Raw genomic sequence first — 108,814 nt, forward strand, 5'->3', positions numbered from 1 at the left:
GCCATCGTTAATTCATGAGAGCGACTGCGACCTCCAGGAGCGAGGAAGAGGAGGATGTGGTGAAGAGGCCAGTTTAAATGCACTGAATAATGGAGCCCAGCTGCAGTTAAAACCACGGAATCACATCACATTGGTCTCAGACCAACTGTGACCTCGTTGGCAAGAGACGGTGATGCAGGAATAAAGCCAATTATAACAGCACTCACCCACAGAGTTGTTAACTGTCATCAACATCAGAAACATTTAGGGTTTATAATAGTGGCTGCAGTGAAATCTGCAATCCAATTGTGCATTACTTTTGCATTCTCAACCACGATGACAAAAGACGTCGCGAGTCGCAGATGAATGAGTTCTCCACGTCGTTCTTCCCATAATCCGCTGCAACGCCATTACGGCGGCGAGAGTCCCCCGCTGCCGAACGCGACACGACAGAAAAAATAAAAAAGCAAAAAACACTGGTTTATGGGAAAATAAAGGGCCAGTGGTGTCTGACAAGCCTTTAAATCTGGGACAGCCGTCCCAAAGAGGAACGCGGGGACATGAAAGGCGCCGGGAGGCCATTAGCTGCACGGCGCTGCTCCACCAGAACCGCATACGGGCCAAACATGTGGATTCTAGACATGCACTTTCACCATGTCGGACTCGGGCCTCGGATCGAGAAAGCTGGATTTCACGGCTCCGCGCAGGCGTGTTTTAAATTTGTTCCAGTAGTTCAGTTAGTACTTCGGTGTTGACTTTAAATCAAGCCTAGATGTGCTGCCACTGTGTAGACGGGTAAGAAGAAGCAGACAGTGGATGTGGCACGTTACCAGGACCACTATGGTTTTCTCAGACCCACCTTCATAAAAAAAGAACATCTGTGGAAGCTTATTTACGAAGTGCTGACACCGGGGCCTGGAAGAATCAGCATTCTGTTAGGTAAATGTTTTCCTCTGGGCTCCGTCTCCGCAGCCGATCACAGATGTTCCAGCCGTGAGTGAAAACGCACGCGGACGCTTCGGCCCCGGCCCAAAAAACCCGGGGAGCGATGTACAGCTCGTTCCCGGGCGCCGTCCGGGCCAAGGCTTCATCCGACACAGATGCCGGTTGGTGCCGCTCGGCGCCGCTCCAGCGGCAGATGCGCGGACACAGTGCAGTGCGCTTCACAGGAGACTGGGAAATCGCATGTTTGTGTTTTAAGGTGTTTAACGGGTCTGCGCAATCTGAGGAATTTTGCTTGGTGATGGAGGAAGTTTTGATTTTGAAAAGGCCACATTTGTAGCTCTTTTTTGCACTTTCTCCTCCTTTGTTCCCTCTCTCTCTCTCGCTCGCTCGCTCGCACACATCACTGAGGAGACTCATAAAAGCCAACCGAGCCAATCTTGTTTACAAGGAGTAGCGCGTACCAGCTGACTGCAGCGGCTGCTCAGCCTCAGCCTTGACTCCTATTTACGGCTGTGACAAACCATTGGGGAGGGGGGAAAACATTGTTATCAGCAGGCCAGATAAACCTCCTCCAGAGGTAGCGCCGATAGAGAGGCGGCGCCGCCACTGGGCAAATGGGAAGATCCTATCTGGTCCCAGCGCCGAGGCGGCCAATCAGAGGCAGCGAGGCTTCCTCTGGGGGGGGGGGCGCGTGGAGAGAGGAGACCGGGTCCGTCTCAGATGGACGCGTGGGGGTGGGGGGGGGGGGGGGGGGGGGTGCCTTTGCTGGAGCTCCGGGTTAGGTGGTGTTGGTGGAGGTCAGCCCGTGCGGGTCGCCGCTGTTGACTCCTGCACCCGTCAGACTTGAGGCGAAGCAGAACCTCCGGGTTCCGCGTGGGCCCCTCAGACCCGTCCCCGCGCTAACAGAACACGGAAAACACACTTTTGGACGCTTCCAATTTACTGCTTCTCAATTTACGACGTCGTTCCGCCTTCTCGCTGGTTGGAGCGGCCTTTCTGCTGACTAATGGCTTTCGCGGCTGTCCTGGCGCCCCCTAATTGACCTCGGGTCCCGCTCGGCCTTCGGGGCCACGGGCGGAAGAGCCACAGCCTCTGTTTTGTTGCTTATTAGAGCCTCCTCTCTCTTTTAAATGTTAGTTTGGACGTCGCCGGCCCTGAATGAACACATCGTCCCCCTTTCATGCAGCCACTGTCAGCGGCGGCGCTATAAATTAACTGGCTATTGCATCTCTTCTTATTGCACTGGAGACCATATCTGAAGAGCAGCGCCACCTCTTTCTGAAGGTCTTCAGCTCCGTGTGATTCCCTTTAGAAAGCGCTTTTCTATCACTTCATTCAGCCGGCGCTGAAGTCAGCTATGCAACACCATTAGCAGGGGGCACTTACTGAAGTTGCGGTGATTGTACTCGTGTAAAATCTTTCTGCACTCTCTCCACCTCCATTCAGCAGTTTGATGTGGGCTTGTGCTCACAGGCCGAGCTCTCTTGTCTCGGTGACAAGTGTGAGGCACTTTTTTTTTTTTTCCCCAAACAGGAATGAAGGGCTACGGGGGTGAAGAGGCTACAGCTGTCATTGCTCATCTTAATGGCATATGGAGAACACAAACACACACACACAAACACACACACGCACACACAGAGGCATCAGGACGCACACAGACACCTACAAATGTGGGTTAATTGAGGAAGCGTCAGATGTCGGCGCGGAAACACACAGGAAATGAGACGACGGGGCTTCAGACGCACGTATAAATACGCTCAAGTGGAGCCGCGTAAACACACACACGCGCGCGCACGCCGGCTGCATTTGTACACAGCGCGCTACAACACCATGAATATGTATCCCTTCACATTCCAGGAGTGAGCGCACACTTACACACACCGGTGCCACCGACTGTATTGCACCCAGACGCACCTTCGCGCGGCGCCCGTGACAGATGTTGGCAGCGGTGCTGCCAGGAAGAAAGCGGCGCCGTCTCTTTTTATTCCCTCCGTGTTTTGGCATGCCTATCTCTGTACACAGTGTGGCCATGTCATCGAAGCTGTTCCTTTTTTCCTCCACACACACACACACACACACACACACACACACACACACACACACACACACACACACACACACACACACGCTCGCACCTCCGCCCCCCACTCTCTGTTAGCATCATGAAACTGAAGTCACTGGTGCCGTTTGTGATTAGAAGGAAACCGGGAGAAAGCGAAGGGGACATTAGCAGATATTTTTGTCAGTAATGAGCTAAGTCTTTGTTATGCGCCGGGCTAAGGAGGTCTAATGATGACGTTTGTACCGGAGTCCGCGTGCACAGCCAGAAAAGCACAAGCTTTGGTGCAACTCTTAACTCTATTCAATTATGCAGATGAGCCCGTTGGACTGGCGCTGGCCGTCACGTTAATGATGACGTGGATAAACACACATTTCTCTTTAAGCCTATCGCCCCCCCCCCTTCCTTATTTTGCACCCACAAGAAAGTTAATTGTCTTAGTCATTAAAGAGGTATCAGCTGTCATGGCTCTGACAAAGACGTAAAGGGAACGGGAGGCAGAGGGATGTGAAGAAGAAACGAGTCGAGAGCGGCTTATTTTTTCGCCTTCCAGGCTGATGGCAGCGAGTCTCCTAAGATGCAATCACGATATTGCGATGAGGGATGGAGACTGATCCACCTCTCCAGGCGGCGGCTCTGCGGAGACTCGCTTTCCCCAGTGGCCACCGGGTGGCAGAAGAGCACAAGGAACGCGCCGGCGTTTGAAGCGGCTCGGGGTTCATTCACCGGAGACAGCGCCGGGCTTTCTTTTCTCGCCTGCGCTCCAAAAAAAAAAAAAAAAAACAAAAAAAAAACCTTCAGCGGTCCTGGAAATTATTGTTAAACTTACAGTCAGATACACAGCTTCAAGATAACATGGCTGCAATTTTACATTAATACCACAGGCCTTTTATTTATCTTGAAAGAACTTTGCTGCAGCGCAGCGTCTGAAATGGGCACAGAGTCAAAGTCAGGCTGCTGCGGACTCAGATAATGAAAAGTCCACTGAAAGCATTTAAAACATCAGCCACATTAAGGAACTTAGTATAATTATGAGATTCGGTGCATTTAGGTGAGACGCAAAACATGCAAACAGGCACAGACTCTGTGAGTGAAACATTATAAACCTGGATGATGTGGGAGCTCTCCAGAGTCTCCATCTAAGAGTCTGAGTGCTGGTACCAGTGGCCCCCTCTCACTGGAGGAACTGGGCCCAGCACGCACCAGTGGCCGCCACGGCTCAGCCTCCGGTGACTTCCACGGACGCGAGGAAGCCGCTGCCCCTCGGTCCATTCAATCCTCTGCTATTATTAGATCGCACCCGCATCCGCGCCCAGATTTGCGCAACGCAGCTGGCCGCACAACAAAACAAACCCGCATTCAGGTGGCATCTTCCAAATCAGAACAACCACCCCGCAGCTCGCCTCCGTGAAACAATCCTCCGGGGAGCGGGTACTAAGTGAGCGCGTGTAGGTAAGCGGGACGAACTGCGCGGGAGGCACGCGGCTGTCGCGCGTGTTTATTGGACGCCATCTTCCTGTGATGTGACAGGGGGTCCGAGCCTCGCCTCCGCCGAGTGCATCTCGGCTCGCGCAGCGGGAGGCGCGCGCGCGCGCCCCTTCTCCGCGGCGCCACTGCCAGCCGTGCTAATCATTTAAACAGCCCAATCAAAGGCGACGTGATGTTTCACACAAGGGAGAAAAAAGGACGGGAGGAAAGTGATTATTAGTGTTTGGGAGCGGCAGCCAGAGTGATTGAGCTGAAGGGGGACTTTGATTTTTGGGGGCCTCTCGTTGTTTTTCACAATGGCGTTGGGTTTAGCCGCCAGGCTTCAGGAATCTTGGTGAGCTGTCAGCACATGACGGTTACACTTTTTTTTTTTTTTTTTTGCTACTCGCTCACAGCCGCACACACAGATTCAATCTTACCCGAGTATTGCGAAAGATTGAGCCCTCGCGACGCGCAGAAATCAGCTTCTGTGCGTTTGGATATTTTTTGTCCAGATTCCTTCAGGGTTTTTTTTTCTCCCGCCTCTCCTAATCGCCGCTATTGTTTTCATCCCGCGCTGCTTGGGAGGGAGAGTGAATTCGAAAGCGAAAGTCACGTTGGAGCGCGTTTCGGAGAAGTGGTTAAAATAGTTAACGTCGGGTTCGACCTGTTTTTAGGCGGCGTTCGAATCGCTGTCCGGAATGAAAACACCACGGGAGCGCGCACGTGCGCGTCGCCGTGGAGATGAATCACGTTGGCTTGTCAAGAGGTTGGTAATAGACACATTTGATGTCACACACAGCCCAATGGCGTTGAAAGGGTTTTGTTAGTGTGTTGAAATCACCTCCTGTGCATAAAGCTCCACTTAAAACAATAAATAGCAACGAGCGCATCCAAAGCCCCTGCAGTTTAAACTATATCCCTTTGATATGGATACCTATTACTGCTGGCTTTATCTAATGGATTGGATTAGCACACCTCATCCCTGAGCTATTTCAAAGTAATGAAACCTTCAGATGTAATATGTTATCAGCACATTGGTGTCTCTTGAGTCACTGTCGTTGGGTAATATTTCGGCGGGACCCTGAACCTGGCGCCCGCTGACCCGCGCCATCCATTCAGTTTGTGATGGAGAATCACTGCTGTCATCTTACTGTTTGTGTTGTGTGTTTCTTACGATCAGTCTCAGATTTTTTCCACATTCTGAGATCAGTGATATCCATTTAGCCGAACTTAAACTTCCTCTACCTTCATATCATCACATTAACAGTTTCAGCGTCCTGAATTATATCCAGTTGGCCTAAAATTGGAAATCTGTCACGAGCGTCAGGCAAAGGTTAAGAATTCACATCTGCACTGTCCATCTCCCCGAAGAAGGTTTCCAACAGCTTCTACCAGAAAACATCTGGGGCCTCTGAGCAGCAGCGACTTCCTTTCCAGCCACCCGTGTGTCCTGCAGCTTCAATTTGTGCGACAGAACCACACAGAGTCCCACATTATTTCCTTCATTCTTTCTAAATCCTCAAAACGTCATCTATACCTTAAACGGCCATTAAATAGAGCACGTCATACTTGGACGTGACGTTCAGGAGCCCCGGATTCGGGCTGCGTTCACTTCAGGCCAACGGAGGCCGCGTCTGTGCGATCTTCTGGCCACAAACGTATTTGAAGAGCACACTTAAATTTTCCACCACCTCCTTCTGGATGGCTTGATAAAACAAGCGCGGTGACAGAAAAGGCCCAGCGGTCCCTGAATTCGGCACCACTCAGTACTGTGGGTCAGCGCCAGTGACCCAGTGCTTCCCTGTGAAATGCTCCAGCATGATACACAGCTTAAATGTTACTTTGCCCAGCACTTTCTTTGTATTTGCGTGTTCCTCCTCTACTTCTCGGTCTATAGGGCGTCCCTGCTAAAATTACACCGCCTGTGTCTAAATGTATGTCTCCTGTATGTTTATCCTCTTGCTAGAGTTGTCATTTGGAGGCATGCAGCCCATGTGAGGTCTCTCGTGATAACAGGGTTCGCCGTATATAGAACGCGTCCGCGGGCCTCGCTCGCTCGCTCGCCCGCGTGCCGGAGCGAGAGAGGCACACGTCTGTTTATTTAGATCCGACTTGTAATTACGCCTGCGCACGGCGGCGGAGGCCTCCCGTTTACAGCCCGGCGGCACCTCCTTCAGGAGACTCCACCGCTCTGGACGCGTTCAGGTGATGGGAGAACGCGCTTTGTTTCCGAGGCCTCGAATCGGTGCTCAAAATGGCAAAATGGGGTCACGTGACAGCACTTTGTCCAGGTTGGTGGAGTTTTGCCTGCGATACCAAAACTGCGCGTGGCTGCTGTTGTGACGACCTCATCAGTCAGACGGAGCCGACTCCAAGACAGAGACGACAAAACCGCAGACCTCAAAATGAGAGGTGCCGGAAAGACGGAGGCTCCACTTCACAGGGAGCGCGAACGCCGAACCAGATCCTCTCTCTCTCCCTCCCTCTCCCTCGCTCGCTCACTTCCCCGTCTCTTTTCTTCCCTCACTAGTTTAAAGTTGTCCTGGCTTTTATTTTGAGAAATATTAATTTGGTAGAAGAGCGGCGTCGCAGCTGAAACACAACACAAAGCGAGAAAAAAGGGAGAGGGAGAGTGAGGAGAAACGGGGGGGGGGGGGGGCGCACGCACATTTCCCCTCGCTTGACGTTTTGCTGAAGTTTGTACGCCACTTGAGCCCGCCGTTGCCATCGCTAATGATACCAGCGGAGCCTCTCTGGGGAACGGCGTCCGTTGCGCGCCAGGCTTTCACATTTCCAGCACCAGGTATTTTGGGATACGTAAGCGGGGACTATGAGGCACATCGTTCCAAGAGCTCATCTGACTCCCTCTCTCCCTCTCTCTCTCTCTCTCTCTCGCTTCCTCTCCTCTCCAATCGGTTTCACTCCTCTCTTCTTTCTTGTTGTTGTTGTACTTTTGCATACGCAGACACTCTCTGTCTCCCTCCTTCTTTCTTCCTCCCTCCCGCCCTCCGTCTCTTTTACTTTTTGATTTGCTAAGGATGATTTCAAGTGTGGAGGGGAGGGAAGAAAACGCACGCACAGGAGAGGGAAGAATCTTTTTATTAACTTATTCATTGTATGTGAAATCAAGAGGCTCTCTCCTTTCTCCCCTTTGCTGCGACTCCCCTTCCTCTTGGTTAAGGCAAATGAATGTTTAAAGAGGTAATTTACTGGGCCTTGGCAGGATCCACATTTTGTATAACACAAACAGGCGGCAACAAAAGAAAATTCTAATCTAGACAGTAACACGACTGCACAGAGGATCCTCAGCAGGGGGTCCAGATGAATTATACAACAATCTGTGTTCTCCTTCGTTTAATTTAAAGGTCTGTTTTCAAGGCTATCGCCGGCTCCCACTTCGCAGGCGAGACTCGGCTCGCCGAGGTCAAGCCCGTGTTGACAGATATCAAGAGGAAGAGGAACGCGGAGTCTAAAGCGCCGGTATGAATAAGTGAAAGCAAAACAGATTAGCAGACATAAAGCGAAGGAGGCGGACTGACGGGAACGCACGCGTGCGAGCGGCGCGGCGCGTCGGTGAAAGGTAAATAACGGCCCGTTTGATAGCGCCGCGCGGGCGTCGGGCCTTTGGTTCTACACACGCACGCCTGTCGGACCTCACCTGGAGGTTTAAGATGTGGGAATTTGTCGAGATGAGTGCTTTTGTGGTTATGTAACCTCTATGGGGCCCAGTGGCTTTATTCACAGCCTGCTCCCTGCCTCACCCGCCCTCTCTCTCCATCAGCGCATCAGGTGCTGACGGAATTGGCCGGCCACCCCGAGTCACCCCGCGTCGCCCCCGATCTGCTTCAGCGTCCGCGGGAGCCGACTCACTGCCCCCCCCCCCCCCCCCCCCCCCCCCCCCCCCGTCCATCATAGCTCCACCGTCAACAGGTCACCGCCCCCCCACCCCTCCCCGCGGTTCAGCAGCAGTCTGCTTCTGACGGGATGAGTTTGACCTCTGACCCCCGGTGCACACGTCTCAATTCAGTCACAGCGGAGGACGTCACGTGGCTTCGGGGGAAACCACACCGGTGGCCTCCTTTCGAGTGCTTCCCTCCTCAGTCACAGAGCCGCTGTGTTCGTCTCTAATTTAATTGTGACACTGTAAATCACTTCAGGCGCCGAGACCATTACTAATTTCCTTTATTTCCCCAATTCGCAATCAGTGTTCTTTAATCATCTGAAGCTCGCGCGGCTTTTATTTTGCACATTTAAACCTGGAAAGTCGCAACCCGCCGCTGACGAGTGTGATTTGATTGAGGAGGCATTCAAAAAAAAAAGAAAAGAAATGAGAACTGTGATGCAAATTTGGCCCCTTGTTCACAGCAGCACCGCCAGTGATGTTTGCTCCCCTACGTCCTCTGAGCTCCACCGCTGATTTAACCTCCAGGGATGAGCAGCCAGTGATCAGAACGCTCAGAGGAAGTTAGCGGCCTCCACTCTCCAGAGGCCAGCACTTCCTCTTGATTTTGCCTGTTCAGTCGGGAAAGAAAAGGAAGGTAAAGATAAAAAAAACCCACCCCTGCTATGCTGTGTGTGTGGGCTTCACACAACTGTAAAACTGCGTCATCAGCACAAAGATGAGACTTGCAGTGTGTGTGTGTGTGTGTGTGTGTGTGCGTGCGTGTGTGTATTTTAGGCGAAGTGCCTGCCCTGGAGCTAGATAATGTGAACAGAAGCAGATGGGGAAACTTAAACGCACACCCACTAGGGTATAGCAGAGCTGGCACAAAGTAAGAAGAGGTCTTAGAACATCTCCCAGCCCGAGTGGATGCCAGCACTCTCGCTAGCGCCGAGACTGGATGACAAAGAGAGTGGAAAAAGAGAGTGAGAAACAGAGTGAGTAAGTCAGAAAGAGAGAACGTGTGTGTGTGTGTGTTTTGTGCAGCACCTCTACTTTTTGTTCTCCACGCATATTTATTCTTTTATGAAACCCTCTGTCCTTCTGTTTTGTATCTCATCTGTTGTGCTCCGTTACTGAGCCTGAGCGCCGGCGCCAGCCGTTAGGTCCGAGCAAAACACCGAAGGGACGCTCGCTTGAAACGGCGCAAATTCAAAATGACCGCGTCGCTCCCGACCCGTTTTTCCAAAATGCGGGCTCTCTCGCGCCGGCCCTGAGTCACGCGTCGCGTTCTGCGAAGCCTCCGCGTCGCCTGGGACCGATCCGTCAGGCCCATAAATCAGCCCTGGATCTCGGCACGCAGGGGGGGGGGGTCCTCCCACAACGAGATGCACATGTTGCTGCCTGGCGGGGGGGGGTCAGAGGGGGCGCAGGGGTTAATAATGAGGTGAACTTGAGCTCTTCCAGTCGCAGAGAAGAGCGCTCGCTCTCTCTCGCCCCCCGAGGGGACACGACCATGAGCTCAACAATGTGAGAGGGGGAAAGCGATGGAGCAGTGGTCAGGTGACGGTCATGAGACTGTGATAACTGTCAATAATAACAGTATAATCAGATTAATTAGAAAGAGATCGACGTCTGCACTCTGATCCGGTGCAGACGGCACTTTTAAAGCTCCTCCGCGGTTTCCAGCATTTTCGCTCCTGTGGTTGATTTATATGGAGCAATGCTGTTAATCAGCTGTTTCTGTGTGAAAGGCCCAGGGCGAGATCATCCGCAGCTCTACCTTCACCTGAAGCTATTAAATAGCACGTCTCCCTGAATGTACAGCAGACATGAGCTTGGGCTTCATGACGACTCATTCCTTTAAATATTTCAAACCCTGTAGTTTCAAGGACTAACGTGATACTGAGGGCTTCTTGACAGCAATGAAGATACAGCAATAAAGGTATATTGTGGTTCTCTTCAGGCAGCTGAGCCACGGGAGCGTCTGTCGGTCAGTCAGGCGTTCTGCTCCGATATAAAATGCGTCGGGGAAGAACCTGGGACGGTTCCAAAGCCGAGGCCCGAACCCGCTCAGCAGATTGTGGCGCTTAATAGTGGGTGGAGGAGCAGTGGAGGCCTTCAGGTAAAAAAAATAAAATAAAAAATGGCCTCCGCATCTCTTGAACAGCCCCCCTGCTCCCGTTTGATTGATGAGGAAATAGATGGCAAATTGCAGTGTCCGTCCTGATGGATGACATCATTTGGCCCAATGTGCTGATCACGTATGCCAAACCTCCCCCCCCCCCCCCCCCCCCCCACCCCCCCCACCCCCCCCCCCCCCCCCCCCCCCCCCCAAACACACCCCCCCCCCCCCCCCCCCCTCCCGTTTGCTTACAATTGATCAGTGGGAGTTTTGCTCGCCAGCCTTCTTTGAATTTAATGCATGAGGAGGGAGAGCAGTTGACGCGGCTCTTTGCTGCCCGGGCCGGTCCCCTGGCTCCCCCGCCTCCCTCCCTCCCTCCCTCTCCCCCATCCATCTTTATCTAGAGGGGGTCCAAAGCATGACAGATCCGCAGCTCCTCTATTTGTTTACCCTCGCGCACAGACAATCACTCTGTGTTAAACGGCCCCTCTCCTTTCAGATGGATTAGAGTTTGCAGGAGTTCAATTACAGCGCGTGGGGCTTATTGAAGGGGACCCTGAGGAAGATGGGCAGTGATTGTCAGCCAGTGATATTTCCTATTAGGGTTTGTTCTGTCTCATCATCGAACTGAAGCAATCACTGCCGCGTCGTTCATTCTGAGCTGAGGAATTTCGTACGGACGACACGTTTTACCTTTGCCCTCACGAAGACGAGGCGCTCCTCGGAAATGTGCAAACGGACCTGCCGCTCCGGCGGGCCTCGCTCCCCCACAGGCTCACGCGGTCCAAACAGGCTGACAGGTGAGGAGGAGTCAAAGGGGAAGGGAGGCGTCTTGATGGATGGGCCGCTGGCGCCCGAGTTTATGAGCCACAGCAAATCTGAATATTGAGAGCGCGGCCGTCATATTAAGAGTTATTTGACAACGCGTTGTGTTGGAGACGTGTCATGGGTCCGGGATGACAAAGCGGAGCGGGGAATCCTCCGCGGACCGCCGGGACACAGGGGCCCTCACTTACTCACAGTTAGCGACTGTCCCATCAGTATGCACGGACGCCAGAGTCGCAGGACGGCTCTGGACCCTCGTCTCGTTCCAGCTGATTTTCCCACACGGAGCTTCGGCATCCCACGGAAACGCCGCGGCCCATAATGCATCACCCCCGGTCCGTCCCCAGGCTGTTTCACGCTGTGAATGACATGGTGCTAATAAATGGCTTCCACCTGAGCCTCCTGGACTCCTGCGGCTGATCCTGGCGCTGAGCCTTAAAGGAGCCCGGCCGCGGTGCTGTGACTGATGTCGTAGTTCGTCCCAAGCTTTTGGGCCGTTTCACAGTAAATGAACCCCGAGGCGCTTTCTGCGGCGCCTCGTTTTCAGTGCACGTGCGTGAAAAAAAAAAAATCCTCTCTCGAGCGTCATCGCACCTCCGTTCGTTTTGCCTGGAAACCGCACACGACAATCAGGAGCCGGCTGTAATAACCTCAAAGCGTTAATCTGATATTCATTTAGATGTGAGCCGTGTTCCTCGAAATGGAGACGGAAGCAAATCATTGGCCCTTTAATAATAATCAATGCCTGACACCCCCCACCCTCCTCCCAGCTTCTCCTGTGCATCATCTGGTGCGATGCGTGTGTGTGTGTGTGTGTGTGTGTGTGTGTGTGTGTGTGTGTGTGTGTGTGCTGCTAGGTGTACTCTGTGAGCCATGTTTCTACCTCTAGGGGTCTCTTTGGCTGAACCCGTGACCCCCTCCTTCTCTGAGGACAGCCAGCTAAGAACCAAGCAACATATCAAAGAGTGGGGGGGCACAGCCAGGCCACTGGGTTTCTGGCAAAATCATCTCAATAAATAAATATCACAAGACACCGCTGGAGGGTAAGGCTTTGATGTGGGGGGGTTGAGCCCCATTCTCTCTCTTCTCTTTCACTCTGTCTCAACCTCAATGCGGGCGCTTCTCCTCCAGTGTCTCCGCTCACCGGCAAACCTTCACCGCTTGCTCTGACAAAATGGCTCATGTGCGCGCACCTCGCCAGCGCCGGGCGTTCGAGGGGCCTTGTAGTTGTGCCTCTCCGAGGAGGTGAGGGTGGGAGAAGCGCAGTTTTGTTATCAATAGATCCAGGGCGCCGGGTTGGTTACGAGTAGCTGGCACCAGAAGAGTTGGAGGCAAGGGCTGCTTTATTTTTTTTTGTTTTTTCTTCTTCTTCTTCAGGTGAAAAAATAAGTGCGTGCACTGAAAAGATATTTACTTGTTCCTGTTTGAGTTCAAGTTTAATTGTTTCCACAAGGGAAGATAAGAAAGGATTATTGTCTAGAAGCACAATCACTCCTTTGATTTACCACCAGCTACAACCGATACACATTATAATAATCAGGATCTTCTCAATTGCTACCGAAGCTTTATGGACATTCAGTCCCACTCCACTGATGTTATGATCTGCTCATAATTAGAATCTGCACCTTTATTTAAGACGCTCAGGACGTCTGCGTCCGCACACTGATGCAAGTGTCACTCGTTCAAGGGAGTTGCAGCACTTTTACTGTCTGTTGCCTCAGTGTGTCACTAGACAGAGATGTGTGTGTGTGTTTTTTTTATAGGGTGACCCTTAGGGATGAATCACAATGTCTGCTTCATGGGGGAGTCAACACACAGGTTGACACACAGACGCCTGTCTGTAAAACCGAGCCGGGCCGCAGACAGGCCGGGCCCTGACAGGAACCCACTGACAGGAACCCTGACAGGAACCCTCTGATAGGAACCCTGACAGGAACCCTCTGATAGGAACCCTGAAAGGAACCCTGACAGGAACCCTCTGAAAGGAACCCTGACAGGAACCCTCTGACAAGAACCCTCTGATAAGAACCCTGAAAGGAACCCTCTGACAGGAACCCTGAAAGGAACCCTGACAGGAACCCTCTGATAGGAACCCTCTGACAAGAACCCTGACAGGAACCCTCTGACAGGAACCCTGAAAGGAACCCTAAAAGGAACCCTCTGACAGGAACCCTCTGATAGGAACCCTGACAGGAATCCTCAGACAGGAACCCTGAACGGAACCCTGACAGGAACCCTCTGACAGGAACCCTGAAAGGAACCCTGAAAGGAACCCTCTGATAGGAACCCTGACAGGAACCCTCTGATAGGAACCCTCTGATAGGAACCCTCTGGTAGGAACCCTCTGACAAGAACCCTGAAAGGAACCCTGACAGGAACCCTCTGAAAGGAACCCTGACAGGAACCCTCTGACAGGAACCCTGAAAGGAACCCTGACAGGAACCCTCTGACAGGAACCCTGAAAGGAACCCTCTGATAGGAACCCTCTGATAGGAACCCTCTGACAAGAACCCTGACAGGAACCCTCTGACAGGAACCCTGAAAGGAACCCTGACAGGAACCCTCTGACAGGAACCCTCTGATAGGAACCCTGACAGGAACCCTCTGACAGGAACCCTATCAGGAACTCTCTGATAGGAACCCTGACAGGAACCCTCTGACAGGAACCCTCTGACAGGAACTCTCTGACAAGAACCCTGAAAGGAACCCTGACAGGAACCCTCTGAGGCGAACACAGAACAGGAGACGAGTCGGTAACATGGCGTGCGGACGCAGACGTCCTGGAAGCGGGTGGGAGTGGGAGTGGACGCCCGGGGGGCGGAAACGTGGGCACATTAAGCTCAGAAACGGGTCAATAACGCTTCTCCTCTCGCCGCGGAGCCGATCGAGCGGAATGCGGGCTTGGGAGCGCGTCTGTACATCGACGCGCGATGGGAGGGGAGGGGTTAAACTGCGAGCCTCCGGGGAGCGCGTTATTGACTGTTGACCAGCCCAAATTAAATCTCAACAAGCCTCTTCAGGGGAACAATGGAGATGGGTTCTTGTAGCGAGGGAGGGCCGCCCGCGCGCTTCACTCCAAGGTCCACCGAGTGGATGACGACCCTCCGACGCCACTCGAGCTCAGCCTCTCGCCTCCGTTGCGACGGCGACGCGGCTCCTCTTGTCTCCCCTCCTCCCAAATTCTCCCTCCCGACGTCCCCGGCTGCAGTCATTATTTCCAAAGTCTCGCGCTCGCGTCGGATTTAAACGCGCCCGCGCCGCTGACGTGCCTCAGCCGAGGGAGTCAAGCAGCCGAGTTAAACAAGGGGCCTCATTGTTAATTTGAGCATCCTAGCTTATTAGTTTGGGTTTGATCTATCGCAGGCGGCTGGGTGTCATCCCATCGCTTGTTTTCCTTCTCCCACTTTGAATGGTACAAGTGACAAAAGGCCTCCCACACACAGTCGCTGGCGCAGTGTGATCACTGCATGCTGAGACACAGGGAGGTGTCAGCACTAATCTCCTTTAAAATGGCTCTCTTGTCTTCCACCCGGTGCTTACAGCACATCCTCAGCACTGTAATTGTGTCTACTCCACCAGACTTGCCGTCCCACTTTTACTCCTCAAACCCGCGATACATTGCACTTGACTGCGGCGCCGATGGAATCAATGAAATGTTTCCCACCTGCTATTCTCAGCCACGTCGGGTTGCCTCGTTTTGTCTCATCTCCCCTTCGCTTACGGAGGTAATAAGGAGTAATATGCAGTACAAAAGCCCCCGGGATCAAACGCACACGCAGGCAAAGTAACGGGGACTGTTGACTCTCACCCGGGCTAATTGATGGCTGATCCCTCTCCAGGAAGCTACGGGGAAAGTGGAGCAGGAGGTTTGAGGTTTTACTTCAAGGACCAGCCAAGTTCCTCCTCCATAACTGAAGAGACAGAAGCTCCTGACACTTTTAATTGATGACAGTGACCTTTGACCTCCAGGTGCGTCAGGGCGTCATCCTGCTTGTGTCTTTTCTCTCCTTTATTGAAAAGACAAGTTGTGAATCCGTTTCTTAAAAAAACAGACTTTTGTCATCATCTCACGTTAATATTATTGTAGATGAGCGATGGGGCCTCGTGTTATGACGCAGATCAGGTCACGGCTAGCTCAACGCTTAGTATCAACGCTGAGCGGAGGAAGCTGATCCCTGCGGAATCCTCCGCTCCCGATCCAAGGAGTCTGCTGTGTTTTTGCAGTGAAAATATGAGGAACGGGGCCCAGTTTTTCCCAAGGTCACGGGGCTGATGACGAGGAGCAGAGCCGACTCGCCGCATCTGGACTTCATCACAGGAGGCCGGAACGCGCCGCGCTATCGGCGCCGCGGAGCTCGGCGTAGCGGGAGTCGCCGCGCGTCGCTCCCCGGGTTCGGGGGCTGCGCCTTCCACCTCCTCATTTCCCCCTTTTGTTGTTCGAATAACTTCATCTTCATCTCAGCGTCTGCCTCTGAAGTGCTGTGTGTTTATGCAAAACCCGTGTTTGGCGTGCTTGTCGGGACTGAAGTGAAGATTGAAGTGCTCGTCGGTGCTTTAACTCCGCGTCTGCCTCGCTTGGATGATCCCCCCCCCCCCCGCCACCCCTCCCCCCGCCGCCTCTTCCCTTCCTTTTCACTTTGCTGAGAAAGTTTCTTCTTCCTCTCCCGCGCCTCGCTGTTGCCCCGGAAAAGTCGGAGCCAAGTCGGAGCGCTGCTCGTCTTGCCCCGAGGACAGAGAGCACCTAGCCACATGCCTCGTAGGCTCGCCAGGAGCTCAGCGCCTCTGAACTGGCTGATTGCCACACAGGAAAAAAAGCACAAACTCCCACACTGTTGCCATTCCGCCATTTGCTTCCACGCGTGTAAACATGGAGCGCATCAAAGCAGCGTCTCCACGCTTTCCCTCTCTGTACCCTCATCAAGCACCGTTCCCCGAATGCCTCCCATGCACTCCCCCCTCCTCACCCCCTGGAAGGTTGATCCGATTACAGTACGTCCAACAAGTGATCGGATCAACCTCAGCCTGAGCCGTAGTGTAATAAATGCATCCTTCCCTGGACGCTGTGTGTGACTATGACCGAAGGAAGCTGTTGATTCACACGGAGGCAGCGATTCTGATTTATTCCGGCTGCTTTGGAGGTTAAGCCTCCCGTCACTGTGCGTCTCCTAACGTGGGCCGTAGGCTCCGCTCAGCACATCCACGCCGGCCTTGATCATTCCCTGCATGCGGCGCCCGGCTCGGACCGTCCCCTCAGCCGCCCGGTGATCAGAACTGACCAGAACCGGTCAGAACCGCCGCGCCGGGAGCCGTCTACGTGCTGCCTGCCTCCCGTCCTCGTCCCCGTGAGCCGCATTCTACTGAAATCACACAAGGAACCACATGTCTGCTTCCATTTGATATGTCATTGCTGGACCTTGTACTATATCAAGAAACAACAGGGATCCATTATTGATATCTGGCAGCTAAAGTTGCATCACCTTGAGAGTTCCGAAGGTGAAAAACAACACAGCACAAGTGGGTGTTTTTTATTTCTTTATTTATTTCTGTTTCCCTCTAGTGAGATGTCACTTCAAAAACAAGCCAACCAAGGAATGTTATTATGCTGAGAGAATGTCAGGCAGTTACAATAGGCTGCTTAATGAGGTAGTGTGGCAAACTTTCAGGCAGGCCATAATATGAATTATTTGTCATTGGCTCTCTCTGTGTGTGTATGTGTGTGTCTTTGGAAAGGGCCAAGTGTAAAGCAGGATGAAGGCAGGCCTTGATGGAGAGATGTGGCACTAGCCTGGGGGCTCGCTCCACTGTGAGGGTAGTTAGCTCGCTGCACACCGCCATCATTAGGGACTAGGGCACTTGTGCTGGGAAGGTGACACACAAGCCTACATTCAGACGGCGGCACGCACACACACACACACCTAACACCTGTATATGCGCAGCGCTCCTCTGCTGCTGCTGCTTCTATCCACCGCACAGGTCCGCTGTGGTATCTGCACCTTAAACATGCGTCGTTAGAGAAACTGTCCCACCGTTCTGCGCTGTTGCCACCTTTAATTAGATTTAATTAGGAGCGCGAGGCTCAAGCTGAAAACGGAGAACAGGTTTTCCCATGTTCTGGTCCGAGGCACTGCAGATTTCCTCTGATGGAGCATCCCTTCAGTCCCTGTTGCTTCTCCCGCTCCTCTGTGTACTGTGTACTTGATCGCTGCTTTCATTGTCCCTCTTATCGGAGTCCATTGTAGTGCAATATACACAATATGTCCTTAATGGATCCAAAATAAAAACCTTGTGATTAGAGATGGCCTTGTTGCTGGCACATTCTGGGATAGTCCTTTAGGGAAAGCATTGTGCACCAAATTGTACCAAATCCTCCCTTGTGTGGTAGCCCCTATTTATTTCTCAGATAAAAGAGATGCTTTCATATTCCAGGAAAGAGGAAATCTCTTAAAATACCCACCTTTCATGTGCATCATTTTGTTCTTCAAGGTTAGAGGACAATTGTTACTGAATAAAGAGTGGGATAATTCTTTCAAAATGAAGTTTTAGAAAAGAAGAGGATATTTAGTCTACAAGTGGCTCAGTGGCATGTATTAAATTTAATAAAAATAACCACAGACAAGCGGTTTTGAACATCAAAAGCTAATAACATATGAGAAGTAACCACGGAGGTTTCTAAAAGCAAAACACTCACCGAATCCCTCCATCCGGAGGTTCGTCTCCTTATTTACTGTGCTCATCAAAAGCTCCTCCGACTCGCGCGTACGTGGCTGGAGCCGCATCCTTCGTGTCTTTCAAAGCCCTGAGGAACATATGGCAAAAATCTAGCGGCGGACGAAGCTAAATGTAATAAGAATGAAAGATGGAAAACGTTACGTGTAGAAAACATTCTCCAATTAGCAAAATGGAATTAAATCGTGCGCGTTTTACTGATTCTGAGCAGCTTTCTGTATCTGATGGGAGTCAAATATGACGAGTCGACGCTTGTATTCAAATGCTGTCGCGACAGACTTTCTTTGGCCAAGATGCAGCTCTTGATTTTAGCTTTTCCCCGAAAGTAGAAGAACGCAGACTTCCACGAGGCTCTAAAACCCAACTTTTTATTTCCCATTTAAAGCGTTCAGACTTTAACCCCCCCCTCCTTTGAAGCTCTCTCCATCGCTGCCTCTTCACCTACAACCGCTCAATGCAATCGTAATAACTATTGATGTGACCTATGCCTTTTTTTCATCCTACAATTCTGCCAATAAGACCACGTTTGCTCCGGTTCATCCTTCAACACAACCTAAATCTCGGTCCGTACGCCGGGTCAAGAACAACGCGAATACGCACGGTGCCGAACAATCACTGTAGTGCGTTGGGAACTGATGAATTCTGTCGGCCGCGCAGCGATGGCAGCGAGTGAACGAAGGTCACAGCGGTGCTGCCATTCCCCGGCATTCATTTCAATCTGTGCTTTTGAAACATCTGTACAATTGAGTGGGTTTTTTTGTGTTGTTGTTGCTTCGAGAGCATTGTGAGACCCCGTCACATAAAGCTATGGCTCCAAACCAAAGCAAAGAAAGTGACTCTACATCCTCTTTTTGCTTCATATTAAATCTGATTACAGTGATGGAATGAGCAGAATGCCTACAGAGGACTGTGTTTTTTATGCTCTGAAGCCGCCATTTTCTTTCTTCCAGTTTTCAATTCGGTCCCATCACCGTCAGAAAGGTCACAGGTGGATGCTCTTTTTTTTTTAATAAGATCCGAAACAATATCTTGTTGTGTTCTGTTTGTTGCGAGCTAGAGGACATATTTAATGCCGCGCAGCGTTTTCTAATTTGTATGCTCGCCTGCAGCGATGGCCTTCAACACCGCTCCTCCATCCACGCCGACATCAAAACACGCCATTTCCTTACTCAGGTACATACAAAGCCCTCTCCTCCTTCTAGAAATGTAATGGAACTGTCACAGACGCTTCCGTGTTGCAGGCTGCGGTTTGCAGTTCAAGGGTATTGCCCACATGCGGCGTGTGCATACATTCAAAGGCAACAAAGAGCAGTCCTGCATTTGCTTGATCGTACCTGAACCCATCCCTGTGGTCTCACTCCTCCTTCGCTTAGTATTCACCAACCCGTCTGTGTGGCCATGATCAGCTATAACATGCACCATGGATTTCAGCTTGGCTTTAATATTTCTTTCGATGTTTGCTTGGCTACTGTGTAGATTTAAGCAAACTTCAAATAAATAAGAAATCAATGCCGTTCTCTTCGGTGAACGGCGGTGAATTCATAAATTGTTGTGCTCGCTTGCAAACGCACACACACACACACACACACACACACACACACACACACACACACACACACACACACACACACACACACACACACACAGTTTTCTGGCTGCTGGTCTGTTGAGAATGTGCCATAAGTGGAGACCGACCCAAACAGCGCCGGCCGCGTTGACTGCAGCCTAACGCCCGTGTGCCGTCTCTAATACAGACATTTGGCGCTCACAAGGACTTCACAGCCTCCAAATTAAAAGGTTTTGAAGCGCTGAATGCCTTCGGAGTCGCCCTGAACTCTGGAGTGGACAGCGCGCGCAGTCATCGGCGAGCCTCTTTGAGTCGGCTTTGTTTTGGTCTTCACCAGCTATGAGCTCATCTCGAACTCTGGCCTCCGTGTGGATGGAAGCAACGGAATGCTTCCCTACAGGGCTTTGAGGAGTTTCACCTTATGATTAATTTAAAGCGAGAGGTCTGTTTGCATGAGACATAGATAATGGCTGATTGTGCGTAGACTATCGTGTAAAAAGGGATCCCTCCTATGAAGTGTCTCTGCACTAGTTCTGCATTGTTCCAGAGGTCTGTAGGTTCCTGCTGTTTGCTGGTGCTCATGTTTCCTTGCAGTAAAAAGACTCTCCTGTCTAATCAACAATAAAAATCTACTTGTTAAAGACATTGTTTCTTTCAAGTTGACCATAAAAGACATCCAGAGGTCCAAACACACACATCAAGAAGTCAAATGCAACCATGTACTCACTCACGAGAGACAAAGGTGGACGCGAGGGCTCCCACCCTGAGCAGCTGTGAGGGAAAGGCGAACGCACACCTGTCCAGCGCGATCCTGTCCACATGCCCCAGAACGCTGCAAGAACACAGAGGTTAACGATGCTGTGGCAGGAAACGTGTCCTATCGCAACTAGCAACTGAAGACGGAGCCCATTCCATGTGGAAGAGCCCCTGAACCCGAGTGGTGCGAACCCGTGCTTTCAAAATAAACGCACAACCTGTAACGTAATTCAGGAAGTTCATCGTTTTCCATTCGGCTCCTTCCACTGAACTTGATTTTCCTCTACGTTATTACATTTTTTCTTTCTCAATAACTGCTATTATTGTAGAACTAAATCTGAGTAAGAAGCGTCTGAAACTGCTGCACCTGCCAGAGACGCTCACAACAAAAGGAGAACACTCATGTGCACATACTAAGTTGCTTTTATTAATACAGAACTGCATGCTACAGAGACTGTACAGCATAAACATTTATTCATTACAAAAAAACATGGTTTGGGAACCATTTAAAATAACAGGAAAAAACAAACAAACAAAAAAAGATAAGAGCATAAAATAGAACAGGAACATCACAGCCGTTAAGGAAACATTCAAACTATTTATCATTAGCATCTTAATAAACCAGAGAAGAAATCGACAGATTACAGTCGCGTCATGTCAACTACAATGGCACCGAGTGGATGATTCTCTTGTAGCTTTTTTTACAGCCTCTTGCAACATCAACATGCCTATTTTTTTCTATCTACCTATATGTAGTAGTGTACTTAAAAGTGGCAGTTTGTGTATTTTTTTGTATTTAATAGTTTTTTTATGAACCTCCTAATATACATAATTTGGCCCTTGTGGGTTTATACAGTATGATGTCCGTCTTTTTATTAAGTTTAAATTTTAATATTTGACAATTTGCTACCAAACACATTTGTTATAGCAACATTTATACTACATACATAGCAATCTATGTAACGTCACAGCAAAGAATGGCATTGAAATTAAAGAAACAAACGACAACAAAACAAACGAACAAAAAAAAAAAGTGTATCCCTACAGCATGGTTAGCGGGGCAGAGAAAATTATCACAAAATTTGGCACGGAAAATCTGTACACCAATCTACAGTCCGAGAGATGAGACTGTGCAATAAAAAAGAAGGGCTTTAGACACTTTTCCAACTACTGAAGACACGGTACCCACTGCCTTTTGTTTCAAGTTTTCTTTTCTTCTTTTTTGTAAAATGGCTTATAGACGCATTTCTTGAAATGAAATTGTGCATACTTCTTTTTATGAGATCTACACAGTACACTGAGCGGAATCCAGGTTTTCAGTGAGGAAAGAAATCCATAACAAAAGATTTGCCTTTTAAAACCTCCTTGTAAAAATGGATCATTCATATATAAGTCGCTTACCTTAAGAAAAAATATTTGTACAATGTATTAAGAACAGAAATTTAAAAAGAGACACGTACAAGATACAACAAGCAATCTCTAAAGCAATAAATACTACTGGTCCTAGCGTTGTGACATTTTAATAACCCTCGACCCTCCCACCCCGACCTCCCCTCAAGCCCACCCAACTTGCCTGACTCCACCCCAAAGGTAAACAACAGAGAAAAAAAAGACAACGCAGTGGAAGAATGCATATTTAACACAGTAATCCCCCCTCCCCATTATTCTGTACATTTAAACAAGAACAAGTAACATCACAATTAAAGTTGTCCCTCAGAGAGGTGTCACTGCTAGCCTCATGCCCTCCGAGAGTTTGAACTGATGTCAAATGATTGGTTCGCAAGCTCGTATTTAATACAAATAAAGAAGGAGAACCAACTCTTTCAAGAAAAGGGCTCGTTGAATAATCTAGCCTACCTTTTTATATCCGTCTTTTAAACATTTGGAAGTGGAACTAGATAATTTTTTTCTGTTTGCACTGTTTAACACTACAAAAAAGACAAAACAAAATGCTTAAAAATTTTGGCAGATTCACAAAGCTATACTACAGCTCATTGTATCATTTCTTTATAATAATTAGATTTTTGATAATGATAGGTCAAATATTGACCAATGAACTTTAATAAAACAAAAACTAAGATTCCAAAGCCGTATGGCATAGAAACGCAACGGGAAAGAAAAAAACAAACTGACGGCGTGTGAAATATAGTGGCAGAGAGAGGGCCTCGAAAGGTGTGTGTCTGTTTGTGTGTGCGCGGAGCTAGAAAAGAGGAGAAGAAGAATAGGGTAGACTATTCTATAGACTTGGTCACTAGCGACAGAGGCTGAGGGGCCGTGGAGGGGATGAGCGAGTGGGAATGACACAGCGAAGCCGAGGGCCGGGCCAGTGAGGACGCCACAGAGGAGCCCGGCTGCCGCGAGGACGAGACGTCGCCGTGCTCCAGGGCTCCGTTGTGGGAGGCGCCGGGCGTTTTGCCGGCTGCAGCCGAGTTTTCCAGCTGAGCCAAAGATGGCGGTGGAGGCCCAGCCAGGAGGTGCGGGTGGTGGAGTGGCTGGTGGGCCGGTTTCATAGTCAGTGAGAGAGGTTGCATTTGTTCAGTCTGAGGTTTGGACTCTTTTGAGGAGGGGGAGGGGACCGCTGAGGAGGGGGAGAGTGGGGGGGAGTCTAGTAAGCTTCCGTCCGTAGAGGGAGGACTGGCACAGCTGCCTTCACCTTGGATGTAGCGAATGCACTTTTTTTTTCTCCTGAGGGACAAGGCGAGATAGAGAAGACATCTTTTAGCACCACATCTTCAAACAGCGTTGCATCTTAGCACTGCTGACTTGAATGCACCGTCGCCTTCTATATAATGAGAGCGAGCCATTTACTGGCGACTCGTCGGCCTTATGTAACAGCTTACGGTGCATTTAAGCAGCTCCGTGAAGGACGTGTGCTAAGAAGAAACGTGGCAGAGAGGACAGTGAATTTACAAAGTCTAAGCCATAAGACGGAAGACGTGAAGAAACGGTCACAGGTGAAGCATCTGGACAGGAAGCAGCGGGAAGATGAGGAGGGTGATGATGATGATGACGATGGCGGCATGAAGCGGAGTAGATGAAGTAATGCTCTCTGGATGTAAACGCGGCCTTTCTTACAGACAGAGCTCCAACTGGGAATGGGCTCGTTCTCTCCAGCAACACGAGCTTAGGGGACCTGTCTGCCTCCTCTACTTCTATCTGGCCCTGCTTCCTCCTCTCCTGAGGGGACCCAGTTTGGATACCGGGCTTAACAAAAAAAGTCAGCCAGCAAGCTCCACGGTACCTCGCATCTGCCCCACAGACACGAGTGCGTGTGCATGAGGGGTCACGGCACCATGTTTGCATTCCTGCCCGGGGTCGGGACCCTCCCCCTGCCTGCTGAGTCCCGAGGCCAGGCCTGTTGCCCTCAGTGGAACCCGTGTACGAGCGCGGCGGAGGGGGGTGGTTCAGAGAATAGGGGATTGTTGCATTTATCTGTGGTGACTCTGCTGTGAAGGCAGTGCTCACATTTGGTTAAGGGGGGAATCTCTGCCCACCTCATCTTTACCCTGACCCTGGCTGTGACCCCTCTCTCAGCTCTCTATTCTATCACAAGGATGCCTGAAGGCCACAGCGTATTAGTATTTAAGACTCACAGGGACAAGGAGGGGGTAGGTAAAAAAAGGGATGGATCGAGATTTGGAACATGTTACACCGAGCTGCGGCTTCATTAAGGTTGTCATAGCAAAAAGCTTTTCCTGTAAATCTGAAGGGTAAAACCGAATAAACACAGAGAGAGCAGATTACTGGGAATGGGAAGGAGGAGGGACACCAACAAATCACACAACAGAGGCTCGTGAAACCTTGATCGCATGCTGGGATGAAAGACGGGCATGCATTTCCGATAAACCCAGCGGCGCAAGCGCAGCAGCGGGCCGTACAGAACACTAGAAAACAGCGCAGATAAGGCTTTTAAGTCCACTCTGCACTGATACTGCAGCGTTGGGTGGTGCGGCCTATCGATCGGGCGTAAAAAGGTATCATTTTGCCACTACATACACATCTTCCTCTCCATAACTGTCTGTCAAACTGCAGCAAATGAGCTAATATCCATTTTTTAACAGACATATTGATTGATAGTATGTGCCCGTGCACGCTATTGATTTCTCAGTCCCGCGGGATATTCAACCAGATGCATCTTTTAGGAAATGGAGCCCAGTGAGAACTTTTAACCTCTCTGCTCCTACAGCGAAGACTGAATGATCGCACTCTACTGTCTCCTGGTCTCAGCGTCTGCTTTTATCGTTTAGGGATAGAGCAGTATTGGGAAATAAAAGCTAGGGGGAATTAAACAGTAGACTGAGTGGGTAAATATAGAAACTCTTGGACGTTCTGGTAAAGAGATTATGACATAATCCAAGAATATCCTTTGATATCAGTCGATAATTTTAACTCCCCGAGAGCAAATTTAGCAACGTATAAAAATGACTAAATGATGCAAATGGAAACCGTAGCGAACAGTGTGTTGCAATGGTTGGAGCTGAAGAGTGTCAGGAGAGAGTGGGGCGAGGTGTGGTGCAAAGCCAGACACAGTGAATGGTATTACTTAGCAGAAACAAATACCTACCATGAAAATATTTCCAATTCAAAGACTGCTTGTGTCAGAACAGAAAGACAACAGGTAGGGACTAAGTAAGGGTTATTGAAGAGGAGTTTGGAGGAAGAAGAGGTGGAGAAAGAGGAGGAAGAGGGCACAGAAAAGAGTGTCACTGAGCAGGCCCTCAGAGAAAGCAGGGCTAAATTTGTAAGCATAACATCGTTATACAAAGGCCGCCAATTAGAACATACATGACAGTTAAGATGGGAGAGAATAATCCACTGCCTAGGCAGAAAATGGATTTCAAGACTAGGAAACATTACTTCCAATTAGATGGGGAAACGGAAAGGTGTTTTATTGATATGAAATATTAGAAATCCATTTTCTGCCACTGGGCTTGAACCTAGTTGAGTGAATTTATAGCAGGAAGCTCCTTAGTTAGATAAAAGAGCAGAAGCGTTTGCCATCTGTTACCACAGTGATGGAAACATGTTTTAGGGAGATCTGAGCAAGTAATTAAGTGGTAGAAGAAGAAGAGACTGCTCATTGCGGATGTCTTCCTCTCACTGGTTCTACAGCAGTTATACCTGCATGGTTTGCACCATGAACTCAGCTGGTCAAGCCCGAACAAGGCACGACACTTCTTTGGGGTATTTGCATCTGTTAGCCAAAGAGGTAGACACAAACATACACAGAGACAAAAAATAAAGGAAAAAGGACAGAAAAAAAGAAAATGGACACGTCATTTCACAGACATAAACATGTAGCCAGGGCTTAGGTTTAGGCTGGCAACACTGGGATGTCCTCCAGATTGACCAAGCTCCAGATTCTCCAAGCTCCAACCTGCCAGTTTATGATTCCTGACCACTGTCAGTGAGGCCTAATGTAATGATCAGCCAACTCCAGGATCGGCACTCTATCAACACGTGCACAGACGCCATTCATTCCAACACTCCGGCATTTGCTGTTAATACCCTTCTTCCCAAACAGGAGGTAAAAATGGAAAGTGGAGGAACCTAGCGATAGCCTGGCAGGGCGTGGCTGGAGGAAGCTGAGAGGTCACGATAGGCCAGCGGGACAGACAGAGAGACTGAGGAGCAGAGGAGGAAGAGGCAGCAGCAGAGGCTGAGGAGGAAGTCCCAGCACAGGTTTAGCCAGCCCTCACCTGGCCCCGGCCGGTGCAAGCACACACCATACACACCTGCACGGGCCACACCAGTTATTCTGTTGGTCGAGCCCAAAGCGCGCTCGACACTTCTTAGGAGCGCTCAGGTCTGACGCCGCAACAGGGAAGGGGGAAGCCAGCAGAGGGGAGGGATAGAGCCGAAACCCCCCAAAATAGGGAACGGAAATCAAAAGGAAGAGAGATATAAAGGAGAAAAAACAGATAACAGTGAATCTATGAAGCTTGGCAGCGGCTCATAGTGCAAGAAATCTCCCCAAAACCCCCATCAAGCCATTGTCAAGTGAGCCTTTAAAGATAGCACTGAACACAATTAGTGTGTTTCAGACATTAGTAAAATCAAAACATGCAAATTTTTAAGAGACGCTTTCAGTCACGTGACTCGAAATCGGACTGGGGTTAAAGCTTGAAGATAAGATGCTTATTTGATGCAGAGGAAATACATGAGGCAAATGCAGACTGGATTAATTGACTGCTAGATGTTATCAGTGCATTATGGTTTCAAAGGCGGGGTCAAGGTGCTAGAACTAGGCAGCAGGAGCAGATTGCGAAGCGGCCCGAGCCGGGGAAGGGATTAAAACGGCTGGAACCTGCAGAGGGAGTCTACTCCTCAGACCCGGCATCAAACACTCGACTGTTCCCCATCAGCACTGGCTGTCAGCCGCAGAGAAGCTGCCAGTCACTCGCCAGCTCCACCCGGTAATCGTGTCATTATCGGGAGCGGAGCGGGGCGACAGCCGAGCGCTGTGGAGCAGTGTCTGAGCCCGGGCCTCGTTTGAGGAGAGGCGCGTTTCAAAAGGGGGACCGGCCCCATGTCGCTGGCTTTTAGGAAAAGGCACGAGCGCAGCTACTGAAGCGTTTAGATTAAGGAGGTTTACCCTGACGCCACAGCCTCCAGGTCATACATCTAACTTTATATCATCAGGTCCTCAAGCATAGTGCATAGTAATTTGCCAAAATATGGAAAATAACAATAAGTAGCAACATGAGTAAATGGCGGCAGATTTAATAGAATCTGGCTTGATATGAAATAAACAAATCATCTTAAGAGGAAGCAATAATCATAAGGAAGAGAGCATCTTAAAGTAGAGATGTTTAGCTTAAGTCTGCTCAATAGTGAACATTCAAGGATAAATACATATACATTAATTACAAAAAGAAAAAAAACAGTTAGTAATTTAATACTCAAAATAGCATTAGCACCTGTAATCGGAGGGAGTGAAAGGCAAGGGTTTGGAAAATATTCTCTGTGTTCTGAAAAAAAAGAACAGATAGAGAGGCCTTCAAGAAGAAATCCGTCACCAAAACGAGCGCAATAAACATGATAACAAGTCGGCAATGCTTCTCACAATATGATCAGAAGAGTCAATGGATGAATCATAAGAATCTGCAAACCTCCTTAATTTTAAGATGTGAGTGATTGTTTTTTTTTAATCTTTTTGTTGGTATCAAAGCATGCATGAAAGCAAGCAAGGGGGCAGGCCGACAAGCAAGAGCACGCATGCACAGTCAACACGCACACACACACACACGCGCACACACGCTAGAACGTGCACTAACACGTGCACACACGCTGTCAAAGTAGTGCGGTCTGTCTGCAGGGCACAGGCATGGCAACGCACGGAGTTAATGGCTCTCGCAACGCCTCCACTTCGTATTCTCAAAACACACATATCACAATGCTACAGTGCTATGGGGCAAAAGTGGGGGGTTGTCAAGGGGGGAGGTGAGAAGGAGTGTGGTGGTGGGGGGGGGGGGGGGGTCATGCATATTCAGCTGTTAGCTGGGGAGCTGGGGAAAATTGGCAAAGGGGGGTATTACAAGCAAGTCTACCATTTAAATATTGCATTGGGAAGCATAACTATACCGAAAAAACAAAAAGCCAGGCACAATAAGACACACACAATCGTACACACACACACAACACAAAACACTAGCTTGACTTTTATCTTGCAACATGTCACATCTGCCTGACACATGATGGGGCTCTTCTAATATAAGAGATAATTGCAGCTCACTTACCATTGCTCTCTGCTTGCTGCTTTTCCCTTTTTCTCTTCTTCCTTTTCCCCTGTTGGTTAGCCGCCAAAAAAATAGAAAGAAAAAAAAATAGACACAGACAGGAACCTTAGTTATTATATTGCAGACTGCCCAAAACATGAAACAGGGAATAGGACTTATCTTTGTGTTTACTTATTTATTCATTCATTCTGTCTCTCTTTTCTCTGTCTCTGCCCTCTGGTTTGTAACAGACACTGCAGGCCAGATCCAAAGTCTCCCTCCTCTTTTTTTATTTTGTCTCTCTGACGTTTTCTGCTCTTTTTCTTGTTTTGCTCTAATCTTTTGTCTCATTTTCCTCCGCTGTGCGAACATCAAGACATCTTGATGGGCTCCTGCTTTGGTGAGATGTCTCTCTCTCTCTCTCTCTCTCTCTCTCTCTCTCTCCCTCTCTCTCTCCTGAAGGTTACCCCTGGCCGAGCTGACCGGGGGATTGAGGAACCGCACGCTTGTGCGTCAGAACCAAAACCGGAGGGCACGAAACGAGCACATGTACCTAATGAATCGCTACAAATGACCCTTCATGTAGTAACAACGCGGGCTTAGGTCGTGGCGTTTTGTCCGGACATGCATATCAAAGGAAAGCGAGTCATTCCTCAGGCTAGGAAGGACAACAAAAGCCCCTGTTGTGGTCATGTGACCTAGCAGAGGGGGGAAAAGTGCTTTGTTACGACTTGTAAACTTAAAAACTTACATAGTTGTCTCGTGCTGACCAGCCTGGGTACAGCTGCATGTGGAGCTGTCGTTCTTTCCTGGCCAGCTCGTAGTACTTGGCCTGCTCCTCCCGCGATAGGGCGTGCCACTTGCGACAGGAAACCAGACGTTACGTTGCGTTTCACCAAAATAAAAGCTGAGCGGAGCGGCCGTGAGGACTTACCCGCCGCCCCAGGATCTGGTTGATGGCTGCACTCTCCTTCAGCGTGCACTCCGCCACCACCTTGGCCCGCATCTCCTTCATGTAGAGCATGAAGGCGTTCAGCGGCTTCTTTATGTGGACCTGCTTCTTCTTCTCCTCTTCCTTCTTGGCGTCCGTCTGTTTCCTGCGGAGGGAGAAAGGTGAGCACAGCCAACCCCAACGCCTGCGTCCCATTCAAGTCCGACTGAAAAGACAGGCAGTGGACTTACGAGCTGTTGAGAGAGCTGATGTCGCTGTGGGACGACTCCTGCTTGACGTTGGGTGTGACGATGGCTGGGTGTGGGATGCCGGTGGTGTGCAAACTGTGGTGGGGGGGCACCATGTGTGGGGGGAACCTAGAGGACAGAAGACTGTGTAAATCGTCAGAATGGACATGGGTGAAATGAGAAAATGGAGCACATGTATACACAAGGCTGCCTTCGGTGGCTAAAGGCCATCTTCATCTTTTAATCGCGTATTTCAGGACAAAAAGTGAAAATGGCCTTTAGCCACAAGACATAAATGTACATACAAACATCCACATGAAACAGGTCAAGGCTGATCCTGAGATTATTCACATTATATCAATAAATATTAACCTTAAACGCTACACAATTCAATTTAAGCACAAAATCAGCCTGGACAGCTTCACACAAGAATAACACATTAATTCATTCTGATCAATAAGTGAAGGGTCTCTTAACCAGTAATTCTTGCCATAACACCCCCCCCCCCCCCCCCCTTTTTTCTACTCATCTTAAAAACATGTCGTCGAAATGCATTTGAGCAGCTACACCGATAGGAAACGGTGTAAAGCTGCACGCATTATATAGATTAACAGCTTCTATCAGAGTCTAGTATCACTTCTTGTATTTGCTTTCCATTCGCCTCCTCCCGGTCTTTTCTGCCAATTCAGCGCCGTCAGCAGCACTGACTGTTTTTTATCTTCGCGCCCATGCCCGCGTCGTCATTTCATCATCTCCAACGGCTCATGTGGAGCCCAGAACCCCTTGTTTGTGGCGCGGCGGAGGCCGGCACACGTATGCGCCGCCGCCGCACTGTACGAGCCACGCTAATTATTTGCGCTCCATTACTTAAACATGCATGCGTCCATCTGCATGTGTACGTTAGCGGCGCCTCGGCTCCACGTGACCACACAAATTTAAGAGAAGAGGATGAAGGAGAAGGATAAAAAAAAAAGGAGGAATAATTCTTTTTTTTTTTTTTTTAAAGCAGCTCATTATCCGACTGTGTCTGGCTGCATGGCTCCGAGCCAGAATATAATGATGAGGATAAACTCGCCAGGAACAACTAGTTTCTGTTGGAGGCCATCTCAGGGGAGTGCCAGCGCGCTCCCCCCTCAAACTCTTTCCCTCTTTTTCTCCTTTCCCCTCTTCTCCCTTCATCACTGACACATTGGTGTTTGTGCCATGTCATCCGTTGATGGGGAGCTCGGTAGCAGTGGCTGCATATCGCCCATCATTAGGGCTGCTGCATTTTCTTCTCTCACTCCGTTTCCTCTCTCCCCGCTCACCCTCCCGCCTTTTCTCTCTGTGCACTTGTTAAAATTTCCTCTGTTCCAAGATCTATTTTTTCTCCTCTATTCCTTCTTCTTCTTCTTCTTCTCTACTCCACCCTGTCCCCTCTCCACCTCCACGCTCCTTCACTCCCCCCTCCTCCTCCTCCTCCTCCTGCTGCCACCGCATGGCCCAGGTTATGGTTTAAACATGATGGCCATTCCCTTTGAAGCAAGGGGGCATCGCCGGCATCATCATCACCACCATCATCATCATCACCATCCGGTCTCATCAGCAGCAAGCGGCGCCTCGGACCAATTTAACCAACACACAGAGGGGGGACGCGGTAGAGACCCCCACCCGTACCCCAGGGCTCCTACGTCTCAATCTGAAAGGTAAGAATAGCCGGTCACGGGATGGGGGTGGGGGGGGGGGGGGGGGGGGGGGGGGGGGGGGGGGGGGGGGAGGGCCGGGTCACTGGTGCAGCAAGCCCCAGTGGCAGCCAGTGCCATTTAATTGCCAATGCGAAGCAGTAGCCCCGGTGCCTGTTTAATGTATAATGATCTGGCCGGTGCGCTTCTCCCAGTCCCCAGGAAAAGAGAGGGAGCACGATGATGGGGGAACATATCAAAGGGCAGGCTTAAGCATGAGGGGCAGAGGGGCCTTCACATCCTCCCACCTGTCACACAGATATTCACACGCACACAATATAGGGGACCTGCACTGGCTCCAACCCTATTATCAAAATAATGTCTGTCATTTGCTCCGTTGACTGTTTCTACTCTCCTTACCCCCCCTTATATGCTAAAAGAATGTATTTTTTAACAGGACCTAGGTGTAAGGTTCTCACTGCAACACCACAACGTGCCAGACTCGCTCTCTGCATCCTAATTCGGCCGGGGCGACGGCACAGGGGACTGATCCTGAAGCAGCGCTCTCATAAAAGACTCCGGCTCCTAACAAGAGTACAAGGCCGGGGTGTCTTTTCTCTCCGATTTCCCCCAGTCAGACTGCGCCCTGCAAATCGTTTGAGCTATCGCAACAGTTTGGGCCGTCTTTGAACAGAACCAACTAGCTGAAGGCTATGTATGAAAGAGGCTGACACAATTAGACATGATTGTTACTAGATTTTGGCATCAATTAGATTTTTTTCTGTGCTGCACCAAAGTCAGTAATTCTTTTTTCCCTGTGTATAAAAAGGGATTGGAGGATTTTTTTTGGGGAGGGGGTATGTCGACCCCTCCCACACCCCCATTGTCCAGAGAGATCCCAGAGCGCTCCATCTATTCAGTTATACTAATTCAATTAGGGGCCTCATCACAGGGCATTAGCTCTTCCCCTATGGCCAGTCCCCCTACACCCCTGCCAGTATATTCAATTAGCTACACTGGAAATAAGATGATCACAATGTAGAGGCTGTCATTAGGGGACCAAATTAGCAGTCGCTCAGAGATCATGTTGGCTGGGTGCTGCTGCCAGATGCCAACGTCTGGACAGGCCCATTGTCTGGCCCCCTTTGCACCTGAGACTCGCTCAGACGAAGTGGGTGATAGGGAATCTGACTCTGATGCACAACGCTGTTCCATAGAGTGTAAGAACCGAAGTGTAGGAGTGAGCTTAAACACTTTGCCTAAGAGAATTAGAGCCCTCCCTCGCTGCATCTACATGATCTATTAGTGTCCCAGAGGTCTAAATAGGCTGCCCTCAGGAGCTGCTTTACCAATCAAGCTGTAATTAAACATCTCTACACTTTCAACCAAGCCTGTCCAGAAGTCCCCTGCTGCTGAGGCGAGTAGAGGGGAGGAGTAGAAGTAGGAGGAGCACAGGGAGTGGATGAAATAGGAGCCTGTGTGTGTTTTTGCTTTATTGCTCTTTTTTGCTCCTCAAGACCCACAAATCATTGTCTTTTAGTCATCTAAAATTAATTACCTTTGTGCCCCACACCATATAGAGGACATGTGTCCCTCAAGGGAACGTTAAGCACTTTAACACCGACACACGCAGACATGTATACAAGATGGCAACAAACACACATTACCCCCATGGGTGCACTAATATCCGCAGCAGCACTTGAGGTGAACCCTAATGGGCTGGACCAAAGTGCTAGCCAAGTGTCAGGCCCCGGCTTACAGCATCTCGTCCCCTTCAAAGCGTTGCCGTGTTTGTTTATCTGTCTGCCTGCTCAAACTCACAGCGAGGATATGCCCCAGCTCATCGCCGATCCGCCTGACATGCAGCGGGGGTAAATGTTCTTCAGGGGCCTCATTAGAAAATGATAAATACAATTAATATTTGAGCACGCTAGCCGGAGTCCCACGCTGGAGAATTGGCCTTTTGAAAGCGGAGACAGACGAGCGCGAGCTCTCTTTAAGAGAGGAGCTGCAGCTCGCTTGCTCGCTCGCTTGCGCGTGCCTGTGTGTTGCTTGTGCGTTGCCCTCACAGCCAACACAAAAGCACGCGGGCGAATGTGTGAACAGGTGAGAACGTGTGTTTCGCTCCTAGGGCTCAACTCACCTTGACATGGATGCGTTGACAGTGAGCGCAGTTGGGTAGGGGTGTCTAAAACCCCCTGTTGTGATTGGATAAACAGGTTGACCTTGCCTGGGAAGGGGGGAGAAAAGAAGAAAGGCAGAAAGGTAAAGCAACAGAGGTGATGATAGAGGAGAAGGTAAAGCCCTCCGTCTCTCTCCTCTCCCCACCATGGGCCTCTTTATTCTCATTTGATCAGGACAAAAATCTAGGGGATTGCAGAGCGCAGATCAAAGGGAGGAAAACTCTGAACAATTTGAATGCCACAAATCTTGATAGCAATGGCTAATTAAATTTCATAACCCTTCGCTCTGTGTCGACAGAGTGGGGCCCTGTTCCTCCCCAAGCTGGAACTAGGTGTTTTGTTGTGATAATTAAAGACGAAGCACGGGTCTCTTTAATGGAGCCATCACGCTAATTGAGGTCTACACATCCAAAGACAAACAATAATGAATGTAAATTTATACCAAAATAAAGTGCAGCAAATCAAAGGGCACCATGGCTGCGCTCGGGGCCTCTCTTGGTATTTAGATCGCGGTGAGAAAACATTAAATTAACAGAGCTTAATTTGTAGCCTTTTGTCATATTAACAAGTGTTGACAAGAGTTACCAGGGGAGAGCCCCCGTGTGGAATTGTGGGTAAAATACTGGCAATCACGGTTCATTACTCTAATTGGACCAAACAGAGACATGCAAAATAGTATTTGCCACAAAGTAGCAAGTTGAGGTTGGTGAGGTGCCTTTTAGGGAGCTACAGCCGGCCGCTGCGGTCCGGCGGCGAGCGTGATACAAAGTTGAGCGATCCAGTTTGAGTTTGAGAGGGGCCTCCACACCGGGGACCACAGAGAGACAGAGACGGCTCACATAATTGACACACAGGTAAAATCTGGATTCATTTATTACATTCATGCATTAAAACACATGGTTGCTAATAGAATATAAAAAATGTGCAGAGTAGTAAAAAAAGGCTTTGCTTACTGTGGTACTAACCATCCTAGCGGATGGGGGATCTGGCCGACAGTGCCAGGTGACAGTGGGTAATAAGGAGATATATCTGGAGGATGTGGAGGCCTTGGAATTCCTGTGAAATACAGAGGATGACAGGCACAGAGAGGAGGTGGACAGACAAGATGATGACAGAGGGAGAGAAAGAGAGGGAGAGAACCAAATCTTTGTCAGCTGCTGAATTCATTCTTTGTTGGGGGTTTCACGTGTGAATGGGGCAGACATCACAGGAGTGCAGATGGGAGGAAGAGGAGGAGGAGGAGGAGGAAGAGTGCTTGTTGCTCGCGTGTACACAGTGCTAAAAATTCACACTCCCTGATCAAAGGCCTTTGAGGCGGGCGGCACAATGTGTTGGAAGAGGCAGAGGGGGAGAGAGGTGAGGAGGAAACACCAACACGATGCTTGTCACATTTGTCTGCTGATTCAGAAGCTTAATGATATAAAATGACGGAGGTTTAGAAGTTAACGAAACACAATATAATTAAGGCGTTCTCTGTGATCAGAGAGCTGCCAATATGGGGCTTCGGGTTGAGTGCTGACTTACACAGAAGAGCTCAGCGGATGGATTTGTGTTGGTATTAGAAGTCGTCTGCATCTACACTGTTGGTTTTCATCTACGTCATTCTCAGATTTAGCATGAAAACAGCAGTAAATTTGGTTTGTTATCTCCCACAGAGCAACGGTGACAAAGATGTCCAATTTAAGAACATCTTCTCGTCTCACGGGGGGGCATCGCCGAACCATCGCAGCATCCACGCCGTTGCCTATGCTTTCCGTGGCAGCTGACAGACGAAGGAGCTGCATCAACAAGCTGCCCTGAACGCTCGCCTTGAAAGAGGTCTCGCACACAGTCGGGTGTAAAAATAACTTTCTCTCTCATGACAAACTTGAAACGGGGAACGCTGGAGATGTGTGGAAAGCACAGCAGGGAGGTGTGCGCGCGTTTTCGGCGCGCCAGGAAGCGAAGGACTCTCACTCTGGCTCGAGCGTGGCTCACATCTGTCTTTCCTGTGCAGCTGTTTGCTGCCGATCGCTCGGCCAGTGCGAAGTTGAGCCAGACGCGTCTTCGCAGATCAGAACTTGGCGAGTGTTGCCGGTTACACCCAGCGTCTACAGCTGATCCAGGTTATGCAGAAACCGACACTTGGGAGGGATTGTGTTACTGATAAACAGGGTGTTGTGCGGCTGTTGGAATAAAAGCTTAAAACTTTACTTTTCTTAGAAAAACAAGAGGCAAGTTCTATTTAAAAAAAGCCTCACGAACATTATCCCATCACCAGCCGGCACTAAAGACCTAATATAGCTCATTAATTAATTAAACACTGAGCCCAGTTAAGCAGCCCCATTAAACACTACATTAAACAGCAGCTGGTGCATTATTTCCCCTTTGTAAGAACCATTATAATAAGGGAACATTATTACCTAAAACACTGACTCAATTCACAAGAGACCACTGAATAGTATGAAATTATTCACAGCACTGGAAATGCATTAACCTGAAAGGACGGGCTTTAACCAAATGTGCTGGGTCAAGATGCTGGCGGAAACAAATGAAATTGCCTAAAAATGTTTGGTGAATGGTTGTGAGCGAGGAGGAGGAGGAGGAGGATGTGTGGGCAGAACCTGACTGCTCATCCTGGACGCTCTCATTCTGCCGGATCAACAGGCTGTTAAGACATAACTGCACATCTAAGAGGCACCGCTATAAAAATAGGCGCTTAAAAATAAAACCTGCATGAATCCCAGTGCCACTCGACCATTTTGAAGATATTGGTCTGCGCAGTGGAACGCAGCTCAATGCAAGCGCGAGGACCTCCGAGCACAGTGGCGTTCTTGTTTCCGAGCCTTGGCAACGGGAGCTGCGGTCGAGCGAAAGTTGTGGCTGTTCGCTGAATTCTGTGTTTTACGAGATGTTTATGAGCCACCGTTCGGATTCTCGAATGGGACGCCAGACCGTGTTATTAACCTCGATGGGATCAGATGAACGCTTGTCAACGTGAAGGACTCGCCTACATTTTCCCCCCTAATATACGTCACAATGTTGTTTTGTTGAAGCAATAAATGACCACAATGCATCACTTCTAGCTCAAATATAAACTGCTCCCAGCTTTACCTGTTTTGGGATCCACGTCTGTCTGTAGGTGAGGTGGGGGGTTCCCCGGTGTGAAGTGCTCATTGCTGTAGGTGATCAGAGGCGTGAGAGGGTGCACATGGTGAGGGTGCTGTACCACTGGAACCTTATTAGACTGAGAGAATAAAGACAGACAGCGAGAGAAGGGGGAGAAAACAAGAGGCCAGGGTGTTAATATTTGGTTTAGGGCTATGAGATTGCAGGCGCCTGCCACAGAATTACAGCTCGGTTTGAAAACTCTCGAAAGAGGAGCTATCAAGTTCTGGGTGCACCCGAGGCGCCAAACCACCAAGCCACAGCGAAAATGTTGTGGCTTGTAATTAAAAACACTCCTGTGGTGTCACTCTGGAATTCGGTAACACAATCTGAGAGGCTTGGGGAGTAGCCAGATCACACGTGGGACCCGATGCGCGATGAGGCACTTTTAACCACGGTCGCGCTGAAGTAATCGATCATCTGCAAAACCGCAAAACTCGAGGCAGCGCGTGTGAATCCGCAGTCATTAGCGGCTCCAGTCGGCGCTGTCAACCGGGCTCTCCCCCGCGTCCTCGCTCCCCTCATCTATTCCCCCAGGGCCCAGCTCACGGAGGGTAGGGGTGTATTGTAATAAAAGGGTTAGGAGCGAGGAGGTGGGGCTGAAAATCCATTTCTGCATTTTGGCCAAATTAGTTTTAGCTATGTAATCTTCTCTTTGTGCTCCTAAGTGGCGCAGGCCCCCTTTTTTTCAATTACCCAAAGATTACAGTGGAGCTCTAGGGGTGTGCTGCCGTGGGCCCCTGCGTTAACAGCAGCTCAGCCCCTCTCATCAGACCAGGCCAGGACAAACACCAATACACACACACACACACGGAGTCCCGGACCACAAGATAACCAGATTAGAGCTCTGCTGTAGATTAGGCTGGTGGCAGAGGCTCCTCTCGCCTCTTTACCCACACATCCTTATCCTGCCCTCAGCAGTCAAAGAAGCAGCACTAATCAGGCTTATCATAACATGGATGATATGTTCAGGGGGAGAGGAGTGAGACGCCAAGCTGCTTGTGAGTGTGTGTCTGCGCTCAGTCTGCTCTCTCATAGGCCACACACCCTCATTAGCGACTTTAACCCATGCGAGGAGGGAGAAAGGAAGAAAAAAAAAAAAAAGCTCCAGTGAGGCACATTTCCAAGAGACTTTGAAAAACATTAATGGGACTAGATGTTGGCAGGGGGGCAAACATGCATAAGATGCCGCCGCCTGATGCTCATTGACGATACAAATGCAAAGCTGTGGGTCCACATGTGAGCACAGCTTAGAGCTGCGAACTAATCATGTGCTCGGGCTGTTTGAGAATAAAGTTAATGTTCGAGCCCTGTGCTAAATTTCCAGTGAGAAGTTAAAGTTGTTCGTGCGTATGGTCCGGCCATCCAGACCTCTATTCTATAGTAATGGTGGAGGGGGAGTGGGACGTGTGCGAGGGGGGGTGGGCATTCCCTATTGCCATGGTCCCAATGAAAGATTAATGAACCCCAGCAGAACTCCAGGGAGGCAGAGAGACTCCTGGGACTCATTCACAGCCCTCAGCTGAAAAGGCTGGGAAGGAAGAGAGGGGCTGTGTGTGTTTGTTTGTCAGGGGCGGGTGTGAGGAATGGGCTTCGTTAAAAAGAAACACAAACCAAGACGCTCCTCGTTGCACGGGGGGCGCCTGATCTGGCCTGCACGTCTGCAGCAGGGGGATGAAACGGGAAGAATCGGGTCGGGAAACAATCAGGATGGAGATCATGACAGCTGCCAAACGCGGCTGACGAGTCGCTAGCTGAATGCTACAAGATGGCCTCTCTCTCCCTTTTTCTCCCGTCTCCTCCTGAGCATCACCTCCCAACCTCCCGCTTCATGACTCCCCGCTCCTCCCTCGGGTAATGATGTGAAAGAATGTTGTCAATTCTCCGTCTCTCTGTGCTGAAAGGCCTTAGTGGCCATTTAAATGAGCTCTCTTGTCCGGGGGCCCCGGCCATTGAGGAGACGGTTCAAAATGCCCATCCACTGAGTCCACATCTAGACAGAGCGCGTTAAAGGGGGTGTGGATGGAACCAAGAGGAGGGAGACGCAGAAAGCAATAGAAGCCGGTGCATTTACATCACAGTCACTTGTGGCGGAAGATTGTGCTCTTTTTTTTTTCCCCGAAAGGCCCCAAGTGAACAGCAACAGGCTGAGTTTGGTTGGCAGGTTTGCCGCGGGTTCCCATTTGCTGACTGGGTGAAACTCCACAGGGTCCACTGCGACACCTCCCGCCGCCTCATGTCCTCAATCAGCTCACGTGCTCCGCGTGGAGCAGGGCCCGGTGGTCCCGCGGTAAAGGAGGCCCACCACCTGCCCCCGTGGCCACGGTGGGACAATACAAGCCCGGGGCTGGTCTGGCCTCGGCCGCACAGAGCGCGCGGAGCCCAGGGAGACAAAGGCAGGCAACGTGGGAGGCTTCATCTCCCTGCGCCACAAAAGCCAGGGGAAAAGAAAGAACACTTCCTGCCCCTACTCCCCCGCTGACTTGCATCTCTCCAACCACCTCCATCATTACAACAAACAGATATAACAGGCGAATAAAAGGGAAAATAAAACCGCTCGGTAGCGATGATGACCAGATTTACAGGCCTCAAACGGATTTCGCACTCGGAGGACCCTGAAGAAAAATTTGAGAGCACACTCCTGCATGAACATCAATTGACTCCTTCCTCGTCCAGGACCCGAATGGCGCCTGCTGCTGAGGAAGGCCAGGGCTGTGAAGTGCAGGCAGCGCTCTTAAGCAGAGCAGACACAAAGACGAGCAGTACAGCAGCTGCCGCCTCTGGTAATGTTACTGATGTTTCTGTGGCTCCATTCTATTCTATTCTATTTTTTCTCTATGTCCATTTCTATTTCCAGGCTCGTGGACTGAAAACAAACACAGCCCCTGTGTCACTGCACTGACGGCTACAGAAACAAACACTATGCTTAAAAAACAGGCGTTAATATGTTGAGGACGGCAGGTACAGAGCGTTCTGCCACTGTGGGAAAGGTGCCTTTGCAATGTTTGCAAGCGTCCTGGGGTCATAACTCTGGGGAACGATGGGGTATGACAAAGCAACAGTGGGACAGAGTGAGACATAACAGGGGGGAGGGAGAGGGGGGGTTTGCAGAGAGACGGAGGCCAGACAGGAAAAAGCTGTTGGCCCTGCATTTCCGCCTGGTGGCACCTCACAGGGGCCAATTTCAGGCCTAAATGTGAAGGTGGCGACCTTGCGGGCCCAGGGGGCTGCGACGTAGGGGGGCCACAGCCTGTCTCTCCGCTTTATGTCATGATATGATGAGTTGTCACAACAGCTTGCGGGGCGCTAATGAGCTGCAGTGAGGCCGGGGCAGAGAAGGGAGGCCGCGAGGAGAGGAGAGCGAGAGAGAGATGTGGGGATGACAGCGCCGTGATGGATGGAGGTCCTCGCAGGCCTCTAAATTCCAAAGCAAGCAGAAAAAGCTGCCAGGGAGCCCTGAGCCGCTCCCTGAACGTGCAGATGGCCACCGTCCAAGGTACAGAGTGACAGCACACACACACACACACACACCCACACACTATAGACACACACAGCAATAGTGTCAGGGAAGAGCCAGTCGGATGAGAAAACCGGGTTGGAGCAAAGCTGCCGCCGATCTAATGACTCATCTCTTATCACTGCGTTGTCCTAATGCGGTGTTTACACACCATTGTTTTCCGTTGGGAGGTATAGAGTGCCCCCTCCAGGCTAAAGATCCGCATCTTAAAGCGAACCTCGCGTCACAGCGGCACACACCAGCCTCACATCCAAGGAGACGATCTAAACAGGAGATTAGCGGCTATAGGATATGAACCATCCAACAAGTCGGAGGCCTCCAGCAGCACCGATGCTTCTAGGGTTAATGAGTACAGGGGAAAACTCCGCAATATTAAGGGCTGGGGAATTGTAGGACGGAGATGGATGGAGGAAAAACAGACGGAGGTGTTGATCAGTTTTCTCTTGCAGAAGATGCATCTCCGAGGGCAAGTGGCCCCCGAGACCACAGTATATTTAAAAGTTAATCTATTCACTTTGCTGCAGTGACACGTCGACTGCTTGATCAGAGCGCCGAACAAAAATATTATGTGGGCCAGAGCCTCCGCTCCCCTTCCTCCTGCTCTCTTCGCTAGCACTCAAGTCGCTCGTCGCCATTTATTTTTGCTTCCCATCTTTGATAGTCGGCACATCAAATAGAATCACAGAAAGGACACGCGCTGACATGTCACAGATAAATAAAAGTGCGCAAATAGCTTAAATATGAAGTGGTGTTCGCCGCATTCTGCGAAGACAAATCGCCTCTTAGACGCACGTGCGTTAAAGCCCTTTCTTTTCAAACGTAAACAGCCTCTCGAGTTCTCATACCTGAGCTAAAGGGGGCTCCTCTGAGAGGTGATATTGTATCATGGCGTTAAGAGCCGGGCTGAATTCTGCCTTTTGAAATGCAATCAGCTCCTCGGCGTTTCGGTTGAAAGCCGGGCAATTAGGAACGCGAGTCGGATGGCGACGTTAACAAAGGAATATGTTAATCTGCGAGGTTATTGAAAACTGATTTTACATTTCATGGTGAAGACATGAGCGTGATCAAGTTGTTTTGTTAAGTAAATAATGTTCTTTGAGAGAGAGACACCAATTAATTAAGATACGTGAAGTATTATTTAGCCCCCAAATTAAAATGAGAACTTTGGATCAATTACTACGCATATGTTATATAATTAGCATCAGGTGCCCCCCCCCCCACCACCACCTGCCCCCGGCAACCTCTGCTACCAACGGGCGCCACCACAACAGCAACCTGCCGGTGCAGCGCTCGGCGCCGTGCTGCAGCTACTCACCCAGCTGCTCAGGCCGAGGTGCCAGCAGCCCACCTGCTGGAGGAGAGGGGGCCCGGGACTCCTGCCTCGGCCCCCGTCTCCTCCGGCGCGGCTGGAGCTCCATCCCGCGGGTACGTGACCCCGTCGGTAGCACCCCTGCCCCCCTCCTCCTCCTCCTCGCTCCACCTGACCCCCACCGCCCCCCCCGTCTACGCCGGGGAGAAGCCCTCTCGCTTCCCTTGGCCGCTTCTCTCCTCCACTTGTGCTCCTTCTTTGTCTGTTTCTGCCTTGGCTCCTTCCTCCGCTGTGTGCGATTGTGTTGCTGGGCATGTGCGTTGTTTGTGTGTGTGTGTGTGCGTGTTGTGCTCACGGTCCCCCCTCTCTTTGCGCTCGGTGCTGCGGCCGCTTGACCATTGTTCCAGCGGGGTTCTGAGGGCGCGTCTGGACCAGGCTCAGCATCCGAGGCCTAGTTTCCCCATAAACACAGGCACCACAACCCTCCCCACACACCCGCATCCCTTATTATGGAAAAAATAAATAAATAAACTCCCAAAATCCTTCACTCTAACCACAGAAGAACTTGCTCTCAGTGGCCAGCAGACTCCTCTTCCTTCTCAGTGAAAGTTTTAATGCCAGCGACAAGAAGTTACACGACGTGAAAACCAGATTGAGGAAGGAGAGAATGAAAACAGAGCATAAAAAACAACACACACACACACACACACACACACACACACACACACACACACACACACACACACACACACACACACACACACACACACACACACACACACACACACACACACACACACACACACACACACACACACACACACTAGTTACTACCCGAATCCCTGTTGTAGGTTAGTGTGTGTGTATGTGTGTGGGCTCTGCTGTGCCTCTAGGATGCCCAGAGACGAACTGGCAGCTTGAAAAGCTTTGGCTACAAGGTAAAGCGAGGAAAGGCGAGCGATGGAGACAAAGAGGAAAGGAAGAGAGAGAGAAAGAGGCAAACGAAGAAAAAAAAAAGGAACAAGACACAACAACATCCACAAAGGGAGGGCAGGCTCAGCAAAGTGTGGCCAACAGTCACTTTATCTGTGTGATGCTGACAGTCCCCTCTTCATACCCACTTTCCAGAGGGAGAGCAAGTCTTCACACTGACACAGATGTGGCACCTTTGGTCTTGATCCTTTCTACTTTTTCCCCTCCTCGTCCGCTCCCCAAACAATAACTTCGGAGCGGAGAACAATTCCGCTCCGGACTCCCCCCTCGACTCGGTCTCCATTCAAGGTTCGTGTGAACAAGGCCTCGAGCCCCTCCTCGCCGGCCTCTTCTCCCCGTTCGCTTTTGTCCGCAACTATTTCACCTTCAAATCCATTATTCGTCTGAATGCTGAAGTCAAATGACAAGCTTCACGTGGTCAACGCTTTTCATTTCCAACGGGAAAAAAGAAATGTGGGAGATCCGCCAGCCGTGGCCGTACACACGCAGGGGAAATTCCATTAAACATAACCTGTAGAGTTTTATTTTGAAAAGCTATGTTCCTAAACACATAATGCAAAATATGCAATACAACAAAAACATTTCTTTCAAGCAACTCCCTAACTGTTGATGTGGATGAGTAAAACTATTTGCTCCCATAAATGTTTAATATTAGAAAATATTATTGAGATGCTTAAAAAAAATAAGGACAAATTAATTCTAGTAAATTAGAATAATCAAAGGTAATAATTACAGTATGAAAAAAAATCTAAATGGGCGATTTCCAAAAGCATAATATACATTTTAACATTCCATAATTAACTAGACCTGTCATCTTTTAATTACCTTTTATAACCTCTAACAACCTGAACCTGACTAATGACCATGACAAATTAAATATTTATAGAATAAATTATTCCCATCGAAGCACAGTAATATTTCATATATATTTAATATAAGCTGATGAAGGTTATTGAAGGAGAAAATTATTAGGAAAAAACACCTTGAGTATTTAGAATTACTGGAAATACACGTTAAAAAACATAAAGCCAACAAGGAAACATTAATATTTAAAAGCTCGAACACGCACAAAAACTTTTCTCCAAACACCCGGCACCTTTTTCCCCTGTTCTCGTTCAGCCTCTCTGCCACTGTTAGGATCCTGCTCTTCTCTTGGCCTGCAGCAGGCAGTCCTGAGGCCCTTAAAGCCAAAACAAAGCCCTGGGAAAGTCCTTTACACAGCGTGGACAATAGCGCTGGGGCTCCAGCTTGACAAGTAAAAGAGCCCCGACAAGGCGGTGGCTAATTGCCTGCCCTCCCTCCATTCAGCCGGCCTGCTACACTCCTGCCATCTCCTTTTGTCCCACGTGCACTTTCTTAAGTAAACTGCCAGTTCACCAGCAAGTGATGGACAGCTCCCAATCACCCAGCCACAATGGCATCAACGCCACAACAGAGAGCGAAGGAGGGAGAGGGAAAAATACTCTATCCCACTCCACTGTCTATGATGTTCGCACGAGACCCAAAAGTGTGCGAGAGGGAGGCAAAAATGGAAGACCCGAAAAAAGTTTCACGAAACAAGAAGCGGAACAACCCATGACCTTTGCAAATTCATTATTTTCTCCCAACTCGCAACTTTAAAGGACGCGGGACAAAAGCACAAAAACAAAATGCCATCAACGCAAAGGTCTAACATCAAAGTCACAGCTAAGTATTTCATCTAATAATATATTATTGTTATTTACATTGATCGTATGTGTTAAGAAAGTCACACATGCCTAAAATTTTACCTATAAAACAAAAGCAGGAGAGCAGATGTGACAGCTGATCTAAATCACAGCACTTGCATTTAAAAGTTACTGCACAATATTCATTTTTAAAATGTTATTTTAAATAAAACGTATGTTGTGCACAATGTTTAAACGTGTCTCACAAAAAATAAACAATAATTACATTTAGCTTGATGTCTTAGAATAATACATCCCTGTCAGACTGTCAAGACAAAGCAATCAAACACTGCCTTTCATTATCCAAATTGTCAATCTGTCACTTAGCAACATAAGTGTTATAAATTGCCAAACAAGCAGCAGAAAAAATATCTATGAATAAATTCTGTCAAAACATAATATTTAAAGCCAAACAAGCAGCAGAAAATAAAGCAGAGCTGTAATTAAAATGTTGAAAAGTCTTACCATTTAAAAGAGCTGTATTTGGGATGCTGCTCGGTTCCTGGTTAAAACAAGCATGCTGGCACTCGTGGTAGTGCACAGACTCCAAGCAGACTCCCACCACCATGTCAGCCACTAATCCACTGGGGGGCAGCACCTCATCTACGGCAGCCCCTCGCTAACGACCGATGGGCTAAGCCGATAAGAAAGCGGCCGGAGCCCGGGCGAGAGCCAAGCAACGCTGGAGCCACTAAGGATGGTAGTCCATCAGGTCCCAGAGCAGAGAGGACCGCGAGCGGGCGAGCGAGCGGGCGGGCGGCCGGAGCTGGATGTTCACTCTCAGCCCCCTCACGCATTCAAACGCACACCCAGGCTGCGCTGCTCGTCTCTGCATCTGACCGGGACTCCCTCGGTCCCCCTCGCCCATCTTCATATCCCCCCTAATAAGCTCTTTTGTGTCCATCTCTCTTTCTTTGATAAGTTGAAAGAACAACAAAAAGAGGGAGAGAAAGACAGAGGCTTTCATTCAGCAGCTTGGCAGACATAAAGGTAGTGAAGTGCCGTCTATAGGAGTTGCCCTAACTTGGCTAAACTCAAGCAGTGGGGTGTCTCTCGTCATGTCATTAATCCCCAAAACTAGCCACGCTCCATTCACCGCTAGTCACACTAAATTAAATGCAAAATCAAAAACACAAACGCCGGGCAGCAAAAGTGTCAGAAAAAGGCTAGCGCGAGTGTTCCGGTCCCGCCCGGGCAAAGGGTGTGCGGCGGGAGCCACGTTGTCCCCCGGTCCTGCCCGTCGGTACCCCCCGATTTTTGAAGTCGGAAGCCCAGAAAGGAAGGCAAAAAAAAGCAGACATTCATCACCAAAAGCCTGTCACTGCAGAGCAGCTTTAGCACCTCCGATCTCCTGCCTGAACTCTCCTAAGACAAGCGAGAAGGGAAAAGGACCCCGAGCTCCAAAGTCAGACAACAAGCCAACAACAGCAGTTTAAACAATAGCAAAAATACCAATAAATGGATACTAGCCCCGTATGGTTGTCGGGAGAGCTGGCAATAGAAAATTCAACCCGGCCAACTGGTGGCTTGAAGAGAGGAAGCCCACTCTTAAAGCCGTGATCCGACCATCCACTATACCACCGCTGTGAGCCTTTTAACCACAGTAGAAAAAAATGACTATTGATCTTCAAATGGCGATAATTGAAAAGATCAAAAAGATTAAACAAAAAAATCAAGAATGTGCTGACTTACCATGTTGTGATCCTTTTTGTTGCAAGTTTTTTGTTTAAATAAAAAAAATATTTGCTCAAAGATGCAGCATTGGAGGTGTCAGATTTTTGTAGCCGTCTCTTGATCGTATTACTTCCACAGTCCTGGTTTCCAATGCGTCTGAACTTTTTCCCTTTCTCTTTTATTTTGTTTGTGGTACCTAGCCTTTTTTTCCTCTGCTTAAGACTTTAAAAGCCTTCAGCTCAGTAAAGCAGCACAAATTATCTTGCCACCTTGCTCAGCTCTGATGCTTTGGCCGCTAACTTTGGAAGGCCCTTTACTACTGCATCAAAATTAGCATTGTCAAAGCAGTTAATGAATATTAATATTGTATTTGTCATTGGAGCTGGCCCATTGCTGAACTCCAAGTCATCCATCAGGGACAAGATTAAGCACACAATTATTTCTGACTGACAGGGACCAAATCTGGAAGATTTTTTTTCTCCTCCAACAATTTAAAGAAAAAGACACAACATCATCTTAAGGTACCTCCCATGAGACGAGACAAGATTAATACACTTTTAATGAAGCAAGATTTCATGGTGCATGAACAGCAGGAACCTCAAGAAAAAAAAAGCGGAGGAATACTGAAATATTTTACTCTTAATTTTAGGATTTTTAAAAGGACTAAAAAAATGAATTAGCCAATTTTGATGACAGGCAAAATTAAAATTCGAAGAACATTCTTTTCAGTTTTCTTTTGATGGATTTATTCTCCTTGATTTTTTTTCCCCCTCAACAATATCGGGATTCGCTTTTACACCTTTAGTGGAGAAATAAGACGTAAAAGTGCTGCTCTGTGAACAACGCGGGCTCTAAATTTAACATGAAACATTCATTAGAACCCAGGACCTCCGGCGCTCTCGGCAGAGCCCGACGGAGCGCCGACCGCCGAGGACCACACAGACAGCCTCCATCAGCACCACCCGCTGCAGCATTTCAGCTCCATCCACCAGCTCTCTCCCTGCTCCACCACCCGCTTCCCCGCAGCTTCACACTAGGAGCCGCGGCTCTGTCAAACAGGGCTTTCTGCACAATTTTCCAAACCTTCATCAAATGTGTCACAATGCACAATTCTGAATATTTTCCACGTAAAGGCGTCATTCCAACTTTTCTGCTGAAAATAATTTTACATGTAATATATTTGCCTGAACAAAAACCTTTCCAACCTGCACCTGACTTCAAAAACTAACACGGCACCTTTTCTTTTCCTCTGATCCCCAAGCATTAAAAGTAGGTTTTGCATGATTTTAAAATGCACTTTTTTTAAATCTCACGTATTTTTTTAATCCGAGCAACACGGATCACACATTCATCTGATCAATTAGTTTCTCCCTGTTAATGTTTTCATCACAACCCATCTCACGGCCCGATGCAAGTTTTTTCAACCATACACTTGATCATTTATTTGCGCTTCTGCAGAAAACGGTATAACATAGATTCAAAATCAGTGAATAGGTCGCAAACGGCAGCTGGAGGGCACCAATGCCAGCAGCCCAGTGAATCGGTGCGAGTGCAGGGGTCAAGCTGCGGGCTCACCTTGGAGCGCCGAGCCCCTGCCGACCACCCTGCCGGCTCCCTAATACCATTAGCAACCCTTAGATGAACATACTAAATTGGCCTTTTGTCCTCCAGGTGCCGATCTGGCCTCACCAACTCACTAGTATCGCGGCACGGTGCAGATGGTGCAGCCTTATTCTGAAATGAATAGCGCACATAAGAAAGCGCTCCGTTGTCGCGATGCACGGAAGCCGTCGGCATCGCCGAACATTTGTTTTCAACGCTCAACGCACTTTGAACTATTTGCGAATTAGATTATTTAGTTATAAAATGTTTTGTAAATGTGCCTTGTTATAAACATAATTTAGCAATTAAATTTAATTATTTACAGAACCTTATAATGCAACATAACAGATTAGACTTCACCCAAAAAAGCAGTGAAGAATAACAGAAGACCTATAATCAGGCAATCACGTTGGATTTAACCAGAATTAAATGCGGACATTTCTTGCACTGATTTAATTCTCAAAATTATTGTGACTGAGAGAAATCTAATATTTATGTCTTAAAATATGTGTAAATAAAATATCTAAGTTGGACATCACGCAGCATTTACATTAGTTAATAATGTTTTTTAATACAAATATTAGAAATATTAATTTGCAATGTAATCTAACATTTCTAATGACTTGCTATAAGAATGCTGTAATTAAATTCCAGTTAAACAAATTACGATTTAATTGTCATGACACGAGCACAGACACCGATTAAGTGTTCGAACCAGGCTGCCTATGAAAACAGGCTCCGAATGCAGAATCCCACCACAGCTTAATTCAACTTGAGAGTCTAAAACAGGTCCAATCTAGGTGAGGTGGAGAGAAGGGAAGGGAGAGATGAGAGGGAGCAGAGCAGGCAGCTCTGTGGCCCAGCGTGATCACATCAGCGCTAGTATCAAATTAACTCGCCGACTTTGAAACTTATTGATCTGCTATTAAGACACTAGTGAACTTGATGAAGTGAGTGCTGTAGGTGACTCTGGGACTTCAAAGTCTCGCACCAGCCACATAAAACAAGCCACTTTGATCCCCGCTCTGCTCCTCGGATCTGGAGAGGGGGCTTCAGAGGAACCCCCAATTCTACTCTCCCCTCTTCTCCCACTCAGCCCGGGCCCGCGCTCTCTCCAGCGCTCTTTCCCTTTCCGCATCCGCCGATTCCCCGAGAAGCGTCAGAAAGCGCTGGTGCCACACGACGTTCAATCGCGCCACATTTTACAGAACCGTCAGCAAGTCGAGGGCACAGTAGGGTACAGTGGCGCAGACAGATCTCCTTTCTGATTCACTATAAAAAAAAAAAAACAACAACAACAACAACAACCAACACACACACACACACACACACACACGAAAAAATGCAATGTGATGTCAAAACAAGCACCAGAACAAGGCGGCTATCTAAGCGTATTGGCAATAAAATACAGTGCCGATAAGAAGGGGATTCTTCATGCCAAATACAGCATCTAATAAGGTTCGCGATGAGAGAGACAATGCAGAGTGGGAGATAGCAGCACTATTGTGTGGTGAATACATCCCCCTCTTCGCTTTAGGCAAGTCTTCCCACTACATTAAATACTGTGCGCTGCCAATCACACCTGCCTTTTTTCATTTTGTGCCACTGGGTGGAGGTAGTAGTTAATGTTTTCACTATGCACCATATAAGTATAATGTACTGACGCAGACACGCATAACAGCCAGGCCCACAAGACGCGTCTCCTCTCAACGAGCTAATGGGACAAATGTAAAAAATATCAGGTAAACAAAGACGGCGCGAAGCAACATCTTCTCTATTTATTTGCAACATGACAACCTGAAGAACGTAGACACTAGATTTCAGGTTCACCCTCCACTGAGCTGATAACTTAGCAGGATGAGTAAAATAAATATTAACAGCTAAATTAATCATCGGCAGGACAGTGTTTGCACTCAGGCTCCAGTGCTCACAGACAGTGGCTCGTGTGTGTGTGTGTGTGTGTGTGTGTGTGTGTGTGTGTGTGTGTGTGTGTGTGTGTGTGTGTGTGTGTGTGTGTGTGTGTGTGTGAGCGCTGAGGCTAAGCTGTGCCTGTTTAATTAAGAGGGGTAAAACAGATGACAAATGTGAGACTGTTAAACATTTAATGTGTGCTTATCTCCCCCCTCATTTATTTAGTTGGGAGACAGTCGGAGTGGGTGGCGTGCAAGAGTGATGCGCCGGCAAAACGCTGGTGGAATTAGAACACAGCCCCGTGTGCCGTGACAAGTCAGCGAGCAACACGCAGCCATTTCCTGACAATTGTTTTGACGTTCTGCAACTTAATTCTGTTTGATGAGAAAGAAAAGGATTACGTGATAAATCAAATGAAACACAAATACTGATTCGGCTCCACAGCTGTAGTGAAAAGCGAAATAATAAATAAATAAACGGTGCTTCAACGTAAATGACACCGTGTCACTTCATTATGGATATATTATTTTTGGCAGCATTGCCTAAAAATTGTCAGAATAAACCACGCAATTAAAATGCAGCTGCTTCATAGCCCTGCTTCCTCCTTCATTTCACCTGACAAAGATTTAAGTTTTTTTTTTCTCGTGGATGATCCCCATTGTGTATCTGGTGCTGATGCACATTGCCTAGAGTCAATGTCAAATCCCAGCTCCAACAGTCCCGCAAAAAATACAGAACGAACAGTGCCCGCGGCGCACACATCCCTTTACTCAACCCACTTGCAATATCTTACCCAAAGTTATCGCTTCCAATGTGACAATGGTAAAATAAAAAAAGAAAAAAACTATTTTATACACACGTTATATTATATTGTATATACACACACACGCGCTCACATATACATACACTATGTATATATAAAGACAAAGATAAAAAAAAATGGGTGGCAGGGAGCGGGGGTGTGGATGGGGGAAAGAGAAACTGAAGCTAAAAAAGCAAAAACAAGGAGAGGGAGAAAAAGAAGAAAAAGAGGAGGAGGAGGTAGAGGAGAAAAAAAGCCCTGTGCCACGAGCATATATAAGAGAAACCTTCACCAATTAGTGGGGGGAAACGGGAGAGGGAGCTGCCGCAGCGTCGGCACTCAAAGAGCCAGGCCTCGCGGCGAAGCTGTCATGTCGGCAGGATTGATCAACAGGCCTGCTATTTCTAATGGCATGTTGTCATGAAGCTGCAGCCATGGGGAGCCACCTGCCTCAGTCCTCGCACAGTACAGTGTGTGTGTGTGTGTGTGTGTGTGTGTGTGTGTGTAAGATTGGGGTTGGGGGTACTGCAGCAGCCATACCTATTCTGTGCCCATATATCTTTTACTAACAATTTGAAAAGCGCCTGGAATCCTCCTCCCACTCTCTGGCAGTCTTGCCTTGCCTATCCCTGAAGGTGGGAGAAATGTGCCATCCTGGATTCTCCTTTATTCTCACTCAGCAGAGCCATTGTAAAAATCCAACACAACTGTATACATCGCGCTGTCAAGATGAGAAATGCAAATGAAAGCAAAAGGTTTTCGTTGCTTTATATCAATACAAGCAGAGATAGCGGCTTTATTTATTCTTCTTCACGCTTTCATATATATTTGGACTGTTCCCTCAATTTCTTGTACAACGACACAGAATTATAAACTGGTTATTACATCATATTATGCCCTATTTAATTTCTTGAAAAAAAACAAACAAACAAAAAAAAGAAAAACGAAAATGAACGAACAATCGGAACTGTTAAAGAAAATCCAAAACGAGGAATCTGCTTTCTAGAAACGCGGTAACGTCATCCGTACTTCGCGGTACTACTGTGACAGAAAAACGGCTTTGCGTTTAGCCATGGCGGCCAAACAAGCCCAGCCTGGCTAACAATAAAAAGTCAAATAAAAGTTACAGAACTTGAGAGTTCAAGGTAGCGCCAGCTACTTGGAGTGCGTGTCACGTACAGTTAACCTTTTTATCGGGCATGCCTGTGGTCTCATCAGTCGATGAAATTCTTCGCCCGCGGCGGTGGCTTAGCCGAGGGACACGGACCAATAGAAAAATATTTCATTGTGTTAGCATTTCAAATGGTGAGTGGAGGGTGGAGAGGAGGGTATTTGGAGCGATGGCGGGGGGAAGAAGCTCTAACCGATCGTTGCCAGCGGAATTAATTGCCTATTCTGAGAATAATGTCCCTTATCCACGATCCTCGGAGGGCCGAACGCAAGCAGAGGCCACTTTTTTATTTTTTTGTTTGGTGTCTTCAAACAGAAGAGTGCTTAGGGGTATTGGCCGTATTAGGAGTTTAGCTACGTCCCCTTTAGGCCAGAAAAAATAATCAGAAGCATTGAACCAAACTCTACTAATCCGTGCCCCAATTAAAAACGCTGAAGCCGCTACACGCAACGTTAATGTGAGCTAAAAAATAAATACATTTAAATTAATGACATTTGTAACAAATTTTGTAAGTTCGGGCAATTTTTACTATTAGATAGATATCGCTTTAAGAGGACGAATGGCTACGTCTCATTCGGCTAGCGCCTGATAAATGGCTCAAGATGGAGCCACCCTGGTGGCGCTTCTATCCTTTTATTTAAGGGGATTTAAGTTCAGGCTCTGTTACACATTGGCCAAGCATATGCAATGACCCTAACTGATATCGGTGCATCTTTTAGCCACATCTTAATCTAACCTTTATGAAGCTCTGCGGCTTTTCAGACTCAAAACAGCATTAAAAACGAGTATTGTTCGGAACAAGGAAGGAGGCAGCCCTGGGAGACGACTCGGCAGAAAAGCTGGGCCCGAGCCCTCTGGAAAAACAGCTGCTTGTGCACTCCAATCAGCGGGCGAACAAAACCAAAACCCAAATGCTAAGAAGAAAGGGGGGGAAATCGCAGAGGGGGCGCCCCAACGTTCCGTCCCTCCATATCGACCTCTACGGGCCCATTCGTGCTAGGTGTCGATTTCATCCCTCGGCAGATGGACGAGCGAATTCGCAGCAGTCCCCATTACACGCCTCTCCTCCGCTCATTGTGAATTCAGTCAACGAAGTCAATCTTATTAACTTCCGCGCCGGTTCACACATGACATTTTCTTCAATTTTCTCGCCGACATCAAAAACATCAATTAGCAGCTCGAAAATGGGAAGGAGCGAATGACAGAGTCCGATAACGCCGACTTATTTGAAGCCGAGGGTAAATCTATTCTCCAGTTTTGAATGTGTTCATTACAATTGCATTTTCAAAGAAGACCTCCAAATAGCAAAGAAATTAAATTTATCTCCTAGAAATGTCCAGAAATTGTTTTTCCCCCCTTTTTCTTTTTTTAATCCTGTGTCTATCTCTCAGACTCAGTGGGTGACACAAAGCACCGTGGTGCTGCATTTTCTTTTTCTCATTAGAACAGATCACAACTCCCACAGAAGTTGAAACCCTATACTGTAACCTCTAGTGTAACCCATTAAAATTATTTTAAAAGGAGTCCAACATTTCTTTAGGAAGAAAAGGAGGCGATAAAGTACCCAGCCGGTGACCTACAGTTTTAACCAAACACTAGATGATTAGAAATGCAGTGTCTACTTTATCCAACAAGGGGAGCTATTATCAGATTAAAGACGCAAAATGCTTTAAACCAAGAATATTTCGCTCTTTTGCGTCTTTTATATTATTCTATTGAATCTTATACATATGTATTTATTATTTAATTTACAGACATATTACCCGTCTTATTCTTGTTTTTATTATGTTATTATTACAATTAGTTGACTATTTGAAAATGACCTTGAACTTTTTATTTTAAAATTTTTTCAACATTCAATATTAATAAAAAAAAATACATGTAATTTTACTTTATATTTACTGGTTATTAGTAATGAATTTTACATTTGCTCTATACAAATGCATTGTATAAAAATAAATGTTAAATAATAAATTTCAAAAACGAACTTCCATTTATCCACAGCTTCATTGATCTTTTTTTTTTCTTTCTCCACATCACCCTGGCATCAAAATGTGAAATGGAAACCTTCACATTAATGAAGCTCTCTCATGGCCCAACGCTTTCTGCCTCACATCGCTGATGAACATGTAACTTAATAAACCAGTAACCTTTAAGTAAAAGGCTATTTTTTGCTGATATCCAAACATTGTCAGACGGCTTCCTCATGCTTGAGTTACATCTCAGAGGGAGTGAACAAAAGCAACTTTAGTTGCTGTGGAAAGACACTCGTAATGCACGGGGAGGGGGTGGCGGTCGCACACGGAGCCGTGCGGATCACGTTCCTCCGGCCCATTGATTTCTGATCTTTTGACATTATTTAGTTGCTTTTTATTTTCTTGCTCGTCTTTTATTCCATGTCACAAATGACAGAAATGTCCAAACAAGTGATGCTGAGAATATCTACTATCCGTCAAAGGAGCAGGCTTTTCCCGGCATTAAAGCGAACAAATGCTCAGACGCAGTGCCGAGAATCGGCGGGATGAAAATATCACTCTTTATAATGGAGGCTAATCAGATTTCGGATGCCGTTAGGCTTCTGGCTAAAAGGACATGGAAAGGCACGGAGGAGTCCGGCTGTAACCAATACACTGCTAGTTTATCGCCATTCTGACCTCAAGACAAAAGGCCTGCACGCATCTGATCGACATCCGACGTAAAGCAAAGAAAACCGTCAGTGTCAAAACTAAAACAAACACTGAAATTCATTTGACCCTAAATTCTTCTCTTAACAAAGAGACAAAGCACCACACAAAATGCAAAGAAAGACGCCGACACGCGTCCGTATATGCATCCGCCGGCTGAACGTTTAGCACACAGTAGTGATCACTTCCATTAAGCAGGGATTTGATCATCTCCCCCGTGCACACTCACAGATTAGATCACTGCGAAAATGGTCAAATGGCGTGTTTATCTGTCTGTAATTATTCCGATGCAGATGACAGAGATTGGTTGTTTGCATGTGGCTTGATGAGTGTGTACAGTGTAAGCCAAGACATGTACACAGACACACGCCGGCTCGCACGCTGCCGTGCAAAGAGCCGAATGGTTCCCCTCAGTGCCATTAACCCATTAGATCGCTTCAACAAAGGCCTCGAAATAATGTCAGCACAGTGCACATGCAATTACTGCACCGAAATCCTTACGTTCGGACTAATATTAATGCCCTGGCTTTGAGACACAAATGGACTTTCAATGAGATTAACAAACAAAACAATAGAATGTGTTGAGTTAAGCTCACAGAGGCAACAAAAGCAGAAAAACACCACCACGTACATCTCGTCTTGCGGTGCTTTAGGAGCGGCGGAAAGCAGAAATGCTTCTCTCTTTGTACTATAAACAAATTTACGAGCGCAAATTCCAGAGCAGGAAAACAGTAGCATCACAGCAGAGAGATGAGAGAAGATGAGAGGAAAAACTTGGAAGAAAATGTTGAAGATTTTTAGACTCAGTAATGAGGTCATGTATATTTAATTTGCTGGTACCTGGAATCATTTGCAGAACAATTCTCTTGGTATGCATTTAGGCATTAGACGGACTGACCTCTATTGCGTGAAGCAGATGTTTTTGTATTCCCAACTGTGGTGACCTTGAGTGAAATTGTCTCAATCCTGCGGGGTAACTTTAAGATCAGCTGCACACTGTTGCCCTTCCAGATCTGATAATATATTCAGAGCTCTATGAGATCATGTGCGCGATGGATCCTTTCCTGCTCCTCGTTCGCTTTTCCTCAGTAATCACCTATTTTCACTTCACTTGAGTTAAGGCTGTGTCACTAGATTACAGGCCCTCCGTATCTACCTTTCCAATTACTTTTAAGAGTTTTGGATGGACAAATTTGTGCTTTCATGTCCAGTGTTAGTGGATGAGTCGCTGCTTCTGGCCATGAAAGGAGAGTTTTTAATGAGCTGAGGTGAGGTTAATTGGTTCGCTAAGATCTTCTAAGTTATGCACCGCGATGTGAAATTAAGTCTATTTCCTGGAGTTTCCCTGGACGTATTTAATAACAAACACTTCAGTCCAATTTTTAATTTCTCATAGTGAGGGGGGAGAGTTGGCTTGTTTGTGCTTGGCTTGCCCCTCGCACTAAATGCTGTCTGTGTCGGTGCTTCTTCAAAGACCAGTGGTGTAACGTCGACCCTCGCGGAGTTTTTAATCATATCTACAAATCCCATCATGTTCCCACTGATACCTGAAATCTAATTGCCATGCAAAATAATATTCTATATTCTAGACTTATTTAATTTCCAATTCCATGGAAAAGTGTGTCTTTAATATCACTAATGAGTATGATTTATTAAATTATTGTCTTCCAACTTCTCTTCTAATGTAACTTAAATATGAACTTTGAGTCTGTATGTGTCAATATTGGAAAACTCCCACAAAGAAAATTAAAAGAAAAAATTAAAAGAAAGTTGGCCTTTAAAACTTCTGAAGCTCATGTCGCGCCGAGCAAGACTGCGTATTCCGCGTGCATTTGCATTCGTTTCAAATGGGACGACGCGGCTGCACGAAGTGCTGGCTATTGTTTTCATTCCGCTCACAATGAGGGCAAATCTGCAGCAGCCGGTCGATCGCCGCTGTTGACTCAATGCGAGGGAGCTGCTGCGCACACACTAATCCGCCGCAAATGACTGGGTCTTTCACTTGCTATTAGGAACTACATGATGCGAATCTGCCCAGACTAAAAGACCTTGTAATCAACACTGGTGCAAATGTGTTAAGTTCAGCGTCTCGTTGAGGGGGGTTCGATGATCCTGACAGTGTAATTACGGGTTGCCGCCACGACGCCGCGGCCAGCGTGCTCAACGCTAATTCAATCCATCTTCATTTCCAAGAGCAACGCCCAGACCATTGATGGATAGTCACCATTAGAGAGTGACAAAGCGCTGAAACGACTGAGGCGTGAACGTCGCGAGGCCGAAGGAACGGGAGGATGCGCCTCGCATAAACATGGACGCCGACGCTGCGGGCAGCGACGGACTGGGTGAGACGGGACGGGGGGAGAACTTTGGGTCAGGGAGCGGGTTTGCATCATTCACACACACACACACACACACACACACACACACACACACACACACACACACACACACACACACACACACACGAGCAGTTTGGCTCGCTGTGACCCCGACACACAGAGAGGCTACGGCTCGCCTTTTATAGCATGCTGCTCAGACTGCTGACAAACACACACAGATACACACACTTGAACAGGTCTGGGCACCATCTGCAGCCAAACACAAAACCACAGGCTGCGACTGAGGCCAACTGGTCTGCTCCTCTATATTTTCTGTCTATATATTCAGTCCACCCTGGGCTGTATGTCTTAATTATGTACTTTGCCTCTTTTCCTAAAAGAAGGGGTGACAGAGTCTGCTAGTCAGACACCGGAGCACAAGCAGGCCACTAAAATGAAGCCTTTCCAGTCTTTATGGGGCCTCCAGCTCAGCCGCTGCATCATTACATGACCTTTAAGCTCTGGGCGAAACAAAGTGGATGCCTCGTTCCCTGTGTCTCTCCTGGCATTACTGGCTGCACGAAGCTCACCATTGAAAAGATCCTGTTCTTTTTGGCATTTTTCACAGCAAATTGTTTGCCTTCAAAACAAACTGGAAGTCCGAAACTTTTCAGGGAAAACTAATAGGCTGTGAAAGGCTGTAATGAGTAAATAGCTCAAAGGGTAGACAGGGAAACAAATGGCTGGAAGAATTTGACCACAGTGTTGGGCTCGGTGTGATTATCTTTCTTTTTTTTGCTTGCGGGTCATAGCTTCAAGGGTCAGGACCTTCTCAGACACACGCACACACACACGCACACACACACACACGCACAGGTTAGGCTTTGCCATTTCAATGACTTAATCACATCTGGAGCTCTCCATCGATTATGCTCAGTGACCCCGTGAAGGCCCATGTGGCGAGCGCAGGCCCCCGCTCTCTGAATCAGACCCCAATCGAAGGGGGAGTCGCCGGTCGCCCCCCTTCATTAACCAGGAGGTGGTGCTACTGGGATGATGAAGCGCCACTATTTCCTGACACCTGGACTCGTAGACGCTTTCCTCAAAGACGCAGACGTACTCGTCCTCTTTACCGCCGCCGCCGCCGATTCAGCGGTGAGGGGTTTGACACTCGGTCGATGCCGCCTGCTTGAATGCGTGAGATTCTCAGACTTGTGAGCTCTTGTTCGGTTGGCTCACTGCGAGGAATGAATGGTTTCTCCAACCTCTCCAACCTGAGTGCAAAAACACCCACATAATTAAACGCGATGCTTACTCACGCACATTCCTCAATGCGCCATTAGACGCGCTCGCACGTCGCACATGCAGTGCGACAGCGTCGGAGATCCGCACGTACGCGTCGTGCCGAGCGGCCGATGTGCTGCAAGAAGCTGTAGACTGGCTGGCCTGCTTGCAGACCCTGCAGTTTGTTTAGCAACACTCCTTTTGACGACGCCCGAAGGGTGCAATTAAGCCCAATTAGAGCCTGTCGGTTTTATTAAGAGGCACAGACTGGCCAGGCTCGGGGGCAGTGAGGGGTAGAGGAGGGAGGAGGAGAGTCTGCAGCACCAAGCTAGAGCTTCTCTCGAGAAACTAGGCGAGCGCCGCTGAACGGAAGCTGCTGTAAATATGCCGTATGCCAACTAAACAGATACTGAACAGAAACGGCAGCTGTGGCAGTTCGAGGGAATGACGAACCGCTCCCACTGAGGAACCGACGATCGCCAAGGGCCCGGATGGAGCCTTCGCAACCAAGTCAGGTCCGGCGTTTAGCCTCAGGTGCTCTCAGTTCGGGAACATAGATTTTACCCTCATGAAGCAACATAAAAGCCGCGTGAAAGTGCAGCTTTGTGATCAGAGAACCTGAAGGGATCCGTGGAAGACAAAACCAGCCCGTCTATAAATACTCACTGGCTACAGTGAATGCAGACATGTGTGGATGCAGATGTCACAAAGCATTTTCGGAAGGGGGTTAAGGGGGTGGTGGCTGTGCAGCTATGCGAGCCTGCCCTGATATATTAGTGTGGTGGTGAATAGAGCAATACAGCTGGGCTTGGAACAAAAACCGCAGCATCTCTTTCATCAGCAAATCAAAAAAAGAACGCAAATGAATGTATCATTTTCCCCCCCTCACAAATCCTTTTCCGTCGACCCCTTGACAGAGATGTTTACAGATAGCTATCATTCCCCCTCTTTTTCACATTTGCGCTTGGACATGTTTCAAAAGATCAGGCCTTTTCATCTCCCCTCTCGCTGTGAGGAAATTTGCTCCTTAATGGCTTTCAAAACAGGAAGCGCAGACAATAAAAAAAAACGGGAGAAGTGAGAAGAACGCGCCGCTCCCCCAGCGCCCGCCCCCCCCCTCCACGCACCCCAAACCCTTCAGTCGACGCATCCTCTGCGAAGCCGAGTGCTGCAGCGCGCTGCCGCTGTGCCAAGGTGCCAACTGTGCCAGTCACACTGACCTCCATCTGCAGGCAACTTGATACCATCTCTCCAACCGCCGCGTACTCCCACTGAATGGGCCCGCTCAGTCACACTGAAGTCTGAATGCCATTCAAGGCTCAGGCTCGGAATTGTGTTTCGAGTTCGTGTGCTATTGTATTCTTTGTTCACAGCTGCTGTGTAAAAAAATCCTTTATCACTAAGCTGAATACTAAAAGGGTTGTATTGGAGGAATGCACACAGGAATACATCACTGCCAATGTGCAAATCACTATCAGGCAAATTAGAGCTGATTTGAGTCTTTATCAATGACCCTCAGCAGAGTAAAGCTGAACTGCTACAGACTGGCTCAAATTACTACTCTGGATGGTCTCCTGCCAAGTACTAGGCTCACTATTTTAATAGTATATGTAGGTGTCTGTTTACTCATGTTGTATTCATAATTCCGCCTCCTGCAGGGCATCCGTGTCCACTGAGTGCCCTTGAACATGCCATGAGTAGTCTTTCTGCGCCTCAACTAAAAAGAGACCTGAAAGACAGCTACACACGCTTCCGCACAGTTGGATAAAACAAACCTTAACCACACAACTCACCCTCACCAAAGAAGTAGCTTTTTTTCAAAAGATGTTCAGAAGATTGTTTTTTTTTCTCTCTCTCTCTCTCCTCGTCTTTGCTTTTTCGTCTCCCTGGGTAAAACAAATGCATCATTTTTCAGTAAAAAAAAAAAATCTTTACTCCCTCCTCTCTCCCTCCCATTGTGCCATTTCCGTGTATGGAAGTGTTCCCTCCCATTGATTTTTTCTCCCAGCCAGAGCCCTACCCAACACAAGCTGCTTCCTTGCTGGTGTCATCTTCTTGTGCCTTTCTCCTTTTAACTGTGTTTTACTCTTGTGGCGGCGTAGAGTAAAACTGCCAAACTGGCGATGGGGAGAGGGGTGCGATGGGAAGAAAAACTGATACATGAACTCAAAAGTTTCGGCTATTGATTTCTTTTTGATGCAGATGGAGAAAAAAAGAGAAAGGTTCAAAGCTGCGGAGAGCCTTTTTGATCACCACTACAGTCGGGCCAACGTTGTGGTAATGTTGCTGGTAGTAAGGCACGAGCATCGTGTGTTTATCTGTGCATTACACCGCTTTGTTGTGCATTGTGTTGTGGCTCAGCCTCTGATGCTGTGCGGTCAGGAGGCTTATTAAATGCACTGACCAACACACACACACACACACCTTGTGTGGAGGCTTGTCAATGCATTTGCATCATTAATGTGCACGACTGCCTGGAGAAAGGGTCAGTTCCAGTGGAGAATGTCATAGCGAGGAGAGGAGGCCTACAGCTGCAGAGCAAAAAAGTGGGCTTGTGAGAAACACAGATGAGCGGGAGCACTCAAGGGGGTTGGCAGGTTTACAGAGCTAAGGAAGAGAAAAATTAAACATGCAGAACAATGCAGCACAGGGAGGGACGGAGAAAGAGCAACGCTTCTATATGCTGGGATCCTGAAGCGAGCAGGGGTGTTCTTCCAGCCTCCGCGGCGCCCGCTCCCCTCTCCGTGCAGGCCTCGGTGATGTGCGTCTGTGTCCACTGGGGGCTACAATTAGCCCATCAAACTCATTCCAGCCGGGAATCCACACACTGCCTCTCCAATCCCCTCTCCTGGCTCTCCGAAGCCCGGGCTCCTCCGAAGAGACAGGCAACTTGTAAGACTAGGGGAGGTAGCGTTTGATGTGCCGGGCGCTGCCAGGGCCTCCCTTTTTGCTCGAATCAAGGCTGAGGAGGGATCACAATTAAAACGGTGGGAGACGCCGGATGACGCTACGGCACGCACGCGTACAGGCCGTGAGCCACGACTCAGTCGTGCAGCTAGTGCAGCAGCCTGTAGAGGAGGGATTTCACTGACGGAGCAGCGAGAAGTCACATTCCAGTTGAAAGACGGTTTGTTATCCCGCTGCTCTAATTTAAATTAGCCTCTGCTCCAGTGTGGTCTCAAGAGCCATAGACTGTACTGCAGTCCCACCTGCACACACAATATCCTTTTCCCCATCCTCTTTATTGCTCTAACACAGCCCCAGTCAAACGGCAGTATTGTTACGTCACTGCAGTTGCTCTGCTTCTGGCGTGAGCGTGCCTGGATTTTGCTGTGTGAGGTGGGAGGCTGTCCACAGTTTAAACAGGTGTGCACTTACGCAGATGTGCAGCCCATGTGGTTCGCATTAGTTACCGCACTGGAGCCAGAGTGAGCTTTCACTGGAGCAGGAGTCGAGCCCAACATGTCATCTGGGGTTAGTGATCTATTCAGCTTGAATTCCCTCGATTCAGGAAGTGGAGATTTCTTGAAAATTCCAAAAAGGTACGTGTATGAATAAACTGTTCCATATGCAAAGTTGAACTCTGACAAAATCTGGAATGTTTTTAAGTTTTATGTGTCTTTTAATAAAATTGTGGTTGGTAGAACAACAAAAACACAACAAAGCAACCACATTTTACCATGCTACTAAGATTATTGTCATTATCATAACATTAGCATCTCAAAACCTTCATATAAAAGTTGTAGAGTCAATGAATCCCTGGCTCCAGTGCAGCAGCAAAGTGGGCTTTGCTATTTCCCTCTGACATAAAAGCACCAGAGAGTGAGTTTGCATAAAGGCAAGTAAATTGCACAGAGAAAACAAAGGGAAAGTCATGCTTCAAGGAAGCAAGAGGTATTCTCTCTCCCTTGTTGGTTATTCCACACTTTTTCCAAAGAAAAGGAAAAAAGCTGCCATGGATTCCAGTGAATGCCAGTGAGAATCAAGCGAGCTATTCATGCTGCCAGTTGATTTAGGTACGCCTCGCTACACACCAATCAGCCCGGCCCGGGCCTCGTCCGCCACTCACTTGTCTGCCATTCCGACACAAGATGGAGACAGTGCCAAAAGTTCCAATTAAATTATCCATTTGTGATGTCTGTGCAGAAAAAAGAACAACAACACCAACAGAAAAAACAAAAAAAAAACAAGTAACAGGCTTTTCGATAGCGTAGGAGAAAATACAACAAAAGCTGCCAAAATTCTGTGGACAAGCCACATACTTAAGAGTTTTCTGTCTACACAAACTGAATAAGTATGAAGAGTGTGTGTGTAGGCAGAAAGCGTGTGCGTGAGGGAAAAAAAAAAAAAAAAGGACAGACGGAGCGTGTGCATGCACGGCAGTGGGAGCGTCTTGTTATGGAGGAACAGAGCATGTTGCAGATAAGAGGGCGATGCTGTTCAAAGAGAAAGGCAGGCCGGTAAAGTGCACGCCGATTCGACATCATCGCCTCACTGTCCCTTAATGAGCCTGGAGAGGAAGTCTGGTGTCCACGGAAACCGCTCCTGTCTCGCTCCAATCACGCTGCCGGGCTCTTTATTCAAATCTCACACACAACTGTCACACATTCAGTCTGGCCGCGCTGTTTATCTTACTCCAGGAGGATGTTAACAAGACAAATGAATGAATAAATACACAAATAATGCGTTTAGGTAATGTTAATAATGTATGAAATGGAAGCTGCTTTTTGACAGTAGCGCTGCACTAAGGATTCTTCCCAACTTTGGTGACAGGCTTGTTTATTCTTTTCCCAGCATGCAATTCTCTGCATCTTTCGAAAGCAACGTCTGGCCAATGCCTGCGTCTATTGCACATCTCACTGATGAGGAAAAGTGCTCTGACACATTACTTTAGACTTCTCTGGGTAAAATGCAGACTGTTCACCATCATATCCTCTACTGTGATGATCTGTCATAGGCTGATGGAAACAAACTCCCCTTTTCACCCACTCACGCTTCCCTCCGGCTATTACAAGGCTGATTTCAGTGACATTTCAACAGGCCATTCAATTAGAGAAGACAAGAAGACAAACATACACAAAGCATGTGCACACCTGCACAGGTATGCAAGAGCAGTTAAATCGCAGCGTCACTTGTCTCAAAGTGTCCCAAACTTCCAGGGCTGTTCAAAAAAAACAAAACAAGTAAAAAAAAAAAAAAAAAAAAAAAAGAAAAAAAGCACGAGCTGAGAAAAATGCTCAAAGAAACTGACTGGCTAGAAAATAAGTCTCACATCTAATTTCTTCCCCAGCCTCAGACAAAAGCAGGACCTGGCGCTCAGATGCCGTTGAGAAGAAAACAACAACATGCACATCAAAACCAGAGCCAAACAAATCCAAGAAAAGTTCAAATGGGTCCTCACTGGAACTTCAGAAAAGGAGAAAATCAAATAAATTGGGGGGTTTGTCTCGTTCAGCCTGGCCCGAAAAACCTGAAAACACAGTTTAGAATATATGAGGGAGGTGACGGAGCATGATGCTAAATGACTCAAAGCAGACACCCACTGTTTACCCCTGCAAACTCCAAAGAAAAGCCTCTCTCCTGTTATACCGCTGGTGGGAACAGAAAACCAAATTCAAGGCAGCTTAAGTGCTCTCTGGAATCACTCAGCATTCTGCCGTCTTCCACACAACACATCCACACGGTCCAAATTTGACTGTGACAGTGTATTCATCCATAACTGTAAATTGTCCTGTGGGGAATTTGGCGGGGCTTGATACTGTCTGCATCTCTCCCCAGTCTAGTCCCTGCTCCTCTCCAACCCCTCGTCTCCCATCACTCAATTACAACACACACACACACACACAACACAGTCGCCATTACAACTGTGGGATCATTTAGCACAGTCACACAGAGATTAAGTAAAGTATCTGAACTAGTATTTCAACTGCTCTGGTTCCATTGTGTGTCCAAGCTGTGGATATGATAATGCTCGCGTGCATTCACGTGTGTCAGCATCATAACACTCGACCCTGAGAGATCCTCTACAGTAACTCACTGCCACCCGTTCGCCAAAGTTCGCTTCCAAACTTCCTGGAAAAGGGGAGCCGATCGTTCCGAGGAGCAACAAAGAGGGTTAGTGAGAATAATAACCTTGTGTTTAATCCCACCCGATTCTGCCCCGCTCCGGAGCAAACACAGCGAGCCGAGGGGGACTCGCAGCGGAAATAAATGGACTCTCCCGCAGACGGGTCTGTGTTCAGACCCGTAACAACAGAATCGAGTGTCAAGAGTTTATCTCGAGAAGAAACCCCACAAATTACACAAACTGTGCTTGCGTGAGTTGAAACGTTACGAGTCGAGGCCGGGTGAAAACACTATGGCGGTGAAGCAGCGATTCCCCATTTTCCTCTCCCTCCTCAGCTCTTTTCTTTCAGTGTACTTCCCCTCCTGTGTGCGGCTCAGCTCGAACCCTCAGCTCCTTACGTGCCGCTGCTGGGAGAAAAAACGAGGTCACGGATCGACTTACTCCAGCCTGCCTCCGTATGGTCACAACTCCCCTCCACACCTTCCCCCAACCAACCCCTCTCACTCAAAACCTCATTCCATCACTGTGGCCAAATCCGCCTCATCCATCCTCCCCACTCCTCCCTCCCCCCTGTTTTATTTCTTCCCTCCCTCCCTGTACCCTCAGCCCAGTGCTAATTGGTAAATCTGTTGAACCATGCCAGGCCCAACAATGAGACACCTGGAGTTCTGTCAAAACAAGTTTCCCTGTGAAACGGCCTCCAGTGTTAATACAGTAGCGCGGCGCTGCCGAGGCTGCGGACGCTCACGGGCCAGAGGCGCAGGACGCGGCCCGGGATTGCGCTGCGTGGGGGAAATCTGTCGACGACAAGTGCGCTTGACTGCCGGTCTGATAGAGGTTCAGCAGAAATGTGACAATCAACGTCACCCTGCTTTGATTTTAGCTCCTTATGCTAAAAACCTACGGCCTAATCACCAGTACCAAGCCCTCTTCCTTGTTACACGCTCGAAGCAAACCTGCAAGTCTGAACTGTGGGTTAAACCTGTTCACGTCATATGCAAACACATGAAAGTTACAACCTGACCAGACCTCTTTCTGAATACCTGTCACCCAACAATCAAGTCACACCTAAGATGCAGGGATACTACAGAACATATATGCTGGTTTAGACAAAGGTGTGTTTGTAAGACACAAACGCACACAGAAAGACAGACAGGCACACCCAACAATGATCCTGCCAGACCTTGTCAAACAAGTTCTAGCAAAGGGACACGGATCAGAAAGGGAGGGGATGAAGGCAGCGCGCTGACACAGTGAGCGGTGTTGTTTTCTTACTGCTTTCTATTTTTTAATCCTGGTAGACCACTGCACCATACTAATAGCTGTTTGCACCATTAAGCATGTTTTAGCTCATTTGTTCCTTTTATTTTGAAGGAGCCATATTATATACTGCCATCAAACGCTCGGCGGCGTATGCAAAGTCAAACGTATGTATTTGATTAGTCAATCCAGAGAGCTGGCTCTATGAATCCCACCACAGAGTCGAACTAAAACAGCCATTCTACTAACTTTTACCTTTATGCTCCACTTTGTTCAAATTACAGCTTGCGTCTGAGGGCTTTCTTAAGTGAATCTGAAAAGTAACCCTCCTATAAACCAGAAAATGCAGGGTTTGATCACTACCAGTTTAGCTCCGATTTGATCTAAAGCTCAACCTCTGGGCATAAACAATGGCGAACCCGTTTCAACTATTATATATCTGTGTTACATTCAGACCCAGATGCTGTTAATAAAAAGAACTCCTCAAAACAGCAGCGCAGAAAGAACAGATCGACTCCTCTCTGCTGTTGTAAGATATTCAAACCAAATGCATCCACCTCCAAAGTAAACCAGTGCTATTAAAGCAGGTCATCAACCGAGACCAGTTAGGGTCAAAGAAAACAATCACAATCTGTAACACATACAAGTGAGGTGAAATACAGCTTTTGTCAAATGCACAAAGTCTGAGTAGTCCAGAACATCTCATAAACATATGTCCCATCACCTGCTTTGGCATTTTATACATTAAAAAGCACATAAGCAACAAAGCAGCAGCAGTGAATTAGCACAGAAGCGCAACACAGCATGATTATTATAATTACATCCATGATTTTGTTTTCTCATTGAGTGTTGTTGTTGTTTGTTTTTCTTTTAAATCAGCAATTATCAGATATTAATTTGTGTGTGTGGAATCAAGAGATTTGGGGAATTCAAAGGTCTCTCACCAAATGAAACTGTCCGGGGAATTCCCAGCAGAAGGGCCCCTGAAAGGCAAAGATGGACGTTCCCAAGTCACACAATTATATCAGCTGGTTCTCTCACTAGAACACACACACACACTCATCTGAACACAATCCCCGCCGATCACGTTTTATGCAAAAGCACCGCGTTCTGTGTGGACATAACGCAGCCCTTGGCTTTTGTGTTATTTAAACTACTAGCTCATCTCTGCTGGCTCAGCGTCCTCCTGGGTGCTTACTACAGGTTATACACACAGAGAATAGGAGAAAACTGGCTCTACACTGGTTACGCTGATGCTGGCGCTGGCTGACTGCTTGTTCGTGCCGTGCTTCCCTTTGGTTCGACATTTTACCCCCCACAGAGGTTCGTGAGCAGTCAGCTGACTGGGAGGACTTCATATTGAGACGTGACGCTCGAGTTTTGTCTTATTCTCGCCTTTCTGCAATCATTATAACCTCGTAAAAGTACTGGAATAAAACTGGACATGTGTACCTAATAAGAGGACAATGAGCATGCAGAGTTCCAATGGAGATGTAGATTAAAAACAAAAAACACATCAGGCCCAACATCTTTCTGACAGATAAAGAACAACAAAGAAAGAAAGAGGAAGAGAGAGGTTAATATAAGGAAGAGAACAGCAACAGACTGCAGCACCCAGCAGCCACTGGGCAGGTCGAGTTCTCTGATTACCGCCTTCTATTTGTACATGTGCTCGACCCCGGGGCCGGCTTGATAACCGCCGCGCAGCGAGCACCGCGGCCATTGAGAGTCGCACACGTGCAAAGGCAAATATGTGGGATCCTTTCAAACGTGCGTGTCCAACATGGAGTCGCACATTCCCCGGGGGAGCGGGAGTTCGCAAGGGTTGTGTGGCGGTCAAATAGCGCAAGCAAGGAGGCGATGACGATGCATTCACGGCAATTCTCTGTGTAAAAAGCTGCCATTCACATTTCCTACAAGCAAACGTTGTGATGGATAAGTTCCTCTTTAATTCAATACACACAGGACAAAACCGCCCGCTGACCCTACACATTAGCATCATTATTGAATCTAAAGGCCCTTCCTGCCAGTTTGTCAGCTCTGTTTGTTTTAAAATGTTAGGTATGCCATTCAAAGTCCATAAAGACTCCTCAGACATTGTTGCGGTGTTGTTGCTGACTAAGCCGACACTAAGTGGATTGTCTGTGGGAACAAGCAGCCGCCCAGACGGCCGGACAGATACAATGACAGAGATGCTCTCATTTTCATTGTCACCGGTCCCGGGCCTGACGCCACGTCTCGACAGCCTCAGATTGTGGCCCGAGCCGGTGATGCAAGCATGACCCCTTGAATAAACGTCTTGTCTGGGGACGACAGCGAGAGCCAGCTGACGGACACAATGGTCACTATCAGCGGGTTGGATCGTTGCCCAATAAGAGCTGGACAACGTCCTCACAGCATGTGTCCGGTGTTTTTTTTTTTGCTCTTGTTTTTTTTTTTTACAGATCATATGAACGTCTGTATTTTTTCTATTTTACAAGAAATAAATAGGAGTTATAAGCTGCCTTTCAGACAAAGGGTGGGAGAAGGAAAGCGCTTAAGGTCAACGTGAGTGGAGCTGGAGAAAGGCTTCTGGGTGAAACCTGTGGACAGTGTGTGGGTGGCGCCTGCTGACCACAGGGTCGCTAATTAACAGCAGAGGAGGCCGCGACCTCCTACAGTCCGGAGCAATTATTTGACTCTCACAGGTGCAGGGGCCATTCAGACGACAGGAAGGCCCTCTTATCCCCATTCCTCCGAAACGGACAGAGACGTGAAGTCAAGGGGGGCGGGTGTGATCCCAGAGTAACAGTTGCACAAAATGTGCTTTATTCTATAATATCAATATATAATAGCTCTCCAATTTTACGCTGCACATTCTTAGGGGAGAGGAGTGAAAGCGGGGAGGGACAAAATAAGCATGTGCAGCAGTTGTAAAGGCTCAGGTGGGAGGTCTACAGGCTGTAAAAACGGCCCAATTCCATCACTTCCTCCACATTAATTACCATACACTTGGAGCAAGTGCCCCCCCTTCCATGCCTGGTCCCTGCTTCACTACCTCTGACACACACACACACACACACACACACACACACACACACACACACACACACACACACACACACACACACACACACACACACACACACACACACACACACACACACACACACAATAACAACACAGCAAGGTGCAGTTGGGAAATGGTTAACACTCCAGCCATCCCCTGCTGCCACTGAAAGCCCGCAAAACAATGGGCACATTGTTCATCCAGGGCTAGACTCTAGACTCTAAGGCTGTGGGTGTGTGTGCGCTTGTGTCTGCGCGTGCACGTTTCTGCCCCAATTCCCGGAAAGACAAATTAAGAAAGGCGAATCAATTAAAAATACTGGTGCCCACACTGGTTTTTAACATCAGTTGTTCGCCTTTACATGAAACCTGACTGGGAGAGGAGTTTTAATTCTGTACTTTTATGCTATGGTCCAACAATGGTTACTCATCACTGTCTAAACAGCAAGAGCTGAAGCCACAAAGACTGTCGAATTAAAACATCACAACAAAAGGCAATTTGACAAAGTGGGGACTGTTTATGATCTTTCCCCCTCAGGAGCTGTGTGAGGCATAAAAATGCTTCTTGGAGTCTCTACCCTCAAAAATACACATCAATAGGCGGATAAATATTGAATAACTTTCAGCCAATGGCATAAAAGTTCAGCGGCAGCAGGATTTTGAGGCTGCCTGCGGGGCGGTCAGACACTTCAAACGGGTCCGGCGCGGCCCCCTTTGAGGGCATGGTAAACAGGGGCATACAGCGTGCCCTCAGAAAGACCAGCCTGCGTGAGGTCACTTCCTCTTTTTCTCGGCTGATCCCCCCCAGCACCGGAGCCTTCCAGCCAGAGCGTCTGGGTACACCCCTGTCGCCGTCCATCTCTCTCCCTCCATCCTTTTTCTGCCAAATGTATATCATCTCTCACCGAGTCCCGGCTGTTGTTTTAATCAGCTAGGCTTCAGATCGCCGCTATCCCGCGGGGTAGTCGACGGATTCTTATCAATGCCAGTGCAGCAGATCAGCGCTGGGGGCAGAGAGAGGTCAAGCTGGGTGTCTCTTCATAAAGAAACTACTGTTGTAGACCACTCTATCAATACACATGCAAGTCCACAAGTTATAGCAAAAAAAGAAAAAAGGGAAGCTTTGCGTGACACCAGCCGGAGCGAGTCCGCGTGGGGTTATCGTTGGCATTCACGGCGCTGTCCACAGTAATCTGTCTTTTCTACATGTACGACAACCTGCATGATGCAAACCAGGGAAACGTTCGATCGCGCTTCCTCCTCAGCCAGAGGTGGATGCGGCAGCGGGGCGGCAGCGGCGCCGGCAGCACAAGCAGCGTTTCACGTTCAATTTCATCACTTGCGCAGAGTCGCGCGTCCGTGCGCCACTTCGCCGGCGCCTCTGATCTTAGATCGTGTGTACCCCATCAAACGGATCACACCACGGCCCGGCAATATGACCACAAACATTACAATAGGCGCTTTCATATTGATCAGTGTCGCCGCTAATCTCGGTACGCGTTGAACAGCGGCCTCAGCTGTCGGCTCCGAACTAAAGCCCCAAGAAAGACAGAAAGCAGAAGCTTAATTTAAGTTTCAGATAGTTACTCGTAATCAAATTGACCCTGCGCCGAGTCTCCTGCAACATCTGTTGTTGGAAAAGCCTTGCCGATCAGTCTTTCACCTCACTTGTATCATTTATCACCAGTTTTCGGAGTGCATCTCTATGCACCCCCATAGGTGCAGTCATTACCATGTGTAGTACTCCGGCTTATTTTATCCATCTGAATTCTTGTCCATCTTCCTCCTTTCAAGTCTTGTTTTCAGCCTAAAGCCACGTTTTGCTTTGTGATGAGTTGCCGGTGTTGCCTGTTTGTTCCAGTCTGGTTAGAGTTGCAGGCTTGCCTGTTAGTATTACAACTTCATGTGTACACTGTGAAAAAAAACCATGTGCTTAAATTCATTTTCTCCAAAAATAGAACGCAGACGTATTTTCGCTGCACGGTAATTATACACCACTGCAGCATCTAAATCTTTATTGAGCAATTTTAAATGAATAAAATAAATAAAAAATACAGCGAGTGTATTTTTGAACTATGTTGCAACGTCAGTGATGCATTCAAATAGAAACCACACTGGGTTTGTTCTTCCTCTAGAAGTGAACCGTTCAGCAGGAGTATAGGTGGATGTGAGGTGGTAAGTATTTACAGCCACATGACTCATAGCAGGATGAAACCTTAAGTATTTACCTGCAGCTTTTGCTGCCTACCACCAGTTTTATGACTTCACAGGAATCGGGACTCGTTTTCTAGGCGTCTCTTAAAATAACAGTAAGAAGAGGCCCCTGAACTCTGTGGTATAAAAATAACACCGGCATCGCGGTAGAAGATAAGGAGGGCCTTAGCGGGGCCCGTTCTGCTCAGAACAATGCTGTCATCGCCGGCTCTTTGTCTTAAACACAACTTCTGACAAGGCTTCTGCTTCAAATGCGCAGCCTCCTGACTCCTGCTATATTAAGATAAACGGGCAAAACACCACTGGCCAACGTCTGAGTATCTGTTGGAGCTGGTATTTATTGCAGACCATAAAATTAACAGAACTGATCAAATGCAAAATGTGACTCAGAGCGACGCCGTGTTTTGACAGGGTAATTAGTGTGATAGAAATGATCTCTATCTCGGCGCGTTGCACGGCCGTGACAACAGCGCTTTGCAGCACGGGCTGCATAAACACAAAGTGTCATCTGTGTATTATTAGCTGCTCTTACTACAGGAAGTGCTGCATTCGTGCCCGCATTCCACCTCAGACGGTTTCTCCATCCGACATCAATATGCGCCATTTCATTTTCATACAATATGTAGAAGATGCACAGCTCCAAAACAAAAGTAACTGTGCCAATGAAAAGGCCCAGGGCATGAATGGTCACTTCACTAATTCTGCTGAATCCCCACTCTCATTGATTTTCCTGGCTCGCTAACCCTGTGACCACATACGTACACCTCCCTATGTTCAACCTTCTGCTGACCTCCAGAAAACTTTCAGCCCCTGGCCAACAACAGTGCTAAGTTCAGATTCGGCTGTTCATTCTAGAGCTGCGAGCCTCTTGCATATTGACATGCCTGGGGTGGATGCTCTGTTATGTATATGCACTGCCTATGCCCCTACGGTTGTCCAGCCAACTCTCCTGCCAGAGTACTCCTCCAACTCCAAGGATAGGGTAATCAATGTAGAAGGAACGCCCACACTTTTTTTTTCTCAACGACCGCGTCTTAGCAGCGCCGCATTAGCTCATTCTAATAAGAAAGTTGTTCAAATGAGAGCAGCTTTCCATCAGGCTGAGTGCGAGGCCGGGCTCGGAGTTATCGCCCTCTCTGGGAGTACAGGTGGCGTGGCCGTCCAAAGAACAACGCCCGCACCCGCCACTGCGGCAGCCTCCTGGTGACTCACTGACACATAGCATTGTCACTGTCATAATTTGCCCAGACAGACGTGTTCAGGATGGATGAGAGAATGAAAGTTTGTCTCTCTGTCATGAACAAGGGAAAAAGAGCTGGTGAAAGAGGAAAGGTACCGAGCGGAGTGTTACTTACAACAATGTGTGCCGGTGACGGGGACCTGGCATCTTTAAGTGCTTGTCTACTTTGAAGACCTCCTGGTTGAACATCTAGCAGGGGCCATTTCATCTGTAGGTACTGAATGGCAGAAAGGAAACAGAATGGAAAGAAAGAAACAAAACATGTTAACAATGCAGAAAGCAAAACAAATTAAAAGTAAGACAGAAAAAACGAAAGGGAGACGACATTTCTTGACGGGTGTTTGGGTGTGAAAAATCATAAACATGGAAGAGCAAATAAAGATCGTAAAGCGGATGGTGGATGGGATGGAGATGGCCTCGAGCGCGCGGTAGCGTTACAAAGCACAATACACGTGTCTGAAAAACAAAGCACAGCTGTTGTTTTAGTTACCAGGTGCCTTCACGATGAGCAGGAACAAAACTATTCCTGTTTGTAATTTAAAATAACTGATGGGTTGCACTGGATTTTGTCTTGAATGCGTAATTTAGAGGGCAGAGGTTAAGAGTAGCACCTTACACGGCTCACGGCTCCAAGATGACCTAATGTCATAAATGTGACTGTTGTCACAGACTTTTACTGGAAGCCATAAAGAGGTTAAAGCGTGGCGTCTCACCACACTCCTCTGAGGCTAAACCTCCTGACTGCTCCCATTAATGATTTACTTGGCCTCTATCAGAAGTCGCTCTCTCTGCCACACACGCACGCAAGCCCAGAAAAACAGATAAGCAGAAACAAGGGTCATGAGAAACATCTGTCTGCGTTATAAACCGGGTGGAGGCTTAAATTTGATGACATGTGCCGTGTTGACTGTTCTACCTAAAATAATCTACTCTGTAATTGTACCTTGAACCGAGCAGGAAGAGCTCACAATTATAAAAAGCATGACAAATAATCGAAATGCAATTTATTGCTTGTTATAAAAAAAAAAAAAAAACAGTTCATATGAACATAGAAAAAAAAAAACAGTGGCCACAAGGCAAACTCCACCGTCGAGGTCTCCAGTTGACCTTGTTGCCCACAGTACGAGTGACCGTATGCGTCGTCCAAACTGCTTATCAATGTCATGGCAACCTGGTCTGAGGGACAGAGGTCACAGTGGTGGTTTTAGCTCTCCACTAAGCTTTTCTTACCAGGAGGGAAAAGCCTAAAGCTTGTTAAGATGACAAACTATTGTAGAACCCAGGAACAGTAGAGAAATCTGCAAAAGTAATAGTAGCAAAGGTAATCACACTTAATATATTTTTAGAAGTACTGTATTTCCCTATTCCCACACACACACACACACACAAACACACTAAAAGGTCCTGACCCTCCCCCGTAAGGTGGATTTGGGGAACTGAAATGACCTTTTCTTACATGCTGCTTCACTTTTAGATCCAGTCTGAATCCTATTAGTTCATGTGCAACTGAGATCATTGAATTCCTCGCAGCAATGACACAAGGCATTCACGCTGCTCAATAATCTGAGTGTAATCTATACATTACGACTACACAGTGAAACCTCTAATATGACTATGAGGTATTAAATGAACTAATATCAGTCCCTTATAGCCTGTTTGCAGCCATATGCTCATCCAGCTTCGTTCTGCTTCTTCGTGCTTGCCACCACTTTCTATGCAGGTCTGACTGTGTGTGTGTGTGTGTGTGTCTCTGTGTAAGTGTGTGTCAGTGCTGGTCAGACTGTGAGTGTGTCACGACCCTTCCAGAGACTGTGTCTAAATCAGTGGTAATTAGTGAAGAGTTCACTGCGGGGTGCCTGCCAGTGGTAGACGCTGGAGGGAGTTATTGACTCCTCATGTCCTCAGTTGCATCCCCTGCAAAAAGAAAGACACGTTTGGTGCCGTGTCTTTCTTTACTGCCACAGATTTATAAGACCAATATGGCCACTACTGCTAAAAATCTGGGTCTGCTTGTGCTTGTTTGTTTGCACAGAGCGTGAAAAAAAGAAAAGGTTGTAAAAACTCCAGAGTTGAGTTCCTGTGGGTTTTTACGGACCCCCCACCCTGGGTATTAATTGCCATGACGGGGAGAGGGGAGGAGGTGGGAGGAGGAGAGAGGGGTGGCGTTGGAACAGTAATAGAAAGAGAGTGACGGAGCTGCTGTCATGTATGAGGTAATTCAAGACGGTGCCTATTGGTGCCAGAGAGGCTAAAACAGGGGGTAAACTGTGAATCCAGCCATGGGAATGTCATGCTCACACATGCAAAACTCACACAGCTGACGAGCGGCGGAGGGGTCGAGCGGGAGGACATTCTGAGGAGGTGAGTAACGAGCGTGAAGGTGACACCCCCCGCCGCCGCCCGCCTCCTCCTCCTCCCCGAGTGTGCCAATGTGATAGAAAGATACAGCGGGAGAGGGAGCGCATGCCCTGACAAGCGGCTCCGCTTCAGCCCAGCTACTGCGAACGTTCTCGCACGCCGACCTCTCCTGCGTGTTTTACGAGCATGCCGGGGAAAATGGAGGCCGGGCTCGGGGACCAATCCCCTCCTCGGCCCGCCCGGCTGCCGCGCTAACGGACGCGCCGCCTCGGCTTGAGTGGGCCGTGACCTCTGACCACTCTGTGCTGCTCCGGGCCCCTTCCTCGTCCCCCGCTCTGTGACCTGAAAACTCCTCTGCTATGAGGGGGCCCCCCGGGTAACTCAAGAGCCATTCCGATGTGACAAATTGCTCTAGAGTTCCAGGATACTCTCTCCTCTCCTCTGTCTATGCCCCCCCCCCCCTCACCACCCCCCTTCATTTAGACAAAAAACAACCAGGCCCCCCTTGGACAGACCCCAACCCTGCAAAAGCCACCCAGCGGTTGGGCTCTCACCCGTGCGTGTGCAGCCGACGGCTTCTCCCTCTCCCCCAACCCCGCGCCCCTCCCTGCCTGGCCGAGCCCCACAATGGGAGCTGAATGACTCAATTGTCTCTGATGAAGTGAAAGACAAGGCAGTCCTCTAAATCCTTACAGAGGGATGAACTCACTCTCGCTGGTCCTGTTTCCCCGTCCCTTAATGCATCCACAAGCAAAGAGGAGGGCTGACGGTGCTGGTAGTAGGGGAGGGACTTGCTTTGACAAATACTTTCATTACAGATTATTTATTTTAAGAAGCCAAACTATTTACTTCACATTTGTACTTTCTCTGACTTAGTTAATCAACAGTTTTTATACATACACAGCATTACTGTGTTACTGCTATATTTGAGCGTATGCTTCCTACTTGCAAAGCTCACCCATGCGTGAGTGACTCCTGCTGCTCCAGTGTTTGACATGTTATGAGCTACTGAGTGTTAGGATCGACACTCGCTGTCACCGCAGCGACAGACAAGCCAGGGCCACCGCTCCGCTGCCACAGCTCGTGGCGGCGGGGCAGCCGGCTGCAGACGAGTCGAGGGGCATCCTGAGCACCAACACATCATCCTCACGCGTCCACACACCGGCTTCCGCCATTGTTGTTACTAATTCAACAAGCTGGCATAGCAGCAATTTGGCCTACAACACTCTTCTGGCGCCAATGCTAGTCTCTGATCCTCCCGAAAACAAATAGCCACAAACAAGCGAAAAAGAAAATTACCACATCCTATCAAACATGGACCAAAAGTCAAAGTCTACAGGCCAGGACAGAACGTGTTTTATTGTGAATGACAAAAAGTGCATATTGTTTCGTCCAATTCTGTTCAATAACCAGCTTATTCTCCATCAAGCCCCCATCTGATGTGTTTACCACGTGCAGCCTGGCGGCTGGAACAGCCACCGCGTGGCTTGTTCGTTTTGTTTTGGATTAAGAGCAAAGGGCTTCCGACCAATCAAACAAACAGAGCTCCTTATGTGCCAATGTGGCTCCCAAACACTGGTCCTCATTCCAGCAGGGGACCACGGGACAGATGATGAGGACTACTGGGGCATCCATCAAGCATGCGAGCAATGAGAGAAAGGAGGGAAGAGCGACACAGAAAGACAGACACACAACAGCTTGGGTTTAGAGTCAGCATATGGATGCTGGGTGTTGCTCTACAGAGTCCAGCAGATCGTCAGCCCATCTGTGGCCTCCTCATCGCACAGGCATGACATAGCAGGGGATGCACATTACAGGCAGATACCATATTTACTTCACAGTGTCACCCACGATCACTGTAGATGTACGTGCTGCCCCATTTGAGCAGCCTATGGTCAACAGGCCCAGCAGCTCCTCAGGGAAAGGGCACCGAGATGGGATTGACAGCTTGCAGATTACACCAATCAGACTACCACTATAAAGAGCTTTATTTAAATCTGAAATGATCAAGGCTAGTAAGAGGAAACCATCCAGAGCTCCAGAAGCAAACTGCACAGAGCTTAAAAGATTAGTGCATGTAGTTTGGATACAATTTTATCCCTTTAAAAGGAAGAGCTGAGCATATTGTCTGGTTTCTGTTGCCGGTTTTGTCCTCACTCACAGGTGCACTGGCAGAAGAAACACAAAATGTGTTGAGAATGGGATAGTCATTTTCTGTAAGTGAGGAAGGGAGATATGTATTGGGAACAGACCCTTTGAAATCCCCTTAGTTAAAAATGATGCATTACTGTGTCTGCAAGTGTGTGCAATACGAATGACGCGGCTGCGAATGGAAGCAGAATTTCTTAACAAAACTGGGAGAAAGTTAGCTGACACTAGAGAGCGCATCACGCCTGCTTTGGTTCTACTAATGCACATTTTATGAGTAAATATTAAAGAAAAAAAAAGAAACACCCCACCTGCTCAGATAGCCAGAGGCATTTTGCAACCAGGAAAATAAAAGTGGAATGTGGGAAGGCCTGGGGTTTGAGTGCCCTGGGGCGGGAAGGGGTCCACTGGGCCCATATTTACTCTAAAGCCAGAACCGCTTGGGGGTTCCACTGGCCCTGACAGCACTGGGGCGGCTGACCTGATCCAAAACCTCCCCTTCCTCAACTCCCAACCCTACCCCTGTTGCCAACAATCTCCTCCACAAACTCCCTTTCTCTCTTATTCTTGCTGAAAAACTCAACTTGACATTTTAATGTAAGCCTTTCATCCACATGGGGAACGTGCATGTTAACGCTCCTTCCCCTCCACCCAACTCAGACTTGCTCACCTGTAAAATGAGGCTGTAGGATGTGTGGTGTAACTACTGGTTCAGAATATCCCTAAAGCTATCACAATCAGTAAATATAAATGCATGATTAATTGTTTTTGTTAACCGGACATTTCTATAGGCTTTAGATGAAGTTCATTTAACTTTTATCTGGTCTGGTGTAGAAGTTTGTTTCACCCTCTTCAATGCAGATTTAGGAGGTAAGAACAGCTTCACATTGACACTGTTTACTTAGCAGGTGTGGGCAAACGTGCTGTTTAAACACCAGCTGACTGACCGGAGAGTTGCAAATGATTGCTCAATGTGGATGACACACATTCTCCAACTAGACAAAGATTTTTTTTTCTAAAACAATAGAAGGTTTAGCTCAAATGTTGATGATAGACCATAGCGAAGTATACACCTGGATCCACAGGACAGTGTTCTCAAAGGATGTGTGAGGGCGGCATGGTTACAGTCCAAAACACAGCAACTTCTCAGCAAGCCTTAGAAAGTAAACAGCGTTCCATTTCTGACTTCTGCACCCCCTCTCCGTTTCCACTGTCCCTCTCCCTATGTCATTAAGAGTATCTCTTGGCTACTCTATAAATAGTGGCAGGAAGGGTGAAGGCCAGCAGGAGTTGGCTAGTCTTCCATCAGCCCAGCTAATGAACAGGCACTCTGGCACCTTTAGCATCAGGCCCTGCTGCCGAACTCGTCGTCTTTCAGGTGTTTCTGCTGCTTCACAGAGCTGTACTACAGCTGCTCTTATGTGTGAATAAGTCTCACACTGTGTCTCTTTCCCTTGACAGAGCCACAAACCTGGTCTTGCGGTGCTTTCATTGGCTACTATATTCACAAACTTAAAGTGTTAAGCGCCACCAGGCTTATTTACTTAGTAATAACCGTTAACTTGCAGATCAATAGCCTTAGTGTTGACAGCTTAGCATTTTTTGATTGGGTGCTCAAGCCAACCAGGACTATGAATACATCTAAAAACCCGGCATAACAGGTCTCTCTTTTCAGGTAAAAGACAACCTAGAATTGCAGAGTTAACGCAAACTGGATTTACTGGTTTTGTCTGGAGGACATTTTGCAACTTATGATTTCTGAGAACTAAGAATCGTCTTGGATGAGTGGTAAAGCGAGGAGTACCTTTATTTTGGTAATGAATCTATTTATGATTTGTGCACACTCTGTTATACTGTGGTATTAAAAACATCATTACTACGGGTGACGGGAAGGCTACCGGAAGCTGACTAGAAGTGGGTTCATGCACTGACAGGGCAAAGATCATCTTCCTAGTTGGAGTCTTGTACACAGTGACCTACTTAGAGGCATCATGGGAGTAAACATAGCACGTCTACAGGCCTAGGTGTGGGCAAAAGCCTCTTCCATGAACCCAGGCCAGGAGGTGAGAGAAGAAGGGGTTGGGCAACTCGCACACTCACTTCATGCTTACCTTTGTTTGCAGGAAGCACGGTTAGAGGTGCAGAGTTAAAAAAGGTCAGCTGCAGCTGAGCTCTGCTGAGGGAGAGAAGTAACCCGACTGCGGTGCCCAGGTTCTGCAGGAGAATGCTGCGTTTGGTATTGTGCTGGAGGAAAGCTGAGCGCTGCCCTTGATGTCGGGTGTCTGGTTTTGTTCTTGCGAGAGTTCACTGTGAATTAGTTAAACGCTAGACTGGATATAAGGAAGCAGTGCAACATGCCTCAGAGGGAGACGATGTGTACAGTCTCACAAAGGCTTCCGATGTTCTGAAAACACTGCGCACAAATCACACAATTCCACCTACGCATAGTCATCAATCAGAAAGCACTGTGTCAAAGGCATCACACACACTGAGACAATTAATCTTTACAAAAGCATCGCATGAAATCAACAAATACACAGTATGATATGTATCTATTTACACTATGACACTGTTCAGTACCGACTCCTTCACATACTTTAAGCCCAACAGAGTAATGGTTTCTATTCAAGCCTTAAATATGTCTATGGACCAACCAACTAGGCTAATTCATCAGCTTTAAGCCATGTGTTTTAGGTTCAATTAGCTTTGGATTCAGTCATTATTGTTGCAAAGCACACTATGACATCATGCATGGAGGAAGGCAAAGAAATTCCCACACAAGCAATTACATGCACACTCACACAGTGGGGTACTGCCGCTTTTCCATGGTGGCTTAATGAATAAATCAGTAATAAGGGCTTGTTTATTGGAGCTCATTAAAATGGGAGATGCTTCCACGACAATAAGACCTGAGGTAGGTCACGGAAGGTTGTCGTGTGGATCGGGCCAGAGTCCCTGCCTAACCTGACCACGTGGCCCTAGCACTCACCTCCAAATCAACCCTGTCAGCGATGCACCCCCTGTCTTACCCTATGCATCCCTACCCATCACACCAGCGCATGCACCTCCATGCGTACACATACACACACAGCTGCGAGCACAGGCTTAAAAAAGACTAACACACACACACCTCTCTCTCATGGTTAATTACCACTTAGCTCAATCACGTGGTGATCCGTCCATAAGAGCCTCCCTCGCCCTCCTCCCCCGCAACACAAACAGCAGCACAGACATGCCAATTATTGATGAATCTTTAATATGAGGTTTTACAAAGTCTCCATCTCATTTCCTACCATTGAGCAGGTGATTACGCCACTGACAGGGGAGCCCATATGAAGCAAACACCACTCTGGCATCTAAAACATCACGCAAAATACTAAGAAAGAATAAATTAACTTAATAAAATAGTATCATTCCAGGGCTGAAATACAGTGGCTTGAGCCACAGAACTTTTTATGTTCTTCCTGTCTTGCATCTCTCCTGCTAGCGCCGTATAAAACCCCCGGACAAAAATCCCACGCCGCGATAACGTGTCAATAATGAGCTGAGGCCATCTATTGATCAGCTTAATTTTGCATCTATTAGCTAGGGAACGGCTTGCTCCGGGGGCGAGGGAAGCCAGGCACTAACACGCACCGACAGGCTGGATGGAGATCATTACAACTGATGTTCACACACACACGCTGTGATTGACATGGAGATAAGGCAGGAGAGAGCCTGGGCTCGCACGCCTCCCCGCACACTAAGCTAATGATACACCGAACGTGTGCTTTGTGTGCGTACAGCAGCGTGCGTGTGTGTGCGGAGGAGCCCGATAGAGAGCGTCTATCTAGAAAGAGTTGGAGCGGGGGGGGAAAGGAGAAGAAAAGCAGGCCACACGCCTTTGCTAATTGGCACAGTCAGACAGGGAAGCTAATAAAAGACTAAAAAGCATTTAGTGAAGCACCTTAGCTCTGTGGATCACCTTATCAAGCCTGTGTCATTTATATACAGCTGCCTAAACCACAGGAAAACCTGGGTTTGACCTGCAATGCACAGAGTAGCTTCCTCTAATACGTTCCGATACTTCCCTCTGTGCATAAGGCGCTCCACAGAGGCATACCGAGAGGGCGTGTAGAGAAAACTTTATGGGGTGATGCTCTTTTCATCCAGCTAACGGGTCCACTATCGTTGTAGCAACAGGCCCGGCTTGGTATTGATGCAACCAGCTGCAATATACATCGGGTGGCTGATGTTGTCCACACACAGTGGGAGAAACAGTGGGAAAAACGAAGGGCCGAGCACTGGAGCTGCACCTTTTACCCCACCGTCAAAAAAGAAATGACTGGATCTTTGTGTACACTGTCTGTGTGTCTGAGTTTTACAGGAAGGAGGTCTTGTTTCATGGCAGATAGGTTCAATGGAAGAGAGGTCAGAGGCGCAGAAGAAAAAAACCCTTGGCTACAAACTGTGTGTTTTTGTCAGCTGAGGGATGCAGCGGAGGGATCGAGGGAGCAGTGGGAGGAGGGAGGAAGCGAGGGGGGCGGGGGGGGGGGGGGGGGGGGGGGGGGGGGGGGGTGTAGGGAGAGAGGAGGAGAGAGGAAAAAAAGCCCTCAGCCAAGCCATCAAGTTGAACATTGAACTTCACAGTAGTAGCTGCCTTTCTATGCCTCTCCTTTTGATGTTACCTCCAAAGCAAAGGATCAAAGACTTGGAGTGTGGCGTGGGGAAGTCCCAAGCTCTTAGCCTGCCAGCCTGTGATATATGCAAAAGTCTACGCCAAAAGAGAGCGAGTGGGGCATAGAGAGAGAGAGAGAGAGAAAGAGAGAGAGAGAGAGAAAGAGAGTGACAGAGAGAGAGAGAGAGAGAGAGAGAGAGAGAGAGAGGGAGGGAGAGGGGGGTGCTTGTGAGCAAAAAGAAAAGAGGAAGCTTGCATGGAATGCGGCGATAAAGTATGTTTTGTGTCTAATGAATGATAAAGGGATGACACAATCAGCCATTAGTTCCAGAATGACGTAGAGCGGGATAAAGTGCACACACAGGAATTTTAGAAAACAAGCACCAGAGAGGGCCGGGCATGAATGCAGGCGATTGGATAAGGGTGGAGAGAGGGGGTGTTGGCAGGGTTCGTTGCCCTCCACCCCTCTGTTCGCCCTCAACGACCAACGCAGGATAGGACACCAAATCTCCCCCCCCACGACTTCCACCTCGCACCAGCTCCCAGCGTCTCCCCGACATCAAGGGGGTGAGAGTCTGTGTCGTCTGGGCATGAATATACAGCGTGCCGTTAAAGCGAGGACTACAGTAAACACAGCGCACATGAAACCCTGGTTGTCTCTCACACAACACTCACACACCAACACACAGTGGGCTCAGCTGGGCCAAAGAGCGAAGCAGAGGTGTGCTAAAATTGACAAATCTCTACGAGACAAACACAGTCCAAACACACACACACACACACACGGAGATACACACTCACACACCCTTTCCCCAAGGCTGTAGGATTAAGAGGTCCAGCTGGCTGACAGCGAGCCCTTCCTTCCCATGTATCCCGTCGATGTCAACCCCCCACCCAAACACACGCACAACCTCAACGTCTACCGCTCCAGAACCTCCAGCTCCAGATCTGCCAGGCTTCCAGCTCACCAAGAAAGCCAGGACGACACGCGCCACCATCACAGCAGTCCGTCCATCCATCCAGCCTACCTGGTAGCGCTACTCCTTCAAATTGCTTCGGGTTACGAGGCGAAGTGAGAGCATCGGAAAATGAGGACTGGTGGAGGTTGCTGAAGAAAATATCTTTTGAGCCCTGCTGATGGATAAATAAGATAAAAAGATCTGGAAAAAGTGGAGAAGGGAAACGGCAGGAGGTGGAAAATAAACCTAGACAAGATCTTCACCCCCCTTCTCCTCCTCTCCAGCAGCTGCCAGGTCACTTTACAAATGTCTGGAAGAAAATATTCAGCAGGGTGTTGTTTGAGCATTGTATCATTGTCGACAGGAAAGTATGTGCACTTGAATGTGCAACAAAAACAGGCACTCGGCATCCTAATGAGCGATAAGTGAAAGTTAGGATTGCATTACTGGAATTGATCTAACACGTGTTATGTTAGCTTAGCATATGGTCAACACAGGAAGTCAAACATAAGTCTTCACCAGTACTAGATTTCTCAGGGCTGATGCCAGTGACCATATTTCAGTTAAACATTTGTGTTTAGCCATTTGCGTAGTGAATATCTTCTTTATCCATGCTAATGTACCTTTGAGTAGATTAAATCTACCAATAGGAAAACATAAAGCTCTAATGCTCCTGAAACCAAAGCAGAGAACTGAGATTTAAAGGGCCAATGTCTCAACAGGAGGTCAAATGTGCTGCTCTGTTGATTTTGAGGAACCACAACATGCAAAATAGCTTTATAGTGCAACACTACAATAATTTTGCAACCATAATTGTACCTTTTTCCCAATTGGCGCTCTCATGTTCACTTTCACCAGCCTGACATTCCTAATACTGGGAAATGACGGGGGGTGATTTAGGGTGAAGTTTAGGTGAAGGCAAAACAGGGATTGTATTCCACTTGTGGTTATCACCAGAGGACACTAAAGCTGGGCTCAGGGACGCTTTGCCCGACAGGATAAATAAGGAGAATACCGAAAAAAAAAAATCTATCTGGCAGTTCACCATGATGACATCGATTGGGGAAGATCACTACCAGCAGACTGGGAAGGAGAAGGGAAAAAAATAACAACAGACAGGGCAATGGTGTAAGAAAAGAATAAGAATTAGGGAGTGAGAAAGGAAAGAGCAAGAGATAGAAGCGGGGGGAAAAAAATTCACAATGATGACACGTAAGTGCAAAGAGCGATTAAGGATTTACTTTCAAAAGAACTCCCATTGATCTTTTTTGATAGACCTGCAATAAATCAAACCGGATTGACTCGCATGAGAACCAAGCCTAATCCTTTAGTCAGATCCAGGAGAACTCCAACCAAACCAGCTGTTAATTTAGGCTTTACAAGATAAAGCGGGAGAAATCCAACCTGATGTACCCTAGGGCAGAGGCTTACATCATCTCTGTAAAGCAATCAACTTATTGCCAGTTTGGAGAGGTAATCAGAGCACATACTGAGAAAGGAGAGGGAGGAGAGGGGCTGCAGGGTGGAGGGAGGGAGGGAGGGAGAGTTAGGGGAGACGAGAGATGGCTGAAGAGGTTAGGGAGAGAACAGAAGCATACAAATGTAAGAAACAACAGAAAATGGAAGTTGAGGCCAATTTTAAAATGCAATTTTTAAAAAAAGAGTAACCAAAACTTTTCTGCATGCTGGGACAGATACGTGAGCTTTCTGACTGAAACAGTGAAACTTAACTTTGAAACAAAAACATGTTTACACAAAGCACATCTCCAATTATCTCCACAGGGCAAAGATGAAACGGAGAGGAGCTAGCTCGCTGCAAAACAGTAGCTCTCTCAGCTGACAACAGGGAGTGGAGGCAAGCTTCAACTGCCCCCCTTCCTCCTCCTCCTCCTCTCAGCCACCCTGTAATTTCCTTGGAGGCTGGCCCAGACTTTATCCCCATCCCCAGTGGCCAGTGCCACCTCAACTGGGTCCTGCCAGCCACACTGTGGTTGCACCATAGCACAGCCACGGTAATTAAATTGGTTATTTTTGTTTAGGGGAACAAGAGGGGTTTTTTCCAAGCCCTGGGTGGAAGTATTGCAAGACACCATTCAACCCGCACTGAGTAAACTGTCCTCATGTCTTTTTTAGCTGTACATTGTGCGTGTGCTATAAGTCATCAGGGGACTGCAGAGGTTTTAGTTCCTCTTCTAAACAGGGCGTGTAACACCACAGCGGAGGACGTAAAGCATAAAGCCTGAAGACCACTTAAACAGCACCCACCTCAACCCTACCCCCATCCACACACACTGACACAAGGACTCATTAGCTCGCCATCTTCCCTGTCTTTAATGTCCTGTTTACAACGCAAAACAACCAGATCAGGACCGAAATCCAATCACGGAGCTTTGCAGGGCCTATCACATCGAGCTCACAGGAGAGCTGAGGAGAAGCAGGCCTTGTAGTCTCTGGACACTGTCCAAGGGAAACCAAACCTCAGGAGTCTAAACAAAACCACACATAAAATCAGAGTTAAAACAGCAGCCGCTACTCAGCCCACCGTGACCCCACCGACTCGCACACAAACAGACACACTCTTTGGTCCGTGCTTCTCCACACTCTCCTGGTTACACTGTAAAGCACACAGGGATCACGCCAACTTCAGCCCGGCTCCCAATTTGACTCAGGCTTTGACACAGGCTCGTTGGCGTGTGTCAATATATACACACAGACGGGACACATCTAGGTAAAAGAGACCGCCACTTAAGCTCAACTCACATCAGTCCATGCTATCTTTGGCAGCTAGCTGGGCTAAACTGTTGAAACCACACAACAACTCTACCCCCCTCCCACACTGCTTCCCCCAACTTCACAGTCAGGCTGCCTCTTTAGCGACGGCTGCCCACTGGCACCTCCCTCCATGGCCGCAAGGTCACGCATTTAATTACACAAAAAGTAGTAATCTCACCAGACAGATGGCAAGCAGGCCGCCGCTCAATTACTTTATGCCCAATTGAATCATTACTGGTGTTATTTACTAAATTATGGCACACAGAACACCACAAAAACTGGGTTTGTGCTACAGGTGGGAGGGGGGAAGGGTTTGCAGGGTTGTGGCGGTGTTAAGACAGAGAGACAGATGTGCCAAACAACTGTGACAGAGATCAAAAAGGCGTGAAAGACACCAGCGCATGGCTGTGTCAGCTTTTGGTAAAAATTGGAAGTTTAATACCACAGTGATCGGCGCCAGAAAAAACAGCCCCTTATTTTTCTCCAAACCAAAACTGGTACAAAACATTGGCCTATGTGGAAACAGTCAACTCCCGGCAGCCCAGTTGAGGAAACCGCATGACAAGCCCAATTTAAAATGTGAAGAAAGTGTCTGTCTCTTAAACGTGAGCCAAGGAAAAGGAGTTGGGCTTTCTGGATGTTTTCTTTTTCTCTTTAGGACAACCAGTTCGTCACTGGGGAGCAACCCACCAGGCTCGACTTCTTTCCTGAAAACCCCTGAATGGCCAATGTGAGCGGTATCATCCCTGCATCCATCCCTGTTGATGCCTAACTCATCATGTCTCAAATCCTCCTGCCAATAGCTTCTGTGAACAATTAGATGTCGACTTTCCCAGCATATCAGACCACAGATTCTGATTTCTGGCCAGGGAGCCGCAACAGTCAAGCTGGTCGGCCAAGATATAAGATTATCTTAAAAAAGGTCAGACCTGAGCCTTGCTATTTATTCATCACTGTTCGCAAGCGACGAGGCCTGTTTATGATTTAAATGACCACAAATCTGAACAGCAAAACAACAGCGCTGATTGTTCTCATATATGTCAACCAGTTGTCAACCGGGCACAAGAAAATTGATCATGTCACTCTAAACCCTTCCACTTGTTTATTACTTGTCTCATTTCTTTGTCATAATTTCCAACTGCACCTATGGTTGTAATATTAACCCAAAACCTCACACCCGGAAGTAGAAAAGCACACAAGCTACTGCAAAGGCCTATATTTATTTCTACATTTACCAAAGATAAAGCAGGTTGTCTTGAATAACTTTACAGCCAAAACCAGTTATGAACTGACACATAGCGGTAGTGAAAAACATTTGTCAGGCTAATGACCATAATAAAACTGGCAGCTCGCCATTAACTGGGAACAGTTGTGTTGAGAGGTATGTCTACTAATGTAAAACGATCTGTGGGTGCATATAGAAAATTTCCATTCTTCCACCCTCCCCTCTGAGGTGAGGAATTCCACTGGCCTATACATGGCAGCCAGCAGTTGCTCTCCCATGAGGGTGGGCAAGCATCTGGGAAGAAAAGGCGAGCGGACGGATCAGGAAAAGATGATGACTAGACCTACATATATTTTTTGAGAGTTGAAGTCCTCCCAAAGTTGAAAACGCAGAGAAATTGTCCAGGGACCTTCTCCTAGAACGCGGACAGGAAAGAGAACAGACATGGTTCCCAGGCACATCTACGATCCCACTATCCTAAGAGGACGGGGGAGGTTTCCTGTTAAGTTCCCAGTCGTGCCAATGCTCCACTTCATTGTTGTCATATAGAAGTGCAAAGAAAATATGTTCAGTGAAGACGCATGCGCATGTTTGACCCTGAAGCCACAGGACGGCGGTGAGCCCTGCCCATTTGATCCACTAAAGTGTCTCACTGTGGCCTGCACTTCACTGAGGCTCTTTCTCCAGCTGCTCTACAGCCATCGTGGACGGCGGCGCTGGCACCTGTCTTTGACAAGCCTTCGCATTCACGCCGACTGATATCCTGGGCTGACAGTCAGGTGACAAATGCCAACACACGCCCGTCGCTGACATATCCCACCCATGCATGCATGCATGCATGCATGCTCACTGGCAGTCCAATTAAAATGAACCAATGGACACTTAAGTTTGATCCCAACCACTTGAAAAGCTTTGCATCGGAGTGAGAGAGAGAGGTCTTAGATGCTTGAATCTCACTGTCTGATAGCTAACCCTGCCCTGATTCAGGCTGTGGCTTGGACTTGTAAACCAAAGCTTCCCTCAGCGCCTCTCACCCGCCCGGCCATGCTCTAACCACTGTTTTTGCATACCGCTCAGCTTGTGTAACTGTTGAGTGGTTTCGCTCCAGCGAGACAATAGCCGTGTAACAGACTAAGCAGAGCAATGCTATGTAATGTAAGAGTCGATAAACAGAAACCAGGACACACGATATGGGGACCGGGCATCTGGTTACCGGAGAGGTTCTATGATAACAAATAGGAGCAACGTAGGTGAGACTGGCAGCGCCTGAGGAAAGCTCCGCTCAGACCAACACACGAGAAGTTCTCAAGGGAGTAGGTCAGTGTGTATCCACAGCAAACCACCGACATCCGTGTCAATTATAACTCAATAACTCCTATATATGATCTCACACTCTAAATAGGGAGAAATTAAAAGATCTTTTTAAGGCACATCATGACTAGAAGCAGAGTTTTGATTACATGACTATATTTTCACAACATTTGATTAGTAGATTTGGTTACAGCGTGACCACAACTGCCGCTTGTGAAAAATGGCATTGACTCAACAAGCGGGATGGGTGTTAATGAGGGGTGCCAAGACGACTAGATTGAGCTCTCAGTACGGCGGAGCTCACTGGTACTCACTCTGCCGCCCAGCGGACCACAGCCATGTTTCCCCACCTCATTTGCAAAGCAATCCCGCTTCCCCCTCACTCAGTGCACTCAGTGCATCTTTTTGTCATTTCCATGTCCAGGCTTCATTTGTTTTGTTCGCTAAGACAGCGAGAGGGGGGAGAGCGGGGGACGCACGAATCCAGCGCTCAAGGAGACCACTCTGCAACCAAAGAGCATCTCATATGTAGCCCCCCCTCTGGAAAAAAAAAAAATACACACCCACGTCCACCCAGCCAGCATGCACCCACCTCTCCCCCGCCTGACTAATGTGCCCTGACACTCGTACATCACCCGTAAATTGGCCAAATGAATTAACCACGGCCCCTGCTTAGCTTTACGGGCTTTAAATGGATTTTCTCCTCTCCAGGTCTGCCCAATAATTGCATTTATCCATCTTGTTGAAGCCAGGTTTACACACTCGCTAAGATCATGCCAATCCCCCGGATACATTTTCCGCTCTGGTGGCAAGAGTGTCAGAGATTTGTCATCGGATCATAACAGGTTATTCAAACAACAATTAACTTGACAACTCCGCTGTATATCATTGTCTGGCTCCTTGTCGGACAGGAGCTTGGTGAGACCAATGCTGTACCTTCGATCTCTTCATCTGTCTGCATATCTCCTGCCCTTCCCTCGTGTCTCAGAGTGATAAACTGAGCCTTGTAACACTTTTTATCTATCATCCAAGCCTGCAGGTTAAAGCAGCAAACACCCACAGTAGGGAGGAAAGTAGTGGCTATGAGTTTTTATTGTTCACACACACTTGCAGGCAGCGTGAAGGCAGAGCTGCGAACACCAGCAACAGTGGGGGTCATCTCTACACTTGTGAATGTTTGAACAGAAGTGCATTAGACACTGGGGGGGCCCAAAGGACAATTCAGCTATGTAAACATGCAGCAACTTCCTTCCCTCCGCTCCTCCAGGCCTGCACTGAGACAAGGCACTGTTTAAACAGCGCACACAGCATTCCTGTGCCTGGGCCCTAGCCAGCTGCTGCATCCTCACTACGGGCCTGGCTGCCTGAGCAGAGACAGGCCTTACAACAGCAAGGGTCATCCACAACAGACAAAGAGCTTTTATAGACATGCAAAACCCAACTCATCTACTGCAAATGCTCCAGAGCCGTGGGCCGGGTACTTAACCGCTGACTGCTGGAGCCCACACAGATGGGAGAATAACAAAATAAAAACATTTTGCCAAAGGATGCGTCCTGAAATCAGAACCACCTGACGACACATTTGATGACGAAGCAGGAAAATTATCTTTGCATATTTGAAATATCGATAAAGTGTGGGGTCCAATAAAGATAGAGGAGGCAGTAAAGAGGAGATAAAGTGCTTCCTGGTTCTAAAGGGCAAAGTGAAGTGCATCAAATGTCACTCTGAGGCCTGATGCCGGTCTAATCCCGACTTTCATTATGACTACACAGATTTTAGATTCTCCTTTAACATAACTTTTAGTTTGTCATAAGAACACAGTGTTACTTTGAATTGTATTCATCTCCAGGTGAGTTGGGGAGTACACAAAGGTTACCTTCTACTGTCCATTCCCCAAAAACACAGTCAGGAATTAACCAAAGGAAAGAAAAAAAATCCCACTCCCACTCCGTCAATGAACCTGCTGCAATAAGACTTTATTACAAAAAACTAGATGCCAAACATGTATCATGGGAACTCGTCTCTGTATGTAAACCCTAGTAAAACATACGCAGCAATAATCTGTATGCAATATTTAACACCAAAACTCCCTTTGAGCTGTCACTCAAGCTCGGTTTTATTACACAAGGACAACAATCACTGCTTCCTCTTTGTGTCGGTGCGTTAGCGGTGGACGCCAGCAGACGCCAGCGGCTGCAGGTCATTATTTCAATCATAATCGTTTGAGGGGGGTAGATTGCACCGTTTTACGCCTCATAATGCCACATTTCTCCTTCCCTATCCAAAAGAGCGTCCATCCGGCTGTCCGTCCCCTCTGTCCGGGCGGCAAAGGCCATCTCACCTCGGGACAGTTGTCCAAACAAGACACTCCATCCACTCTGACCCCAGAGGGACGAAGCCAATTGACAATTCATCGGGAGTCAATTTGTTCACTTTTGGAATTGACCCTGAACACTGCTGACACATAGGCCTCTCACTGGAGTGGGATGAATATGTAATACTGGGGGGGTGGGGGGTAAGCTGCAAGCATGCGACAACAATGTCCATACTTATGTTTTGAGTTCACTCATGCGCACGACGAGGCCGTTTAAGTGCATGTGCAAAAACCCATTTTGGGTAGAAAACAGAAAATAAATATTATACGCAAGTAGCTAAAATATAATTCATTCCAACATAAAGTATAGAGGCTGTTAAGGTTGAATGGAGAAAATAAAAATTACACAGCAATCTACTGGAGCTAAATAAACACTCCATACACCATTACCTGCACAATGGTTGGCAATTCAATGCTCACGTGCGAAGCGCAGGCCATGTGTGGATGTGACAAGCTGTTCACATGAAATGTTATCTAGTGCGGTACACAAGTTGACAGCTGTCTCTTTACAAGAGGCGTATTATTGTTGTGTGTAAATAGGTTTCTAACAGCTGGTTAAAGAGCTAACATGGGAATTTACTCTTAATCTGTTTTCCACTGGAATTAGTTCATCAACCAGGATAATAAAAAAAAAGGGAAGACTCCAGCGCTGCTCTGCGCTGCACAGCGGGGTAAGAGGGGTTACATTTTATTAGCCTGGTGCATTTTAAAGTAATCTCGCCAACATTTTTCATTTTTTTTCCCCCCATTTCCAAATCCGAACCGTAATCCGCAGATTAGTAGATGCATTTATTTCTCCGCGCTCTCTTAAAACCTCCGTCACCTTTCGCAGGCAGTTATGAATCCGGCACCTTCGCGACAAACAAGCGCACCATCACCTCATTAGCAGACTCGCTCCTCTGCCCAAATACGTACACAATCGCATGCACTCCTCCTTGGAGCTTATCCAGCTACAATTAAAAGTTTAATTAGTAGATTAAAAATACACTGACTGGAGTTTTATCACCTTAAACTCCACCATTATGTGTTTAGCACACACAAAGCCCCTCCTTCCCCATCTGAGCCATTTTCAACAGATTACATGTAAACAAAAATTCCATTAAGACTGCAGATATCAGCTAGGGACCAAAACCAAACTGCTACAACTCCAGCAGCTGGATATTTTGATGCCACATATAGCTTTGGACGTCATTTGTCACAGTATGAAGAATTTAAATGTTGAACAATATAAGAGCTCAGATATCACATGACCAAAATAGGAAAGATTCTATTTTAAAAATTAAATATTATGGTGGTGACGCATCTGTATGTACTTCCACTGCTTATTATTATTATTATTATTATTCATGCGTCAGAAAAGAGAAGAAATCTCTGCTAATGCTGAAAAAAGGGAGAAAAAAGCTTTTTTTAAAAAAAGATATTAGCATTAAAGAGCTTCTTCTTCCATGGTCCGCTCCAGAGCGTTCTACCACAGCCATAAAAGGCTGGCGTACCACAGGTGTTCGCTGCACACTGGCACGTCTAGTCATTATCTAGCCCGACATGATCATTAAGAGCTGTGATGGCAGCGCGGCACCTCCTCCCTGCGTGCATGCACACACGCACGAAGCTGAAGCACTCCCTGTTGTAAAAAAAAAAAAAAGGGTGAGAGGGGAAGCTCCTTTCCCAACGAAAAGCATGTCAGCGCTGGTGCACTTTGACCCCCCCCAAACACGCTGCACAATCCAAACAGAGGGCCGGGCCCCGGCAGAATTCCTCCGGCGTCACCGCGGCCCTCTCGCCCACCGCTTCTAAGGCCACTTGTTTTTTTGTTTTTTTTTGATGACGACGACGAGGGTGGGAAGTGTCGAGAGCGGCGTGGAGGAGTGGGTGGGAGGTTGGGGGGGGGGGGGGGGGGGGGGGGGGGGGGGGGGGGTGACGAGGGGTTCATTCAGAGGCAGAAACCACACACGTGAGCACGCGGCTGCTCGGCAAGTGTGGCTGAAAGCTGAAACTTGCTGGTTCCAGTCGGTGTTCCTCTCGCCGCTCGGCCCCCACTGCGACCCCCCCCCCCCCCCCCATTCTTTTCCATAAACGAGAAGATAAATGTGAAGCCTAGGGGCACTATTGTTTGGACATCTAACCAGGAACTGTCGCTGCTCTCATTGCCCTGGCATTAACAGCAATTATGCGCTCTATTCAGGCGGCTTTTGTGCATCCGACCCCGGACCCCCACCACCACCACCACCGCCGCCTACCCCCGCTTTCCCCTCGACTCGCACATGCACACGCAGAGTCCTAACGCACGTTTCCCGCTTTTCTCTGCCCGGGCCCACTCCGTGCTTCCCCTCCCACTCCTCCACTGGTGAACTCATTTGGCTCCTGGAGCACTCTGGGCCCAGTATGAATGAACCTGCAGAAATATGCACATCCAGGCAGAGGGAAAGGAAGAAGAAAAACAAATACGAAATGCACATACCAGACGTGTTTCTGGTCTGATACGTGAGCTTAAACAATTCTTCACATAGCACCGAGCAGATTTCTCTCCTCAGTCATGAGAGCGGCAGATGAATGGTTGGACGCAACACGACTTCATGCTGGAAAATGACATTTTGCAATTTTGTAATTGTGATAAAAATACAGACACCGTGTAATCAGCTCTTGAAAACTCGTTAATCCTGAGCCAAATAATAACCTTTGTATCCAAGAGATGCGATCAATAGTGGTTTTTAACCTTATCTGCCAGATGCAGCCGTCCGCCAATAAAACCTCAAATCTTCAGCAACCACTTTAAATTATCTCGCCACTATTTTCAGCAAGTCCACGTTTGAACCTGGTCCGTGTCATTTCACTTTCAATTGGCTGCAGAGTGACAGGAAGCTGCACATTCAACCAATCAACAGCGTCTACACATGCAGCAGTACTTGAGCACACTTATAATGGATAAAGGGATCAGCCATGCACTGCCCTTGGAAAAAAAAAACCTAGTACCACCAGGAAGTCAATCTTCCTGAGCTTTCTTTGTAATAGGAAAATGGTGCTTAAATAGTTAAGTTGCAAACAATGTACTGCCAAAGAAAACGGTGAATAAAAGTAAAATGACATGCTCTGTATAAAGATACAGATTTAACTGGCGGCTACACACACACTCACACTCCCAGAATAATTTAATTTCCATGTTTCAGGGAGCCCCGAGCCCTGTGGGCCAGGAGCAAGAGCGAGCCTATATTTAACAGATGACAAAAGTTGCATTCCAGATGTACAGTACTATCTTTGTGTTCTATAGAAATGCATGGGAGAAAGAGGGATGGAGGGAGGGAGGGGGGCTGCGAGAGAGAGGGGGGTGTGGGGGTTACACTGGGGGCTGGGGGGGGCACCAGTGCACAGCTGCTAAACTAATGCCTGTTTTTTCCCCTTCTGCCTTTTTTTTCCTCCTCTACGCAGACACAGAAAAGCGGAGTGTGGTGTCGTATTGACAGGACGAGGGAAGGATGCAGGGGGTAAAAACCCATTCCAGCCAGCGTGATGAAACAGATATTATGGTAAATATCCAGGCTTAATGAGTAATGGGTATAATCTGAGACGCCGACATCCAAATGAAGATCAGATTAGCGGTTATTACGTTAAAACAAGGAGGCTGATGGTTTATTTAAAATGGGCTCAGCTCCATAACAGAGTGGAGCTGAGCGTTCGCTGCATCCCAACCCGGCTCCAAGCGTCACCGGGGATCCACTGCTCCCTTTGCACCAGTTACAAATCTCATTAGAAACACACACACACACACACACACACACACACACACACACACACACACACACACACACACACACACTTTATTTTTATTGTATTGCCTCTGTGGTGTTTCAAGCAGAGTGACAGATCGATGGGCACGTAAGCTCCCGCGCGCCTCAGCCTGCCAACATCATCAGCGTTAGACAATTAAGGCCTGCGAGCTGCGAGAGAGAAACATACACATCTCCTCCGTAAATATTTACTGCGCAAATCTTTTTCCATTCATTCACCAGGCACTAACAAAACCTTACTGTACTCCCTCCTCTCCCTCTCCGAGTCCCCTCCGCTACCACCACCACCACCCCACCCCTACATCTGCGATTCATTGACTTTACAATTTACCACATGTCGAGATGGGAGAGGTCGAGCCTCCATCTGAATCATGGCACAAATATGTGAGTGATTTATTGTTTTAAAAACCCCGGGTCGTTTTAGTGCAACTCCACTTTTCCTGAGCATTACTCCTATTGGCAGACCATGAACAATTACAGTTCGGACTAATTAAGCTCCGAGAATGTGCTGTGCACCGCTAATGTCTAGCAGGCCCCAATTTTAGTTTAATGGTGCCAAACTTTGCTTCCCAGCACCCCAGCCCCCCTGCCTCCCTTCCCCAACTTAACTCCTCAAATCCAAAGCAGATTGTACTTTTTATGACGGTTTATTGAGTCGAAGAAAAATAAGGACCTTTTCTTTCCCCTCGCCTAGCATAGGATGAGAGAAACAGCGGAGAGAGAGAGGGAGAGGAAGAGAGGGAGCACAAAAAGGAGTAGTGGGAGGGAGAGAGCAGGATCTGCTTCCGCCATACTTTGTAAACAAAGGTGATTTGCAAGACAAAAGGAGAGCAACCTTCCGACTAAATTCAGCGCATTTCTGCAGCGAGAGGCACAGAATGCGGCCACATCGTGCCACAAACCCCCTGCGGACGCCAATTAGGGCCTATTAACATGTAAAGCCAATTTGATAAGGTGTGGGCCCTATCCCTTAAATCCGCATTAAACTATCTTTCCCCTTGTCCCAGCCAAAAATCCATTTACAGCAGCCGAACACACATAATCCATATGATATACCATTGTTATGCTTATGCTGCTGCCATGTTCAGGAAAGATACTGTCTGTTTGTGTCAATTATAACAGATAAGGCCACAGCAATGTGTGCACGTAAGCACAAAGGAGGCTGGTGTTGCATTCACTCCTGCATGTTCATTACAATAATCTGACCAGAAAATCCTCCATTATTCTCCCTAAAAAATAAAAGCCATGAAAGAAGGAGTCAGCCTGAAAGTGGATTTATTTTTAAAAAGGTGAATGTGTGGTAACGCGAGCAATCGTAGCAAGGCGACTGAATCAAAGAGGGAAGGGAGAGGAAAGCTATTGTTTCAACCACACAAAGCCTTGTAGTAGAACTGCCATGGGTTCTGAGAGCATCTTTTTTTTTTTTTTTTTAACTCCAAACACAGCGGTGGATGCCTGGCGTTTTTATCACCCCTTCGTACCCCCCACTTTCTTGTTCTTTTCTAAACTACTCGTAATTACACATCGAAACTCAAAACCTCCGCCAAAAGTCTCCAGGCCTGAAGAATTATGGGGCCAGAGGTGGCGTCAAATATCTTAACATTCATAAGTCCGAGAGGCAGTAAATAAAGCCAGTGGATTTACGGCCCTTCAGACCCAATGCAGGAGAGCTGGCCGCTCAGATCCCGCTCTACCCTCCCTCGGTCTCTGCTATTCCCGACCTGTTGAGGTGTGATGTTAGCCCACAGCACCGGAGTTAACCTGACGCCTTTATTCACAAGCTCCGTGTTGGCATCGGCAGGAAACAAAAGGTAGACGGCGAGAGAGGAAGGGAGCCGGGGAGAGAGGGAGAAAGTGAAAGGAGATAGAGAACTGGGGTGAACCGGACCACTTCTCCAATTCAACCTGCACCTAGTGATCCAGCAGGCCTTTGTGTGAGGTTTACGAGAGGAGGGAGTCGGCAGGGAGAGGAGCGGCAGGGGCGAGGGCAGGAGGACTTTTAAAGCCTGGGCACAGCGTCACGTCAAATTGCTAAATGATACCAAATTGTAAGCCTCCTTGGACTTAGGTGGTAGGAAAAACAAATTCTTGCTGCTTAGGGCTCCCAGAGGTCACACAAATTATGGTAACCACCACATGCAGGGGGTTTTCTTTCCTTCCTTAAGTCATGCAAAATCTCAAATCGCGGAAACAAGGTCCATCGTCCAGATAGATCAGAATCAGCCCCAAACAACGGACACAAATCTCCACGCTTAGAAATGAAAACAATGCCATACAGGGATAAGATGTCCATTTAAATTATTCAAATTAAATATGATAAAATGCAGATGGAAGGAGCTGGATGCTGAAAAGCCACATGCTGAAAATAATATTACAGCATCATCCGCGCCGCGAGGAGCAGATGGAGAAAATGAAGGGAAAAGCAGCGAGAATCAAAGCTTCTCGAGACAAGACACAGAAAGTCTCGTTCCAACAATACTCGCAGTCATATTCAGTGCCTCACATGACATGTTAGGGAGCAAGACAGCTAATCAATGTCCAGGTGAATTATTTATGCCAGCTTTAAGTCTAATACATTTATATTACAGCGACCGCTGACTTCAAAGCTCTAATGGCTGGACACACAGGGCGCTGAAGACAGTGGGAGCTGAGGCTGTGCAGTGGGAAGACCGTCGGCAGAAACCGTGATCAGTTACAGTCATTGTTCAAGTACATGTGTGAAATAGCGTAATAAATGAGTCTAATAAATTACTAATAAAGCTCCTTCTCAACAGGCAGCACTGGCTTTAAGATATTTGTAATGACTGTCATTCATACACGCAGCACCGAAAGGCAACAGCAACTACAGACAGCTTCATTTAATTTAAGAAATACAAAATAAGAATCTAAAAGATCCTTTAGTTTCTCGGACAAACAGTATTTAAGAGGAGGAATTAAGAGAGCAAAGGTCAACGCTGTCTCGCCGCAGCATCCTTCAACCATGCTACACAATTTACTGCTTTTCCAACTGCTGCACAATGAAAAAGCGAGCGCTCCACGGACTAGTACAGGACATAATACTGCGATAGTCACAAAGAAAACTACAAACCTCCACTGAAACAAGGAAGTGCTTCACTTCAAATCATTTGTGTTGCTATGTGAATGCGCGTTTGTGTCAGTGCTGATGAGAATAATGACTAATTCCACATACCAGCCGGCAGCATTAACAAGGCTGACTGAGAGGGAAAGAATGGCAAAATGCTCTCATGTGTGCATATGCTGGGAATTATAAAATCTTTTTAACAGTAAAACACACACACACACACACACACACACAACTGTGTAAGCAGCAAAAATAATTTCAGAAGCAGAAATTGTGTCAAACACAAAAGGCTGCATTACGTGTCAGATGTGCATTTATTTTCAAGGTGTGCACACACAAAAAACTGAGGTAACAAATATCAGTTTCATTAGGTGGCAGTGGGGTGGAGGGGTTATATTTCCTAATGCCTGGTCTTTGCCTTAACCTTGTAAAATGAGATGACAGGTCCTAAAGCACAGACTTGTAATTGCAACCGTTTAAAATAGGGGGGCAAAAAAAAAACACACACACACACACACTCATGGTTAGGAAAATTATGCCGCTTAAAGACTGCCACTGCCCAGTGGGACTAGTGAGTAGCTGAGCAAATGAGTAAGTGTGCATTAATTATAGCATGGTTTATTGTGTCCGAATAAATAAAATTTAATAATTTATTCATAAAAAATGGGCTTTTGCAGGACACATGCTTAAAAATAATTTAAAAAAATGCCATGAGCTACTGGTAGATGTAAAGGTGCACATGCAGAGCAGAGCATAGTATTGCACATGCATTCCATTCAATAAGTCACACATTAAAATAGAAATATGCATTAATTACAAAAAAATATTTACTATTTTAGTATAAAGTTGACATTTTTGGAATGCACGCATCACTCTCACGATGCTCTTAAACGTTTTGACACATGCAAATCACTTGCAAGAACAGGCTCATTTGCATATGTATTTAGCTGGTGTGATTTTTACTCTGCGTGCAGCATGTCAGAGAATCCAGTGTGAGGGTCTCAGCTCATGCAGCTTGTGTTAGAAAAAAGGGCATTTTTGATGAGGCTCTGCAAACACAGGCCAATTGCATTATTCAGTGGGTTAGAAACATGCACTTGTAGCCCTGAATTCAGCCAAAGCCTACATAATAATAATAGTACAAATAATAAATACAAGTTTTATATTTTATATTAATAACAATAATTTTAAGTTGCTCGGGCATTTGATTTTATTTTGTTAACAATAAATTTTAGGGTGGTAAAAAAAAACGCCATGTACACACGACCTGCCATTAAACTGTCCTTTCACTGCTCTCGCTCCTAGCGCTTAGCACCGTTAGCATGCTAGCTGCTGTCCATCACCAAGGCAGGGGCCGGGAGCTGCACGCGGACATGCCGCGCGCCACCGTACTGTACACTTCAGGGGGAGTTGCAAAACTTGGCTCCGCGCTCTCATCGGCAGCACTCGCGGGTGACAACACTCCGCGTCTAAACCCCGTGTGTCCGCACGCGCGCCTCCGTGTGCGTGTGTGTGTGTGTCCGTTTGCGAGTGCACATAGAGTTGTAAATAAATGAACTTACTGTGCGTGCTGTTGGAGAAAGTGATCCATTGGGAAGGTAGGGGCTTGTGAGATCGGGGATCATTATAAATGGATAGCCCGGGTACGGTGGGCTCTTGAACAGCCCTCCATCTTGCCTTTTCGCAGCTAACATGGCGGGGGGGAAAAAAAGGAGAAAACTTTTTATAAAAGTGGCCTTGAAAACTTTTCTTCCCAGGAACGTGCAGGGAAGGAACACGGCGGAGGACAGTCCCCGCGTCAGGCACATATAATGTCATGGTGCAAAAAAGTAGTAAAGGACAAGAGTGGAACAATAAAGCAGACACTCACCCTCCTCTAAACTTTCTCTTGTTTTGTCTCTGAAAGTTTCAGATCTAGGCGGAGGCCGTCTTTCCGCCTTCAAATGCAATGAAACACAGGGATTGCGTTAAAGTTAACACAACGGGCGACGAGGCTGATAGTTAACTTTCTTTTCAAGTCTGCCAGTGTCACAATGCAACAAACGTACGGGCCTAAAGTTAACAGAGCCGGGGAGCGCAGCGATCGATCCCCGGTTTTAATCTGCGACTTACCTCCGAATCCGACGAGCTGTTTTGATTCGTTTCCGACTCGTTTACAAGAGAAGATTTGACATCTGCTAAATCCCTTTCTGCCGAGGAGTTCTCCGAAATTTTCTCTTCCTGCTCCCCTTCGTCTTTGAAGGAAATCATTTCATCGTTTGCGCCCAGATCGTCCCCTCCGTTGAGCTGCGGCATTTTTCCCGAGCAAAAATTTTTTTTTTGTCTGGGGGGGCAAAAACACAAAGTTTTAAACCCTTGATCTCGGGGATCTAGAAAGTCCGAGTTTAAGTTTGGGGTCTGTATTGGCGTTTTCCAAAGCTCTGGCTGGTTGGTACAAAACTAAAAAAGAAGGGAATCTTGGCAGAAAAAGGAAGCCGGAGAAGGAGCCGAGCCGCTCGGATTGAGTGAGTTGAAGTTGGTCGGAGTGGTTTTCAGTTCAAAGGCGGCGCTGATTGACAGATAGAGAGGGATGGAAATAGAGAGAGTCTGGATTCAGGATTATTGACAGGGAGAAACACACAAGAAACTAATGAGATTCAAACAGGGAGGGACTTGAAGTGACGTTTTCATAAATAGGAGGAAAAAAAAGAGGGAGCGAGGGGGAGAGAGGGAGAGCGAGAGCGCGCGCGCGAGCGAGCGAGCGGAGCTGGAGGAAGAGAGGCGGACGACTGCGGTGAAAAGCGCGTGAGGAGGAAAAAGCCAGTTTGGGAGCAGGATAGTGATGGTGAAATAGGAGGAAGATAGGAGCTGCTTGCAAATGTGGATTAAACGCACATATGGGCGGTCTCCCGGTGAAAAAAAAAAGAAAAGAGGGCACTTCCTCGGGCTGTTTGCAGCCAGTTGGACTCCACTGTTCCCCACCAGTCTGTCACACAGGGGCCAAATTAAGTTAACATTATGGCTGGAAGACATTTTTTATTTTTATTTAGTCAAAACCTTCGCACTTATTCCCTGTAACCTACTTTTGTATCTGTCTTTTCTTTTTTTATTAGATAAAAATACTGAGGCCTATCAAAGCAGGATAAAGGCTATTACTCTAAGCTTGTTTTCACATTTTATCTGCATTGTCACGTCCTTAGATCTATTTTTCATTATATTAGATAATGTTTCCTCAGATCTATTTTTTGGTATGGAGGTGTTATTGCATCCTGCTTGTTTGACAGGTGTGATGTCCTGTGGGACTAACCTGAATTCCTCACTGGCAGCTCAGACTGGGCTGTTTTTATTTTCCTCCTCTCCCTCAGCAACTAGACTGGACACAAATAACTGATGCGCACGTGGACGCTGCAAATTCTGTGGCTTTTATCGAAGCTAATCCTAGAAAATCATAGACAAAAGGAGAAAACCTAATTAGATAAAATTAGAAATATATGTGTTATTCCTTATAACCAATGAGACATTATGATTTCAAATATTTAATCATTAAAAATGTATTATACCATATAAAAACACACAAAATGCAGCTTCTCAACTGTAACATACACAAAAGCGAGTGAGAAAAATTCCCCTGGACCCTGTTCTAACTGAATAAGTGTGTGTGTGTGTGTGTGTGTGTGTGTGTGTGTGTGTGTGTGTGTGTGTGTGTGTGTGTGTGTGTGTGTACGCACGTATACGTTGGTGATGAGCTCAGCACCAGTCATTCAGTAACCTTATCTCATCCGCTTTCAGTTATAGCCCGTTTTTGATGCAGCCATCAGGAAATCAACAATGAACGTGAAACGCAACACGCGGAGCGGGAAACGGGCTCCAGGTGACACTTGCACTCTGTTGCAACACGGTCGGCTCCTTTCATGCAAATAAAAACCCCTGTTAGATCAAACCCAGACAAAGGGGATGCTGATTAAAAATACTGCCTCGTGTCATCATGCGGCTTAAATGCGTGGAAACAAATATTATGACACTAATTCCTCTGTCGAACGGCAGTGATGGGGACCGGCGTCCACCGTGCAGCACCACAGTGTTGCGAATGCACCTAAACCAGTGAAAGCAGGCGACTCCGCTCAGCGATCACTGACGTGCTTTATCCGGGCTGCTGTGAAAGCAGCGTTTGTGTGCGTCGGCAGTGGAAGGGAGCGAGATCGCAGTCTCTGGTCCCCCCTCCAGTGCGTCTGCGCGGGGGCAGCCGGCGGAAGGAGAGGCGCCCCGCCGGCCGGGGCCCTCCAGGCCCGAGCCCACACCGGCCAGACCAAAGCGGAGGAGCTCCGAGCCGGCCGCCCCCCGGACCGCCTCGGCGGGCGCCTGAGAGCGCACGGTGGGGCCGGCCGCGCTGCAGCGGGGGACACCTGCCTCTGATGCCGCCCCGGTGATTCTAATCTGCACAGCCCTTTAATAAGACCGCCATCCGCGGCCCCGGGTGATGGAGGTTATTTATGTTGTTGTGTGCGCGCACTTGTGGCTTAGTGCGACTGGGGATTGGCTGGCCCAGTGCGCGCCCACGCCTGGGAGCACTGGGGGACTGCATCCGTGCACTGACCCCTTTAAATCTGAACTCCTGACAATCAACTCAGATCACATTTAATTTGACTTTTGCCTCGGAATCCAGTTTAAAGAGAGCAAAGGCAAATACATGCATCTATTCAGCCAATCACAGTGAAGCTTGTGCTGCTGGACACATGTCAATTTTTATAAGACGACGAATAAAATAGCCCCCCTTTAAACACATCTGGAAAAATAAGATGTATATACAATATATTAATTCATATCCTCATATTCTGGGTAATTAATCAGTTGATTCATCATCAGTGATTATTGTGTGACTATCCAAAGTGAGTAGAGCCTTTTTAAGGAGGGATTAGTGTAAAAGAGCGTTGACAGTAAATAACCTCCTGATTTGCCAGAATCTATCTGCACACGTGTGCTGGTAAGTGTAAAACTAAGGAGGAGAAGCTGTATGTTCATGTTTAAATTACCCCCATGAGAGCAAATATACAGAAACCATCTCATATTGTTCTGCTGTGTTATTTCCTCATGTACCTTCAGTCATCTCTGATTTAACAGCTTTTAAGCCGCCGTGCAGCTCCGGCATTTTTGGCTAAATGCAGCTTGTCTTCCGGGGTCTAAAAATAAACACCACAACACAACTACTGTTAGAAACTGATTTGAAGAATCCTCACACGCGCACAAAACCGAACTACACTTAAAATTCACCCAGTTTCCATGCGAACACCTTTCGGCGTTTCATGTGGAGCAGCGAAGGCGGCGGCGGGTGCACATCCTCAGTGTTTGCAAACAGTTAATTACCCATCATGCATCCATACCAGCTAAAAGGTTGCTGATTAACATTGCTGCTAGACGTCCCCCCCCCACACACACACAATACGTGTGTTTTATGGGAACTGTGTTTTGATTTATTCCGGTAATGAAGTTTGTTCACGTGATACTAAGTGAAACTTAACATTTAACTTCAGCTGCATTTAGTCAGGTGCAAATTTCCTCTATTGTGAGGAGAGGTGCTGTTAAGCATTTTGGCATTTATCGTCAGTACATCTCATATGAATTCTATCAGCAGGATAATAGCGACTGTGGTTAGTCATAATTACATGTATAGTAATGGTCCGCCTCGTTTTTTGGGGGAATGGACAGGATGGAAAAATTGTCTTATTGGCCTTATTATAAAAAGACTGTTTCATGCTGTAAATTATTCATTAGAGTAAAAGCAAACCAGACATTTGTGTGTCAACAGTTATTTTTGTATTCCTGAGTAGTTTACTTCTTACTCTGCTTGTTCAACTCACAGAGCCACTCTTTGCAGTATTTCTGAGAATCCTGATCATGTGCTGCTGATGTCAGCTGGCGTTCTATGTATTAAAACACGTCTAACGATGAGGGAGGAGGTTGAAAAATGAAAATATTCCATTCCAAGACTCCAACTATGGGACACAATGCACTTAAAAGTTTATTGTAACATTCACAAGTCTCTGAGAAACTCACTATTTTATTACTATTATTATTATTGAAATTGGATCTAATGTCCCTATAGAATCTGTTAGAGTTGTTGTGGGTTCAGCCTTTGCAGATGTGCGGATTACACAACATCTGCTCACTGACAGTGCTCAGAGGCCTGTTATTGAAAATATTTTCAGTGTTTATGAACCATAACACAAATCACAATGACAGCAGGGGGAAAACAGGGCAATCAAGACTGAGATTAGACTGAGAGACTTTCATTAGGTTAAAAGTTGATGAAGTAATAATTGAAATGCATAAACTGTATTTCTTCCCCCCTCAGAATAAATCCCTGAGTTTTTCTCGTGGACAGTCTGAACGCTCATGATTAATGTAGGGACACTGCTTTTTATATCACTGTAGGTGTTGGTGAGTCTCCAGAACTCATCCCCGCGCAGCACCGTGGGAACCGTCCGGGTCCAGCAGCGCGCGGCTGCCTCCAAAACAAACAGCCCAGCGTTTTCTCAGCAGCGGACGTGACAGTCATTAATCAAGGTCCGAGGCAGGCGCTGAGCTCCCCGCATACAGAATCCACCTGAGAGACGCCGACGTGCGGGTCGGCGCCGCCCGGCCGTCCGACGCGGCGGCACCTCGAGGGGAGAGCCCGGTCGAGCCGAGGGCGGCTGATTAAAACGCGCTAAAGGTCATCGCCGAACACGGCGGCGCGTCAGGCTGCTGGTTTGTCACCTATATGTTCACAGGACTGTTGACTCGAGCCCACGGAAAATCATACGGTGCGGTTGCACAGGGAGGAATCACAGGAGCCAGACGCGGGTGAAGCCCAAGGGTGCGGTGACCTCTGGTCTCAGCGGCTGCAGTCGTGACCTTCTGATGAATTTGAGCTATTTAGCTTCTCAACTAAAGCCACCGAAGCAAATGTCAGACAACAAATTCAAACCCTGACCCCCTCATTGCTGATGGTCTTGAATGCAGGACCCTCCACATCTTTTGGGTTTTTCATGGTCGATTGTTAGAAGTGTTTCCTCAGACAGGAAGTTGAGATCGTTGGAAAGAAGGAGCCACGTCTTCTTCGCGTTCTGGACAAAGAGGCCTTAATTAAAACCACGGTGAGGCCGAGTTGACCTCTCAGGGCAAGAATGAAGAGTCATTATGTGCCCGATGGAGGCAGAGTTGTCTTTGTGTGTGTGAGTGTGTGTGTGTGTGTGTGTGTGTGTGTGTTCCAGCAAAGTTTCCTGCACAAATCCTTTTTCTGTTTTGTGTCAAGGTTAGGATGTGTATTCACCCTGGGCTCCACCGAGGCCCAATCACATTCACAGCTGCTTGTTCGGCGTCACATGCTAGAATTAAACCATGTTATATTCATAAACACAAGAATGTCGTGAATTCCAGTTGCTCTAGCGGGGTTCAAGTCTATTTCCCAAGACAGTCTTTGTGTTAGTGAAGGACAAGTGGAGCCCGCGCATATTATCTCATTATCATCCTAGAAATTCAAAGAAATCTCAAGTAACATCAAGTAAACTCCTTTTTTGATTAGAATTGGACAGAACTACTCATTTGCTGAGTTAAAGAAGCCACTCTTACGCTTTCACTGCTGCAAATTCTGGGGAGAAAAAAAAAACCCTGGATCTCTAACAATCACACTTATTAACGAGCAGCATAATGGAGACGTGACCTTGAGTGGCGCGAGCTGCCTCCCAGTGCGAACGGCGGCGGCGCCGAGTTCTGTTGTCATTAAGCGAGCGGCGCCGGGGCCCGTTAATGAGACGTCACTCCGCGTCCTTTGAGGCCAACGGGAGCCGAGCGGCATCCGCGCCGAGGCCGAGATCAGGTTACGGCGGCGCCGCTGCTGTTATCTCCCAGCAGGGAAACAGCCAGCCCATCGAAACCAGCATCTTGTCGTCGTAATGACCGTAATGACCGTGAACCGCGTCTCTGTCGCACGCAGATTGAGATGAAAATCAGCTTCCTTTATCACTTCCTCCACGTATTTGACTGTGCACCCGCTTCATTCCTATCACCAACTTACTAGAGTGACACCTCAGGTGTTTTGTGACACGTCAACAAGTTCAAAGTTCGGCGAGTCTCGTTAGGAAGCATCAAATCGCTCTGAGCGGGCGTGAAAGCCCAAACTTCCGAGCTTAAATGGAATAAATACGTAAACGAGCCGAGCAGTTAGCAAAGAGCGCTAGCAAAGAGCGCTAGCAAAGCGTCCGCGCGCTTTTTTTGATCATCACACACCGTACGCTCCCAGCTGCTCTTAGAGGTCAGCCCGTCAGCCCTTTGTTTTAGGGATTGGCTGTGATGGAGGGATGCGAGCGTATGAAGTTTAAGGGCACAGTTGGTTCAGGTATTGATTAGCTCTCAGGTATTCCTTTTTCCTGAGAATTGATCCCAAAATCGTTCATAATCATACATGTTCATGTAGTTCTGTTAGGTGGAGACACACACACACACACACACACACACACACACACACACACACACACACACACACACACACACACACACACACACACAGCTTCGGGATCCAGCCTCGACTGGAGTTTTTTTGGCTGCGGCCCTTGTGGTCTCCTTCCAGGATCTTAATTGAGAAATTAATGCAGAAAAATCAATTGCCTGAGTTTTGTGTCCAATGCGCTCCTGAAGGCTTCAAGCGAGCGGCAATCAATGCTCCTCCTCATGCAAAGCCTCGCACTTCTTTGTTTATGCGTTCATAGCTGGAGGATTTATGAATTTCAATGAAATAAACACAAATGAGTTTTCCACCTTTTGTCGCCCCCACCTCTCTGTGATGCGCCACGTATATTCCAGGGCATGAAACGATGTCTGCGGCTGCCACTTAAGCCTCACTTAGCGCGGAAAAGCGTCCTAAGAATTGAGATGTATTGTGTAGCAATCGTGCCCTCGCCGGCAACGCTTTTGTGCCGCCTTATTTACACTTCAAAATGGGGATCTTTTAACATTCTGTGATCATCCGCAGCATTGTTGCCGGATGAATTGGCATGTTTTGTTGCATCCCTCCTACCCGGAGCACATCAGCTTATTTAGGGCCGCTCTGAAGCCGCGCGCGTCCTCATCAGGTCAGTGGAAAAGCAACCTTGAATTCCCTTCGACACCGGCCCCTCTCTCTCTCTCTCCGGCGTTGGGGTCGAGCGAGCGCATCACCTTTTAACAACTGGAGGCGCAAACAAAGACGAGCGGCCGCTGGAGGAAGAGGCCGAGTGACTCTCAGCCAGGAGGAAGTGGACGCGGAGGAAAACGAGTGCCATGTTCCTCTTTGTGCTCGTTAACCACCTTCCAAATTCATCATAAGCCCAGAGATCAGATCACAGTAATATTTGATCAATATTAATAAGGATAGGCAAACTCCTCCAGTAATTACCACAGTCTCCGGGCTTTGATTTGGACCATTACTAACGCCTCTGCATCTTTAGATTAAAAAAAAGCAACCCCCTTTTATTTCATAACATTAAATCCCGACATGCATCTTCTAAAAGCTCTAATAAGACAAAGATAAGATTTGCATCCCCATACAAGTGTCTTTTTCAATTGATTATGAAGCCGCCATTGATGTGCGAGAAATTGATGTTTTCCTCTGTTCTTAAGGGCGGCTAATAGAAGGGGCGGGCTTCGAGGAGGAGACTTTGCTACTTTGATCTTCAATCAGTAAAAAATCCCACTTCTTCTTTGTCAGACTATATTTGGTAAATAACAGTGACAGTCTGCAGGGCTGAGAGAGATGGAGGGACTGAGAGCGGGCGAGCGAGCGAGAGAGAGAGAGTGAGAGAGAAAAGGGCACGACGAGGAGGTTTGTTTCATTTAGGAGGATAAAAGTCCCCGAAATCACGTGAGGCCTCCTGAAAACACTCCCCGCCCTGCGTCGGCGTGAGTGACGCTCCGCTATGACACACGCCGTTGGCTTCTAATTAGGCCCCGCGAAAAACAACAGGTGGACGCGAGGGACGCAATAAATCACCGGTCCGACGCGCGTCAGACCTGTTGCTTCCAGCGATCGAGTCCTCGGCGCCTTCATTTGTGATGACGCGGGAAAAAATGGAGAGTAGCTGTGATTTGTCAGTTTCCCATAATTGCAGGGCATCCCTGAGGTTTGCAGCACTTTTAAGCCACATTCATTAATCCACTCAAGTGCTTTTAAGGTAAAAAATACAGCAGGTGCCGGCAAACGGAAGAAAATAGGATGCGACCTCTGTAAACAGGCAACAATTAAGCTACATAAAAACGAGGAATGATTAAAAAGGCTTGAATGGAGAGTTGAGCTGAAGGCGACAGGAGACGGGAGATGGGCCGGAGCTCAGCGGGGGGCGCTGGAGGGGCTGGGGCAGGAAAGGGTTAACCCCCCCCCCCCATAGACAGAGGAGGCCGATGCGCCTTCAACACACGCAGGCTCTCGTTTACAGGTGTTTACGGCCTTTAAGGAGCGAAGGGAGCGAAGCAAACAAACAGCAACGTCGTCGGCCTTCGACGCCTTCTCTATTGTCAGGACACGGCGGGAGGAGGAAGGTTTGAGTCCCGACAAAAAAAAAACAAGTACGGCGTCTTTCATACAAGTTGAAAAATGTAATAATGTTATTCAAGTTACAAATTCGCTATGTGACAAATCACACGACCTCTGAAAGGAGGCTTTTGTGAAACGTCGCCAGCAACTTGGAAATACTTAGAATACTAGAGAGAGAGGAGCTACGGGGCGAGCGAGGCGCCGTTAAATAGCAGGGAGAATGGATTGGATTACAGAGAGCGGTCACCTTGAATCCAGCAGCTTCTACACGTTAGCAACATAAAGCTAACGCCTCATCAGCAGCATCACCGGGGTTGGAGTCGTCGTCTTGAATGTTTGTAATGACGCTCCCTCTTATCGCATTAATTACAATAATTTTACAATCATCTGTCGGCGTCTTTTATCGTATATATGTGCACAAACAATCAGACCCTTGACCTCACGCTAGCGTAACCGCCGCCGCAGCATCGATCTTCTAATTATGAGCATATCTGGTGAATATGGATTGGAAGCGCAGGCCCCGTTGCTCCCCCTTCAGTCAGCGGGGGCCGGGCCGTGAACGGGCCTCGTGTAGCGGGTCCCGGCTCAGTGAAGCCGCCGACCCGGCCACCGGCCGCCCCTCAGAACCAACTCAAGCCAGAAGCGAACATAAGAGGCTCTTTCTTCCAGCGCCTCCGGGAGACAGCAGCCGTAAAGAGCTCCGCTGGCCCGCGTCGGACGGGAACTATTAAAAGTCCAGGCGAAGTCCGGCGCCTGGGCTCCAACCGGGCCGTGGACTGAGTGGGGGGGTGGGGGTGGGTCGATCCCGCCTGGTCCCCGCGTGGCCTCGCCGCCCGCCACGACAGCCGAGCGAAACCTGTGTCAAAAAGTCTGTTTTCCAACGGCGCCTCATCTGCATATTTGAATAATACATGGTGCTTATAAGCATATTAAATGGAATGTGGCCGCGCGTCATCTGAAGGCAGAGATTAGACCTTCCCAGTTAATTATAAAGATGTCAAATGTCAGCGGATGAACCCCCGCCCCGGGGTCGGCCCCTTTAGTTTGGTGATTATATGCACAAACTATAGATAAAGTGTCATCATACAGGCTATTAAGGTGCTGAGGCTTGAAGACGGGCTTCTCCAGCTCTATTACTATGCCGGATCCGTCCGTGGGGGGGGGGGGGGGGGGGGGGGGTGTTCAGACCACACACTCTTAATGGCGCCTCAAACTGTTAATACAGCTCTCCTTATATTTCCCTCACACTTTGAAAGAAAGATTAAGAGGACGCTTCGGCCTGTGTTAACTGGCTAAATGAGGCGGCTCCGCCCGCGGCCGAGACGGCGGCGAGCCGCTTTCGGCCATTACGCCGGCGTTAAGGAGCAATCAGCTCAGCGGGGGGCAGCCTTGTGGAAAGCAGCAGCGCGGGCCTGAGGGAGCACCTTGGGTTCACCTTGACAGGACCGCCAGTCAAACGGGGCAGCGCTGTGTTCCTGTCAATCCGACTCCCCCTGTGAAGTTCATTTAAAGGGAGGAGCGGCGCCTCACTAGCTCCTAACAGGTGAGGAGGGCCCATATTATCCGCCCTCAGAGAGCGCGGGCCAGAAGTGTGATGTGCTCTTTCAACTGTACTAAACTGTCGGTACCGGGGCGCGGCGCGCTGACTGACACGCGGCGGCAACTCGGCTCAGCTGATTGGGGAACGGGGGGGAGGGAGGGGGGAGGGGAGGGGGGGGGGGGGGGGGGCGAGGGGTGAGGACGGCTGATTTGCATGGGGAGATGGAGATGTGAGGAAACAAAGAGATTACGGGCGAGAGAAGACGGGTGAGATTACATCTAGGAGTGCCTAGTGTGTGTGTGTGTGTGTGTGTGTGTGTGTGTGTGTGTGTGTGTGTGTGCGTGTGTGTGAGGGCTGACAACAACACACAGAATGGTGGACGGTATCTTGCAATCCGCTTTTCTGATTTTAGGCGTCCACCAGGGGACTGAGGGGTTTGTTTTGGTTTGGGGGAGAGCTGACACAACATCCACCGCTTCCACCGTCAGGCAATCCCCACTACACACACACACACACACACACACACACACACACACACACACACACACACACACACACACACACCCCTGCATGAGGCCCCAGCCCAGCCCTTCCAGGTTCCTCAATATTTCATGGGATGAGCCCACGCTGACTGACTCAAGGCCATGCGAGTCGAGCCGAGCGCTCTGCTGTGTTGCCGGATGCCGATATCCACCGCGGTGGAAACAATAACATTTAGCCGCCGCCCCCAGCGAGCCGCCGACGGGACAAAAGGCGCGAACGACGGGCCCGAATGCAGATGACGCGGCGGCCGCGTCCCGCTTCGCGCGGCCTCCGCGAACGCAGACGTTCCGCGGCTCCGGCTCCTGTTTTCGGTGCTTGCGTGAAGTTACCTCATCGAAGGTTCTTCGACTTTTCTTTATCTTTGTCTCAGTTTTGTTTCTCTCAGCAGATTCCAGCGTTCTGACCACAAACGCGAGAAATAATAATAACAATAACAACTAGTGAATTATTGAACCCACTTAAACAAGCGCTGCGAATGCATCTGTTCCATTTCGTGTCCGTCACCGTGTAAATTATTGGT

The 108,814-nt window shown here is 47.9% G+C and overlaps 1 protein-coding gene across 36 annotated transcripts; it reads right to left on the minus strand.

Moving 5' to 3' along the window:
* Window positions 1-20,737: 20,737 nt before the first annotated feature.
* On the minus strand, window positions 20,738-98,515 carry tcf7l2 (transcription factor 7 like 2). Of its 36 annotated transcripts, none has more exons than XM_055504209.1 (16): window positions 97,802-98,509; window positions 97,560-97,626; window positions 97,252-97,376; window positions 71,136-71,237; window positions 65,463-65,501; window positions 36,167-36,299; window positions 34,027-34,129; window positions 33,034-33,120; window positions 29,233-29,373; window positions 28,985-29,147; window positions 28,801-28,909; window positions 28,072-28,134; window positions 27,253-27,303; window positions 26,068-26,140; window positions 24,897-24,921; window positions 22,878-23,017 (listed from the first exon to the last, which is right to left on the minus strand). In XM_055504209.1, the coding sequence occupies exons 1-15, from the start codon at window positions 97,982-97,984 to the stop codon at window positions 24,915-24,917; spliced, it is 1,446 nt and encodes a 481-aa protein (XP_055360184.1). In that variant the 5' UTR covers window positions 97,985-98,509; the 3' UTR covers window positions 22,878-23,017; window positions 24,897-24,914. The 36 variants fall into 36 exon arrangements, with proteins under 36 accessions (XP_055360170.1, XP_055360171.1, XP_055360169.1 ...); XM_055504206.1 differs by lacking the exon at window positions 24,897-24,921 and adding an exon at window positions 25,454-25,526 and having other exon boundaries at window positions 22,880-23,017; window positions 97,802-98,513; XM_055504207.1 differs by lacking the exon at window positions 22,878-23,017 and adding an exon at window positions 25,454-25,526 and having other exon boundaries at window positions 24,896-24,957; window positions 97,802-98,513.
* Between the last annotated feature and the right edge of the window lie 10,299 nt (window positions 98,516-108,814).

The sequence above is a fragment of the Betta splendens genome, chromosome 19 (genome assembly GCF_900634795.4).
Source record: "Betta splendens chromosome 19, fBetSpl5.4, whole genome shotgun sequence".
Classification (NCBI taxonomy): domain Eukaryota; kingdom Metazoa; phylum Chordata; class Actinopteri; order Anabantiformes; family Osphronemidae; genus Betta; species Betta splendens.

Excerpts from the sequence above, each read along its gene's own strand:
- tcf7l2 (XM_055504195.1), bottom strand. The coding sequence starts at position 97,984 with ATGCCGCAGCTCAACGGAGGGGACGATCTGGGCGCAAACGATGAAATG. Across the intron at positions 36,300-65,462 it reads TCCCCGGACAGTTTCATTTG|TCTAATAAGGTTCCAGTGGT; the intron begins GTGAGAGACCTT and ends TTATTCTCTCAG. Across the intron at positions 23,018-25,453 it reads TCATGGTGCAAACCATGCAG|GAGAAAAAAAAAGTGCATTC; the intron begins GTATAACTGCTG and ends CTTGTCCCTCAG.